We start from the raw sequence: 144,179 nt of genomic DNA, 5'->3' as shown, positions 1-144,179 counted from the left end.
AACCTTGGCAGGACCAAGGGCTTCCCCTCTCACTGGTGCCCAACAAGACTATTCTCTACTACATATGCAGTTGGAGCCCTGGGTCAGTTCATGTATAGTCTTTCAGTAGTGGTTTAGTCCCTGGAAATTCTGGTTAGTTGCCATTGTTGTGCTTTTGGGGTTGCAAGCTCCTTCAACTCTTCCAATATTTCTTCTTATTCCCCCCAATGGGGTCCTCTTCTCAGGTAGGTGGTTTGCTGCTAGCATTGACCTCTGTATTTGACATGATCTGGATGTGTCTCTCAGGAGAGATCTATATCCGGTCCCTTTCAGCATGCATTTTTTAGCTTCATCAATTTTATCTAATTATGGTGGCTGTATATATATGGGCCACATTAGGGGCAGGCCCTTAATGTCTGTTCCTGCAGTATCTGCTCCAAACTTTGCTTCCATATCCCCTGCTATGGATATTTTTCCCCTATTAAGAAGGAGTGGGAACATCTGCCTTTTGGTCATCCTTCTTCTTGAGGTTTCTGTGGTCAGTGGGATATTTGATAATGTATTTTGGTATGATAATATATCAAGTGTATTTTACTGTGATTGAGTAACCACACTCAGGATGATATTTTCTAGTTCCATCCTTTTGCCTATGAATTTAATAAAGGCATTGTTTTTGATAGCTGAGTAGTATTCCATTGGATAGATGTACCATGTTTTTTGAATCAATTCCTCTGTTGAAGAGCATCTGGGTTCTTTCCAGCTTCTGGCTATTATAAATAAGGCTGGTATGAACATAGTGGAGCACGTGTCACTGTTTTATGTTGGAGCATCTTTTGGTATATGCCCAGGAGAGGTATATCTGGGTCCTCAGGCAGTTCAATGTCCAATTTTCTGAGGAACCTCCAGACTGATTTCCAGAGCTGTTGGACCAGTTTGCAATCTCATCAAAAATAGATGAGTGTTCCTCTTTCTCCACATCCTCACCAGCATCTGCTGTCACCTGAGTTTTTTTTTTTTTTATCTTAACCATTCTGACTGGTGTGAGATGGAATGTCAGGGTTGTTTTGATTTACATTTCCCTGATTACTAAGGATGTTGAACATTTCTTAAGGTGCTTTGTGGCCATTAGATAATCCTCAGCTGAGAATGTTTTGTTTAGCTCTGTACCCCATTTTTAATAGGGTTATTTGGCTCTCTGGAGTAACTTTTTGAGTTCTTTGTATATTTTGGATATTAGCCCTCTTTAAAATATAGGATTGGTAAGGATCTTTTCCCAATCTGTTGGTTGCTGTTTTGTCTAAATGATAGTGTCCTTTGCCTTACAGAAGCTTTGCAGTTTTATGAGGTCCCATTTGTTGATTCTTGATCTTAGAGCAAAAGCCATTGGTGTTTTGTTTAGGAAATTTTCCCCAGTGCTCATACATTTCAGACTCTTCCCCACTTTTTTCTTCTATTAGTTTGAGTGTATCTGATTTGGTGTGAAGGTCCTTCATCCACTTGGACTTAAGCTTTGTTCACGGAATCACTCTCTTTTAAATCCCTTTCATCCCTACCAAGTCTCTTCCTCCAATACTCATTGCTATTAATCTTTCTCCTGGATTCACTAAACCCAGTTTGGTTTTCTAACTCATTTAGTATGAGCAGGGCATCATCACATTTTACTCATGATCTCTATCATCTGCTACTATCTGTCTTCAAATTGTGATTCATAGGATTATGTTTGAAGGCAACAAAGAGAATAATATAAGTGCTTTTCATAACCTATAACAAATAATTCACATAAAAGTTTCCACAAACTCTAAAACAGTGTTACAAGCAATCCTCTGTCTTCAGTTGTTTTCTTACATCTCTACCATACCATAGACACATAAGCATAAAGACGAAGCAACACAGGAAGAAACAGGAAAGTGAAAACCAACTGGAGAAATCAGAGCCTCAAAAACACTCCTAAGTAAAGGAGATCAATGACATTTCTGAAAGTCATATGTTCTCCAAGTCCTGGGCACCCAGATGCTGATGTTCTTTAGGTGACTTAGGTACTGCCTAGTATGACCAAGTCTCTCTCTCCCTCACTGCAGACCTTCATAAAGGAGAGAGTCCTTGCATGTCTAAACTATTTATTCATGCTGGAAAAAGATCCTTAAACCTTACTTAGGATGTCTGAAATTAAAAACTTTTACAGTAAGGGTAACCTTCGGGGACAATCTAAATATGCCATAGCATTCAGAAATCTAGACTCTCTGCTACTCGTTATCATGGTCCTTATGAGTTGTCAGGGTCATATGCTTCCAGACAGGAACCTGGCTAGGAGTTGATTCAAATGTGTACTGTTCTCAATTATGAGATTTCCATGGTTCCTTAACCTCCTTGAACTTCTTTTTTTTCTGGTGATAGAGTTCCACTTGCCCCACAATACTTGCCTAATCACTTCAAAGAACTAGCATAAGACAGAAGCCAGGAGCCAACTTTTCTTGTGCAGTATATTTTTGGACTTATCTCTCAATGATAATGCCATGTTTTTATTCTATCATGTGCATACCAATCACTTTGGGATGATGTTTAAGGCAATTTCTATTTCAGTACTAGTGAGAGACTTGAGAGTTGGCTTTGCATGGGATGCTACTGATGCTGCTTGTCTTGCAAATTACATGAAGACATTACCCACTGCTAAATTTTGTGGGAAATTATTTTGTATTAGTCCTTATGCAAAAATATTTTAGCTGGTGTTCTCAGAATTTTAAGTAATAGTATAAACCTGTCAACACTTTTGACATTTGATATAGAAGCCTGTTAAAGCCCTGTGTTTAACCTTTCATTGAAAGGACGCTTCTATTTTTAAATAAAGTGAGTGTTTTCATAGTAAAATCTATGAAAGCAATCTAAGGAGCAGGGAAGGTCTATAAACAATGGTAAAAGAAACTTTCTTTACTGAGAGCAAATTCTCCTTTCTAGTATCAAGTAAAACTTGAGATACTGAATTTTAGCACACTGTAAAATAAATTCTGAAATTTAAGTTGTACATTTGGCTTAGAGATTTGAGTCTTTTTATGCGTTTTGTTTTGGCTTAAACAAATCTGCTGTCATTTTGCAAAGAGAAACAGAGACAAATGGCTCCAACAGACCTTCTCTGCATTTCAGTACACTGCCATAAAACAGACTTGATGAAATTAAGCATGCAGCAAGATGGAAAATTTTGCTGGCGTTATCGCAGTACTTATTATAGACATATTGCACTACATTCAGATAAACTGCAGGGAAACTAACACTATCACACTGTGGATGGATTTCATCTGCACTATTTATACTGGCTGCTTTTGTTTCATTGTTTTCCTCTGTTTTGTATGATTACCATACACAGTAGAAATTCACAGCAGAACACACCATTGATTTTTCTCTATCATTTGCAAAGCATTAACAAGGACTTATGTAAACATTTTTAATGAAGATAGTTTTCCTTTTAATGAATGTATAGGTTAGGAGATAAAAGGTTTCATATGATGAAAAATAAATATGTGCAAAATATATTTGCCTTGGCATTAAACTATGATCTTCATAGGGAAATTTAATTTATTCATCCCCGGATTCTTAGATCCATGTGTAAGCATCTATGAAAAAAATTACTTAGGAATGCATTGCTGGATCACATGATAATATGAAAAACTCACATTTTATATATTTATTCTGTATTCAGGTACATTAGTTTGAGTAGAATGTAAGCCTGATTACAGGAGGTCACAGTAGTGATGAGGGAAATATAATCAGGTGCATGATTTTGTTATTATAAAATAAGTGATGAAAATATTGAAAAGGTCAAACTCTAAATTATTTGTTAATTTCACAAAAATATGAAATCAGCATTGGAAATTGAGAAAATATGATGTCATTTTCACAATATCTAATGTAAATATATATATGTATATATGCACACATGCACAGGTCTAGAAAAATTTAAACTGTTCTTTTAGCCATTTCCTCAAACATTGTGTTTACTCCTAGTCAATTTAACCATTTTTCTCATTTCTCAATGATTGATAACCATAAAAGGATAACATTTCATTTGTTTCACAGTGGGATCTTAATATGTGTAATGTCTATCTACCTATACTCTGCAACCATACAACTTCAAAATTGACCATGCATTTTATCATAATATAGCTGGCATAGACTGGGGTAATATCAGAAGAGAAAACTGGTAGTAGTATATATTTTAACATTTATAATTAAAAGTAAGGGACTGGATTTTTACCTTTGTGAGAGAGCACATACAGCATGTCTAGCATGTCAGAAAATGAGATTGATGTAAAACACTAAAACCATTAAAACTAAATTTAAAACATGCCATTTATTCAGGAGAGATTAATACCATGACTGTTCTTCTAGAGAACCTGGGTTCAGTTCTCAGTACACATATGGTGACACACATCTATCTGTAGTTCTAGGTCCAAAAGTCTGGTGCCCTCTAATATATAGATAAACATGCAGGGATAACTCTCATAATCATGATGTAATACATATTTTTATAAAAATCCATTTATACATATAGCTCATGTAACTGAAATGTTGATTTAAAAAGTAGTCAACAAATGACCACAGAATACAGTCTAAATATTTGCACTATGAATGTATTTATCAGTGCTGAAAAACTTAATTTACCCCAAACCTCCATTATGTGATCCATTGATTCTTTCTCAAACTCCACTACAGGGTTAAAATTAAATTTTGTGCAAAAAAAATTGTCTATCATTGAAAATTGATTGCTCCGGCAGAACACCAATAGCACAGGCACTAAAATTCAAAATTAATAAGTGGAACCACATGACACTGAAAAGCTTCTGTAAGGCAAGGAACACTGTCACAAAGCACAAGTCTAAAGAATGGGCAAAGACTTTTTATCAATTCCATTACCACTAGAAAGTTAATATTTAAACTAGATTCAAATATATTTTAAAATATATCTCAGTTAAAATATAACTGCATATCAAAAGAACCAATAATCCAAGGTACTCAGAGGCATAAGATAGAAAAACATACTAGGAGGAAATCCAGGAGACGATTGCTAATGATACTCTGCTATGCTCATAGACCAAAGCCTAGCATTATTACCATCACAGACACTTCACCTAGCAACTGATGGGAGCAGATGCAGAGACACACAGCCAAATATAAGGAGGTGTTGAAGGAATTCTGTCGAAATCATAGGGACATACAATATGAAAGAATAATATATATATATATAATATATATATATATATATTCATTCAAGGAAAGAAAGAGAAGACAAAGAAAGAAACAGAGACATAAAGAAGGCACCTCAAAAGATTGATTGTTTTAGTATCACTAGTTGCAGTGAAATGATTAGGTAGACATCTGTTATTTTGGAGAATTTGTCAAATATACATATGATTACACAGGATTATAAATATGCTATCTCTCTTTATATCTCTACCTCATCAGAAAACTAAGGTTTTCTGTTAATTAGGCAATACCACAGAGAGAAAGGTAACTGAGAAATGTTGACAATTATTTGTTATATATACACTAGAATCTATTCTTAGATCATGGGTTATTTGTTTGTTTGTTTGTTTGTTTGTTTGTTTAGATATAGAGTCTTGTTATACAGCTATGGAAAGCCTGGGATTTGGGTATGTAGGACCCACTATCCTGAAACTGATCATGATCCTTCCATTTCTGCCTCAGAAAAACTGGACATAGAGACATGTTTCATTATGCCCAAGGTACCAGGTCCTATCTTAAGTCAGGTTTTACCCTGTATTACTAGACTACTTTAAGTATTGACTCAGAAACTCTTTCTTAGTTGAAGCAAGTTACTTATACTTTTAGTGTAAGGTAAACTAAATTTTATTTTTAAAACAAATTTCACCATTATTCATAGTTTACTCCAGAATGACGATATTTTTAAAGATACATGCTTAAAACGGAAAATTTTAGCCAATTTAAAACAAGGAAAAGAAGATGTTATAGAAAAAACATAGCAGTAAAGAAATAGTTTTTAAGATCTTGAGTTTTTTGTAGTCTCACATGCTCATCAATTAAAATGAAAATTAATTGTGTCTCTGGAAAATGCAAAACTTACTCATTTAGTTATGAAAACAAGAAATATATACATGGGAACAAGATAAGCAATTTCAGGAGAAGAAATAAACTGAGAAAGAAATGAGAACTACTAGAGCTTCACTTTGCAATTCCATCAGGTATTTGAAAGATTAACCATTTGTAATATTCCCAGCACTTCTTCAAAGCATTAAAAACAGGGATTTTGAAGTTAGTGAAAAGGATGTATCTGAAATCAATATGATAACCACACTGAAGAGGGCAATACTAAAAAAAGTACTTGGATAATTTCAAAACACTTTTGAGACCACCAATTTAAGGATAAAGAAAATTGTAAATAAGTGGACTTTCCATTTTACATTTGATTTTATCCTATCAGAGGACACCCATGCTAGGCTCCTATCCGCAAGTATACACAGTCAGTATGAGGGCCCCAGACCTCTTGAGCTAGATCACAATTTGAGCCTATCACTGGATCTATTTTCACTCATGCTGTTCTCCATTTTTGTCCCGGCAAAGGGACAATTCTGTGTCAGAGCTTTTGATTGTGGGATGGTAACCACATCCCTCCATTTAATGTCCTGTCTCTGCAGTGGAGGTAGACTCTGAAAGTTTCTCCTCACCATTGCAGAGGACTTTATCCCTTTGAGTCTTGAGAGGCTCCACATCCCAGGTCTCTGGTACATTCTAGAGGGTCCCTCCACCTCCTACCTCCCAATGTTGCTTGTTTCCATTCTTTCTCCTGGCCCTCAGGGCTTCAGTCCTGTTTTCCCCCTCCCAATACATGATCATACACTCCCTTCCCCAGCCTGTCACCTCTCCTACCCAGGTCCCATCTCCCTGTACCAGCATGACTGTTTTCTTCTCCCTCCCTAGTGGGATTGAAGCATCCTCACTTGGATCTTTCCGGTTGTTAGACTTCTGAAGTCCTGTGGGTTGTGTCCTGGATATAATGTATTCTTAACTAATAACCACTTATTAGTGAGTACATAACATTCACGCCCTTTCGCATCTGAGTTATCTCACACAGGATGATAATTTCTAGTTCCAGCTATTTGTCTGCAAAACTCATGATGTCCTTTTTTTTGTTTTGTTTTTAAATTTTTTACTTACCTTTACACTTCAGATTGTTTTCCCCTTCTGGGCTATCCTCCAAGGGGTCTGCATCCCGCGTACTTCCTCCCCTCCTCCATCCCTCTTCTCTCTCTCAGTCTCCACAATGATGTCCCCATCCCCCACCCCACCAATTCTCCAAATTCCCGGGGCCTCCAAACTTTTTAGGGTTAGGTGCATCTTTTCTTACTGAATCCAGAACCTGAAGTCCTCTGCTGTATAAGTATAGGGGATCTCATATCAGCTGGCATATGCTGTCTGGTTGGTGACCCAGTGTCTGAGAGATCTCCTGGGTCCAGGTTAATTGAAACTGTTGCTCATCTCACAGGGTTGCCCTCCTCCTCAGCTTCCTCCATCTTTTATTAATTCAACAGAGGAGTCAGCAGCTTCTGCTCACTGGTTGGGTGCACACATCAGCATCAGACTCTTTCAGCTGCTGGTTCGGGCTTTTGGAGGGCAGACATGATAGGTCCCTTTTTGTGAACTCCCCATAGCCTCAGTAATGGTGTTAGGTCCTGGGGCCTCCCTTTGTCCTGGATCCCACCTTCTTTTCCTTAGGCTCCTCTCCATTTCCATCCCTGCATTTCTTCTAGACAGAATTATGGGTTAGAGTTTTGACTGTCGGATAGCAACCTTATTCCTTACTTGATGTCCTGTCCTTCTACTAGAGCCAGGCTCAAAAATGTCCTGCTCCCCACTGTAGGCCATTTCATTTACAGTCCCCCACTTAGAGCCCTGAGAGTCTCTTACCTCCCAGGTCTCCAGTACATACTTTTTTTTCATGTTTATTAAGTTGGGTATTTCTTATTTACATTTCAAATGTTATTCCCTTTCCTGATTTCCTATTCATCAGCCCGCAAATGCCTAACCTCCCCTTCTATATGGGTGTTTCCTTCCCCATTCATACCACCTTACTGTCCCCCAACAATCCCCTACACTGGGGGTTCAACATTGGCAGGACCAAGTGCTTCCCCTTCCACTGGTGCCCCAACAAGGCTATTCTCTGCTACATATGCAGTTGGAGCCATGGGTCAGTCCATGTATAGTCTTTAGATAGTGGTTTAGTCCCTGGAAGCTCTGTTTGGTTGGTATTGTTGTTCTTATGGGGTTGCAAGACCCTTCAGCTCTTTCAATCCTTTCTCTAACCCTCCGACGGGGGTCCTGATCTCAGTTCAGTGGTTTGCTACTAGCATTCGACTCTGTATTTAATATGTTCTGGCTATGTCTCTCAGGAGAGATTTATATAGGTTCTGGTCAGCATGCATTTCTTAGTTTCATCCATCTTATCTAGTTTTGGTTCCTCTATGTATATGGGCCCCATGTGAGGCAGGCTCTCAATGGCCGTTCCTTCAGTCTCTGCTCTAAACTTTGCTTCCCTATCCCCTCTTATAAATATTTTTGTTCCTCTTTTAAAGAAGGAATGAAACATCCACATTTTGGTCTATGCATTGCATCTTGGGTAATTCAAACATTTGGGCTAATATCCACTTATCAATGAGTACATACAATGTGTGTTTTTCTGTGATCAGGTTACCTCCCGCAGGATGATATTTTCTAGTTTCATCCATTTGTCTATGAATTTCATGAAGTCATTGTTTTTGATAGCTGAGTAGTATTCCATTGTGTAGATGTACCACATTTTCTGTATCCATTCTTCTGTTGAAGGGCATCTGGGTTTTATTTTTACAGCTTTTGGCTATTACAAATAAGCCTGCTATGAACATAGTGGAGCATGTGTCTTTGTGGTATGTTGGAACATCTTTTGGGTATATGCCTAGGAGAGGTACAGCTGCAATGTCCAATTTTCTGAAGAACTTCCAGACTGATTTCCAGAGAGGTTGTATCAAGTTGCAATCCCACCAACAATGGAGGAGTGTTCCTCTTTCTCCTCATCCTCGCCAGCATCTGCTGTCCCCTGAGTTTTGATCTTAGCCATTCTTACTTGTGTGAGGTGGAATCTCAGGGTTGTTTTGATTTGCATTTCCCTGATTAAAAAGAATATTGAACATTTCTTCAATATTCGTCAGCTGTAAATTCTTTGTTTATCTTTGTCCCCCATTTTTATTTGGCTCTCCGGAGTTTAACTTTGTGAGTTCTTCATATATTTTGGATATTATACCTCTTTCGGATATTGGGTTGGTAAAGATCACTTCCCAATCTGTTGGTTGCCCTTTTGTCCTAACCACAGTGTCCTTTGCCTTACAGAAGCTTTGCAGTTTTATGAGGTTCCATTAATTGATTCTTGATCTTAGAGCATAAGCCATTGGTGTTCTGTTCAGGAAATTGTCCCCAGTGCCATGAGTTTGAGACTCTTCCCCATCTTTTCTTCTATTAGTTAGAGTGTATCTAGTTTGATATGGCGGTCCATGATCCACTTGGAAGTAAGTATAAGGCTATAAAAATGGATCGATTTGCATTCTTCTACATGCGACCTCCAGTTGAATGAGCAAAATTTGTTGAAAATGCTATCTTTTCCTCATTGGATGGTTTTGGCACCTTCGTCAAAATTCAAATGATCATAGGTGTATGGGTTCATTTCTGGGTCTTCAATTCTATTCCACTGATCTATCTGCCTGTTTCTGTCCAAATACCATACAGTTTTTATGACTATTGCTCTGTAATACTGCTTGAGGTCAGGGGTGGTGATTCCCCCAGAAGTCCCTTTATTGTTGAGGATAATTTTAGCTATCCTGCGTTTTTTGTTATTTCAAATGAATTTGCAAATTGATCTTACTAACTCTATGAAGAATTGGATTGGAATTTTGATGGGGATTGCATTGAATCTGTATATTGCTTTTGGTAAAATGGCCATTTTTACTATATTAATCCTGCCAATCCATGAGCATGGAAGATCTTTCTATCTTCTGAGATCTTTAATTTCATTCTTCAGAGGCCTTATTATACAGATCTTTCACTTGCTTGGTGAAAGTCACACTGACGTATTTTATATTATTTGGTACTATAATGACTGGTGTTCTTTCCAAACTTACTTTCTCAGTCTCTTTATCTTTTGTGTAGAGGAAGGCTACTGATTTGCTTGAGTTAATTTTATACCCAGCCACTTTGCTGAAGTTGTTTATCAGGATTAGAAGTTCTCTGTTGGAATTTTTGGGGTCACTTAAGTATAATATCATATCACCTGCAAATAGTGATACTTTGATTCTTCCTTTCCAATTTGAATCCTTTTGATCTCCTTTTGTTGTCTGATTGCTCTGACTAGGATTTAGAGAACTATAATGAATAATTAGGGAGAGAGTGAGCAGCCTTATTTAGTCCCTCATTTTAGTGGGATTGCTTCAAGTTTCTCTCCATTTAGTTTGATGTTAGCTACTGGTTTGTTGTATATGTCTTTTACTATGTTTATACATGGGCCTTGAATTCCTGTTCTTTTTAGGAATTTTATCATGAAGGGGTGTTGAATTTTGTCAAATGCTTTCTCAACATCTAATGAAATAATCATGTGGTCTTATCTTTGAGTTTGTTTATGTAGTGGGTTACATTGATGGTTTTCCGTATATTGAACCATTCCTGCATACCTGGGATGGAGCCTACTAGATCATGATGGATGATCGTTTTGATGTGTTCTTGGATTCAGTTTGCAAGAATTTTACTGAGTTTTTTGTGTCAATATTCGTAAGGGAAATTGGTCTGAAGTTCTCTTTTATTGTTGGGCCTTTATGTGGTTTAGGTTTAAGAGTAATTGTGGCTTGATAGAAGGAATTCGGTAGTGCTCCCTCTGTTTTAATTTTGTGGAAGAGTTTGGACGGTATTGGTATGAGGTCTTCTATGAAGTTCTGATAGAATTCTGCATTAAACCCATCTGGACATGGGCTCTTTTTGGTTGGGAGACTTTTAATCACTGCTTCTATTTCTTTAGGAGTTATGGGGTTGTTTAAAAGGTTTATTTGTTCCTGATTTGGCTGGTTTTTGTCTAGAAAATTGTCCATTTCCTCCAGATTTTCAAGTTTTGTTGAATATAAGCATTTGTAGTAGGATGTGACGATTTTTTTTAATTTCCTCAGATTCTGTTGCTATGTCTCCCTTTTCATTTCTGATTTTGTTAATTTGGACACACACTCTGTGACCTCTGGTTAGTCTGGCTAAGGGTTTATCTATCTTGTTGATTTTCTCAAAGAACCAACTTTTGGTTGTCTTGATTTTTTGTATAGTTCTTTTTGTTTCAACTTGGTTGATTTCAGCCCTAAGTTTCATTATTGCCTGCCTTCTACTCCTCTAGTGTGTATTTCCTTCTTTTTTCTTCCAGAGTTTTTAGGTGTACTGTCAAGATGCTGATGTATGCTTTCTCCTCTTTGTTTCTGCAGGCACTCAGAATTATAAGTTTTCCTCATAGCATAGCTTTCATTGTATTCCACAAGTTTGGGCATGTTTTACTTTCATTTTCATTACATTCTAAGAAATCTTTAATTTCTTTCTTCATTTCTTCCTTGACTAAGGTATCACTTAATAGATCATTGTTCAACTTCCATGTATATGTGGCCATCCTTTCTTTATAGTTGTTATTGCAGAACAACCTTAGTCAATGGCGGTGTGATGGGATCCATTGTATTATTTCTATCTTTCTGTATCTGTTAAGGCCTGTTTTGTGACTAATTATATGGTCAATTTTGGAGAAGGTACCATGAGATTGTGAGAAGAAGGTTTATCCTTTTCTTTTAGGATAGAATGTTCTATAAATATCCGTTAAGTACATTTGGTTCATAACTTCTGTTAGTCTGTCTATGTCTTTGCTTGATTTCTGTTTCCATTAACTGTCCATTGATGAGAGTGGGGTGTTGAAAACTCCTACTATTATTATGTGAGGTACAATGTGTTCTTTGAGCTTTAGTAAGGTTTCTTTTATGAATGTAGGTGCCCTAGTATTTGGAGCATAGATATTTAGGATTGAGAATTCATGTCAGTGGATTTTTCTTTTGATGAATATGAAGTGTCCTTCCGTATCTTTTTGGATGACTTTTAGAATATTAGATATTAGAATGGCTACTCCAGCTTGCTTCATCGGACCCTATATTTGGAAAATGGTTTTCCAGCCCTGTACTCTGAGGTAGTGTCTGTCTTTGTCTCTGAGGTGTGTTTCCTGTAGGCAGCAAAATGCTGGGTCCTCCTTATGTATCCAGTCTGTTATCTGTGTCTTTTTATTGTGGAATTGAATCTATTGATGTGGAGAGATATTAAGAAATAGTGATTGTTACTTCCTGTTATTTTCCTATTTTGAGGTAGGATTACATTTGTGTGCTTCTCTACTTTTGGTTTTGTTGCAAGGAGATTACTTTCTTGCTTTTTGCAGGGTGTAGTTTCCCTCATAATGTTAAGTTTTTCCATTTATTATCCTTCCTAGGTCGGGATTTGTAGAAAGATATTCTGTAAATTTTGTTTTGTCATGGAACATTTTGGTTTCTCCCTCAATGTTAATTGATAGTTTTTCTGTATGTAGTAGCCTGGCATTTGTGTTCTCTTAGGGTCTGTATGACATCGGTCCAGGATCTTTTGGCTTTCATAGTCTCTGGTGAGAAGTCAGTGTAATTCTGATAGGTCTCCCTTTATATGTTACTTGACCTTTTTCTCTTACTGCTTTTAATATTCTTTCTTTTTTGTGTGCATTTGGTGTTTTGACTATTATGTGACAGGGAGAATTTCTCTTCTGGTGCAATCTATTTGGAGTAGGCTTCTTATATGTTTAAGGGCATCTCTCTCTCTCTCTCTCTTTTTTTTTTTTTTAGTTAGTTAGTTAGGGATGTTTTCTTCTATGATTTTGTTGAAGATATTTACTGGGCCTTTAAGTTGGGAATCTTCACTCTCTTCTATACCTATGATCCTTAGGTTTGATCTTCTCATTGTGTCCTGGATTTCCTGTATGTTTTGGGCTAAGAGCTTTTTGAAGTTTACATTATCTTTGACAGTTGTGTAGATGTTTTCTATTGTATCTTCTGCTCCTGAGATTCTCTCTTCTATCTTTTGTATTCTGTTTGTCATGCTCACGTCTATGATTCTTGATCTCTTCTCTAGGTTTTCTATCTCTAAGATTGTCTCCTTTTGTGTTTTTCTTTATTGTTTCTTTCTCCATTTTTAACTCCTGGTTGGTTGTGTTCATTTTCTTCTCTTGTTGTGTTTTCCTGTAGTTCTTAAGGGATTTTTGTGTTTCCTCTTTAAGGGCTTCTACTTATTTTTGTTGTCTTGTATTTCTTTAAGGGTGTTATTTATATCTTTCTTAAAGTTCTCCATCATTATCAGAAAATGTGATTTTTAAATCTAAATCTTGCTTTTCTGCTATGGTTGGATATCCACTGTTTGCTTTGGTGGAAGAACTGGGCTCTGATGATGCCAAGTAGCCTTGGCTTCTGTTGCTTGGGTTTCTGTGCTTGCCTCTTACCATCAGGTTGTCTCTGGTGTTTGCTTGTCTTGCTGTTTCTGATGGTGGCATGTCCCTCCTGTGGGCGTGTGTGTCAGCACTCCTGTAGACCTGTTTTCCTGTTTTATTTCAGCCAGTTGTAGAAGCATAGTGTTCTGCCGTTAGGCATGTAGTCACTCTTGTTGGCTGGTTTTCAGTTCTAGGTGAGGGCAGCAACAGGAAGGCTCCTGCCCCTACTGCTCCTAAGTCTCTGTGCACAGGGGCCACAGATGGCACAGGGCTTTTTCCTCTTGAGTCTGGAATGTGGGTAGAGAGTAATCTGCTCTGATTTCTCAGGACTGTCTGCACTTCTGAGGGTCTAGGTCCCTGCCCTTCCCCAAAGGATTTGGGTGCAGGGAGCTGTTTGTCTGATTCAGTGCAGATCTGCGCACATATTTGGACCTTGGGTCTCCTGCAGCTGACTGCTCCTATATTCCTGTGTTCAGAGGAACTATGCAGTTTCCTCTTGTGCCAGGGATATGGGCAAAGTTTGGCAGAACTGGCATTCTGTCTTGCCTGCAGTCTCAGAATTGCCCTCACTTATGGGTGTTCAGTTCTCTCTCTCACAGGACTTGGGAGCTGGGAGCTGTGGGTCAGGATCGGAGAAGTTCTTGCCACAGTCAGAAGCTGAAAATGCCCAGTCCCAGAGGAATTCTGCCTTTGTTTATCCTGAGTCCACCAGTCAGGTCACGTGGAGCAGAAAAGCTGACCTTACCTCTGCTCTCAGGCATGTAGTCACTTTTGGCAGCTGGCATTCAGCCTCTCTAGTACTTTCTAGAGGGTTCTCCCAACCTCCTTTCTCTGGAGGTAGCCTGTTTTTATTCTTTCTGCTGCTCCTCAGGGCTTCCATCCTTTTCTCCCACCCAATATCAGATCATGTTTCCCTCTTTCTCCATACCTATCCCCTTCCCTTCCCTGTGCCACCCTCCCCCGCTTTGTGGTTGCTTTCTTCTTCTTCCCAAGTGGAACTGAGGTGTCCTCATTTGGGCCCTTCAGTTTATTGAACTTTTTGAGTCCTTTGGACTGTATCTTGGGTTTTCTGTACATTTTCTGAGGGGGGGATAATTCCTGAGAACATACCATGCATTTCTTTTGGGACTGAGTTGCCTCCCTCAGGATGATATTTTATAGTTCCATCCATTTGCCTGCAAAACTCAGGATGTCCTCATTCTTAATAGCTGAGTAGTATTCCATTGTGTAAGTGAACCACATTTTCTTTATCCATTCTTCTGTCCTGGGACATCTGGGTTGTTTCCAGCTTCTGATTATTACAAAAAGTCTGCTATGAACATAGTGCAACATGTGTTCCTGTGGCATGATGGGGCATCTTTTGGGTATATTCTTCGATTTCTTTCTTGAGAGATTTGAAGTTATTATCATGCTGATCTTTCACTTGTTTGGTATCTGTGGCTCTTGTGAAGGAAGTTGTTTCCCTAAATTCTTTCTCAACCTGTTTATCATTTTTATAAAGGAAGGTTACTGATTTATTCGAGTTAATTTTATATCTGGCCATTTGCTGAAGCTATTTATCAGATAGAGAAGTTCTCTGGTAGAAATTTTGGGGTCGCTTATGTATATGACCTTATCATCGACAAATAGTGCTACCTTTAAATCTTCTTAGCTAATTTTTATGCAATTGATCTCTTTTTGTTGTTCTAGCTAGCACTTCGGGTGCTATACTGAATAATAGGAAGAATGGGCATCTTTGTCTTTTCCCTGATTTTAGTGGAATTTCTTCAAGTATATCTCCATTTAACTTGATATTGACTGTTGGTTTGCAGTAAATTATTTTTATTATATTTAGGTAAGGGACTTGAATTCCTGATCTCTCTAATACTTTTAACATTAAGGGGTGCTATATTTTGTCAAATGTTTCTTCTGCATTTAAGGAGATGATAATGTGATTTTTATCCTTTGAGTGTGTTTACATGGTAGATTACATTAATGGCATTTGACCCAACCTTGTATCCATGGGATGAAGCCTGCTTGATCATGGGGGATGATGGTTTCGATGTGTTCTTTAATGCAGTTTGCAAGAATTTTCTTGAGTATTTTTCATCAAATTTGATTAGCAAGATTCTTCTGAAGTTGTCTTTTTGGTAGGGTCCTTGAGTGGTTTAGGAATCAGAGTAATTTTGGCATCATAGAATGAATTATGTAGTGTTCCTTCTGTTCTATTTTATGTAATAGTCTGGACATTATTGGGATTTTGTCTTCCATGAAGATCTGATAGAATTGTGAACTAAAGCCATAGGGTCCTGTGCTTTATTGGTTGGGAGACTTTTAATGACTGCTTCTTTTACTTTTAATGTTAAAGCCACCATATTATTTTCTGTTCTTTTTTTTTCCCCCATCTTTATTAACTTGAGTATTTCTTATTTACATTTCAATTGTTATTCCACTTCCTGGCTTCCGGGCCAACACTCCCTCCCCTTCTGTATGGGTGTTCCCCTCCCCACCCTCCCCCCATTACCGCCCTCCCCCGAACAATCACATTCACTGGGGGTTCAGTCTTGGCAGGACCAAGGGCTTCCATTCCACTGGTGCTCTTACTAGGGTATTCATTGCTATGTATGTAGTTGGAGCCCAGGGTCAATCCATATATAGTCTTTGGGTAGTGGCTTACTCCCTGGAAGTTCTGGTTGGTTGGGATTGTTGTTCATATGGGGTCTCAAGCCCCTTCAAGCTCCTTCAGTCCTTTCTAAGATTCCTTCAACGGGGGTCCCATTCTCAGTTCAGTGGTTTAATGATGGCATTCGCCTATGTATTTGCTGTATTCTGGCTGTGTCTCTCAGGAGAGAACTACATCCGGTTCCTGTAGGCCTACACTTCTTTTCTTCATCTAATCTAGTTTGGTGGCTGTTTATGTATAGGCCACAGGTGGGGCAGGCTCTGAATGGGTGTTCCTTCTGCCTCTGTTCTAAACTTTGCCTCCCTATTCCCTGCCAAGTGTATTCTTGTTCCCCTGTTAAAGAAGGAGTGAAACATTCACATTTTGGTCATTGTTCTTGAGTTTCATGTATTCTGTGCATCTAGGATAATTCAGCCATTTGGGCTAATATCCACTCATCAAAGAGTGCATAACATGTGTATTTTTCTCTGGTTGGGACGATATCTTCCAGTTCCATCCAATTGCCTATGAATTTCATAAAGTCATTTTTTTGATACCTGAGTAGTATTCCATTGTGTAGGTGTACCACATATTCTGTATCTATTCCTCTGTTAAAGGGCAGCTGGGTTCTTTCCAGCTTCTAGCTAATATAAATAAGGCTGCTATGAACATAGTGGACCATGTGTCTTTGTTATATGTTGGGGCATCTTTTGGGTATACGCCCAAGAGAGGTATAGCTGGGTCCTCAGGTAGTTCAATGTCCAATTTTCTGAGGAACCTCCAGACTGATTTCCAGAATAGTTGTACCAGTCTGCAATCCCACCAAAAATGGAGGAGTGTTCCTCTTTCTCCACATCCTCACCAGCATTTGCTGTCACCTGAGTTTTTGATCTTAGCCATTCTCACTGGTGTGAGGTAAAATCTCAGGGTTGTTTTGATTTGCATTTCCCTTGTGACTAAAGGTGTTGAACATTTCTTTAGGTGTTTCTCAGCCATTCAGCATTCCTCAGCTGTGAATTCTTTGTTTAGCTGTGAACCCTCTTTTTAATAGGGTTATTTGTCTCCCTGCAGTCTAACTTCTTGAGTTTGTTTGGTTTTTTTTTTTTTGTTTGTTTGTTTTTGTTTTTTTTTATATATATATTTTGGATATAAGCCCTCTATCAGTTGGAGGATTGGTAAAGATCTTTTCCAAATCTGTTGGTTGTCGTTTTGTCCTAACAACACCGTCCTTTGCCTTACAGAAGCTTTGCAGTTTTATGAGATCCCATTTGTCGATTTTTTATCTTAGAGCATAAGCCACTGGTGTTTTGTTCAGGAAACTTCCTCCAGTGCTCATGTGTTCGAGATGCTTTCCCACTTTTTCTTCTACTAGTTTGAGTGTATCTGGTTTGATATGGAGGTCCTTGATCCACTTGGACTTAAGCTTTCTTCTACATTCTGACCTCTTCTCATCTGCATTCTTCTACATGCTGACCTCCAGTTGAACCAGCACCATTTGCTGACAATGCTATGTTTTTCCCATTGGATGGTTTTGGCTCCTTTGTCAAAAATCAAGTGCCCATAGGTGTGTGGGTTCATTTCTGGGTCTTCAATTCTATTCCTTTGGTCTATCTCTCTGTCTCTGTACCAATATCATGCAGTTTTTATCACTATTGCTCAGTAATACTGCTTGAGTTCAGGGATAGTGATTCCCCTGGAAGTCATTTTATTGTTGAGGATAGTTTTAGCTATCCTGGGTTTTTTGTTATTCCAGATGAACTTGGAAATTGTTCTGTCTAGCTCTCTGAAGAATTTGGTTAGTATTTTGATGGGGATTGCTTTGAATCTGTAGATTGCTTCTGGTAAAATGGCCATTTGTATTTTTGCTTCGATGTTTGTAAGCTAGATTGGTCTGAAGTTCTCTTTCTTTGTTTTTTTTTTTGTTGTTGTTGTTGTTTTATGTTTTTGTTTTTGGACTAGTTATAAATATAATTGTGACTTCATAGAAGGGATTGGGTAATGTTCCTTCTGTTTTTATTTGATGGAATAGTTTGAAGAGTATTGGTATTAAGTCTTCTTTCAAGGCAAATTAGATTCCTGCACTAAATTTATGTGGCCCTTTTTTGGTGGGGAGACTTTTAATGACTGCTTCTGTTTCTTTAGGTGTTTTGTGTAGAGGGCCGCAATAACATTCGCCACCACAAGACGGCGCTGGCTCCCACTGCGCCCCACCTGGAAAGCCAGGATAGCTTTCGCCATTACAAGATGGCACTGGCCTCCACCGCACCAGCCGACTTCCTTTCAGGAAGTTAACTGTGTGCGCATGTGCAAGAGTGCCTTCGTGCCAGGTCTTTGCCCACTCCGGGGCGTGCCTAATGAGATCATGGGTAAGCGACCAATCAGGTGTGGATGTGCCACGCTAAGGGTGTATATAAGCCATGCCATGCCAGTGCGCGGGGCCTCTCCTTAAGATTCAATAAAAGTTTTAGCTGTAGCAAGGATTCATATGTCCCCGCGTGTTTTCTTGCTGGCGAGACAGCGCGGGACATTTGGTGCCGAGAACCCGGGAAGCCACGCCATCGCCAGGTGCCGAGAGGTCCCTCCTTATGCAGAGAGAATCCAGAAGCTACAGGACACGGGTAGGCCCTGAGAGACAATGTTTATCCTTGATCTGTTCCACCTCACTCCCTTGCTAGATGTGGCGGAAGCCTCTATTATTGTTTTGGCAGCCCTCGGGTTTTTTCTATTGGCCTTTGAGTTTCTAGCTACTGTCAGGCAGCGTCAGAGGTCGCATGGGAGCCGCCCAGCTGTAACAGCAAAGCAAAGAGCACAGGAGGAGGGGCAAGGCGGCGTGTCAGAAACAGAGTTGGATACAAAATTAAAGAGCTCAAGGAAAGACAAGCAGACAGTCCCCTCCAATGCAGAGGCGAGAGATTGGGAAAAAACGCCTCAGGAGAGAAAAAGGGAGGAGATAAAAGGAACACAGTATTTTGGGAGAAAAATTTTGTCTTTGTGCTTGTAAAAGGTGTGATTAGGCCTTGGAAGTTTCACAGAGTCATACCGATCAGACTTGATAGAGGTAGACCGCCTGAAAATTTATTCAGGAGAATCAAACAAAAGGACATCTCAATGCCCATGCACAGCTTGATGGAGTTAATGTAATTGGGTTGTGAGTAAAAATATTTAGGACTGTGTTTCACTTCCATACCATTTATGAATGTCAGTCGTGCTGCTCAGATATCCCGTAATATATCTCAGTATCTTACAGGAATTGGGTTTCAACATGTTGATGGACTAGTCCAGGAATTGAGACAATCCATCGTCCATATCAACTCCACTCGAGAGGATAGTCACCGTGAAAGTGGTGGGAAAGAGAAAATCCTACCTCTCTGCTGACACCATCAGGTTTTTTCCCTCTTTGTCTATTGTCTGTCCTTGGTGCACCAAGCTATCCCCATGTCTGTCAGTTTATGTCTGTGGTTCTTGCTTCTCGTTGTTTAAATGTTTTATGTTTCATGTTCAAAAGAAATAAATGGTAAAAACTTTATCTGCTGGTCGTTCACACCTTGACTTGGTTTTAACTCACTTCAAGAAGGGAACAATAAATAAAAAGCAGTTTCAATTGGGTTTTAGAGCCTACATCTGTAGCTAGAAGCCTAAGTCCTCTGAGCAAGCTCCCCAGGGGGTGGCTAAATGTTTATACTAGCCGATCCTAAGGCACCAGGAGCTTCACAGCTTCTATGGTAATAAAAGTGATGGCTGTCAATCTTAGAAAATCTTTGACTGTGATCATTAGACTCAACAGGTGACAAGGTGCTTCTCTTCAAATCATAGCTAAAAAGGTAAAAATGTTGTTTGGTCTAAATATTAAAGATATGTGTAGCCACTTCAACTTTGTTTCTCATTGGTTTTAAATGTATAAATATGCTCTACTTGCCTTGGTTATGGACTATTGGCTTTCAAGTTATTGGATATGGTTAAAAAGTTATAATATTGGTAACAGAAAGTTGACATAAAGCTGGTAATTTGGATTGAGTCATTCTAGACAACATGTGGCATGAGCCAACCTAGGGAAACAGGTCTAAATTGAGATAATATTTTTATGGAACTCTTATTCTAGAAACCAGGCTTCTAAAAGAATTAAGACAATGTCTCTTTGTTGAGGTACTGGAGACTACACCATCGTGTGTTCATATGTAGGAATTGGCAGTCAAATTTTGTACTAGATTGTTGGAGGTTGAGTTTTGCTTTCCAAAGTTGTGGTTTGCCCTGAAGTTATCTGTATTTTGATGCTAATTCCACTGCCCCAAGAACAGCTGCCTAGTCAGTACTCAGAACTCAGGTGACTTTCCAAAATTGTGGCTGTGCTCTGGTGTTACAAGGAGAACTTAAAGATTGTGATTAAGGATTGCCAGTGTTACATTGACTAACTTATTTATAATTGAGAAAAAAATCAAACAGGTAGAGATTGTTACAAGATTAATGAAGGATTGATGAGGTTTTAGAACTTGTGAGAGCATTACAGCCAGTTTCCTTCCTCCAACTGCCATTTCAAGACAGATTTAGAGGATTGTTTTTATGCAATTTGTTACGTCCTGGCAATTGTGAGTCTTCATTTCGTGAGCTTGCTTATAATTTTAGAGAGCCCATAAAGTGATATCATTAAGAATGGCTAACAGCCTTATATTATGTAATTTTGTTGCTTCTTCAATGTAAGGAGTTAGAACTTTGAATCTTTCAGTGTATACGGAAATTTTTACTACAAACCTTTGCTCTCAAAATGATCTTTAATATTTGGAGAGTAGCTGTTAGACTACTCCAGAAAAGAATATTTGAAACTAATTTTAAGCTTCTAAGGATATGTTAATTGGCTAAGTACCTCACCTTACCAGAGGACTTAAGCCTTTGCTATTCACACTAGAGGTAAAGCTTCAGTTGTGTTAATACAAAATTGTAGGTGAGAGTCAGGGAAGTATTTTAAAAAAGAAACCTGGTAAAACATATCTTATTCCAAACAACAGTTAATTGGTTATTACAAAATACTGATATTTGGCCTATTACATATACAAATTTTTCAGGCAACATTGATAATTTTACTCTTTACATGCTTTTGTACTTCCTGTATATTTGTGCATACAACCCATAGGAAACGCGCTTACTGTATTTATAGGTGGTTCATCTAATGAAAAGGCTACATGTATGATTAGATCACTTGTTTATTCTCGAGTTTCTGCTGCTTCAACACAGATTATTAAATTACGTGCTATAGCTACCGTTTTTAAAAATGTTAAAAAATCAAGCTTTCAATTCACATACTGATAGCCAATGTGTGGCTTGTGGTTTACAATTGATTTCAATTACTTAATGCTTTATTAGAGGCAGGTTTTCTGCTTGAAATCAGTGAGTGATTTCAGTGTGAATTGTCTGACAACTCACTGTTCTTACAGTGCTCTGGCTCAAACATCTAAACAAAACCATAGAACCAGCTCTTTAAAAATGGTAATGGAGTTAATATGAAAAGAAGAAGACTCCATTTGCTTACTTTAAAGTCTCAGCCTCACCCTGCCAGCTCAGGGATTTCTAGTAAGACTGAAATTGGACAATATTTACAGGATTTGACATTTCTAATTAATGCTTATGTTTAGGTAAATAAAGTTTGTGAGGTGCTAGAGAAATGGCTTAGTGGTTAAGAACACTAAGTACTGTTCCTTTATAGGACATTTAAGAACTCAAACTGGATCGCCTGGACCCTTTAGCAAGGGAGGACAATGATACCAGGCATTTATAGGCTTTACATAGGAACAATTAGTCAAAAAAAATCTCATTCTTTATATATCCAAAACAGTAATGCTGGAGACAATAATTTGGTATACAAGTCAATTTATAAATACAAGTGCTCAGTGTCCTCAATTTAACCCTCGAGGACTTACCTTAATAAATAATATCTTTACTGTATCTTAATAAATAAAAAGGGGGAGTTATCCCTGTATGCTAAATAATGCTCCTTTTATTTCAATTTTAAAATTTGGATGCCAAAGTTTATGGCACCCTACAACTAGGCATACTTCTGCCTAGGTGAAATAGAAAGATCCACATATTGACATGATCCTGTTCAGATATTTTATATGGGGAAGAGGGAATCTTTGTGTTTTTTCTACAGGATGCTACAAGAGTGTGCCAGCTGCCTGAGTGGCGGGTGAGACTTGCTGATCCTGGGAGCATGAAGATTCAGCTCTCCTGGTTCAGGTCCCTGGAGTCATTCCTCTGCCCTGAGAGGAAGATGGAAGATTCCCCCTCATCGTTTGTCATCACAGAGATTTTGCCATTGCTGTAGTCAGTGTTACCGCTGCGTGTGTCCTGTCCCATTGTGGCCTGCTCTCTGACCCTCTGTGCACTGCTGCTTGCAGGAGAAGACTGGACTCCAGCCATTGCTGCCCCCCTCATTTCCCTGGTGACTCTTGCTGCCTTAACTTGTCATTTTACAGACTGTATCTTCACAGGAATGCGTGAAGCTGCTGTGGACTGGGGAACTCTGTCCTGGTTATACAGGTCTCAGACATGGTTCCATTGCCTGCTGGTTGTTCCAGAGATCCTGAACTGTCCTGTAAAATACCTTGACACTTTCACTGCTATTGTAGCAGCCATTACTGCTGCAGACATTGTGTCTGCAGTGTCTGGAGTTATCCTCCCCCAGTCTATTGTTAGACAAGCACAGTGGGTGAACTTTCTGGAGTAGTTGCTAACAATTGGGAATTCTAAAATTTTATTATAGGAGCGGCTTGACTACGGCCCTTGGTGGTAACAGCTGAGGTGAACCAGATGAGGTGCCCACTACTTAACGGGAGTGGCTCTGTTTGGTGCATCCCTATGCTGTGGATTAGTGTTCATGCTATGGTTGGTTTGCAAACTCAGATCTGAACAGAAACGTGACAAGGCTGTTATCACTCAAGGACCTGTGACCATTGTACAAGGGGCCTCACCTGGAATTTGGTTATCTATCTTCTAAAATTAGTCGGTATCTGAATTCTCTGCTCTTGCACCCCATGGATCTGTGGATCCATTGCACTGGGATGAGAGAGACTCAATGATCCTTTGATCAGCCCTTCCACATCACTGAGGTTTCCTCATTGCACGCGATAGGGTGATCATGACTTTTGTAAATAAAATAATAAGGGGGAGATGTAGAGGGCTGCAATAACATTCGCCACCACAAGACGGCGCTGGCTCCCACTGCGCCCCACCTGGAAAGCCAGGATAGGTTTCGCCATTACAAGATGGCGTTGGCCTCCACCACGCCAGCCGACTTCCTTTCAGGAAGTTAACTGTGTGTGCATGTGCAAGAGTGCCTTCGTGCCAGGTCTTTGCCCACTCCGGGGCGTGCCTAATGAGATCATGGGTAAGCGACCAATCAGGTGTGGATGTGCCACGCTAGGGTGTATATAAGCCGCGCCATGCCGGCGCTCGGGGCCTCTCCTTAAGATTCAATAAAAGTTTTAGCTGTAGCAAGGATTCGTATGTCCCTGCGTGTTTTCTTGCTGGCGAGACAGCGCGGGACAGTTTTGAACTATTTAGATTGTTTATTTGTTCCTGTTTTATTGTAGCGGTTATTCTTTGGCTGGTTTCTTTCTTGGCCACATCTCAGTTGAGAATGGAAAGACTGCATAGAGTGGAACTTTCAGTTTTTCCTTTCCACTTGGTATCTCTTTGATCTCCTTTGGTTGTCTTATAACTCTATATAGAACATCAAGATGAATATTCCTTGGATAAATAAAGAGTGTACAACCTTGTCATGTTCCAGAATTTAATGGGATTTCTTTCCATTCATATTTTACTAGAGGCTTACTGTCAGTTTTCTTTAGTATGTTTAGTAAGGTTCCTGTATCCCTAATCTGTCCAGAACTTTCATCATGTTTGAATGTCAGATTTTCAGGAAGGCTGTTTGAGCATCTATTTGAGTGATCATGGATTTTAAAGAAATTCTTTCAATTTGTTTATATGGTGGATTACATTGACTAATTTTCATATGTTGAACCATCCCTATATTCCTTGAATAAACCCTACTTCGTAATGGCAGATATCCTTCTTAATATGCCTATAGATTCATTTTATGAACATTTTATTGAATATTCTTGCTTCAAGTTTCATAACAAAATTTGGTCTGTAATTCTCTTTTTATCTTGAATGTTTGTGTGGTTTTGATTTCAGGGTGACTGTGGCCTAATAAAATCAATGTGATAATAGTTACTTTGTTCATATGTTAAGGAACAATTTGATAAATACTGGTCTTTTTCTCTTCACTAAACCTAATGTAGAAAAAGTAATATATATTAAATACATTATTTTCTGAGAAAACTCATTTTTCTTCAAACATGAATAATATTTTTAATGTTTCAAATATAAATTTAAAATGTGCACTTTATAATTGCAAATACTTTTAATTGTTTAAATCCATTGGAGATCCCAATAATAGATACATGGATATAATATGTAATAATCAAATCAATGTAATCAGCATGTTATCTTATTAAACTTCTTTTAATCTGTTGTTGCTGTAGTAACACACACACACGAAAATAAGTATAAAAAACCCTTAAACATATTTTAAGAAATGTATTTTGTAATTAATCAGTATATAATAGATTTATTATAAACTGTAGATTTGGTTATAAATATTAGTTGAGTAATGTATAATCCAGGATATAATTGTGCCTATTATATTAATATAACACAAATCTTTTGAGATTTATGCATTAAGTTTAAGTTTTATATTATAATTTATATATGATGAAAATTATAACATCAAGGATATTTAGAAAGGAAGAATGGTGTAGCTAAATAATATCTTAGGAAAATTTCATGTTATAAATTCCATATAGGTTTGTGATATATTAGTATTTAATTTAAAGCATTATATTTATTATTTATTTGTTGTCATAATTATATAGTTTGTTTTTTCAACATTAACCTATAATATGTACAAATCTAGGAATATTTTATTTATTTAATGTAAAATTAATATTTTCTGTAATGTCTGCAATTCTATAATACATGCTAATACTTCAAGACTGTTTCCTTAAATTTTCCTGAACTTAGAGTTTGTCATTTTTATTCTTATAACATGTACATAATAATTCACATGTATTAAATAAAATCAATAAGATACATAAACCAGGAGTGGTTGCTCATGTCTTTAATCCCAGTACTCAATTGTCAAGGGCATGATGAATTCTGTGTATTTGTATTTGTTTTGTGTAGTTAGTTTCAGGTCAGCTAAGAAAAAAAATCTTATTGCAAGGAGAAAAACAACAAAAAATAATTAATTTAAGTTAATAATGTCCTTATACATAAAATAAAGAGAGCTCTATTTACAAGTTAAATTATATACAATATTCTTATGTAGAGAAAAGCTTTCATCTATATTGGCTTTTCTTAAATGTATACATTCAGTACTTTTGAATAAGTTATATGTTGGTTAATAAATTTTATTTACCTTAAGTTGAAACATCATGCTGAGGCAAAGTAAGAGGCTTTCAAAACCTCAAGAAACTTTTAAAAACTAAAAGGTTCACAGAGGGGACTTTGTATTTACAGGAGGATGAAATCTTCCATCCCCAAGATTCCCTTTTCTGCACTATAATGTTTCCAAAACCTCTATTCCACATGCCCTTCCAACTCTCCACTGCCAAGGAGAACGTGGCACTTCAATTCTTGTGACTGAAGGAAAACCTTCTCCTTTACAGGTGGACTTCTCTTATCATATCCAGATTGCCTCAGTCAACCCTCATCTAAAGTTTATTAGTCCAATGTAACAGACAATGCCATGACCATTGGGAAACTAAGATAGCTTGCTACTCTTAAAATAGATGCCAAGATAAAGAAGTCTGATGGCTCATGAAAAAAACTGGATTACACATTACTCAATAAAGTAGGGTCCCCCATCGATGAGACCATGCTGCTGTACCAATCATCGCTATTTTGATGAAACAACTGATACAGATGATAAACATTTTTTATGTTGTATTGTAGTTTGCAAACCTCTTTTTGAGTTTTTAATCTCCTTACTGTCGCATTCCAAACTGATACTTGCTTGTAAGAGACAATGGAGGATCAACATCTGTAAGCTTCACTAAGTTGTATTAATACCAGAATGACTTCAAACAGGAGAGTATTAAGTATTAACTAAAAACTGAAATAAGGAATTGTGTGTGTTTGTGTGTTTGTGTGTGAGTGTGTGTGTATGTGTGTGTGTGTGTGTGTGTGTGTGTGTGTGTGTGTGTGTGTGTTGTTCGGGAGAAAATTTCAGGATGTACAATATTGTTTTTGCTAATCTCAATAATACATTGGTTTATTTCATCATGACCGGGAGGCTGGTGTTACCCAAATCATAAAGCCTATTGCTACCGCTATTATTTCCATGCAGAAATACATAGTATAGTCCTAATGCTGAAGACACTGGACTTTAATAGGAGGAAATGGGGAAATTTTCTGAGAACTAAACATAAAGGTTCCTAGTTACTAGCTGGCTTTCATGGTGCCAAAATGTAAAGTACAAACTTCTGTTGGATAATTTTGAACTACAGCCCTCAGGAGTTATCAATGTTGCATGCTATAATTTTAACATGCAAGTCCTGTACTTGTTCGTGTGATAGTAGCTTTATTGTTGCATATAAAAGCAACTATTTTCCAACTGTAGTTAATACCTCCTCCCACAGGAGAGAAGTCATATTTGAACTATCAGCCAAAGCTAAACTCTGTACTTAGGGGGGTCATCTAGCCCAAATAAAGAAACCGATAATGCTGTTTTATTAAGAAATGTGTCTGCTTATCAAATTTTATTTCAAAAATTTGTTTTTAAATCAACTTACTGCTACTGGCCACTTTTATGAAGAGCAGCTTCTTGTAGTAGGCAATAGTTATTTGGAATCTCTTGACTAGATAAGCTACTAGGACAAATTTACTACTTAAGTGGAATAGTCACCAATGGCGAACCATAATTATGAGAAACTAACTAGACATATATACCACTCCCAATTGTGTGTGGGAATGTTACAGAAATGACTTCAGAGTTTTCTTTAATACTGTGGACCCTGGTAAGTTAAACACACTCCACTCATTGCCGTACAAATAAGAATATTTGAACAGTACAAATAGGTCTTTTGGGTGACCAAAAGAAAGGATAGAGTTGATTGAATGGGGAAAAAAGGGTCTGGAAAGTGATGGGGGGTAGAATGAATATGGCCAAAACACTTGAGAAAATTCCCAAAGATTTAGTTTTAAGGAGAGAGAGAGAGAGAGAGAGAGAGAGAGAGAGAGAGAGAGAGAGAGAGAGAGAAAGAGAGACAGAGACAGAGACAGAGACAGAGAGACAGACAGAGACAGAGAGACAGACAGAAAGAGAGCTACAGAGAGAGACAGACACAGAGACACAGAGACAGACAGAGACAAAGGGGGAGGGAGAGAGGGAGGGAGGTAGAGAGAGACAGAGACAGAGAAACAGAGAGACAGAGAGACAGAGAAACAGAGATTGAGAGTTGTAGGAAAAGTACACTCTTGAACTGTTATTTTCTCTAAATATGATAGAAAGAAGCCCATGTGATTCAAGAAACTCAGAATGTCTAAGATTGCTAAGATTATAAAAGCAGTAAACAAATACAAGGGTGAGAGGAAATGTTTTGGTGGCTCTACCTATAACTGTGGTGGCAACTCCACAATGAGTAGCTACCACCTGTTCTGGAATTGACTTTGTGGTGACTTATCTGCCAAGAGTAACCACTCTTGCTTTTATAAGTAACCACTCATTCACAGTCCCACAAGGACACCTAATACTCTTAATGCTAACCAAGCCAGTATTGGGTGAAATCATTTTGGTGGTCTGCCTTCATGCTTTAACTGGAAAAAAAAATAGATGTTTGATAACATCCTCTGTATGCTGTGAAAAGTCATATAAAAAAGAACTGTAATCTTAATATGTTGAAGCAAAAGGAGTTTACTTTCTTTCTATAGAGCATGTTCCTTTAAGGTTGCACGAGGTTCTGTTGGACCTTTCCTTAAGCACTTTCATTTCTAGCACACAACCTTAAGTAATAATCGTCAACAATTACTTATAACTAGGAAGGCAGATGTTTACAATACATTGTAAACATAATTCATAGTGGCCTTTTATGCATTGGCTATATCTGTTGTGGCTAGATTCCATTAGAAAGAAAAAATAGTAATATAATCAAAGCCTCTAGTAAATAAATAGTAACATACCTTCTTTTCACAATACAATTGTTACAAATAATAAGTATATTTTATGAACATATAGCTGGCTTACAAGGGAGAGAATAGTACTTGGTTAGGATAGTTTGAAATCATTAAATTCAACACATATTGCATTAAAACCTAGAAAAACTTGGGTCTTAAAACAGTCTTTTCTATATGGAGATACTTTGCTTGGATAGCATGAAGCATTTTAATATTTTAAATGTACTAACAGGATTTTCTGTATCAGAAGTCTATGCATATTCTGTAATATTCTGAATATTTATTTTATGGATATGTGTGGCTGTGTGTGTTTTATCTATGGTTATTTTATCTGTAAAACTTATAAAATCTCTTTTACTTTAGAGAAGTTTACAATATAAAACTTTACACCAGAAAATATCAGGTTAAGACAAAAGTTCATTTATCCTTATAATATAATAAATATGCATGATGCATCTTGGTTATTTCTTGTCAGAGAAATTACCTGTTAGCAATTTAAAGGAAAGTGAAAGATTTACAATAAGGGACACTCATGTCTTACTTCTTTATATCAGCTTTCCATAAGTTTTTCTACATTACTATATTACAAACATTTTCTTATTGTCAAGGGAAAAAAAAGATATACTAACTAGAAGAGAGTTGAGAAACTCAGAGATTTGCAGTAATTGAATTTTGTGCCACTACTGGCCTTTTAGAAAGTCATTTACCAGGTGAGAAAGTCATTTCTATTATATGTTATTACAATGCCTTTGAGATTCATTTACATAGAATTCTTGACACTATTATTACCTCTTCATCTTGATAGTAAAAATGGTTCATTGTTCAAGATAGGCATGCAGAAATGAGTATTTATAATTGTGGCCTTTGCAGAGTTCATCATCTTTCCCCATGTATATTATTACCCCACTCTTTAGAAGTATATGGCTCTATTTAAATGTGTTTGCTAATATAGTTTTATCTCCTTTTTTTTAGTTCAAAGTTCTAGAAATTACAAAATAATGGATATAGCTGAGTTTGTACTTCATGAAGTTTCTTGGCCACATTTCTACTGCTGTGAAAAAAATGACAAAGACAATTTATAAAAGAAGGAATTTAATTGATGACTTGCTTACAGTTTCCACATGTTAGTTCTTAATTATTATGGTAGGGAGTATCATGGTATAGGGGTAGTAGGTAAGAGCTCATATTTGATGATAAGCAAAAGGTAAGAGAGAAAGAGAGAGAGAGAGAGAGAGAGAGAGAGAGAGAGAGAGAGAGAGAGAGAAATTGGAATAGTAGTATTTTTGAAAACACAAAGCTCACCCACAGTGACATAAATCCCCCAACAAAGTCACACCTCCTAATCTTCCCAAAATATTCCACAAACACTCAAATATATGAATTTCTTTTGATTATTCTCATTAAAACTACCATAAACAGCAAACCAACTGATATAGCAAATATTTAATAATATAGAATGCTACCATTTTACATCCAAAGGCAGTTTATCTTTGGATATTACATTTAAAATATATATTTTATTTCAAACTATATTACATTAATTCTACAGTAAATATCTCCTCATTGTGAGAATGTTTCCAACCACAAATGTTAAAATGCTTCTATAGTTGTCTATTCATACAGAGAGGAATCAGGCTTCTCAAACCTTAGTTAACAAACATAAATGTTTAATGCAAAAATAGTGTTTAATGTCATGGATCACAATCTTCCAAATATTGTGGTTAACTCTATTTGCACTTTTAGGTTATATAACAGATACATTGTGGGAGGTCACTTAGCCTTCCAGTAGATATTCTCAAATAGATTGGGGATCTCTGGAATTATGTACAATTTCTGCTGGAACTGTGTTGTGCAATGTAGAAAAAATCCCTTCTGTCCATTTGTGGTCACTTGTAATATCTAATTAAGACCTTCAGTTCTCATACAGAAAGAAAAAAAATCCTCTTGTCAGCCTTCCGCAAGCCCTAGGAAGTAGATTATGGTGACTCCTCTCATGTTTAATTTCCCTATAGTTTAAAGAACTGACCAAACAGATTTTAAAATACATTATTTCTGAAATTTGTAATGCAAATTTAGCATTTTAGAAATTCAAGATAAATTCTGTATGGCTTCGAGGTTCTTTGCATGAGTCAGATGAATTAATTCTTTACTATTGACATAGTTTCCTTTATTTTGCTTTACTGACTATAAATGGGCATGTATAAAAATTTTGTAGAAATGTCCAGACAGCGTTAGTCCAAACCACTGATTCCTATAAACTTGCTGAGCTAAAAAAAAGTATTCATCACAAGTAACTTGACTCATGAACTTTCCAGTTTTTGTTTATCATTATTCCGTAACTGAAAATGGACTCAGAATTCAGTAAACCTGATACTTCCAATATTTACCATTATCTTCCAAATTATTCAAATGGATATATTATTTCCAACTAATATTGAACTATTCTGTATTTTAATGGAGAAAATAGTTTCCATACCACCAATTTCAACTACAGGAGTAAAGAGCACACTTATAAATTCTGCTTTGCTTAATTTTATAATGATAGTTGTGGGATCCTAAATCTTTAGACAGCTCACTTGCACAACTCAAGTCAGTATTTAAATCAACACAAAGGACATAGGGAAAATCATCGAATTTTTTAGGACATTATTGGCTAAGTTGGGGTTCTGATTAATGTTTTGTCACAGCAATGAATAGAGAGAAAATGATGATAAAATCTGTGTGAAATGAGTAATTATTTAATACTTATTTTATGCAACATTTGTTTGGATTATGACTATTTACCATCTAAAATTATGTAATAACAGGCCTAAAATGCGTCTGATTACTCAAATTCTTCCATTATTTAGGTTCAAAAGCAAAATTTCCTGTCAAAGAAATGATTATTCTAGAAATACGAAGGTCATAAAACTCCACTCAATCAAAGTCAAAGCAAAGGCAGACTTAGTGTGGCAGCTGATGGTCTTATGGAAAAATGTACAGAGCAAGACGGAAGGGAGAACTGTGACCACTGTGGGAGAAGGGCAGATAGTTCCCATAGTAACAAAGAACAATGTTCTTTCAGGCAAAAAAGATCCTATTTTGAATGTGATGTTGAAAATTTAAAATTTTTTAAAGTGCTTTAAAGTTGAACAAGGCTTCTTATACAACAAGTCATAGCTGCAGGAGTTAACTGACTTATCAATTCTTTTATGTGGTTATTATACTTTTTAATTCTGCTATTAGGTTGTATGTCTATAAAATGACACACAGTAGCATTTCCCACTGTAACATTGTTAATATGTCACATGTGCCTCATAATATCTTACATGTACATATCAAGTACATTTCTGAAAATCATGAGAGCAACATACTTAAAATTGGGGAAAGTGGTAGATATCTGTAAGTGTAGTTTGCTTAATCCCAAATACAATTAATTACAAAAAGGAATATCTGAATTATCACTCATTTAAAAAGGCACACATATGTACAACAATGCCAAGCAACCAGAGCTTCCAGGGACTAAGCCACTACCTAAAGACTATACATGGACTGACCCTGGACTCTGACCCCATAGGTAGCAATGAATATCCTAGTAAGAGCACCAGTGGAAGGGGAAGCCCTGGGTCCTGCTAAGACTGAACCCCCAGTGAACTAGACTGTTGGGGGGAGGGCGACAATGGGGGGAGGGTGGGGAGGGGAACACCCATAAGGAAAGGGAGGGGGGAGGGGGATGTTTGCCCGGAAACCGGGAAAGGGAATAACACTTGAAATGTATATAAGAAATACTCAAGTTAATAAAAAAAAATAATTACCACAACAAATGCCTTGTGCATAGGAATTGCTCAATAAATATTTGATGAATGAAAAAAAAGGCACACATTATACATTAGATGTATATTTACCTTCAAGACAAAAGTAATGTTTAAAATTACACAAGCAAATCAACATATTCTCAGATATTTTGAGTTAATAATCTTTCAAATATCACCAAATCTGAGAAAATTAACATAGATGTTTCACCATCTTAAACATTTTAATTAGAGTAAATGTAAAGAGAAAAAAGATGTGTCTTTCATTAAGTGCTCAGTTTATTTTACCAACATAAAATCAGTTATTTGATGATGCAATTACATCCTCATTATCCCTTCACAGACATACCTTGAATGAGAAAAAAGTGTGTAGATTAGGACTAAATATAACAATAGGTGTAGAAAGGAAATGCGTTTAATTTTAAAGATACAGAAAATATCCTATGTGACAATTTTATGCTTTAATTATATTTGAAGCTGAGTATATCATAGAAAAATGAGATAAAATAACAAACTTTCTCAGTACTATCAACTGGATGACTGGGAGAGAAAAAAATCATTATCTTTGTTATCATTCTCTGGTTAATTTATTGTTTTCATCCTTAAAGTAATATGTTCATTTCTTTTTTTTTTTTATTAACTTGAGTATTTCTTATATACATTTCGAGTGTTATTCCCTTTCCCGGTTTCCGGGAATATGTTCATTTCTATATGATATTCCAAGTTCTGATTGTTAGCATGATATATATATATATATGTATATATATATATATATAAAGAAATTGCATTGACACATTTATTTATATATTTACAAAAGCATCCTATGTGTGGTATTAGGTATATGGAATATGGAATGGAGTATCTTGGCTAATCAGAGTGGGAATGAGATTGAGTCAATGAACTTACTTTTGAAAAATAGTAATATGTGGAAAAACTGTCAATGAGGAATGGGATGTGGAGTTATCCTAAGCATTAAATCTGTATGGCATAGGTGAGGAAGCATAAAGTATTCTTTTATTTACATTTCAAATGTTATCCTCTTTCCCAGTTTCCCCTCCTCAACCCCCCTATCCCATCGCGCCTCCCCCTGCTTCTATGAGGGTGTTTCCCCATTACCCAACCAGGACTCACTCACTCCCTTCTGCCTCCCTGCCCTGACATTCTCCTATAGTTGGGGCATCAAGTCTTCACAGGACCAAGGGCCTTTCCTCCCATGCTATATAAGGCCATCCTCTGCTACTTATGCAGATGGATCCATGGGTCACTCTTTGGTTAGTGGATTACTCCGTGGGAGCTCTGGGTGTCTTGTTGGTTGATGTTGTTGTTCTTCCTGTGGGATTGCAAACCTCTTCAGCTCCTTCAGTCCTTTCCTTAACTCCTCCATTGTGGTTCCCATGCTCAATGCTCAGTCCAATGGTTGTCCATAAGCATTCACGTTTGTATTTGTCAGGCTCCAGCAGAGCATCTCAGGAGACAGCTATATCAGGCTCATGTCAGAAAGTATTTCTTGACATCAGCAATAGTATCTGGGTTTCGTGTCTGTATATGGGATGTATGCCAAGGTAGGGCAGTCTCTGAATGGTATTTCCTTCAGTTTCTGCTCCATATTTTGTACCTGTATATCCTTTAATGTGGAACAATTATGGGTTAAAATTTGGATATAAGTGGGTGGCCCAATCCCCCAACCTGGGGCCTTACCTAATCTCTGGATATGGTCTCTACGGGTTTTCTCTCCCATTTGATGGATATTTCAACTAATATCATCTCTATTGGGTCCTGGGAGCCTCTTGCTTTCCTGGCATCTGGGACTTTCTTGTGGCTACCCCAGTTCCCAATCCCCCATTGTTACACACCTCTGTTCAAATTCCTGACCCTCTGTATATCATCTCTGTCTCCTCCCATATCTGATCCTGCCTCCCTTTCCCCTCCCTCTCTTCTTTTGCCCTAAGTCCCTCCCACCCTCTACTACCTATGAATATTTTCTTCCCCCTTCTAAGAAGAACTGAAGCACCCACACTTTGGATTTCCTTATTCTTGAGTTTCATATGGTCTGTGAGTTGTATTGTGAGTATCCCAAGTTTTTTGCTTAATATCAACTCATCAGTGTGGACACAGTATGCATGTTGTTTTAAGTCTGGGTTACCTCACTCAGGATGATATTTTTTTTATCTTTATTAATTTGAGTATTTCTTATTTACATTTCGATTGTTATTCCCCTTCCCGGTTTCCGGGCCAACATCCTCCTAGCCCCTCCTCCTCCCCTTCTATATGGGTGTTCCCGTCCCCATCCTCCCCCCATTACCGCCCTCCCCCCAACAATCACATTCACTAGGTGTTCAGTCTTGGCAGGACCAAGGGCTTCCCCTTCCACTGGTGCTCTTATTAGGCTATTCATTGCTACCTATGTGGTTGGAGCCCAGGGTCAGTCCATGTATAGACTTTGGGTAGTGGCTTAGTCCCTGGAAGCTCTGGTTGGTTGGCATTGTTGTTCATATGGGGTCTCGAGCCCCTTCAAGCTCTTCCAGTCCTTTCTCTGATTCCTTCAACAGGGGTCCCGTTCTCAGTTCAGTGGTTTGCTGCTGGCATTCGCCTATGTATTTGCTGGGTTCTGGCTGTGTCTCTCAGGAGAGATCTACATCCGGTTCCTGTTGGCCTGCACTTCTTTGCTTCATCCATCTTATCTAATTGGGTGGCTGAATATGTATGGGCCACATGTGGGGCAGGTTCTGAATGGGTGTTCCTTCTGCCTCTGTTCTAAACTTTGCCTCCCTATTCCGTGCCAAGGGTATTCTTGTTCCCCTTTTAAGGAAGGAGTGAAGCATTCACATTTTGGTCATCCCTTTTGAGTTTCATGTGTTCTGTGCATCTAAGACAATTCAACCATTTGGGCTAATAGCCACGTATCAATGAGTGCATACCATGTGTGTTTTTCTGTGATTGGGTTACCTCACTCAGGATGATATTTTCCAGTTCGATTCATTTGCCTTTGAATTTCATAAAGTCATTTTTTGATAGGTGAGTAATATTCCATTGTGTAGATGTACCACATTTTCTGTATCCATTCCTCTGTTGAAGGGCGTCTGGGTTCTTTCCAGCTTCTGACTATTATAAATAAGGCTGGTATGAACATAGTGGAGTTTGTGTCCTTGTAATATTTTGGAACATCTTTTGGGTATATGCCCAGGAGTGGTGTAGTACGTTCTTAGGAAAGCCTTATTGTTTGATTCTGGGACCTCAGGTTAGATGGAGGTGACAGAGACCACATTATAAATAGACCTTTAAAAATATTTTATTGATTCATATTCCAGCCATTGTCCCCCTGTTTCCCCTCCCACAGTTCCTCATCCAATCCCTCCTCCCCTTTGCCCCTGAGAGGTGTCAAAGAGACCATTTTGCCCAGAAAGAGGAATGTTGAAAAGTACTACAAGAAGCAACAGTACTACCAGGTGATATGTTTAGAGTGCTCAAAGTCAAAGTCAGATACAACATTTCCCTACCAAAGAGTCTTACTTCACTTCCTACTTTCAGAGAGCACAGTAGACTACAAAATACAAACCTGAGAGTTTTGTCATAAATAAAAATTTCACACACACACACACACACACACACACACACACACAACACACACAACACCCAACACTGAAGTGACTTGATCCACTTAAAATGAAATAAAAGAGCAATTTAACTGAAGTAGTACAGGATGAGGGGAGTTTGTGACCTAAATCTTCTCTGAGTACTTTTTGTTCAAAATTATTTCAAAGTCTCTCCCCACTTTATCTCCTTCCTCCCATACCCAATTTGATGTCTTTTGCTCTCATCTCTACCCACTTAAAGAAACCTGTGGTTTATATACATTGTATGCAAAAAGAATCTATTTCGAGAAACAAAAATTAAAGAATTGCCAGATAGAGTATGAAAAAATAGTTCAATATCTCTGAGTACCTGTGATGGCTAGTATATGCTTGGGCCAGGGAGTGGCACTATTTGGAAGTGTGGCCCAGTTGGCAGTAGGTGTGTCACTGTAGGTTACACCCACATTAACACCTTCATTCTAGTTGCCTGAATTCCATCTTCTACAAGCAGCCTTCAGATGAAAAGGTGGACCTCTCCCCTCCTCCACATCCAAGCCTGTCTGCATGTTGCCATGCCCCTGCATTGATGATGATGGACTAAACTTCTGAACCTGAAAGCCAGGAAATCTCTAACTTAGAAAGTACCAATACAGGATCATGTGAAATTGTAAAGTTCTCTCTTGCTGAATACTGCCACACATGCATTTAGGTTAATTCTATACTCTCAAATAGATTAACTCATCTTTTAAAGTCACTGCATACATAAAGAATGGAAGCAAATTATTTGAAGAATGAATGAATATAAGAAAAAATAAAAGAATAAATGAGTCTCAATTTCCCTCAGAAGTATAATCAAGATAAACTTTAAACAGCAATAATGATCATATGTTTGAACTCCACAGTTTTTCACAGCAATTTTCACAGATATTTGACTTAGTATATTAAAACTTCCCTGTCAAGGACAATGAAAGGTTGTGCCACCAGTTATTTAAAGCATCACATACAAATTTGATGGAAAAAGATAAATAACTTGGTTGATGTTGACATAATGTTATTGATAACAGAAGATGTGGCATTGAGAAACACTTTCCTTCTAAGGAATTTAAGTGATCTCTTGGTCAGTAGATATTGGAATAATTTTTCAGAATCCCCCTCTGGCTGAGAATGCATTTGATGCCCACGTCTGGTTACCAGTAGTCTTTCAAACAACAATATCACACTATTATTAACTGTATCCTGTGGAAGATTAAGCAGAGAGGCCAGACATGGAACTAAAATGGCAAATGAAGAGTATTGCAAGCTAAATGGCTAATTAATCTCGATTTCTTTCTTTTGGTAGTAGGGAATAATTGAGTCCATATTTTTACAGTATGTTTTAAGTAGCAAAACAAAAAACAAAACAGAAACGTTTGGAAACGCTTGTATGACATTTTTAGAAAAAACATGCACACATGTCTATGTACTACAGGAAACAGTGGAAGATTTAAGTCAGAATACAAATGCCCCAGGAGATTCAGAGGTTTGTTGGGTTGGGTGTGGTGGTGACATATGTGGAGACACGGCAGTGGGAAAGAGGTATGGTATGTGGAACTTTGTTGGGGGGGATGTGGACTGGGAGGGGAATAAAATCTGGACTGTAAAAACAAATACACTTTAAAAAAATAAAAAAGTAAAAGCAAAATAAAACCAATGTCCAACTAGCTCAAACACTGACTTTTATTATTATAAGTTGAAGGACTGTGAGTAGAGAGCAGAAATGACCCAAAGGTGGCCATTTTACTGGCATGACTGTCAGCTCACCAGTATAGAAACCCATCTATAATGCACTAAACAACATACAGACAGCTCAGTAGGGAGGAAAGTGTCTTCTCCAGGTATGTCAGTTGTTCTGAGACTATTTAGGAAGCTCAGCAGAAATTTCATCTTCCAAGCAGGTCAACTTTCTAAGAGTGTCCCTCATCTCTCATTGTTAATCCACCTCTGGGAGGTGAAGAAAATGGAGTGTGTTTGGTCATTTTCAGGGAGCTCTGAAAGTTCTTGAATTGTAATTCTTTTATAATCCAGTTTTTCTGAGAATGGGATGTTTTTAATCTCCCTTCTGTGCTCTAATGAGCTTCCTGTCAATATGAAGATTTTTCTATAAGGAAACTCACTAAGTTAAACCATTGGCCTACATCAATGAGTCAAAAAAAAAAAGAGTTAAATTTTTCTGAGGTTGGAGCCAGAAAAATGCCCTAGCTACAAAGATTAGTTCTTGCATTTCCAGAAGATGCCAGTTCAGTTCCTGGCTCCCCTGTCTAATTGCTCAAAACAAAACTATCATCAACCGCAACTTCAGGGATCTGAAACCTTCATTTGATCTTTGAGTGACCTACACACATGTGCACACAAATACATAAATTAAAAAGAAATCTCTGAAGCCGAAGCACAAATTTCTCAATTTCAAAACCTTTTCAAACACACCATATTTTGAATATAGTTACCAATTACATAATAAATTTAACAGTTAAAAAATATGGCAAACCTGATTACATTTCTCTTATTCCCCTGTATTTGAAGTAAAATCATTAAGAGCTTTGATGTTACAAATAAGTTTGATGTGGGAAATTCCTAATTAATTAGAATCTCCTTTAAATCTCTGCATTTCCACATTTTTTATTCAAAAAGATGACCCAATTTTTTCAGATGGACTTAAAGTAGTATCCTAAGAAGAGAAACATAAAATTAGTTCAATGATATAAGTAATAGTTATGGTGCAATATACATGTAAATTTAATGTGATATTGTTAAGTAGATATTAAGTTATAATAAATATTAAAAAATATATCAATGAAATGCAATAAATCCTACCAGGTGAGTTATAGTTTTCATAGTTCATTCAGTGTAACCAGCATTTATAATTTCTATATAAATATAGAACATAAATGTTCACACATGAATTTTCCATATTATTCTCCTGGATAAAATTAGAAAATTGAAAACAAAATCCTTTGACTCCTAATTTATCCGATTATATTTGTACTGACACAATTTAAGTTAGTAAGAGCATTGGCCAAGATTTTAAATGCCAGTGGCTTTTATCATTTACTGTTTTACAAAGCACATGTCTTTTAATTTCATTTTTTACTTATATATTGCTAAATAAGATAATCCTTATACTTAAAGTGTTATCAAAGTTATGCAGAATATGCATTATTAATGCTACATGACATGAATTTGGGTATGTTATAATGTTAGTGTCATTTTTATATTTTGTCCCTATTTGAAAGGACTTCGGATAATTAACTGGAAGGATGTCCTGATTTGCCTAGTAGGTTTGAAATTCAGGTTCTTAGTCAACTTTCCTGCCTGTTTCTGGCCTAGTATAAGATAGTAAATCATTGTGGAGATAAATGACAGTGCAAACTTGTTCCTTCATAACGACAGAACAAAAAAGAGACAATGTTCTACCAACATTTTTTTCCAAGGCAATGACCTAAACTGACACATTCATGTTCTGTCTCTTAAAAATTCTACTATCTATTATCTACTCTCTACTATAAATTCTCCATGATACTATTCTGAAGATGCAGCTTTGAATACATTAGTATGTGGGAAATTTGAAGTATCCAAGGTATAGCAACATCTTTTTGTCGAGTGGTATGGTAGTTCAGAATGCCATATAACAGGTAAACAAAATTAGTTTAAAAATAGATTTTTTACTAATTCATAGATCAATATGATCAAGTAGGTCATAAAAAAAATCCTAAAACCCTAAATTGTGAGATTCAAAAAAATATATGAAATCTTATTCTCCCTCCTCAAATATTGTGTACTTTACTTTGGCTTTTAGATTCAGGGAAGTTGTCTTCTGTGATTAAATAATGATTCCTGACAATTCCCTGTTGATTGCTAATTACTTTAAAAGGTTGTAAACATGAAAATTATTATGTTTCAGTATGAAAAAATTTGAAGAAAATTGTCTTTCTTATTCTTTCAATTTTCTCCTTTTGTCTTACCCCTTTGAATGTTTCCTTCAGTCACCACATAGTCTCTTTTCCATTTCACGTTCTATGTAACCCATTTTATTCTCCACCTTGTCAGCATTCCATTTTTCATTTGATGATTTCCATGCTTGTCCCATAGTCTAGGTACTAACCTCCCACATTTAAATATATATATATATATATATATATATAATATATATATATATATATATATATAAAGAAGACAAGCTATGTTGTATATGAGACAGAACAAGCAAATTATGGGTTAACTCTTAATATTTTTCCCTTTAACCAATATATGTAAATTTTATGTTAATTTATAGATAAATAAATTCTGTTCCATGCATGCATTGCTTTTCATTAATCCTGTTTTGTGGATGTCTTTTTAGCATACTTTTACATTCACATTATTGAGAAAATTGAAATAATAATCATGGATCTCTGCAGTGGAATATAGAGTACTGTTATATTCCCAGTCCTATTAGTCAGATGGAAGTAATATTGTACATTTGGTTTTCTTCTTTTATTGTATACTTTTTATTTACATTTCAAATGTTATCCCCTTTCTGGGTATCCCCTCTGGAAATTCGTTATGACCCCCTGCTTCTATAGAGTGTTACTCTACCCATCCACTCACTCACTCCCACCTCCCCACAGTGATATTCATCTACTCTTGGACATTGAGCCTTGACATGACCAAGGGCCTCTTCTTCCATTAATGCCCTACAAGGCCATCTGCTGCTACATATAAGGCTGGAACCTTATTGGTCCATCCCTGTGTACTCATGGAATGGTGGTTTATTCCCTAGGAGCTCGGGGATCTGATTGGTTGATATTGTTGTTCTTCATACGCGGTTGCAAACCACTTGAGCTCCTTTCAGTCCTTTCTCAAACTCCTCCATTGGGCACCCCGTTCTCAGTTCAATGGTTGGCTGAAAGCATCTTCCTCTTTACTTTTCAAACACTGGCAGACTCTCTAGAGAGACAGCTATATCAGGCTCCTGGTAGCTTGCACTTCATGGCATTCTAAATGTTGTCAGGGATGATGGATCTATATGAGATGGAGTAGTAAATAGGTGGTGCAGTCCCTGGATGGAATTTCCTTTAGTATCTGCTCCACACTATGTCTCCATATTTCTTTCTGTGAGTATTTTAGTTCCTGCTTCCGACAGGAACAAAAGAATCCACACTTTGGTCATCCTTCTTCATGTGCTTCATGTGGTCTATGAATTGTATCTTGGGTATTTCGAGCTTTTGGACTAATATCCACTTATCAGTGAGTGTATACCATTTGTATTCTTTTTTTTTAATTGGGCTACCTCATTCAGGACTATATTTTCTACTTCCATCCATTTGCCTAAGAATTTCATGAAGTCTTTGTTTTTAATAGCAGAGCAGCACCCCATGTTTAAATGTACCACATTTTCTGTATCCATTCCTCTGTTGAGGGATATCTGGGTTCTTTATAGCTTCAGGCTATTATAAAGAAGGCTGCTATGAACATAATAGAGCATGTGTCTTTGTAATATGCTGGAGAATCTTTTGGGTATGTGCCCAGGAGTGGTATGGTTGGGTCCTCAGGTAGTAGTACTATGTCCCATTATCTGAGGAACCACCAGATAGATTTCGAGAGTAGTTGTACCAGCTTGTAAATCCCACCAAAACTGGAGGAGTGTTCCTCTTTCTCCACATCCTTGCCAGCATCTGTTGCCACCTGAGTTTTTGATCTTAGTCATTCTCATTGATGTGAGGTTGAATTTCAGGGTTGTTTTAATTTTACATTTCCCTGATAACTATGGATGTTGAACAGTTCTTTAGGTGATTCTTGGTCATTAGGTATTCTTCAGTTGAGAATTCTTTGTTTGGGTCTGTACTCCATTTTTAAAATGTTATTTGATTCTTTGGAGTTTAACTTTTGAGTTCTTTGTATATATTGGATATTAGCCCTCTATCACATATAGGATTAGTAAAGATCTTTTCCCAATCTCTTGGTTCCCCTTTGTTCTAATGTCAGTTTCCTTTGTTTTACAGACCTTTGCAATTTTATGAGGTCACATTTGTCTATTGTTGATCTTAGAGCATAAACTAATGGTGTTCTGTTTAGGAAATTTTCCATATGCTCATGGGAATTGAGACTCTTCCCCCCTTTCTCTTCTATTAGTTTTAATGTATCTGGTTTTATGTGCAGGTCCTTGATCCATTTGGACTTGAGCTTTGTACAAGGAGATAAGAATAGGTCAGTTTGCACTCTTCTACATGCTGACCTCCAGTTGAAATAGCGCCATTTGTTGAAAATGCTATCTTTTTTCCCCCATTGGATGGTCTTAGCTCCTTTGTCAAAGATCAAGTGACCACATGTGTGGAGATTTATTTCTGGTTCTTCAGTTCTATTCCATTGATCTACCTGCCTGTCTCTGTACCAATACCATAAAGATTTTTGTTTTGTTTTGTTTTGTGTTGTTTTTTTTTTAATCACTATTGCTCTGTAATACTGCTGGAGGCTAGGGATGGTAATTCCTTCAGAAGCTCTTTTATTGTTGAGAATAGTTTATGCTATCCTGGGCTTTTTGTTATTGCAAATGAATTTGCAAATTGCTCTTTCTAATTCTGTGAAGAATTAACTTGGAATTTCAGTGGGAATTATATTGAATTTTTAGATTGCTTTTGGCAAGATGGTCATTATATTAATATTATTAATATTAATATACTATATTAATCCTGCCTCTCCATGAGCATGGGAGATCTGGCCATCTTTTGAGACCTTCAAATTCTTTCTTCAAAGACTTTAAGTTCTTGTCATATAAATCTTTCACTGTCTTGGTTAGAGTCACACCGAGGTATTTTATGTTATTTCTGACTATTGTGAAGTGTGTCATTTGCCTAATTTCCTTCTCGGCCTGTTTATCTTTGAGTAGAGGAAGGCTACTGATTTGTTTGAGTTAATTTTATACCCATTCATTTATTTTGTTTGTCAAGTTTAGAATTCCTCTGGTGGAATTTTTGGGGTCATTTAATTATACTATTAAATCATCTGTAAATGGTTATATTTTAACTTCATCCTTTCCAAATTGTATCATCCCTTTGGCCTCTTTTGGTTGTCTAATTGTTCTGGCTAGGAATTTGAGTACTATATTGAATAGGTAGGCAGAGAGGGGGTAGCCTTGTCTAGTCCCTAATTTTAGTGGGATTGCTTCAATTTTCTCACCATTCAGTTTGATGTTGGCTAGTGGTTTGTTGCAGGCTGGTTTTACTATGTTTAGTTATGGTTCTGGTATTCTTGATGTTTCCAAAACTTTTACCATGAAGGGGTATTGAATTTTGTCAAATGCTTTCTCAGCATCTAATGACATGTTCATGTGGGATTTTTCTTTGAACTTGTTTATAGAAGGGGTTATATTGATGGATTTCCATATATTGAACCATCCCTATATCCCTGGGATGAAGCCTATTTGATCATGATGGATGATCGTTTTGATGTATTACTGGATTTGGTTTGCAAAAATTTTATTGAAAATTTTGACATTGATATTTATGAGGGAAATTGGTATAAGCTTCTCTTTCTTTGAAGGGTCTTTGTGTGGTTTGGGTATATGCTCAGTTGTGGCTTCATAGAATAAATAGGACAGTGTTTCTTCTGTTTTTGTTTTGTAGAATAATTCGGAGAAAATTGGTATTAGGTCTTCTAGGAAGGTTTGATAGAATTCTGCACTAAACCCATCTGATTCTGTGATTTTTTTGGTTGGGACTTTTAATGACTGCTTCTATTTCTTTAGTGGTTATGGGACTGTTTATATGGTTTACCTGATCCTGATTTAACTTTGGTACCTGGTATCTGTCCAGAAAATTGTCTATTTCATCCAGATTTTCAAGGTTTTTTTAAAGATTTATTCATTTATTATATATAAGTACACTGTAGCTGTCTTCAGATACACCAGAAGAGGGCATCAGATCTCTTTACAGATGGTTGTGAGCCACCATGTGGTTGCTGGGAATTGAAATCAGGACCTCTGGAAGAACAGTCGGTACTTTTAACTGCTGAGCCATCTCTCCAGCCCCTCAAGTTTTTTTTTTTTTTTAATATAGGTTTTTGTAGTAGGATCTGATAATTGTTTTAATTTCTGCAGATTCTGTTGTCCTTTTCACTTCTGATTTTGTTAATTTGGACACTGTCTCTGAGCCTTCTGATGAGTCTGGCTAAGGGTTTAGCTATTTTGTTGATTTTTCTCAAAGAACCAGCTCCTAGTTTTGTTGATTCTTTGTATAGTTCTTGTTGTTTTTACTTTGTTGATTTTAGCTTTATGTTTGATTATTTCCTGCTGTCTATTCCTCTTTGGTTTATTGACTTTATTTTTTTAAGGGAACTACTTATGTTCTCCTTCACATCCTAAAACATTATCATAAGATGTGATTTTAAATCAGAATCTTGCTTTTCTGGTGTGTTGGGGTATCCAGGTATTGCTCTGGTGGAGAGAGCTGGGTTCTGATGATGCCAAGTGGCCTTTGTTTCTGTTGCTTAGGTTCTTGCACTTGTCCTTTGCCATCTGTTAGCTTTCTATCTCTGATAGTGGTTTGTGACTCTTGTAATCCTGTGAGTCAGCACTCCTACTCTGCCATACTCTGCCAGTGGAGTATGAGTACAGAGATCTGTGACACAGAGTTAGCTCCTGGTACAGATGGAAACTGGAAGTTATTTTTTTTCAATTTTTGAGAAATCAGTATAATGGTTCCATAGGGGTAGCATCATTTTTTATTCCCTCTAGCAATGAATAAGATTTTCTTCTCTCCATATTCTTTGCACTGTTTGTTCTTAGCTTACTTGTTAGAAATAACTGTTATGAACATGGCAAGGTACAATCTGAAAAGAGATTGAATTTGCATCCCTCTGATAGCTAGGCATGTTGAACATTTGAAAAATGTTTATTGATTATTTTTGTTTGTTTTGAGAAATGTCTTTATTTTGTTAGTGTATTTGCTGATTTGTAATATTATTTTTCTTTATGTTGTTTTGGTACTGAATTTTTATAATTCTTTATATATTCTAGATAGTAATTGTCTCTAGGAAATGTATTATTAGCATATTTTAGACCCATTAAAACCCAGATTAATGAATGAGAAAACAGAACAATCTTCCTGTAAGTTTCCAAAGCAACAGACTAAATTCAAACCATACAAGGTATAAAAAGTATAGCTCTGTTAACTAATTAGTAGGTAACAGTCTTAAGCACTGTGGTAAGCCAAAACTTAACCATATATTACATCAAATCCTAGGGTCGCTGACTGTTGAAAATGAATCAAAGAGAAATTTATTACATAAGAATGGAGAATGAATAGTATTCACAAGAAGAGTAAGGTTTGGAAATTACTACATGATTTTATATATTTCATATATGCTTAATATATATTTGATACATATATGAAAATATTTATTGTGTTTTTATGTTCATACCATATGAATATATGTCTCTCTATCTCTATCTCTATCTCTATCTATATCTATAACTATATCTATCTTATCTATATCTAAAACATCTAACCTTTATCTATATCTATATAATCTATATCCAAATCATCTAATCTATATCCATATCCATATCCATATCTATAACTATATCTATATCTAAATCTAATCTCTCTAGATATATCTATGTATACATATACTATATCATTATCTATACCTATATCTCTATGTAATGTTTTCCAATACTGTAGGCATAATGTAGGGACTTACACACTTTAAAACTGAGCTGTATCCTATAACTTTAATCCTAATTTCTATAACTTTATATATGAGTCAAATACTTATCCTAAATTTTACACATACATAGACATGCACATTTATATGCATGTACTATTCAAGCAGTCCTATGGTAATGATATCTTCATACTTTTAGTATGGAAATAGCAGCACAGGGAATATGTCAAATATGAAATGGGTTTTCTGTTTGTATCTTCTTTCTGTGTGATAAATTACTAACATTTTCCAGAATAGTGGCATCCATAAGCACCAACCATAACTTATCAGATTTGAAGACTAATTTAAGAGCTCAGCAGAATAAAACTGAGTCCACACATCATGAAACCATATCTAATGGAAACAGTGAATGTCATAAAGCCAGCACAGGTATTTGACCGAGAGCCAACAAAGCTGAACCACGTGATGCAATCAGCATTTTGCTGACTTTTATTTTGGCCTTTGTCTCCATGCTTTGTTGCACTCTTTCAGGGCTTGTAATATTGTACGACTTGGATCGATGGGGGATTTCTTATGAATCATTTATGTCTTCTCTCAGGAATATTGCTTCTAAGTTTTCTCAGGAAAGCCTGAGCATATTTCCCTTTCTGCATTTAGTGAGATACCCTTATCTGACCCTACTTGAAAATTTCCCTAAGGCTCTGGAGGTTGTGACCCATAAAAAGGATGCCAGAAATCTGCTTATAACGCCCCAATGCTAGTTGATCACATGCTCCTGTACTTACTCAGTAACTAGATATTCAAACTAAACTTATAAAGGCAATAAAGTTTCAGTAGACTAGAGGAGTCAGTAGCACATAAGATTAACAGCCTCTTCCTTCCCTGTTCCCATTATATTTGAATGTGTGTATGTTTGTATATATGTAGTCATATGCATATGCACACACACATGCATATGAATATACATTATACATATACATACACATACAGACACATAAACAATCTTCCTGTAACTATAAAAAGTGACAGAAAAATATATTTCAGAAATCATTATGTAGCATATAAGATTATAGTATGAAATAATAAGGATGTAAGCATACAGTATACCCCTTGTGGAAAAGATACAGCAGCAACGTTAGATTGACTGGAGTTCACTCTGACCTACCTACAGGCTTATACTTATGGATCAAGAATGGTGTAGAAAATGATAATACAAAGTAGGCTAAGACTTCCCTTTCATAGAAAATTTGGTTGTGAATGGTCATTGTCATGCCATATGACCAAGGAACAAAAGGATACTAAGATAAGACATGTAAATAAATTCTACAAAATAATAAATTTTTAAGTTTATGAATAATATGATAAATTTATAAATAATTTATTTACAAATCTACAAAATTTATAAAATTTTAATTTTATAAATAAAATAATAAATGTATTATTCCAGAAACCAAATAATAACTGCAGCAGCTTTGGCCTAAGAAATTTTGGTGGTGGGGTTGCTGATCACAGTTGGCTCTCTGAACATTAAAAGTTAATAATATAGTTCTCAGGACATGGCAATTTTCCCAGGCTGGCTTGGAGATTTACTTTCTGTCTAGTGCCCTTGAAAAATGTAAGAATTTTAGAAGATAGGTTATAGAGTTGATGAGGAAAAATGGTTGTAAAAGAGAACTCTGTTTAGTAATGGTTTATCGATGTTGGTTAAAGTTAAAACCAATAGGAAGTTAAAACATGTGTCCAGGGACATAAATAATAGGACTTAGATTTTAGAACAATAGGAATCTATACCTGACTGCTAAGTATTGTTCAAATAAAGGAGCATTCTGATTGCTAGTCAGTCATGCCTCAAGATTCCTCTAAACTTTGTGCCTCCTCCTTAACCAGCTCCTTACCTCCTCTGTCATGCTCATCTTGAAAATTGTAAAGAAATCCTGCAAGGCTTTGTTTTGTTGTGATCAACATACTCCAGGTCTCCCAGGCTGCGATGTGTCCTCCTCCACAATCAGTGTCACAATGACACTTTGAATATTGGCTCTACTTTATATCTCTGACTTTGTCTGTGTCCCAGTTGAGAAAACTTTCTGCTTGTAATAAAATGTGGGCAATTATTTATTAATCTTCCAGCTTACTAGCTTGAAATCAACAAAGACTTGGAAACTCAATTACATCTTCAAAATCCTCTCATATGTTGTAGCTAAAGTTTCATTTAGGAATGATACATATTCTGCATATTTATTAAGTTTACTTTTCTCTTTAATTTCTATTTGTTTGTGCTTTGTGCATCTATACTAACACCCTCTTTGTTCACATCATCAGAAAATGAGCACAACACAGGTTTTGATTTTATCTGAATGATCTCAGGTATGAGAAGCTCATTTGTTTTTTTTTTTTTGTGTTTGGTTTTTGCTTTTTTTTTCCCATTTTCTTTTCATTGATTGAAATAGCATATACTCAGTATCAACAATATACAAGCTCCATGACTGACTGTGATATAAAAAATTCACTCATAAAAATACAGCAGCCCAAGGAAAACACACATTGGTTAAATGATCACATAGGATACAAAACAAAACATAAGGCTAAATTTGACTTTCCTGAGCTATATGTATAGTCATGTTTAGGACAAAATAAATAGAAACTCTTAAATAGGTCAATGATGACCAAGCCTGAAACAAAAATAAAATGTATTTTAAATAAGATAAGTTCAGACCTGGATATATTCCCAGCCAACTTCTCCCCTGATATTTCTTTTTTTTTCTTTTCTTTTATTGGATTTTTTTATTTACATTTCAAATGTTATCCCCTTTCTCAGTTTCCCCTCCATAAACCACCTATCTCCTTCTCCCTCCCTCTGCTTATATGAGAGTGTTCCTCCACCTGCCAACCCACTCAGGATGTATTCTTTGTGCTAACATCAGTGTTAATCAAAGCATTAAATGACAAATGGGAAGAACTCTTCCAAATTTGTTCAAGAAAGCCAGTATTATCCTGATGTCAAAACCAAATTAAAGACAATAAAACATAGTCAGTTCATTCAGTTTTCTCAGTGAACATATGTAAACAAACACAACCCTCAACTAACTCTCAAGAAAATACAATCAAAATTCTACCCTAAATCAGAAATATCATGCATCACCAGAATTCAATAGAAAAACAATGATAATCTAAGGTAATATATAAACAAAATCAAGGGAAAATATCAAATAAGTTTTTCCATTCATGAGAAGACAAATAACTTCTCATCATGGGGAATATTCTAAAGGACAAGAATAAAAGAAAGATACCTTAAGCTATATGTGACAAGTAGTCAACAGTATACCTAAATAAGAAAATTTGAAAGAATATATTAAAAACTCAAAAACAAAGCATATTTGTACATTATAGAATTACTCCTTTATATTAATGGTGCTTGACATTTTCAGATGGAGCAAGGAAACTGGTGAAAGTCAGGTGATCACTAAAGCAAAGAAGTCACATATCATCATTTGGACTCCACCCTAAAAGTAATAGACTGAAAGATTCTACCAGAAAGCATTTGGCTCCAATAAACACTTGGAGTAATGTAATCCAATATCAAAAAATAACCTCTACCTTGTCCACATTGCAAAAACTATGTCACTAAATAAATAACTTGGGGAAGTAATCTCACTTTCATTATCCTCAAAATAATAAAACCTGTAAGCATAAACCTAAATAATGATATTAAAAAACTTCTACAATGAAAATTGTAAAGCATTAAAGAAATTGGAGAAAAATATATTACCAGAAGAAACTAGACATACTACATAATCGCCAAGAAACTTCCAGTAATGTTCTTCATAGATACAGAGAAATTAAATCATGCTAAATAAAAAGAAACAAAAACGTTTTTAGCAATTGTTGTTGAAAAATTTATCACCATTTGTAGAAGATGAAACCTAGACCCATATGATACCCTCTGCAAAAATCAACTTGAAATACATTATATACTTTAATATATGCTTTAATAGATAAAATAATGGACTTTTGAAACTAATATTGGATAGTCTGGAAAAAAAAATATACAAAGATATAGGTATAGAGAATGGCCATCTGGAGCTTCAGCACCTCAGGTAGCAATGCTAAACTTGCCCAGCAGGGTTATATAGAATTAGGAAGCTTCTGTAACACAGTGGATACAATCTTTAGAATGAAGGGAGCCTACAGAATGATAAAAGTTCTTCCAATTATTCCTTCAACAAAGAATTAATATGCAGCATTTATATGAGCTAAAAATTAAACAACTAAAGAATAAATGATGCATTCTCTAATTAGGCAAACAAAGTTGGTGACTTTTTTTTTCAAATGAAAACATACTAATGACAAAAACAAAAACAACAACAAAAAATTGACCATATAAGATGTTTAAAAAGTTTAACCATCATGGTTAACTGCCAAAAAAACTACATTTGTAATTTCATTTCAGTCTGTCAGAATGTCTACCATTGACAAAATAAAAACAACAAATCCTTAGGATTTCATGAAAGGGAAACAAAGAATAATGTTAATGTTCATGCAAATTAGACCACTGACTATGGACATTTCTCAAAACATTAAAAGCATAACTTTGTATGCTGAAACCTGTTAGCTTTGGGTATATAACCAACCAAATGCTAACTATAGAGATGTCTGCATACTACATTGATATGTCATCTGCGGCACTGTTAAGGGATAAAAAAGAATTAAGTTTGCTACTTGTGGGAATGTGGTTGTAATTGGGGATGTTATGTGAAATAAGTCAAACTCGCCACTGCAGGTATCATGTTTTGTCTCTTATGTAGAATCCAGAGGGGATGCTGAAGTAGATGGGGTAACTACTGTCTAGGCAGAATGGAATAGAGAATAAGAAAGAATAATAAGGCTGTAAATATGACCAATTGTATGATATAATTATATATCAATGTCCAGAATAATGAGTTAATAATATTAAAATATTTAAGGAGTTATCAAGGGTAATACATTACTAGTCTTTATTTAACAGAATAGTCATTTTACACTTTTAGTTTTAAAACTCAAAAACATTTTTGTAAAAAAAAAATGTGTCTTGGATGCTCATGTTCACTGTTCAAAACCAATAATTCAAACCTGGTGCAGTAATTCTTTATCTTGTAGAAGTAAGAATGAGAACTTTATGGGCTTGACCTGACGTTGGGGGTGCACCTGACATTGGGGATGAAATGCGTTAAAATTTTTATTATTCTGTGGAAAACTATAGCTTAATTATTCTAGGGAAAATGAAACTCTAGGAAAAAATATTTCCCAGTCTGCTGATGCATAACTCATCTATGCTAGAAAACAATAGTAACATAAAAATTTCATACATCTAGGAAACATTTTGCTTTTATCACTTGTGAATACTGTGTAAATGACTATATAAATCCTTTTAAGTGTGAAACATTCTTAATGAACTATATTGTCATATTAGACTGATAGTATTTTCTCAAAGTGGCTTATCATAATTTTAAATGTTCTTCTTGTCTTCTTTATTTAATAACATGAATGTGGCAAAATGTTTAGTGCTATTTGGACATAATGTCATGATTTATAATAAAATATTCTCAACAACCTAGTGAATGCTGTACAAATAATAATTAAAGATGATACCAACTTATATTGAAATTCATAGTAAGAAACCATGCCCATGAATTAACATTATTAATGTAATAAAAGTCAAGGGTGTGGATTTGGAAGCAATTCTGATCATTATGAATAGAATAAATTCATGTATGTCTAATTGTCAAGTAAGTCCAAAAAGAATTCAGCAACAGAAAATGTGTGAGAAAGAATTGGCAACAGTATTTTAAGGTGTAATAAAGGACTGTTATTCGCATTTTCTTTACATCTAGACATGTGTCAACTTTATTTTCATATAAAAGATACGAAGCTCATAAAATATAAATGATTAATAATTTTATAGTTGCATATCTGACATCCTGACAGCTACATGTGGTAGCTGAGAACTCTATTTCTTTGCCAGCTAAAATATTAATATTACATTGACTGACTGTCTTTTCCATGGTCTATAAGGCCCAAGAGTTATTATGAAAGTCAGGATTTCCTCAGGGAATTTTTTTAGTTACTATAACCAGCAGGTAGTTTTTTGTGTGTTTGCTTTCTGAAGAATGGATAATTCTTGAAGAAAAGGTAGAAAAGTCCTAATAAATCACAGCTTTATGAAATATTCATTGCATATCTGTATTCTTCATAAGGCTTCTGTCAGGGAAATTAAAATAAAGATTTAAAAAATATCATTTAGTACCAGGATGACAAGACACATTATAAACCCAGAAAAGTTCAAGGTTATATCTAGAAAAGTTTTCAAAGAAATTTCTATTTGTCTTTCCAGAACATGAATGGAATACAGAAACTGAAGGAGTCTTTAATGTGGCCCAGTTTCTCTTTAGTTAAAAGAATTATCACTTTCAGCACTATGTTTATCAATGTATTCAGTGCTTAGCACTGTGGCTTTTCTGATCACAGATTATTAGCAAAGATATTCTTATGGGCAATGAAAGCTTCAGTGTAAGTCAACAGAAACATTCTGAACTGACTGCCCATCGTGGTCCACAGGTGCTGTTAAGAGAAGTTTTCGGAGTCTCACTTAATGGGTACTGAGTAGAATTAATATATTTAGTTTTTCTGTAATTGTCTTATCAACTACATATGAATATTATTAAGTGTATAGTTTATTTGGTTGTTTTGAATATTAAATAAATGACACAATGTACTAAGTTATAAAGGACAAATAGTCCCTGATAAAAGACAAAGTATGTAATCTTAGGTTAAACAATTATTATAAAGGACAAAAGATTTTAAAAATATTCACTGCACATGAATTTGAATAAATGCAGATTAAATGTGCCTCTACTACTTTTATGTACTTCAAACCCACTTTTAACTCTCATTTTTATAGGTGACATGACTCATGGTTTTGGGGCTTACAGAGATTACATGCCACAAACATATACCACTTGCCCTGTTTTGCTCTGAGATAATTTTGAATGCCTAATTTATGGCCCCAAGTTTCTGACTATGTGACATAGAACTCAGTAGTATGCTGTATGCTGCCCATTCAACTTTGTCCAGCTCACAGCTTAGGCCTTCCAGAAGATGTATAATGTTAAGAATGCAAAGCTTACATCTCAGAATCCATATCTGAGTAATTAATGACTGTATTACTTGCACTCCAGTTTAAATATCTCATGGGTAACCTACTGAGAAACACTTTATTTGGGTGGGGAAATTAATGGTGCAGACCATTTTATGCCTCTCCAATGTAAGGGTCTTTGAGAAATAAAAGGATAATGCTGACAGGCAAAGTAAGTTATGGTATCACACTGCTGGGACTATTTCAAAAAGTTCAGTATGCCAGCATCTTTTTATAATTGTTACCGAAGACTTAGAGGGAGCAGATAATTTTTCAAAGTATGAAACTTAAGATTGTAGATTTTATTAAACATCAAATTTGGCCAATATGTAAGTGGAATTCTCATCTTAGGAAAGGAGAAAATTTACATAAAGACAAGAGCCTGTAGCCATCTAGGACTTGGGGCATGGGGGTGATCTCTAGGTAGTCCCAGAGTCCTGGGGCTTCCAGGAATCAATGCAGTGACCTTATCCAAGATGCCTAGAATAGGGACACGGAACCTGAAGAGACCACCTCCTGCACCAGGCAGGACCCTCAGTGAAGGAATAAGGACACCAATCCACCCACAAAACCATTTATGTGATATAGATACACATGTACATGTATGTTTGAGAGGATAGATGTTGACAATGGTTGTTTTTGCAATTATCAACCTCCCTATGTTTTTGAGACATACCTCAAAGTAAACCTGATTCACACTAATTTAGCTTGACAATATAACCAGGAAGCTTGTTGAACTGTACTGTCTCCCGAAATGGAGTTGAAGACACATATTACTGCTACTAAGTTGTACATGGGTGCTCCATAATAAAACTCAGATCCTCCTGTCTGGTTGCCAAGCAATTCATGAGTTGAAGAACCTCCAAGCCTCTGGTCTTTTCTTTTCCCCTGGCAATACTTAGTGTAAGAAGGTGTAGTAATGTACAAGAAAGAATGTTAACCATAACAGGTTAACAAATCCTGCAAGGCTTTGTCTTGTTGTGATCAACATACTCCAGGTCTCCCAGACTGCCATATGTTCTCCACCATAATCCGTGTCACAATGACACTTTGAATATTGGCTCTACTTTATATCTCTGACTTTGTCTGTGTCCCAGTTGAGAAAACTTTCTGCTTGTAATCTTGTCCTGTTTAAAAGAAATGCAGGGAGAAAGATGAGCAGAGACTGAGGAAAGGCCAACCAATAGCCATCCCAACTTGAAACCCATCTCATGGGCACACACCAACTCCTGACACTATTAATGTCTCCCAGGAGGCTCTACCCAGCAGTTGACAGAAACACATAGAGATACTCACAGCTAAATATTGGAATGAGATCAGGAGTTGTGGGAAGAACTGAAGGTCTTAAAGGGGATAGGAACTCCACAGGAGTTCCAACAGACACAACTAACCTGGACTTAAGTGAGCCCTGAGAGACTGAGCCATCTGATATATTAGATCACAGCTCGTCCATACAGAACACAACAGGCAAGCACAATTCCATGGGGGAGAGGTTTATTGGAGGGTAAGGACAAAAGGGGGCGAGGAAGAAGAAGGAGAAGTAGAGGAGGAAGAGGAGAAAAGAAGAAAGGAGGAGGAGGACCAGGACAAGGAGGAGGACGAGGATGAGGACAAGGACAAGGAGGAGAGGAGGAGGGGAAAGAGGAGGGGGAGAGAAAGAAGGGGAAAGTCAGTGGGCTCTGCCTTCTATGTGGACTGTTATGTAACCGCACCCACTCTGTGCAGGTAATGGTAAACAGGTGGTCCAGGTTGGACACTGGGAATGTATGGTAACAGATACACAGGTCTTTTTGTAGTTGCCTAGGGGTGATGTCACCATCATCTCTGGACTCAGAGATGACCTGGGACCTTAAATCTAATTCCTGACTGTAAAGCCACTTCCTAATGCCAACACCACCAACCAAAGAACACATATAGGCTTCTAAGAGACACCTGGCACATATGTAGCAGACATGTAGTTCTGTCTCCATGTGTGTCCTCCAACAACAGGAGCAGAGGCTCTCCTTAAAGCTGTAGCCTGAGCATAGCATCCCTTACCCAAAACGTCTGCCTTGTCTGGAGTCAGTAGAAGCTGATGCACCTAATCTGGCAGATTCTTGATGTGGCAGGATGAAAGGATACCCAGAAGGGAGCATCCTTTCAGAGTAGAAGGTAAAAGGGATGGATGGAGAGATTCTGTGAGGGGAGGACTAGAAAGGTGACAGCACTGGACATGTAATTAATTAATTAAAGATGGGAGCCTGCATTTTGTGTGAGTTCTCCAAAGTAGCAGAGTATAGATGAAAGTTAGAAACATGGGTGATGCCAACAAAGCCCCTCCTTTATGTCCATCATAGCTTACAACAATGTTTAAAAATACCTACTACCACAAACTAATTCCAATTTTATCTACAAAGAATAGTGTTTGTGTCTGAAGAAAAATGTATTTGGTTTATGCTATTTCACCCTTTGTATTTGTCCATCAGTAGGTCTGAAGAAAGAAATGAATGATGCGGTATATCAGTTGGAGACAATAATCTAAAAATCAGGGGAAGTATAACTGAGTAAAATAAACATGAATGCCACAATTCCAAACTACCTTCACTATGCTAAGTAAACAAAAGTATTAAATTAGATGAAAAGCGAGGGCTCTAAGGCATACAATACAAAGACTATATTATTTATTTTAAGTACTATACAGCCCTCCCCATTCTTCATAGGACTCTATAACTTTTGAAAATTGATATGATAATTTTAAATTACCATGTAGAGATTGGGAATATAGAAATTGTATGTTTCTCTACTCAGCAGCACAAAAATAAAACAATAGGAAGATTACATATTTGTTACCTAGCACGTGAGTTCCACCATTTCCCATTACATAATTCTGAATGCATTTGCTTTGGCTCCATATTTAAATGGATGCCATAGAAATTATCATAAAAATTAGAAGAATGTAGTTTTAGAACTTTATTTCAACACTCATACCTGTTTCTCAAAGCTTCCAAGTGTTATAATTACAAGGAACTTTATGTTCTTTTTATGTATTCAAGACTTGCCATGCTACCTAAACAACATTATTGTTTCGTAGTGACTTTTCCCCACTGTGAGTAACTTAGTTTCAAAAATAAAGTTTTATTTAGAATATAATTTTATATCAATAAATTATGATTCGAAGTCTTGTTTCATATACTTTTACAGTGTTAGAGATTGAACTTAGAGTCATCTATACCCTAGACAAGCAGGCTACTGGTGAGCTACATACTCAGGCTATCTGGTTTGTTCTTAAAGCAGCATTTAGCAATTTAAATGGTAATAAAAATGAGATATTTTACAAAGATAAAATACAATTACTGTTCAATTTATTGTTCAATGTCTTTATTTTTCTTTAAATGAACATTCATTGTCAATAATAATAATAAAGTTATTTGGGTCATTTACCTATGCCATTTTGATTGAGTTGTTTTTATAACTCTAACCTATATGTAAATGTTGCTTGTAGTTTTACACTGTTGCTTTTCCTCCAGGAAGAGCCATGCTACAACCTCTCTCCCACCTTCCCTTAATTCTGCTGATAAAGGACACATAAACAGTTTCTTCCTTTTCAACTTGCCTTAGGACACAATTGATGGGTGTTACTCTCTTATGCCTGGAAAAGCATGCCCTTAATATTTTTATCTCTGCCCTGAACTGCAGTGGCAAGTCTCACCTAGCTCCTGCCAAACATCCCTTGCCACCAGACTGTAGCAGTGACCAGAGGCCCCAGCTCTTCTCAAGACCTTACATGGCTGCTGGCTTCTTATCCCTCCAAAGAACTGCAGAAAACCTTCCTCTCCTTCCTTGTGTCTGCTTTTCCCTCCTGGAAAGTCCCACATGTACCTTCTTCCCAGCAATTAACACCTAGTAGCTTTCTTTACTGGCAAACCAAGAACCATTTCGGTAACATGATCTTAGCATCAGAACTGCCATATATATATATATATATATATATATATATATATGTATGTATGTATGTATATATATATATATCACAAAAGGACATGTTTATTGTTTTCTCTTTGTGTGTATCTATTTTTGTCATATTGGACATATGCGTGTATATATTCATGTCCATATATATATATATATATATATATGATGTAGATACACATGTACGTGTATGTTTGAGAGGATAGATATTGACATCGGTTGCTTTTGCAATTATTAACCTCCTTATGTATTTGAGACATACCTCAAAATAAACCTGTTTCACACTAATTTAGCTTGACAATATAACCAGGAAGCTTGTTGAACTGTACTGTCTCCCGAAATGGAGTTGAAGACACATATTACTGCTACTAAGTTGTACATGGGTGCTCCATAATAAAACTCAGATCCTCCTGTCTGGTTGGCAAGCAATTCATGAGTTGAAGAATCTCCACGCCTCTGGTCTTTTTTTTTTCCCCCTGGCAATACTTAGTGTAAGAAGGTGTAGTAATGTACAAGAGAGAATGTTAACCATACTGGTTGTTTTCAAACACCTACAGACAAATTGATATTAGTTTAAGATGAAAGAAAAATATCTGAAATCTAGCATTTATAGAGATATGGTGAAGAAAAAATATAATTCCTCTTTGATACTCTAAAGCACAGAGCTGAAACCCTCTGTACATGAATAAATGGTTCGTTTGGAAAGAGTTTTAAGGCAGCTCAAAGGCTTTAGAGGAAAACAATCAAATGCCCTCACCTTAAAAGCTAAAGAGGGGACTTCATGGCAGCCTGCTTCTGCATGCTGAGAATATGCTGGGCTCAAATTCAGCTGACTGAGGTTTGGCGCATTCTATGATATGAGCTATGCTTTCATAGGTGTATTGCCCAGTTGTATCTGGACACATTCTTTCACTGTATTCATTCATTGCTCCTGCTCATATACAATAAATCTGTTCCCTGTTCCACCATGATCCCTCATCCTTGAAAGTAGGTGGGATAGAGATTTTCCACTTAGAGCTGTGTAGTCTTCATTCTCTGATTCTCTGTACCTTGATCAGTCACGGGCCCCCTGTAAATTGTCATCTGCTGCAAAAACAAGCTTCTGTGGTGAGTTTCCAGAGATGTGTTGATTGATCTATGCATTTAACAGTAAGTTATTAATGGTCAGTTATGTTTAAAAAAAAAGCAATGATAGCTAAAACATGTGCCAGTCAAATGTGTCTCTTTCTTTACATTCAATGTGACAAGGACATTAGCTGTTAAAATATCTAAAAATGCACTATAATGGATGGTGCATTCATAGAACCAAACATTCAACACATTGATTTTTGTTTTTTTTTCCCTCAGAATACTGACTTTATTAACATTCCTTACTGAAGACTTGTAGGTTTCACCTCTAATTTTATGAAAATGTGATAGGTCTGAGAGTCTTACAGTACAGACAATACACAAGTGCATGTACAAAAAATTCCTAGACATTACTGAAATTAAATTTTAGAGAATACACTTTTTTATAATATACTCTAGAGTTCTGCTTTGTGTATTTAAAGTAAATGGTTCGGAAAGAACAAGCAGCCAAATTTTTTCTTCTTAATTAATTAAAACTTAATTTTTAATTTGATTTATTAATTCATTTCTTGAAAGCATGCCTAGAGGTGAGTTTATTAATTGCTCAAAGTGAACAGATTTTTAATTTAAAACAAACTCCGACTTTGAAATGTCATTTATCAGTTATGATACCAAAATGGAGACATAATGGGGATCTTTTTATTTATTTATTTCTATGACTGTCAACCTTCTTTTTTTTAAAAAAAAGTATGTATGCTTTAAACATAAGAACAGATGGTACCCAATGAATGAGGTTCTAAACCCACTCTACAACACCTTCATCTCTCAAGTAGCCAAAGGCTACTTGCTGGTTTCTGCCTCTGTATGTCTGTTCTCCTCAGCTCCCAACTGAGAAAGTCAGCCTGAAACCATTTTTCTGCTTGAGATTTTATTATGAACCCATACCTGAGCTAGCAGCGTGGGTTCCAGTTGATTATTGCTCTAGATATGTGACTTCTCATTTATCTTCCCACAGATAAAAATGATTGCTTTTCAGCGGGATACATACAGATTATTCTGAAGGAAAGACTTAGTAACAAAAATAAACATACTACCCACTTAGGATTGAATGCATTCACCCATGCTAGAAACTTTTAAATTATGTTTAGCAGACCACATGACAGAAAGTGGAAGAGCAACTGAAGGGCACAGATGTGAGCTGCACACCCTGTCTGTTTAAATATCACTGGGATCAGCATCACTGAAATGTCTGTAGTTTGCCAGAGTGCATACCAGTTCCTGTGCATTTCTTCTGCAATTTTCTGCAAATGCAAAGTATTTATTTAATTAAACATAAAAGGGAACATAAAGAAACCTTTCTAAGATGAAAAATTAGTAAAATTGTTTAAGGACACTCAGTTGAAATGCTAGTGAAGGGTTTTTTAATAGATAATTCAAATGAAACACATATTGTAAAAACAAAGCTTTAAAAAATTTCAAAAGACAGGTTATAGAAAACCTTTGAAATTAATTTAAGCCATGTCTGCAGTTAAAGTGTGGTCTCAGTCTGCACTTTCTATAGCAGAATGTAACACTCACTTAGAAATTGCAATATGGTAATTCTATCACTTACAAAGAGTTCATATTTTTGTGTAACCAAAATCCAAAAGGTTTTTTCAAAAAATTTGAGTAGTCACTGTTAACATCCAAATTCTCTGTCAAATACATTCCTTCAACTGCTGTGAGACTTGCACCACGTCACTGAACCTGTGTTTTCAAAGTCAACTATTTCTAGTACTGCCAGTGCATTTACAATAAGACTAAGTCCTTTAGAATATACTTTGTCAGTGTTCTGATTTTTCTAATGGTATATGATTCATTATTGTGTTGATAGATAATCATTCTCGTCTAATAATTGTTTTGCAACTTTATTTAATGTCATTAGTCTGAGATGTACTCTGAGACAGCATTTGAGAGTGTTCAAAGAGATGTCATTTGATGTTATGGAGGGTATGCAAAATTGAATAATTTTATGGAACTCTATCTGTGGACACTATACTAAGTTTTACACATGACTTTTGTAGTTTCATGATGTGCCATTTAACAATTTTTGATATTGGAACCTGTGTAATTGGTGTTTTGCTCAGGAAATTGTATCCTGTATCAATGGATTTCGGTTATTTCCTACTTTCTCTTCTATAATATTTAGTGTATCCAGTTTTATGTAATATTTAGTATATCCAGTTTTATGTTAAAGTCATTGATTCACTTGGACTTGAGTTTTGTCCATGGTGATAAATATGGATCTATTTGCATTTTTCCACTTGCGGACATCCACTTAGACCAGCACCGTTTGTTGAAAATTCTTTCTGTTTTATTTGTCTTTATTTAAAAAGTCACATTATTTGTGACTATTGTGATTGTTGTTGTTTCCTTAATTTCTTTCTCAGCCCACTTATCAAGGAAGACTACTGATATATTTTAATTAATTTTGTATCTAGGCAGTTAGTCTAGGAAAGTCCTCTCTAGTAGAATTTTTGTGGTCTCTAATATAAACGATTGTATCATCTGCAAACAGCAATAGTTTGACTTTTTTCCTCTCCAGATTTTATCCCTTTTGTATCCCTTAGTTATCTTATTGCTCTGGCTGGAATTTCAAATATGATATTGAATAAATAGGGAATGTACATCCTTGTCCTTGATTTTAGAGAAGTTGCTTTATGTTTCAGTTTAGTTTGATGTGTTATTTGTTTACTGTGTATTGCTTTAATTATAGTTAGGCTAAGTACCTTATATCAGTTATCTATTTAAACTTTTAACATGAGGGGTTTTGGGTATTGTCAAAGTTTTTTTTTCACTATCTAACGAGACACTCATATGATTCTTTTTATTTCAGTTTGTTTATATAATTGATTACGTTGACAGATTTTCATATATTGAAGCATCCCTGCATCTCTGAGATGAAGCCTACTTGATCATGATGGATGATGTTTTCCATGTGTTCCTGGATTCGGTTTGAGAAAATTTTATTGAATATTTTTGATTCAATGTTCATAAGTGAAATTGGTCTGAAGTTTTCTTGCTTCCTTGAGTCTTTGGGTGATTTAGGTATAAGGGTGACTGTGGCTTCATTGAATAAGCTTGGCAGTGTTCCTTCTGTTTCTATTTTGTGGAATAATTAAAAGAGTATTGGTATTAGTTCTTCTTAGAAAGTCTAGTAGAATTCAGATTAAAAACCTTTAAACCTTTTTGGTTGGGTGTCTTTTGATGACTACTTCAATACTTCTATTTCTTTAGAGGTTATAGAGCTGTTAAATAGTTCACTTGATCACGATTAAGCTTTGGTAAGTGATATCTTGAGGGACCATGGAAGGCACCCTGGTTCCTGGTTGAGGAGGCTTGAGACCTCAGTGACCCTGAAGGGTCGATAGGTGTTTTGCCTGACTCCCAGGAAACCAAACCTATCACTACTAGCCCATAGCCCACCAGAAATATGTTGCCATCAGTAAGGGCAACGCCCCAATCCCCTCCACAGGTAGAGGATAGGTCACAGTATGCTCAAGTCAGATCTCCATTATAATGAGGTACCTAAAGGCCCAGAGGCTTATCCAATCACCTTCCCTTCCCAGACAATCTTCCCTGCAAAAGATATTTAATCTCAGGCCCACTCCTAGAAGTTGGGTACAGTTTTACTCATCCACTTTCTGCCATGACAAAGATGCCTTAAAACCACTGACTGTGTCTTTTCATTGGGATCGCCATAGGGAGCCACAGAGAAGGCCTTCACCTACAGAGCTGCCATCTAATTCTCTTGAAAAAAAGTCTCCCTGTGCTCCCAGACACACCTCCAGCACTAAGCCTGCACCCTTCTGCAGTCAAGTGAAGGACTATCTCCTATCTCTGCAGGACCAGTCAGAGCTTCCCCACTTTTCCCACTTGCGTGGCTCTTCAGGATGCAGGCCCCAGGACCACCAAGCCAGGTATGGCTGTGTTTCCTGCTCAGACCGCACTTTCCCACCCCTGGAGCCAGTGTCCTGCTGCTTCCTACAGCCTAATACCTGCCCAGTGGTGGTATTAGGTAAGCATGTTGAAACTTCTCTGTGTCCAGCCTCCCTGAGAGCCCCAGCCCTGTGTCGGAGTGGATGCTGGACCCCAACATAAACCCATAATATCTGTCTAGAAAATCATCAATTTCACTAAGATTTTCCAACTTTGTGGAGTACAAACTTTTTGACTAAAGACCTAATGATTCCTTGAATGTCCTCAATATCTACTATGTCTACCTTTTCATTTCTGGTTTTGTTTATTTGAATTTGTCTCTCTGTCTTTTGGTTAGTGTAGCTAAGAGTGTTTTGTTATTCTCATAGAACCAGCTCCTGGTTTTGCTGATTATTTGTTTTGTTTTCTTTGTTTCTAACTGATTTCATCCCTGATTTTGATTACTTCTTGCCATGTACTCCTCTTTGCTGCTGCTTCTTCCTCCTCCTCCTCCCCCTCTTCCTCCTCCTCCTCCTCCTATTCTTCCCCCTCTTCCTCCTCCTCCTCCTCCTCCTCTTCCTCTTCCTCTTCCTCTTCCTCTTCCTCTTCCTCTTCTTCTTCTTCTTCTTCTTCTTCTTCTTCTTCTTCTTCTTCTTCTTCTTCTTCTAGATTTCAGATGTATTTATAAATTTCTGGTATAAGAACTTTCTAATTTCCTTATGGAGGTACTTAGTGCTAAATACTTTCTTCTTAGCACTATTTTATTCTGTCCAATAAATTTGTATATGTTGTGCTTTTTCTGTGCTCAGTCAGGAAGCATTCCCAAGTCCCAAAGACCACCAAGGAGCTGATTCTGATGCAGTTAGCATTAGTGTATTTTTATTCAAGCTGGAGCTTGGGCTCACTGCTGACACTGACATAGCAGGGTTGGAGGATGAAGCTGAGCCCTCAGCAGAACAAGGTTTTAGAGGAAATGGTGAACAAGCCAGGGTTTCCAACCTGGTAAACATTTAATTGAATGGCTACTGTAAGCCATCATGTGGGTGCTCAGATGCAAAACCACGAACAATCACAAATAGTCTGAAAATATATCTGGAACTATCAGATGAGTTTTGATTGGTTCTTGCTAGAGAATAACTGGAGATGTATGGGCCAGAGATAAACTGTGGTGTTCTTCTTGGAAGTCCAGTGCAACATGGGTTGAACTACAGGTCAGGTTCTCAGGCTGGTCCTAAAAGGGAGTAAATCTGGCCTCTCACCTTCATGTTCACTGAATTCTAGAAATCAAAATCTCTTTCTTTATTTCTTCCCTGACCCAGGGACCTTAAAGTAGACAATGTTCAATTTTCATGAGAGTGTAGGCTTTTTGGTGTTTATGTTGTTGTTGTAGTTCAGCTTTTTAATTCATGGTGGTCCGATAAGATGCAAGACCAATTTTGATTTTCTTATATCTGGTGAAGCTTGCTTTGTGACCAACTATATGGTAAATTTGAGAGAAGAAAGTGCTGAGAAGATGGTATATTCTTCTGTGATGGTGTATTCTTTTTTCTTTAGTTGAAATACTCTATAAATGTCTTTTATATCCATTTGATTCAAAATGTCTATTAATTATATTATTTCTGCGTTCAGTTTGCAGTTTAATGAAGATGTTTCCAGCAAACTGCACAGCCCACTCCTGTTGGAACAGAGTCAGCTGAAGAAGAAAGAGAGCATACTGAGGTGGAAGAATAAGAAAAAGAGGCAAGGCTCTGGAGCAGCAACACTTGGGGGCCATCAAACTGATATATAAGGAAAAAAACAAAATAAACCAGCAACAACCAGACCCAGAGAACAGGAGGTAGGACAAGCAGCTTGGTCTATCACCATTTGTGCTCTGTGTCGCCTGTCTGCTCATCCACCCACATTTGCTTGTTACTATCAGCTTTCTAGTTTACACTAACAACCATCCACATACCTCATGTAAGGTGATTGTTCATTTCTCTGTCTATTCACAAGTATTCTGAGAAAATAGGTTTTGTGAGAAATCATATTACTGACAATTATACCCTGTTCCTTGCTTGAAACTGTAGGCCAATGAGGAAGACTTGCAAATAACATGTCATACATATACCTACATCTCTTGTTGGGTAGAATGATTGACTCAGAGCTTTGAGTGAGTCCTCATCTTGTGACTAATGTGTATGGCAGGGGTCATTACACATACATTACACGTGGGAAGCTGTTTGAAAGGAAAAGAGCCCAGTTTAGAGGTTTTGATTACTCCCTGGGCACATGTCACCTCATATTTATGAGCTAACTATGACACAGTAAAGAACATCTGTATTTGCACTGCAGACTTGATGAAACATGGCTTAGGCCACACACCCAAGGAAATATTAGATTGTGTCTCCTTCTCCATCATACTACCTAGAAGGAGTGTGGCTCTGGATATGCCTCAATTGCAATTCCTCAACATAGTATTTGATGATTTAGCACATGCTACCAGATGGGTAGACTAATCTGGCTGTTTCTACTGGCACATGTGCAGGATGAGGAGAGTATCATACCATGCCAGGCTAAACTTTCCATAAAACAGTGTATGACCTGAGTGTTTCTCTATTGGTCTTCCAAAGAGCTAAATATTTCCATTACTGAAAGAACACTGCCCTCCATTCTCAAAATCATTCGTTGGGTGGTAAAATCGCCAACTGAGTATCCTCATCCCTCCTTCTCTGTGATTTGGAAGGTAAATAGTGTTCCTAACCTGGAATGTGACTTAGTGGTAGAGTCATTGCCTGCCATGCACAATGCAGTGGTGTCAAATCAATCCTAGGGTATAAAGTGGAAAGGTATATTCTACAACAAAATATATGTCTCCATATAGACCTTTAACTCCTACAACCTCCAGCCTCAACACAGACCTCTCCATGAACTCCATTTATCATGTATTTGCACTAAGCCAGACATTGGATATTGGGGGAAAAGAATATGGACATTAAGAATAATGCACACACACACAAACACACACACGTGCACACACACACACACACAAAGAGAGAGAGAGAAACATAGATGATAGATAGATAACAAAAATACATATAAACAGCTTGTGAAATTGTATAGTTGAGGTGATGGTCTGGGAAGATATCCTCATGGATAAAGTTACTTGCTACAAAGGTTACACTGCAGAATTTCTTTGCTATGAACCACATGGTATAGAGAATCAATACTCCATATACTCTATTGATGATAATAATGTGCATGCACACGTGTGCCAAAGAACCCACCATAACATTTTAAAAGTGACACAGAAAGCCATTGTGAAAAACCATAAAGGAGACCTATAATCTTCTCTGTTACTAATGTCTTATGGCAACTTGATAGTAAACACTGAAATGACAGCTACTTTCTCAACATCCAGAAACCTGGCCGTGTCTATTCTCAGCAAGGATGTGGTATGCAACACCACCATGGAGAACACCAAGGACTCCACGTATTAACAAACACTCTGCAGTTCTTAAGCTGAGGCAAAGCTTCCTCTCATGAAGAAACAGCCTAAAACAGGGCCTAGTTTAGAGAGCACTTCTTAACTTTATCACTAAATAATTAGCAAGGTTTTTGCTTCAGCTCTCACACTACCAACTCAGTCCATTGGGATTCTTACTGTTCCCTCTTCACCTTGACTGTGAATCATCCAAGTTACCTGAGATGCCTCTCCATGATCCAGACATCCCACAAGCAATCTTAGGTTAAGAATATTCCTAGTGATAACTGCTGGCAAGAGATTCAAGGGCATAGGGTCCCTAGGTCTTATAGATCAAGAAACCCACCAGGAGCCTCCTGATACATCCTCCTTATAACAGAGTTCAGGGTATCATCCTTGACATTGCCTATTTGCCCTGTCTACAGAAAAACACTTCTGCCTATGTGACCAAAACCTGGAAACAGGCCCCTGAATTCACAGAAACAGATACTGTAAATAGATATGCAGAAAGAACTATGACTTGCTTTTGTTTTGATTCTATGTAAAATATGCTAGGCTTGAAATTGCAGACATCTACATTCTTCTGCCTAGAGAATGATAGAATTAAAGACAGCACTTCCTTCTGAGGTTCCCATTGGTATAAACATCAGAATGGAAACTGTCTCTGCTACATTTTTGAATCAAGTATTACTTTGCCAATATTTATAACACTGACATGTCACCCCTTTCCCCTTAGCTGCCATCAACAGAGAAGCCAAAAGAAGAACCATTGTAGATGACCTCCAACAATTCTTCTGTTCATTATACATTTTGGATATTAACCCATTGTCAAATATAGGGTTGGTGAAGATCTTTTTATTTTAATTTTTCTTGGATATTTTATATATTTTCATTTTAAATGTTATCCCTTTTTCATCCTCTCCTGTATCCTTCCCCTGTCCCCCCCCCCCCCGCTTCTATGAGGATGCTCCCACTCCCCCCTACCCACTCCAACCTCAATGCCCTGGCATTACCCTGCATTAGAGAAATGAGCCTTCACAGGACTAATGGCTGTAGATTTCTTTTGGAAAAATGGCATTTTTACTATATTAACCCTGCCAATCCATGAGCATGGGAGAGCTTTCCATCTTCAGACATCATCTTTGTTTCAAATTTGCAGGTAGATGAAGGTGTTTGTATCTGGATGGCCTGTGAGTTGTGAGAATGGAGTGTTAAAGCTGAAGTTTCCCACTATTAATCTATAGGTTGCTATCCTCTGGGTTGGACTTTTCCTTTAGTATTTTCTGTAGTGATGGATTTTTGGATTTGCCTTGAAATATTTTTGTATCTTCATCTATGGTGTTTGGGAGTTGTTTTTTGTTTTGTTTTGTTTGTTTGTTTGTTTGTTTTGAGGTTTCAAGAAATTTGTTCTTACCCTTCTAACTTTTAGAGTCTCTTTTAAGAAGTCTGGTGTAATTCTGATAGGTCTGCTCTTGTATGTTACATGGCCTTTTTTCCTTGCCACTTTTAATATTCTTCCTTGTTCCATAGATTTTGTGTTTTGATTATTATGTGGAAACAGGATTTTCTTTTCTGGTACAGTCTACTTGTTGTTCCATAAGTTTCTTGTATGTTTATAGGCATTTTTCTCTTTACGTTGAGAAAGTTCTATGATTTTTGATAATATTTTCTGGGCCTTAGAGCTAGGACTCTTCAACTTCTTCTATTCCTACTATTCTTAGGTATATTATGGTATCACAGATTTCTTGAATATTTTGGGTCAAGTCTTTTGATTCAACATTTTCTTTAACTGATGTATTAATTTCTTCTATTGTATCTTCTATGCCTGAGATTCTCTTGTCCATTTCTTGCATTCTCTTCCTGATGATTGGGTCTGTATTTTCTGTTCTCTTCCTTAGCTTTTGAAAGTCCAGGGTTTCCTCAGTTTCTGTTTTCTTTATTGTTTCTATTTCTACTTTCAGGTCTTGCGTAGTTTTATTTATGTCCTTCACCTCTTTAATTGTATTTTACTGTATATTTTTAAGGGATTTATTTGATTCCTCTTTAAAGACCTCTGCTTTATTTTATTTGCCTATATTTCTTTAAGGGATTGTTCATTTACTCTTTGAAGGCATCTATCATCTTTATAATATTGGATTTAAGATCTTTTTTTATGGTTCAGTAGTTGTGTTTTGTTATCTAGGACTTATTATACTTGTGTAACTATATTCTGATGTTGTCCTCTTGCCCTGAATCTTATTGATTTCATTCTTTTGAAGGCCTTTAGGTATTTGGACAGCTTTGGTCCCAGGATGTATGTATTGTAGTACTTATGGGGAAGGGGAGTGACTTAGATGGTTTTCATGTAGCAGGACTGAATTGGGTTCCCTATGTTGTATGTTTCCCAATCAGTGGGTCTCTATGTTTCAGGATCTGAAAGTCTGTATCATTCAAGATCCTCAGGTCTGAATAAGGTTGACAGATAGGCAGGGAACAATGGAGGTTCTCCTGAGCTAGCAGGATGCTCAGGGAAGCTTTGAGTGACCCAGAGGACTCATCAAGCAGGGAAGACCTTGTTCTGTGGAATTTAAAGGAATTTCTTCTCATTTCTTCTGTTACTAGATGCAATTTATTTATTTATTATTCCTGAAACAATATATTTTCAAATGTGTTTTGTCTATGCATAATACTAGTTTCTGCATTGTTATTCCCTTTATATCTAAATAGAATATTAGAATAGAATTTGTGCTAACAACATATCTTAATTAGAATTTAATGATAATCTTTTATGGATACAATATACAAGACTTCCCCTAAGATGTAGAAAAGTTGATATTCCAAGGAGGGTAGACCCTTTTACGGAAGGAATACTACATTCAGGATACAGCTTTAGGTAGAGCCTCTGCTCCAGTTGAGGCAAGGTCCACATGCAGAATGAGTTGCGGCTACGTATGTGCTGAGTGGCTTTATATGTTCTTTGGTTGATGGCACGGTATCTGATGACTTCCAGAAGTTTAAGTTAGTTGATTCTGTTTGTCCTCTTGTGTGGTTCCCATGCCATCCCAGTCTTCAAATCCTCCCCACAACTCTTCCAAGAGACCCCAACCACTCTAAGAATCAGAAACTTCATGCACTCAGTGATAAGTGGATATTAGTCCAAAAGGTCAGAATACCCAAGATAAAATTTGCAGACCACAAGAAGCTCAAGAAGAAGAAAGACCAAAATGTGGCTTCTTCAACACTTCTTGAAAGGAGGAAAAAAAATACTTACAAGAGGAAATATGGAGAAAAAGTGTGGAGAAGAGACTGAAGGAAAGGCCATCCAGAGACTGGCACACATGTGGATCCATCCCACATGCAGTGACCAAACCCTGTCACTACTGGGGATGCCAAAAGGTGCATGTTGACAGGAGCCTGATATAGCCATCATCTGAGAGACAGGTGCTCACAGCAAATCATTGAACTAAGAAATGTCTCCCCAATGGAGGAATTAGAGAAAGGACTGAATGAACTGAAGGGGTTTTCAACCTCATAGCAAAAACAGCAATATCAACCAACCAGATACCTCAGAGCTGCCAGGGAGTAAACCACCAACCAAAGTGAAAACATGGAGCTACCCATGGCTCCAGCTGCATATGTAGCAGAGGATAGTCTTGTCAGGCATCAATGGGAGGAGAGACTCTTGGTCTTGTGAAGGTGCAATGCCCCAGTGTAGGGGAATGCTAGTGTGGGAGGGAGTGGGTAGGTGGAATTGCCACATGAAAGAACACAAAATTCAATTTAGCTACAGCTAAGTAACATCAATTTTCTCAGTAGTTTCTTCTATTTTTTGACTCAAAAGCCAGATCACATGGCTGAAACTGCTGAGTTCTGCTGCTTGCTGGAGCTGGACCATGTATTCCTTGTTCTATTATATTATCACAAGCTTTGTGTTTTCCAACACCTTTACTGCCTAAATTTGGCTCATCAGGAACTTGTTCTTTAGGTTAACCTTGAACTCAGAGATCTTCATGGTTCTGTTTCCTGAATGCTGGGATCACAGGCATGTAACCCTACCCCTGGATTTTCTCTTAAAATCTTCTTCTCTAAACCCTCTCTCTCCTCTCTCTTCATGTTCCCTGGCTAGTACATTTTTGTTCACAGCATTCATCTTTCAACTTTCAATTTAGATGAAGCCTTTCTACTTTTATTATCTATACCTCTAAACACATGTAAAAAAGTTAGAAGCAAAGATCTTCATATGACAGAAACTATATGGTATTTATTCATTAGAGCTAGGTTACATTTGAAGGAAACTGGTATTGGTTCCAGACACCTCAAGACCAAGGTCTCAGCACAAAGGAGATTTATTTGCCTCAGAGGGACAAAGGAATGTGTGTAGGGGCAAACACAGGAGATAGAAGATGAATGTTTATGCTCGAGAAGGGGATGGGAACAAGGGAGATATGAATGGTATATTTGTCTCATGCAGACAAAGGTCTGCTTCTGGACAGAGTAGACACAGCAGTGGCACATAATAAAAAGGTAGTTTATAAAACTAAAAGGAAAATCCTGTGTTGAGATGAGGTGTTTAATTTCGATTGAGGATGTTAATTACATGAGCCAAATAGGGTTTTTTCTTGTTAGATTTCAATACTTTGGTAGCTACACCTTGGTAGCCAGCCTCAAGAAGAGGAGGAGGAGGAAGAAGGGGGCGGGATGATGATGATGAGGAGGAGGATGAGGAGAGGAGAGGAGGGGAGAAGAAGAAGAAGAAGAAGAAGAAGAAGAAGAAGAAGAAGAAGAAGAAGAAGAAGAAGAAGAAGAAGAAGAAGAAGAAGAAGAAGAAGTTGTTTAATAAATGACCAGAGCTTGATAGCTACCTTTAGGATATAATATAATGGTTTTTAGCAAAGAAGAGGGAATGGGGAATAAGAGCAAGACTTGCCATAGCCATATTTGCCATGTTCAGTGTGCGTAAAGTCCCTTCAATCTTCTAATACATTATTTTTAAGTGTCATCCATTTATCTGTATCACAATTTCTTCATAAATGAACATTTATAAACATTGTGTATATGTACTATATTTTCATTTTCTACTAACCAGTTTATGATGATTAAGTTGTTTTCTTTGAAGTGAGATATTTCTTTGTTTTGTAATATCATGAGAATTTCTGAGCACATTGGAAGTAAAATTATCCACAACCTGAAGTGTAAATGGAATCTTTAGATTAAATAACTGGGATTTCAGATTACTGTATAATTGTAGGAATCAAAGAACTGGTAAGATTTTAAGAGTTATTGTGATAAAAATCAAAAAATTGAATATAAGTGACGTATATAAGCAGAAATTTATAAACTCAAGAAATGTCTGAAGGAAATGCTATCAGTCAGAGAAAGACAATAAAAATAAGAAACTCTTTCATAACTTATTATCACATTGTGCATATTTTCTTTTGAAAAATTGAGTGATTAAAGACCAAGTAAAGGATATATCTTAAACTAAAATTTCAAGAATAAACAAGAAAAAATGAAACAAAACAAAGCAAAAGCAAAAATCCCGAAACAGAACATTGTAGAACTATTATTTTATAAGATCAATAAAATCTTCATAATTAGAACAGAAAGAAGCAGCAAGTAAGTATAATCAACCTAGTTGTCTGTCATCTGATGAATTAATTTTGAATACATGGTTCATATATTTATCAGTATGTTAGTCATTTATAAAGAAAAACAAAATTAAGAAATTTGTAGTTAAGTAAAAGGAACTTGGACAAATTATACATAGTGCATTTAACTGAATTGCCAAATCATATACTCCCATATATGTTTTCAATACACAAATGATTTTCTCACCCTCCTCCCTGGCACTTGCTTGCCACTAGTCTACCACACACTTGGGCCTTCCTATCATCAACATTTCTCCCCTCTACTTTTGTTTAACTTTATTGTACTATTCTCCCCTCCTTTAAAGAACTCACCTACTGATGATTTCTATTTCTGGTCCCACATGTACTTATCGAATATTTAAAGCTAAGACCAATATATGAGGGATATATTTGTTTGTTTCTTTGGCCAGGATAATGTTTGAGTGTATTTATGTGCTCATTAGTGCAGTTTCACATAGATGCCAAAGATATCAAATATTCTAAAGCTGGAGTACAGATCATTGTGGCACATACACTTGGACCCAAACATAGGACCTTGTGGTGATTTGAATAGGTATGAACTGGAAAGACTCATGTGTTTGAATGGTTGGCTCATATGGAATGTCTTTATTAGAAGATGTAGGCATGATGTAGTAAACGTAAGCTTATTGGGGAAGGTATGTCACTGCAGAGGCATGCTTTGATGTCTCCTATGCTCAGTCTACACCCAGTGTGGCACAAAGTCCACATCTACCCTTGTGTCAAGATATGGAACTCTCAGTTCCTTCTCCAGTTCCAGATATGTGTGAACACCACGATGCTTCCCACCATGATGATAATGGACCTAATCTCTGAAACTGTAAGACAGCCCCAATCAATTTTTTTAATTAAAAGTGTTTCTGTGGTCATGCAGTGTGTGACAACAAAGAAATCCTAAGACAGTTCTTTACATGAGCAGCAGGTGCTCTTAATTGTTCAGTCATCTTGTCAGCCCTTAGCGAAATTATCCTTAAGCTGACAAGGCAACTCTCTTTGGGTGAACTTTTATCCTTCCTTAAGATGCTTTTTAAGATATTGTAGGACAGACTTATTAGTAGTTACCCTGTATTCTGTATCAACATTCTACCATGCAAAATGGAATAGTCAACCACCTACTTCATTGGATCTCAGGCTTTTTCCACAGGAGGAAATGCATGCCAGGTCCTGTAAGTGTCATAAAAATCTAGGTGTGATGATTTGCATATGCTTTGCTTAGGGAGTGGCACTATTACAAGGTGTGGCCTTGTTGGAGAAAGTGTGTCACTGTGGGGCTGGTCTTGGAAACCCTCCTCCTAGCTGCCTGAGGATACTCAGTCTGTTCCTGGCTTCCTTCGAATGAAGATGTACAACTCAGCTCCTCCTGCACCATGCCTGCCTGGATGCTGCGATGCTGCGATGCTCCCATCATGACGATAATAGACTGAACCTCTGAACCTGTTGGCCAGCTGCAATTAAATATTGTCCTTTATAAAACTTACATTGGACACAGTGTCTGTTCACAGCAGTAAGACCCTAAGTAAGGCACCAGACATGTTTAGGTAAAACACAGGTACCATGGTATAAGCCTAGTGTTGTTTTACTCAATGATCATTTTATCAAACTATCTTCTTTTTTTTTTTTTTTTTTTTTGGTTCTTTTTTTCGGAGCTGGGGACCGAACCCAGGGCCTTGCGCTTCCTAGGCAAGCACTCTACCACTGAGCTAAATCCCCAACCCTCAAACTATCTTCTAAATAGTCATATGTATATCAATACATTTGTACTGTTTTCAGACCTTGTCAAAGAATTTTATTTCAGTGGATGATGGTTAATGCAGGATTCATAACTACTAAAGTACAGAGAATATGTGAGGAGCTTTTAATATTCATAAGAATTGGGATGTCTGTATCATCCTCTGCATTCCTCCAAGGCTCAGGTAACTCTGTAGAAAAGAAGGTAGAAGAAACTTAAGAGTCAGAGGATAGGGAGGAGTTTGGTGGAAAATATTTTCTGGATTGACAATGCTGGGGTATATATGAATTCACATTTGCTATAGTAAGCTGAACAGGACATCCACAAGATCAAGTCAATCAATAGTTCCAGTATGGATATAAAGGTGTCTCAGACTACACCCTTAAGTGAAGAGCTATTGGCATATGAAGTCAGCTGTGAGAAGGAAAGCCATTTTGGTTTGTGGGAATGCATCAGTGGATTGCTTATATCCAGGAGTATGATTGTACATCCATGATCATATACAATGTAGTAATTCTACTCATTGGGTCAACCAAATATATAAATAAGATACTTAAAAGAACAAATAAAACATAAGAGAAATCCTAAACATTAGTAGTCAATTATTTTAAAGCATAATACTTTGACTCTGCCATCATGGACTATCCCTCTTTCTGCTCCATACTTATGGAACAAACTGTGGATTCAGGAATCTCAGAGCAGATCAAATAAGTTGAATGTCAAAAATCACAAAGAGGTATGACACACATAAGCATCAGTAATTCCAAAGAAAAAATCTTGAGAAATTCCAGGAGGAAAAAAGCATCACCTATGGAGAAGTAATAGTTGTTGCTAAACAGGATAGCCAACCATCATGCAGAAGTGCTCAATAGATTTTTATTAAATAATTGCAAATTATAGTAATCTTATAATGCCTTTATATTCCATTTAGAATAATTCAATTCCATAAATTGGAGAGCCCAAATTCTAGCATGGGACAGATAACAATGGTTTTCACTGATGAAGGAAATTTCAAGGAAGACACCTTATCAGTCTTAAAATTTATGAGTTGTCTTTCCATGTGATTCAACTCTCATGTTCCTAGATATTTGTTCAATATTCAAAGATCAAAAGATTCAAAATATTTTCAGGTCCTGCCATGCACCTCTACACCTTAATTGTAGACCACTATGTAGGCAATCAGCTTTCCTGGCTGGTCCTTTCCCCCCAAATCATGGACACAAACATTAACATATCCATTGATATTGCTACAGTGTTGCTAGCACAGTCATTTCAGGAAAAAAAAGAAAAAGAAAATTCTCCAGGACATTATTGTTCTTATAATCTTTCCAAGACATCTGCAGTGTTTCCTTATCCATAGATGCAGTGAGAAATTATTGAGTAAAAGAAAACAAACATGGGCCATCCATACTTGTTCCTCCTCTTTTCTCTTCTTCTTCCTTCTTTTCTTTCTTCATGCTTTCTTCATTATCTACCCTTCTTTCATTCATCATTCCTTTTTTTTCATTCTCTTTTGATAGTGTCTAACTACCCAAGTTTCTGATATGGCTGCATCTCCCTTGACTAAAGAAGTTTCCAAATAATGAGAAATAGATCCCCAATTGTTCAGCTATTATTATCTAACGAAGCTTCAACTACCATGACTGGGTTACATCCAATTGATTTGTTGCACAAAGGAATCCCTTGTAAATCACCAAACACCCCAGGCTGTTGTTAAGACAAGAGTAGGTTGTTCTGCGAAAACTGACAGGAAGTCCCCATTGCTGAAAACTTTACCCACACAACTCATTGAACGTTGAGAGGCAGAGTTGGTGCATACATACAACTTTCACCACCATGTTCCAGTGTCGTCGGTTCAGGAAGGTATTCTGCAGGGTACTCAAAGAGAAATTTGAAGACCAACCCAACCACAAAAAACTTTACCTACATTCTCCCCCGCCTGTAAATTATGCTAGGGCAATGATGACACAACACTTGGAGAAATAGCAAACCAATGTCTGACTTGATCTAATGTCCACTTCACTAGCTGGAACCAATATATAACACTTCTTGGGTGACAGAGACCAAGAAACTCACAATCTCATGACAAACACTACTAGTCTAAAAATTTGTTACTAAAATTAACAATAAAATGACTCCTAAGATACTCATATATTGGTGCCTTATTGAGCAATCATCAGAGAGGTTTCCTCATATAACAGATGGGAACAGAGAACTCTATGGAAAACATTATGCAAGGAGACCTATCTTTCCTCATGCAGCAAAACTTATTATGGAATTGGAAGCCCATATGATCACAGTTATTTGGTGTGTATGAATCTATCTGTTACTGTTATAAGGCAATCATTTCAATATTTTTAAAATTTAGAACTCTAATTAGTTTAATTTAACACATTATATTCATCTATAAAATTATATTCTGTGGTGGACAAAAGACACCAGGAAAACAGAGCCCTGTAAATCCACTCACTAAAGATCATATGAACTCATAGAGATGAAGAAACAAGCATAGAAATTGTTTTGAAGATTTTTTTTAATTTTTAATTTTTTACACTCCAGATTTTATTTCCTTCCCCATCCACCCTCTGACAGTTTCACATCCCGTACCTCCTCTGAGCCAACCCCTGTCTCCAAGAGTATGTCCTAATCCCACCTACTGCATCAGACCTTTAAATTCCCTGTCTTGTTAGGGTTAGGTGCATCTTCTCTGATGAACCCAAACCCAGCAGTCCTCTGCTGTATGTGTGTTGGGTGTCTCATAGCAGCTGGTGTATGCTGCTTGGTTGGTGATTCAGTCTCTGACAGTTCTTGGGGGTCCAGATTAATTGAGACTGCTGGTCTTCTTACAGGGTTACCCTCCTCCTCATTTCCTCCAGCTTTTTCCTAATTCAATCACAGGGGTCAGCAGCTTCTGTCCATTGGTTAGGTGCAAATTTCTGCATCTGACTCTTTCAGCTGGTTGTTGAGTCTTTTGGAGAGCAGTCAGGTTAGGTCTCTTTTTGTGAGTGCTCCATAGCCTTAGTAATAGTGTCAGGCCTTGGGGCCTCATCTTGAGCTGGATCCCACTTTGGGCCTGTCGCTGGACCTGCCTTTCCTCAGGCTCCTCTCCATTTCCATCCCTGAAGTTCTTTCAAACAGAAACAATTATGGGTCAGAGTTTTGACTGTGGGATGGCAACGCAATCCCACTCTTGATTGATGTCCTGTCTTTCTTCTGGGGATGGACTCTACAAGTTCCCTCCCACTACTGTAGGGCATTCCATCTAGGGTCCCTTTATTTGTTTTTTTCTTTCTTTTTTTCATCTTTATTAACTTGAGTATTTCTTATTTACATTTCAATTGTTATTCCCCTTCCCGGTTTCCGGGCCTGAGAGTCTCTTACCTCCCAGGTCTTTGGTACATTCTGGAGGGTCATATCACCTCCTACCTCCAGATGTTCCCTGTTTCCATTCTTACTGTTGGCACTCAGGGCTTCAGTCCTTTTTCTCCCACCCAGATCATGTACCCCTCTCCCCCACTTCCTTTCTCCTTTCCCTTCAAACTTTCACTATTAAAAAAAAAGCTAGGTTTTACTAATTTCATACGTTTTTTCCATATTGTTCTTTTTTGTAAGACTGATGATACTTAAAATGTACAGTGAAAGATCTGAAGTTAGTGGATTCCAAATCTATATAATTCCTATTAACTTAGAAATATGAGTACATTGGTCACAACTTCCTTTCTTAATTCACATGCATCCAACTCGAATTTGACTTCTTTCCTAAAGGGTATGTATTCTTTTAGCTTAACTGTTATCCTTTTCCTGTTTCTACTACTCATATTGAAATACCAGGAAAAACATCTTTAGTATCTTCCCATGTTTTTCAACATTCCTGTAATAGGCAGTAATTTCTAGTTTTGAAAAATCCTATTATTTGATAAATATCTGTTTTCAGTTTTATTATTCCATTTCACTTTACTGAAAAGGTATTTATCTGAATTCTCATGAGCTCATGTACTTTTTTCAGTTATTTTGGATATATATATATATATATATATATATGTACATATATATATATATATATATGTCTTCTATATGCCTATTCTTATTCTATTTCTTAAAGATTTACATAGAATCCAAACTTTACAACTAGGCATAGATGGAACTATACTAACTCGACACAGATGAGATGAAGCTATCAGGATTTAGAGAACAGTTCCACATGTTCAAATGCTAAAAAATCTCCTTCTTGATAGAAAATATAGGTTTTGATATAAATGATTAGGCATGAAACTCCTTACAGGAAACATATGACACAAACCTGCTTCCATTTCCAGTTGAAGTTTAAGTATTGAAACAAGAAAGTCCTGGCTGGTGAAGTCCTGACTACACTGACAAATATCCCTGTCATGGCTATGCATGGCAATGTCCTTTAGTTTCCCTTGATGACACTAAATACCTAATCACATTGTGGATATCTGTCATGTAATTTATTTTGCTTTTCATGTTATTTTTGGAAAATATATAATTATTCAATTTATTTCTTAATTTTAAAATAATCAATCAACATTAAGGTTTATAAATGTTATGTTTGAATTTTGTCCATACGAAGATATGCTCAGATATTAAACATATTTCTTTGTACTCTTACTTGGAAATAGGGTTTTCGTTGTTGCTGTTTTGTTTGTTTGTTTTGGTATTTTTTACTGCTTTCGTCATAAACAAAAGCATGAACCACAGAATGGCACACACATATATTCTAAAAGGTTTGCAGCTGATGCCGCAGATAGGTAGTAAGTTTGTGAGTGTACATATCAAAACCAATGGCAATTATTGACCATTGCCAGTAACTAAATCTCAAACAAAATGCCTCCGAGGGATCCAGTCTGACCTTACTTTAATTTCATACCTCTAGCTTACAGAATTAAGAAAGAACAAATTTTTATTTGATTAAATCATGTGTTACAGCCTCTAGATTATTTCCTCTGATTCAGTAGTCAGAGAACACAATTTATCTACATATAAAGTAAAAGTAACATCTTTTATATTACTTTCAGTTTTAATTATTTTTTCTTATATTTCGTGGGTCTGATTTAGTATATAATAGATCTTACTAATCATATATATGATATGATTATATGTGATATATATCATATATATTTTCAGTTTTATTTCTAACATCCAATTAAAGGGTTTGATTTTGTTCATAAGCAGCGACTGCAGGCAATTGTCTTCATAAGCCACCAGTCATTCTTAAAATTTTAACTCCTCCCTGAGAACTTTGCTGGGGCTGGTTCCGTACACAACAGTGATTGCATGTGTGTATGTGAATGCACACGTGTCCTGCAAAAGCAACTAAGTTGTGAAAACACTCAGATTTTATTCATTCCAATACTTCAGGTGTTAGTAGTTCAGATTCTCTTTTCTGTGAGAAAATACTGAAATATATATAATATCAATATAATAATATCAATATAACCTAAAGGGACAAGGCAAATCAATCTGGTGGGAGAATCTAAATCCTTCCAGGGATCTGAATCCATAAAAAGAGTTACCAGTTGATAGGTAACAGCAGGGGATTAGAGACTGAAGCAGTTTACTGCAGGCTATGAGTGACTTGACCCCTTCATCCATCTGTCTTTTCAAATGAGAATGTTATGCTAATTAGCTGCGTAAATTGTTTCCTGATGACATTAATTTGGTGCCTTTTTGTCATTCTAGACTTTGACTTTCACTGTGATAAAAATATACTAAGGGACATTTCCAATTTAGATATTTCTGATCCTCCTGAATTCCAACACAGAAGCAGTGTGTTGAGGAAGGTGCATGAATAGCAAGACTAACTCATCCTGCATGTAGTTCTGCACAGCGACTTTGGCTTTCCATGTAATCATTCCCTTTAGCCTCTAAAGCAGCACATTAACACACTTGAAACGCTGCAACATAAGTCAAGGGGAACTTTTGGCAAATGCAATTTTCATTGCCCCATTTTCTTTGGAGAAAATCAAGACTCGAATACTAACATTGATAAGTAATGGAACAGATAGCCACAGTATGAAATCTTATTAGTAAACAAGAGCTGCATCTGAGAAAATATTGTCATTAAAAGCTATGTAGTAGTTAATTGAGTTTGATATGAAATTTAGTGCTGGAAAGTTAATGACTAATACAGCTATTTCACAGAGCTTGGTTACTGCAGGCTCCATAATGATCTCCTTTTGCTTCGGAGCAACAATGAAATTAACCTCTCTTTTGTCCTGCAGGTGTTATGTTCTGATAATGCATATCCTTTACAAGTTTGGGAAAATTATTTGCTTTGCATATAAATTAACACTGAAGCTGAGTCAATATTAGAATAATGAAAAATGTAGAAAACATTTTTATCCCAAAGGAATTGGAGATTTTTAATAAAATATATCAAATCCTGCATATTATTTCAAGAATATGGATTAAAATATTTATAATCCTCCAAAAAAAGAAACAAAGAGGAACAAAAAAAGGGGAAGGAACTGTATGTGGATTCACTAGTGTGTGTGTTTCTATGTATGTGTATGTATGAGAAAGAGAGAGACAGAGACAGAGTGAGAGACAGAGACAGAGAGACAGAGACAGAGAGGAACAGAGACAGATGCAGAGAGATGCACAGAGAGATTGTGAGTATTGTGTGACTGAGAGGAAGGAGAAATAATTTTAGAGGATACAATATCATTTTATTTTGTTTTCCTTAGGAAGAAAAAGCTAAGAACCAAGACATCTGTTTTCCATATAAAAAAAATTAAAATATATGTTCCAAATTAGCTTTTGTCCTTTGTTTTTCTTCTCTCCATTTCTCCAAGCTCCTCATTCCTCCAATACACATTTCCTCTCCCCCAGATACTGCCCCTCTTTGTTTCCTTTTCAGAAAAGAGTAGGTCACCAAGAGACAACAACAGGTCTCCAAGAGACAACAGCCGAACAAAAGAAAACAAACCAAACCAAACAAAACAAAACAAAGCAAAACAAGATACAGTAATTAAGGCAAAATCTCTAACATCCAGGCAGGACAAGGAGACCCAACAGAAGGGAAACAATTCAAATATCTAGAAAGAATCAGAGATAGACCTGCTTCCATTGTTAGGAATCCCACAAAAACACCAAGCAAATAGCCATGACATATACTCAGAGGATTTGACCAAACAACAACAATGACATAATTGTCAATGATATTCTACCTGTCCTGTCATCATTAGAAAGGTTTTCTCTGGGAAAAGGAGCAGAGACCCTCACCCAGACCTTATACAGAGAGTCTAAACTGGAGACTTCCCTCCAGTCCCTCCCCTCAGAGCTCTGGAGGTCAGGGAACCCAGTTGAAGTCAAGGAAGAAAGATGACAAGTCAGAGGGGTGAAGTAGAATGGAAGAACATGACCCACTTAAGCAACTAAGCAGGGTTCACGTGGGCTCATAGCAAATGAAGCAGCAAGCAAAGAACATGAGTTCTACTCTATCACTTGTGAGTAGGAAGGCTTGGCTGAATCCATGACAAGCTTCAAACTGGCAGTTGAGACTAGGCCTAAATCTCTGTTTCCTAGACCTGAGCAATTCCAGGCAACTTCAGGCCTCATAGCTGCCCCTCCATCTGGCCTGAGGCAAGGACAATGGGTCAGCAGAAGTTTCCAAACTTCCTCAGCAACCATTTCCAGACATCCCCAGTAATTTTCCAGCACTTACACCCCAGTAATGGAATGTCTGTAGAGATGGACCCAACAGAACATAAAGGTCACCTACCCGGGAATTCTCTAATAGGCTTTAAATCAGGCCTGCAAGCTCACTTGGTTGTCTCACAATTCTGGTAATGGGAGAACCCAGCATGCTGGACTTCTACAGAATAAAACACCTTTTGCCTTTATATACTATTTGATTTCAAGTTTTCATTCTTCAGTGAATCATGGACCCTTACATAATTTTTTTTCTTTATTGGATTGGTATATTTATTCAGTTCAATTCTACTTAGGAAGTGCTTCAAACTACTATGCATTAAGTTATTTAGTAAAGACCTGAAATTCGCTCAGGTGCAGTGCAGTTTTATGAGTACCAATTTTTTCTGTTGTGCTAGAAACATATTTCCTTCCTAAACATATCTGTTTTTCATGTGTTTCCATTCATTAAAATATTTATTTGTACTATAATATTAAATATGATTTTTGTAAAGGTGATAATTCTATTCATACTATTTTTTTCAAAATTTAGAGAAAAATTTGGTTATTACCTACTCAATGTTTGATCATGTATTCTGATACGTGAACATTTTTGACTAAATAAGAGAGCATTCTCTGATCACATATATTTAAACAATGTGTTTAATATTGGGTATTGTGTTCAAAGTAATCTGGTGATGATTAAGAAAAAATAAGTAGAAATTATATCAAGTCAAGGGTCAATCAAGTGATAAATTTAGTACTTCATGTTTTGTTCTGTTTATTTATGAAAATATTCTTATTTTATCTAACATAAAATATTTATTATTCTCTTTTCTGATTGGATGAAAATCAGAAAATTTTCATTGGAAAATCTTTGATATTACTATTGATATTGGCTCAGTGTTTATTTTTGTTTCTATGCTCTAAAAGCAAAGTAGTTTCTAAAGTATAATAATAATAATAATCATTAATAATTTATAGAACGCCCAGTTTTAAAACAAAGTCCATAACACTATAGACAATAATAAGTACACATTAAACTAACTGGGCATTATGCCTAGAAAATCAGCCAAGTGCACACAACAGGCAAAAAAAGGGAAAAATCTGGCATGTGTTTGAAAAGAAACAAGAAAGGCAAAACAGTGCGTGAAAGACTTCCAACCTAAATATCTAGGGAGTCAACAGACTTCTAAACTTTCCATAGAAACAAAAAAATATTTTGAACTCATTTCCCCTGGGTCTTCTAGCTGCCTTACAATGCATGATGGATGTGAATTTCAACCAAGAAGGTTGAAGCAAGTTGAATATCCTGTAAAGTTCCAAAACCACATAAAAATTTTTGATTTTGTGAGCTAACTTATGAGAAAATCAAAGATTACAATATATTATGGGTTCATAGGGTTTTTACCTCATTGGTATAACTTAAACTAACTGTTTTTTTCCTCTCAATTTATTAAAATTATAGTGTTTAACTGTAGATGTGCAGTTATGACAGAAAGGCAAGGGCTCTCAGCAGTATGTTTTCCTATACAGCAGTACCTGGCAGTTTATAGGTCAGACTCTCCTTGCAAATTAAAACAAAAAAGTAATAATAAATAAATAAATAAATAAATAAATAAATAAATAAATAAATAAATAAATAAATCCCTTGTAAAGAAACTTATTGAGAGAATTTACTGAAGTGTTCCCAGAAGCTTCATTTAGAGATGTCACAGATGGTGGAGCTGGCCAAAGAGCACTAAAAATAACCAAAGTACACGTGTTTTACATACACGTTTCTGAGTGTACTCTCCTCCATAAACGGACAAGTGTTCTTTAACATCCTGAGATTTGAATAGTAACAGCTGACCATTTGCTAATTTTTTTTCATATTATAATTACATTTCCCCCTACATTTTTTTCTCCCTCTAAGTCCTCCAACATAATCCCCTAATTATCATTAAAATTTGTGGTATTCTTTTTTAATTGCTGAGATTATATATATAATCTCTATCTCTGTCTCTATCTCTACTATCTATCTATCTATCTATCTATCTATCTATCTATCTATCTATCTACCTATCCATCTCTTTTTCGGGGAGAGATGGTTGCTCTTAAACTCAGCATTCTATAAATTGCTGTAATTCTTTGAATAGTGTTGAGATATTCTGAGCTTTTCCACATCTATATTACCATGACATCATCCTTCTTCAGGTCCGGTTTAAATAGACATGATTGTGAGACATCATGAGTATACCATCTCTGACATTTCTAGGCTATAATTTTTCAAAGCAAACTTCTTGCTCTGGCTCTTATAATATTTTATCTCTTTCTTGTACGTGATCCCTATGCTTTAGGTGCTGGAGCTATGTCATAGATATATCAGTATTGGAATTGCCAGCACTGTAAAGATTTTACACACCGGCATGCATGCATACACATATGTATAGAGAACATAAAGATGCACACACACACACACACAAATATATATATATATATATATATATATATATATATATATATATATGTACACAGAGAGAGAGAGAGAGGGAGAGAGAGACAGAGACAGAAACAGAGACAGAGACAGAGACAGAGGATCAGGTCCTGCCCCCTGGATACACTGCACAATGGCAGGATTACCTTGACTGAGTAAGAACAAGATATCCAGTGAGGTAGAATGGTTCATTTTCTAGACTGATCCTTCTTGAAAGACTTCTATGGTCAGGCCTGTCTCCGGAAAAATTGCTAATGTTCATGATTTGGGCTGCTGCCAGAAGCCATACTGAGGCCTACTTTTCATGCAGTGTCTGGAGGATGTGTTGTTGTCTGTGGTCCATGCTGTGACCAAAAATTATGTTGATGCCCTTGTTCCATGTTACTTTTAGTCACCATTTTGATATGTGTGGTCCTGGTTACTGCCAGAAACCTTGTTGATATTCATGGTACATTCAGTTGCTGAAGAACTTGTTCATGTTGGTCTGTGTTGCTACCAGGAACCATGTTGATGTTTGAGATCCTAGCAGCACATCCAGGGTACCTGGTTGATAGTGCTATTGTGATATAGAGCTGCACACTCAAAACTGGCAATTAGATACACTGAAATCTTCTGGGACAGTCTGTTACCCAACACAATGAAAGCACAAGCAAAAGTAAACAGACAAGCAAATAAACAAACAAAAAACAGTTCTGAAAGGAGTTATTGAAGAAAATCCTTAAAAATGTGATAAAGATGGTTAAATTTATCATTTTTTACAATTGATGTCTTCAGGTAGAATGGGGAAGAACTCAATTATTTTTAAGGGGCTTTCTACTGAAAGTTTGTCCATGCCCCAACTATTAAATGTACAAGAGAAATTAAGCTTGAAGATTTTTGTTATTGTTGTTTGTTTGTTTGTTTGTTTTGGGGTGGTGTAACAAAGTTGGAATGATTGGCATGGAAGGAATGTGCAATAGGGTGTAGTGCATAAAATTCTCAAACAATTAATAAAGATATTATATTGGTGGAAAAATAAATACTACCCTCACACACCTTCACTCACCCTCTCTTCATTTCTCTCTGTTTCACTCTGTCTCTCTTTTCTTTTCTTTTTTTTTTTTTTGGTTCTTTTTTTCGGAGCTGGGGACCGAACCCAGGGCCTTGCGCTTCCTAGGTAAGCGCTCTACCACTGAGCTAAATCCCCAGCCCCTGTCTCTCTTTTCTTATGTGTGTGTGTGTGTGTGTATGTGTGTGTGTGTGCGCGCGCACGCATGCACGCAAATGTGCATGCATATGTGCACAATTTGCTCATACATAGGACCTCATCATGGTCCTTACCTCTGTGATATGGATGTTTAAAGGATGTACTAGGGAAGGAACTAAGGCAGGCTGGTTCTAACAGATAGAAAAGGAGTTCTATTCCCAGTGATAAGTGTCCTCCTCATTATAAATCAACTCTAAAGAAAAGAGTCCACCTCAAGCCTGAGGAGGTTGTATGTATAAAATTGGATAAATAAACAAAGTGATAATTACATTACAAAATTTCTGACATACAGTCCAAATTGAATATTGAGCTTATTCTTCATTCTTTGTTGATATAAAGGGGTCAAATAATAATCAAATATATGACTTATTTTAATACTTATTTTAACTCTATCACAGCTCCATCATTAATTCAGAGTCTATCACCTCCCTACCTTCACTAGAAATTAGGCCAGACCAACGCTGTCTCTTTCACACACACACACACAAACACACACACACACACACACACACACACACACAGAGAGAGAGAGAGAGAGACAGAGAGAGAGAGAGAGAGAGAGAGAGAGAGAGGGAATGTTATATCTATGGTATAGAAAAGTCTGGAAGGAAAGAGTTAAAATACGTGAATATTTGTAGCAAATAAGGTAACATGAATATGAGACAGTTTAATAATTTGTCCTGGTCTTTTCTTTTTTTTTCTAGTATATTTAACTCTGAAGATTCATTAATAACTGGTCATATCCTTTTTATTATCTTTATTAACTGTATTTCTTATTTACATTTCGATTGTTATTCCCCTTCCCAGTTTCCAGACCAACATTCACTTAACCCTCCCCCTCCCCTTCTATATGGGTTTTCCTCTTCCCATCCTCCACCCATTACCCCCACCCCCCAAAAATCACATTCACTCCGTATTCAGTCTTGGCAGGACCAAGGGCTTCCCCTTCCACTGGTGCTCTTACTAGGCTATTCATCGCTACCTATAAGGTCAGAGTCCAGGGTCAGTCCATGTATAGTCTTTGGGTAGTGGCTTAGTCCCTGGAAGCTCTGGTTGGTTGGCATTGTTGTTCATATGGGGTCTTGAGCCCCTTCAAGCTCTTCCAGTCCTTTCTCTGATTCGTTCAATGGGGGTCCCAATCTCAGTTCAGTGGTTTGCTGCTGGCATTCGCCTATGTATTGGCTGTATTCTGACTGTGTCTCTCAGGAGAGATCTACATCTGGTTCCTGTCGGCCTGCACTTCTTTGCTTCATCCATCGTATCTAATTGGGTTGCAGAATATGTATGGGCCACATGTGGGCCATGCTCTGAATGGGTGTTCCTTCTGCCTCTGTTCTAAACATTGCCTCCCTATTCCCGGCCAAGGGTATTCTTGTTCCCCTTTTAAAGGAGGAGTGAAGCATTCCCATTTTGATCATCCATCTTGAGTTTCATGTGTTCTGTGCATCTAGGGTAAATCAAGATTTGGGCTAATAGCCACTTATCAATGAGTGCATACCATGTGTGTTTTTCTGTGATTGTGGTTACCTCACTCAGGATGATATTTTCCAGTTCCATTAAATTACCTATGAATTTCATAGAGTCATCATTTTTGATAGCTGAGTAATATTCCACTGTGTAGATGTACCACATTTTCTGTATCCATTCCTCTGTTGAAGGGCATCTGGGTTCTTTCCAGCCTCTGGCTATTATAAATAAGGCTGCTATGAACATAGTGGAGCATGTGTCTTTGTTATATGTTGGGGCATCTTTTGGGTATATGCCCAAGAGAGGTATAGCTGGGTCCTCAGGTAGTTCAATGCCCAATTTTCTGAGGAAACTCCAGACTGATTTCCAGAATGGTTGTACCAGTCTGCAATCCCACCAACAATGGAGGAGTGTTCCTCTTTCTCCACATCCTCGCCAACATTTGCTGTCACCTGAGTTTTTGATCTTAGCCATTCTCACTGGTGTGAGGTGAAATCTCAGGGTTGTTTTGATTTGCATTTCCCTTATGACTAAAGATGTTGAACATTTCTTTAGATGTTTCTCAGCCATTTGGCATTCTTCAGCTGTGAATTCTTTGTTTAGCTCTGAACCCCATTTTTAATAGGGTTATTTGTCTCCCTGCCCTCTAACTTCTTGAGTTCTTTGTATATTTTGGATATAAGCCCTCTATCTGTTGTTGGATTGGTAAAGATCTTTTCCCAACCTTTGCCTTACAGAAGCTTTCCAGTTTTATGAGATCACATTTGTTGATTCTTGATCTTAGAGCATATGCCATTGGTGTTTTGTTCAGGAAATTTTTTCCAGTGCCCATGTGTTCGAGATGCTTCCCCACTTTTTCTTCTATTAGTTTGAGTGTATCTGGTTTGATGTGGAGGTCCTTGATCCACTTGGACTTAAGCTTTGTACAGGGTGATAAGCATGGACCAATCTGCATTCTTCTACACGTTGACCTCCAGTTGAACCCTAACCATTTGCTGAAAATGCTATCTTTTTTCCATTGGATGGTTTTGGCTTCTTTGTTAAAAATAAAGTGACCATAGGTGTGTGGGTTCATTTCTGGGCCTTCAATTCTATTCCACTGGTCTCTCTGTCTTTCTCTGTACCAATATCATGCAGTTTTTATCACTATTGTTTTGTAATACTGCTTGAGTTCAGGGATAGTGATTCCCCCTGAAGTCCTTGTATTGTTGAGGACATTTTTAGCTATCCTGGGTTTTTTGTTATTGCCGATGAATTTGCAAATTGTTCTGTCTAACTCTTTGAAGAATTGGATTGGTATTTTGATGGGGATTGCATTGAATCCGTTGATCGCTTTTGGTAAAATGGCCATTTTGACTATATTAATCTTGCCAATCCGTGAGCATGGGAGATTTTTCCATCTTCTGAGGTCTTCTTCAATTTCTTTCTTCAGAGGCTTGAAGTCTTATTGTACAGATCTTTTACTTGCTTTGTTAAAGTCACACCGAGGTATTTTATATTATTTGGAACTATTATGAAGGGTGTTGTTTCCCTAATTTCTTTTTCGGCTTGTTTCTCTTTTGTGTAGAGGAAGGCTACTGATTTATTTGAGTTGATATGGTCATATCTTTTACATGGGCATATTAGATATATATATTCCATACAAAGGAGAAAGAAATAATTGATAGTTTACTTAATGTCCATACAGGTTTCAGAGATTGGTAGAAAATGTTTTGAACAAATTTATTAAATAACCGCCAGTAGAATATTGCTATTTTGTTTCTCAATTTTACTTTCCTGTGTGTTCAATTTTGTACCTCATCTTCATTTTCTCTCCTTTGTGTTTCCACCCTAAAAGCCAAGCACCAGAAACACCACAGAGACAGTAAAGAGTCCTAGATCTAACCTGTTGCTACATTTAATTTTTCTTTATCCTCTGTTCCTTTATTTTTAGTAGATATTAAAGTTCTGATTCTAATAATTATTCTTAATGGTAAAATCAAGTTAATGCTATTTTTTTACAGGAGAGAAAAAAAATGAAGCATTTTGTGACCAAAACTAACCCCATGCAAAGCAAAGAAACAAACAATCAAGAATTCAAGTCTGATAATGCTGCAACCCTTTTTCTTTTATCCCCTGCTGTCTTTTTCTCTGACAGTGTTTGCTATTCCTAAGTTCAGCATCCTGCAGCAAGCACTGCCAGCAATACAGAATACTTTCAATTAATAGTTCCCTACTTCCCTGGTCGCTAAGCAACTGACCTATGGTGAGGAATGCATAATGATGCATAGACACCTTAGAGTAGTAGGAAGTACAGTCTTCTCTGGTTTTATTTGTTGCTTTGTGTTGGTCCTACAACAAACTGTTAAGTATATAGCACTATTTGATATTAGTTTTTTTAGAGTAAACCAAAAGGTTAAAATAAAGTCTAGAAAAGGGAGAAAAAGATGTCATCAAATACCATGTTTACAACCCTTTTGTGTTATTTTGTTTTCAAAAGAGCAAGCTAGTTAATATTTTATTAAATGCATACATCAAAGCAGCAGTGAAATTAATAATATTCAGAATAAGCAGAATTGTAAAGGAACCAACAAAAATGCTCTAATATGGGGAAATTAAACATGAAAATATATACATAAAAATTACAAATGAAAATAATTTTACCAGAAGTAAATGTGGTTATTTAACGAAGCATCTTTGTCCATGTTAAAGTGGAAAAGGAAACATCAGTTCAATCAGCAGGAGAAGATTTATCACTTGACCCTGCTCCCTTTCCTCCGTTCACCTACTGCAGAGTGTTCCTTAATTCCTTTGCATTCTGTTTGTGTTCAGTAGAGTGCAAAGACTGCACCTCTTATAGAACGGCTTAGAGAGACATTCCTCTATGTATTTTCCATGTACTCTGTCTATTTTATACATTGAGCTTTCTAAGCTTCTTAAGGTCAATAAATATTGCTTTAGAATGTGACATATTTGAAAGTGAATAATATATGAATGATTGAAGTATATATTTGTACAGTGTAGATGCAAATGCAGTTCAAGTACTACTGGTAAGATTGTAACTTAAATACACATTGAAAAATCCCAAAAATTTACTGAAATTATATATATGTATACATACATATATATATAAAACAACCAGGCCTCCTCCTCCTCTTCCTCCTCCTCCTCCTCCTTTTTCTTCTTCTTTTTAATTGGATATTTTTCTATTTACATTTCAACTGTTATACACTTTCCAGGTTTCCTGTTCATAAACCCCATATCCACCCCCTTCTTTTATGAGGATGTTCCACCATCCAACAACCCACCCCTTCCCACCTGCCTGCCCTGACATTTCCCTATACAGGGGGGTCCAGCCTTGGCAGGAACAAGGGCTTCTCCTCCCATTGATGCCTAACAGGCCATTCTCTGCTACATAGACAGCTGGAGCCATGGGTCTTTGGATGGAGGTTTGGGAGCTCTGGTTGGTTGGTATTGTTGTCTTATGGGGTTGCAAACCCCTTCTGCTCCTTCGATTCTTTCTCTAACTCCTCTAATTGGGACCCATTCTCAGTTCAATGTTTCCCTGTGAGTATTCACCCCTGTAATTGTCATGCTCTGGAAGAGCCTCTCAGGAGACAGCTATATCAGGCTCCTATCAGCATGTACTTCTTGACATCAGCAATATTTTCTGGGCTTGGTGGCTGTATGTATATGGGCTGGATCCCCAGGTGGGTCAGACTCTAGATGGCCATTCTTTCAGTCTCTGTTTCAAACTCTCTCCATATCCCCTCACGTGAACATTTTTGTTCCTCCTTTTAAGAAGGACTGAAGAATCTGCACTTTGTTTGTCCTTATTCTTGAGCTTCGTGTGGTCTGTGGATTGTATCATGGGTAATTGGAGGCTTTGGGCTAATATCCATTTATCAGTGAGTGCATACCGTGTGTGTGTGTGTGTGTGTGTGTGTGTGTGTGTGTGTGTGTGTGTGTTTGTTTTTGTGATTGAGTTACCTCATTCAGGATGATACTTTCTACTTCCATACATTTGCCTATGAATTTCATGAAATCATTGTTTTTAAAAGGTAAGTAGGACTCCATTGCGGAAATGTACCACATTTTCCGTATCCATTCCTCTGTTGAAGGATATCTGGGTTCTTTCCAGCTTCTGGCTATTATGAATAAGGCTGTTATGAACATAGTGGAGCACGTGGTCTTGTTATATGTTGGAGCATCTTTTAAGTATATACCCAGGAGTGGTATAGCTGAGTCCTCAGCTAGTAATATATCCAATTTTCTGAGGCAGTTCCAGACTGATTTCCAGAGTGGTTGTACCAGCTTACAATCCTACCAACAATGGATTGGTATTCCTCTTTCTCCACATCCTCACCAGTATCTATTGTCATCTGAATTTTTGAACTTAGCCATTCTGACTGGTGTGAAGTGGAATCTCAGGGTGTTTGATTTGCATTTCTTTGATGACTAAGGATATTGAACATTTCTTTAGGTACTTCTCAGCCATTCGATATTCCTCAGTTGAGAATTCTTTGTTTAGCATTCTACCCCATTTTTAGGAGGGTTATTTGATTCTCTGAACTCTAACTTCTTGAGTTCTTTGTATATTTTGGATATTAGCCCTCTGCTTCTTTCTAATGCAATGAAAATACTTGAGAATTTGAATACATTTCCAAGTAATTTTTAGGCTTTGATATTTTTAGGCATTAAATACTTTTCATACTGTACATCGAATGCTTTCTTCTTAAAAAACCCTATAGACACCATATATATATGGTTTATTGTAATGTTTTAGCATGGATTTTTTTGTGTGAAAATATTTTAATCAATGATATATGGCTAGAATACATCTTCATGTACATGTGTTTGCATGTGCTTCTCTCCCAGCATACAAATACACATACACACACACACACACACACACACACACACACAGAGAGAGAGAGAGAGAGAGAGAGAGAGACATACACACACACACACACACACACACACAGATGATAGTCTCCACTAAGTCTTCCATGCTTTCAGAGATGACCAAATGGATATCTCGAATTTATCGTAACATCAATACTAACAAAATAGTCCTCTCCTTCTTTACCACTCTCAGACAACATGACACCACATAATAGACCACAACACAAAACAAAACAAAAATTTTGAAAGCACTGAGGAAAACAATTTTGCATACAGAGGAAAAACAATTTAAATGACAGAGATTTCTCATTGGAAAGCAGGAGGCCATGAGAAAGAGACACTTTTCCACCCAAGTATCAGAAGAGAAGAATTAACAAATCAGAGCTGTGTATCAAACAAAGCTATTTAATAGTAAAAAGAAATTAAAGATTTTAGACTGGGAAGTGTCATGGGGGATTTTTAGTCCTACCATATCCCACAATGTTATACCTTACATTCTTGCTATGATAAAATAGGCTCACAAAATTAAATTTTGAAAAGAGAAAACATTTATTTGAATCATACTTCCAAGTCACACTTCAACCTAGACAAAATTCAGGGCAGAAATTCAAGCAGAATCTGAATCAAATACAAGAAGAACTTTGCTTAGACTTTGTTTACAAGTTGCTTCTTCTAGAACACCTGCAGTAGGAGGTGACACCCTCAGGACTAGGCCTTCCTACATTGAATGGCGATGAAGACAGTTCCGCAAAGACCTGCTACAGGGCATTCTGAATCATGCAGCTCCTCCACAGTAGCTTTCCTCTCAGCTGACTCTAACATGTGTCAAATTTATAACTTAAGCCGTCTTCGCAAGAGCTTTTCTTGCCATAATTAGAAAATGGGGCAAGCATCTTAAATCATCAGAAAATAGAAAATAACAACAGAAAGGTAAAAGAAACAGTGATATGTATACTTAATTTCCTCAAATAAGCCAAAACCATACAATGGAAAAAAGAAATTATCTTCAACAAATGATGATGATCTAGCTGGATTTCTACATTGTTGAAGAAACACAATATGATATCCAATAAGTACATGCCAATGAAAATTTTTAGAAACCCTTATTTTAAAAAAGACAAACTTTATTGCAATTCTAAATTTTAATTTCTCATTTATATTGTTATATAACTTATAATTGTTATATAAGTTTTGCTATATAAGTTAACTGATTGCTTACCCAGGAAAGGATTGTAGATAGATTAGGATAATCTCTGTCAATTCTGTCAATTTTGGGCTTTTCTGTGCTAGCTCCCTAGGACCTAGGATCTTTCGGTTTAGAACTTGAAACCCAAGAAGAGGCACTGTATTGTTTGAACCTTGGGAAAGTTTGAGAAATGATTCTGGCCTCTTAAATTGGAGGTTTTTTGCTCTGGGTTCTAACCACTTGTAGATCTATGTCTTCCGAGTGATTGTGATCTGTCAGCTTTGAGTAGCTTTAAGTACAACAGCAAACAACATCAAGTGATAGTAGGTCATACTTGACAGGGCTTCTGCTTTCCAAAGGTCTCTATGCTAGGACCTCTGTCCTACCATGACAAGTGTAATGACACTTGGATGTTAGTGTTCATGCTTCTTGCCTTTAGGGCTTCAGAAATCCTAGAAATATGACCCATTGTTTCTTTTCACCATTTTACAATTCTTTTATTTTTTTTTCTTTCCCCTTTTTTATTTCCATATACACTAGTAAAGGAAAGCTTTTAATAAGAGTGAAGCGTTACATACAGCAAAACACAAAGAGAGAAAGACTTTGCAAATCAGATGAGAATCTCCAGAAACCAGCTATATCTTTGTGTTTTCTTAAAGCATGGAAATTTTGAGAGATTTTGAGGGGTCCTTACCCAATTTAGGTTTGGTTAGTTTGAACAAAGGTGGTGAGTGTTGAGGGTGATAGGTTGTCAACTTTGATGTAAACTCATCCTGGTGATCATGAACATGTAGGATCAATTCACAGGCAAATGAGGCCATTGTGTTGAGCTCCAGAGATTTTTGCTAAGGTCAGCAGGGTGAGGAAGAAGCCATCCATCTTGGAAATTAACTGTCTTTATTATCTAGTCATGGGCCTTCTCCCTATCTGTCTTCCTTTCAGTGAGTCTGTCTAACTCCAAGTCCTTCATTCCCTCCTCCCAGAAGGTATCTTTAGGGCTGTAAGGGTTTGGGAAATAAACAACTCTGTTTCTGAGGAGGCAGAATGAAAGCGGCTAGAGTGCCTCAGAGAATAGTCAGTATAAAGGGACACAATGAAAGGTAACAGATGACTAAGATCCGTAACATATGACAGGCTCTTGAAGACACAGAGCATTCCTAAATCATGCTTCCTGAGCAAGGAATTATGTGAAGCATAAAAACAGTGAGGCTGTTTGGATTATGATGATGCCTACTCAGAGTGTAGTTAGGAAATATTTGGTGTAGTTTTATCTTTATGAAAGGAAGAAGACAGGTAAATCCATTCAAAGTGTCCTAAACAGGCTTTGATGTAATTAACAATAAGACTGAGAATTTATTTTATCATTATAAGATATACACTATGAATAAAGGAGTCAGTTTGACTCAAGGCACTATTAACTGTCCAGTGTTAAGTTCTGAAGTAGGCCACCCAGTCTCCTGTATTACAAATTCATGGGGAGCATTAAGAGACAACTTTAATTAGGAAAATTGATAGATGTCATGACTGAAGTAAGTCTTGATTAGTAAGGTGAAGTAATTGTCCAGCTGTCTGGGCTTTATACCAGAGAACTTTAGAAAGCTAAAATCGGAAATGGTCCTCTCTCTGTCTCTCTGTCTCTGTCTCTCTATCTCTGTCTCTCTGTCTCTGTCTCTATCTTCCTGTCTCTCTATCTTTATCTGTAGACTGACTTAAGGATGTTTGATGGACTTTCAGCAATCAAATTATCATCATACAGTCAGCTGTTTGTTATATCACACTGCTACATAAGGATTAGATGCCTAGGAAACTTATAAGAATGAAGCTAAAGTAGTGATCACATTGGCACATCATTTGCAGCAATAGATAGCTCTGACCATGGGGCAAGCATAATTTCTAATGGGAATATGCACAATGAAGCAAATTTGTTAGTTCCTTCTAAATTGTTAATTTATTGATTGCAACCAGATCTCAGCACCTAATTGACAATCTACCAGAGAGATAAAAACCCACCAGTTCATTTTAAATAAGATTGCCAATGGCTTATGCTTTAAGATCAAGTATCAACAATGGGACTTCATAGAATTGCAAAGCTTCTGTAAGGCAAAGGACACTGTCATTAGGACAAAACAGTAACCAACAGATTGGGAAAAGATCTGTGCCAATCTGATAGTGAGCTAATATCTAGCATATATAAAGAACTCAAAATGTTAGGCTACAGATAATCAAATAACCCTATCAAAAAATGGGGTAGAGAGCTAAACAAAGAATCATCAACTGAAGAATATGGTATGGCTGAGAAGTACCAAAAGAAATGCTAAACATTGTTAGTCATCAGTGAAATGCAATTCAAAACAACCCTAAGATCCCACCTCACACCAGTCAGAATGTCTAAGATCAAAAACTCAGGTGACAACAAATACTGGTGAGTACGTGGAGAAAGAGGAACACTCCTCTAGTGTTGGTGGAATTGCAAACTGGTACAACCACTCTGGAAATTAGTCTGGTGGTTCCTCAAAAAATTGGACATAGTACCTCCTGAGGACCCAGCTATCCCTCTCTTGGGACATATACATATAACAAAGACACATGTTCCACTACATTCAGGGCAGGCTTATTTATAATAGCCAGATACTAGAAAGAACCTAGACATTCCTCAACAGAGGAATGGATACAGCAAATGTTGTATTACATAATGGAGAATTACTCAGCAATCAAAAATAATGACTTCATGAAATTCACAGGCAAATGGATGGAACTAGAAAATATCATTCTGAGGTAAACCAATCTCACACACACACACACACACACACACACACACACACACACACACACACAATACAAATGGCATGCACTCACTGATAAATGGGCATTAGCCCAACAGCTCAAATTACCCAAGAAACAATCCACAGACCACATGAAGCTCAAGAACAAGGAAGAACCAAGTGTGGATTCTTCAGTCCTTCTTAGAAGGGGTAACAAAAATATTCATAGCAGGAGATACGCAGACAAAGTATGGAGCATAGACTGAAGGAAAGACCATCCAAAGACACCCCCCCAAACCTGGGTATCCACCCCATGTACATACAGCTACCAAACCCAGACAATATTGATGATGCCAAGAAGTGCATGACAATAGGAGCCTGATATAGTTGTCTCCTGAGAGGCTTCACCAAACCTGAAAAATACAGAAGCAGATGCTTGCAGCCAACCATTAAACTGAGAATGGAGTCCCCATTAGAGGAGTTTGAGAAATGATTGATGGAGCTAAAGGGGTTTGCAACCCCATAAGAATAAAAATACCAACCAAGCAGAGCTCCCAGGGATTAACACACCATCCAAAGAGTCCACATGGACAGACTCATTGCTGCAGTTGCATATGTAGCAAAGATTGTTCTTGTTGGGCACCAATGTGAGGAGAAAGACTTGGTCATGCCAAGGCTGGAATCGAAGTGTAGGGGAATGTCAGGGCATGGAGGCAGGAAGAGGTGGGTAGATGGGAGGAGGAACACCCTCATATAAGAAGGATGGATGGGATATGGGGTTTATAGACAGGAAACCGAGAAAGGGACAACATAGAAATGTAAATATAAAAAAATAAAAAAAGATTACCTATTAATATGCATTTGAGATGACTTGGATATTCTCAATGATTTCCCTAATACTTTGAATTTGAAAACATTATCTGGTACTATGTGGGCAGAAGGACATATTGTAGTTGAGTAAAGCATTTTTCAGAGAATATTTTATAAGTCATATATGTTAATTTTATTTTATTTTTAAAGATTTAGCCACAGCATTTAAGAGAATAGGCCTGATTTTCTCAGTTGTAGGTAACTACAATATTAAGTTCAGCCAAAGTTTTGTTATATATCTGGGTAGCACTTTTTTTACTATTTTTTAATCAAGAAGAGATTTCATTGAGACTATTTATCAAAAAAATCAAATATAGTTAAGAATATTGTCTGAGATGTATAGTTCCTCAAACTGTTAAAAAACATAGTGATCATTTTAATCCTAGCCATACTTTCCTATTGGAAATCTGAGATGATGTAGGTAGCCAAAATTAGTGATCTTCTTTAATTTCAAGGCCTTTTGAAGACCTGGTTCTGAATACTCACTTGGGTTTTGTCTGTCCCTCAATTAAAGGTCTATTTCAAATATGGCTGCTTCCTTTTACAGACTAACTTCACCTTTATTGTGTAGTATTAAAAGTGTGTACTAAGGGCATCTCTAATCACAGTCAGAGGGATTAAAGGTATATGATTCTAGCAAGATCACACAAACCTAGAAAGTCTTTGGATGTGATCCCTTGCCAGAGCTGCCAGGTTACTAGAAAAATTTCTCTACATACTACTGCAAAAGCAGAGGAATTAATTGCTCTCACTTGTCTCAAATAACACTGACTTCGTTACTGCTTTTAATTCTTATTTTCTTGCTAAGAGCTCAGCCTGATCAGCTAATAATAAAGATTTAATCTATGTAAATAAACCTCTATAGCTGTAGTGATTGATGTCTATAATCTAAGCATTTGGATGTTGAGGCAATGGTAATGGTACTAGCATAGGAGGCTTATTATGAATGAGAAGATTCACCAAAAAGTCTGATTATATTATTAAGAAAAAGGTGTAGTAAAGAATACCTAGATTAATTATGAAAAGATTTTCATGCAAATTGAATTTTTTTTTGGTCAATCATGGCACAATGATTCATATAAGTGAAGAACAACTGAACCCATGTATTCTCTTATAAAATGAATATTTACCCAACTCTTTTGGTCCCAGTATTCAAATGCTCACCCTTTGACCTGAGCAGAAATGACAAAAGGAAGGTTTAGTCATTTAGTGATGGCAGAAGTGTTGAGCACAGGCTATTGGAAACAGTCATATCTTGGACAATATAGCAAGTAGTATAGTTGTCATGCAGAATCTTCAAAATGAGGATAGTACAAAGCAGTTGGCACCAGCAGGATATCAGATTTAATGGTTCTGTGAATAACAGTCCTTTTCTCAAAACAGCTAGGGACATGGAGAATCTAACTACAGATGACAAAAAGGTTCAGTATCCCTTGACGCCCCCATCTAGTGACACATTTGAAGGAAAATTAAACATTGAAAGAAATTCTTACTGTAACATGTTATTACTGGTAGCATTTAGCTATATTCAGTAATCCTCGCACAAACCTTAATTGCAGTTTCAGTGTCCCAGAGAATGTTGGTTTCCTCAATCTATCTCACATGTGTTTTAAGAGCACAACTATAAATGTTTTTCCAAAGCAGGTTCCAAAATAGCAGTATTGGTTACTATGTTCTAAGCAGAGGGTCTTACCAGGTAAACAGAAGAATTGTTATTGGTAAACAGAATTTGGTAAACAGCATTCCTCAGGAATCTTCTAAGTCAGTATTCCATTTAACTGGAAAACTACTACCTCCCTTATCTGTCCCAGTAGTCAACTACTTCAGGCAAGGACACCTGGTTCCTAATTAATTCTCACATCCTCCATCCTCAAAGCCCTCCAACTTGCTGATGATCATATGAAACCTGTTTGCTTTCCCAGAAAGTTTCTGCTCTTTATTCTCTAGGGCATACTGGCAATTTACTCCTCTGATAATCCTTTCAGTAGTTGTACTGTGCTTTTCATACATTTGATGCCAAATCCAGGAGAGACACTTGGGCTCCTAGTAAATTGTATCCCTCATAACTGATCTGAAATGATGATTTAACCTTCTTAGATACATATCATTTGTTTGTGCTGGCTTCTGTCATCCACCATATTTGATTCCAAAAACCAGGGTTCATCTGTTAACCTTCTTCTTTCCTCTAGATGTTCTACCCACTAGTATTTCCTTGTCTAGTGTACCCTTGGATCTGCCTACTTTATCTGTCTCACTCACTACACTTGCTTGACTCACTATCCCAACAGAAGTTATACCAACACACCAGATAGCCACCCCATGCCTTTTTGGGCACCCCAATTGGTGCAATAAATAGGCCTATCTGTGACCTTGAAAATCATTTTGGAGAACTCTCATCCCTTCCATTGGATGTTGTTCCATTGTCACTCTGCCTTTTCACACTTACCATGCTGCTTTCCCTGTGTCAATTCTTATGCTATTGGAATCCCTCTATTTACTGCAGAGAATACCGGGACATAGAAGGAGAAATCTTTTGTAAGTGTCTTTTACCTTGTTTTCGGTGTGCTACTGGGGATGCTTTACAGCCACCTTTTCTCTAATAATGTGTTTCTTTTTCCCTGACCTAAATAAACATCAACTCTTCCCAATCAAACCTGAACTCTCTAATTTTCCTTGCCTATCTCCTTAAATCTCTATCTGTGGACTTAAATACCACATAAGCCTTGCTACATTCTTATTTTCATGTCTGTTTTTACTGCAACACAGATTTGACTCAATACAATGTTGATAATCAGTAAAAATGGTTAGAAACTGACACATTCTACTTTTAAATTTCATGGATATGACAAATTTTGCTACCACACAAACATACAATATAAAGATGTTAGTTCTAAGGCTTCTTTGTCCTCCATTCTCATCCCTTCTTCTGATCACTTGATTTAGTATTAAAGAGCTTCAACTTTTTTGGTATGTATAACATAAATATAATTTCTATTTGCCCTATGTAATTGTCATCTTGCAGGATTACCACTTTAAACAATCTCGCCTTTTCTATTTATTTCTGGACTCTGCTTGGCAGGTTAAATTCAGCTGCTCTGGTTCAAACGTCCCTCTAAACCGACTGATTCAACCTGGCTTCACTAAGCTTATGAGTGAATTGCTCTGCTTGGCCTCAAACTAACAATGACAATTTGTTCTAATCTGTCTCCTTCTAATCCGCTGGCTTCAACTGCCTCTGCTGAACTGAACTGACCTCATGAACGGATGAACGAACTCAGCTTCACTGCACTGCACTTACTGCACTGACTCCCAACCAACTGACTCTTTCTCCCTGCATTGCATTTAAATAGCTTCTTTTTCCTGTGCTGTTCCCATGAGACTTAGGCATACCCAATTTATGACTCATTCTGTCAAATCTATACCTGATTCATCACTTTGTCTGCCCCTCAATTAGATATCACTTTCAAACAGGCTGTTTCCTTTTACAAAATAATTTTACCTTAAAAGTATGTACTAATGGCATACTTGTATTCAAGCTAGAGGGATTAAAGGTGTGTGGTATGCCTGAATTTCTATTGGACCACACAAAACTAGGTTTTGCATATGATCCTTTGCCAGAGCAGCCATGTTGCTGGATTAAAATTCCAGTACAGTATACTATTTAAAAACCTGGCTCTGGAGATGGAATTTGGTCTGCCCACTATAGACCCAAGCATGTTTTTCTAAAAGTATCCTCAAAAGCCTCTTTTTTAGGTCAGACTAACTCCCTGTCTCTGTTGCAAGAAGGAGAAAAAGAAAGGGAAGTCCAAAAAGATACTTGGCACTTAAGAACATCTAAAAGGTAAGCTACTTCAAATACAAGTTTCTGTTACTTATCTCACTCTATTTAAACTTTTTAATCAAGAAAAACCTAGGTATAAATTTAAATTGACTAAATGTAGTCAAATGATTAGCCTTTTGACTAACACTCTCTGTTTCTTGATTTTGTTCCCTAAATTAAACTAAAATGTTCCTTGAGTAAAGGTCATGGATTTCTTTAAAGATTTACTTAACACTCATGCTTCCAACAAAAGACATCTTAGTGTGGAAGATGCTTTCTCAGAAGGGTAGAAGCTTCCTCTAATATGAATGAGAATTCACAAGTATTCTTTTTCCTAAATCATAAATGACATCTGCCCATATTTGAACTTGGTAGATCAATAAAATAATGGTTCAATATTCATCGCCAAATTCACTCAGTCTTAAGGGCCTGAAGAATACAATGGAAATTTCACTTTCATACTGCCTCCAGCTTTTAGGAAATGTAGAAAGAGAAAATGGGCTAATTAAAACTGTCTTGTGAAATTCACCTCCCTTGAACTTAACTCCTCCTATCTGTAGTCCTAACTTGCACTTGGACAAGCTTGATACCACTCGACTTCCAGCCCTTCCTATTATTTCAAATTTGAGGCTATTTCCTGTTTTTTTTCTCAAGTAATTGAAGAAATTAAGTTTCATACATATGAGAAACAAAGTTGTAAAAACAAGGTTTTGAGAAATACATCTGATATCAGGATGCATAGTGATATGATAAAGTTTTGGTGATCAAAATGTTGAGTCAAGAATGACCAGACTATTCTGACCCAGTTCAATTAGGACAAAACAAAAACAACTGTTCTGGAAAAAAAAAAAAAAACCCTACCCTTCCCTTTGGTAAATTCCAAGAACAACCACAAGATGTCATGCTGACCTTGCCCGACCACCTAGTTCCTCCCCCACTTCTGAGGAACTTTGTAACTTAGCCCTTTCCCCAGTAATTTTCCAAGGCCAAGTGTAGGGCTGGATGAGGAAAGTATCTGAGTCAAGAACAGCCCCTTGAGCAGGCCAGCCAATACCTGACCAGATCCTTTGTCCTGTTTACCACCAATGAGAATAAGCCAGCTAACCCTGTTGCTGAAGTCTGCCCTCTGTAAAGAATAAAAGTTATGTGCTTTTTGGGTTCGGGGTTGCCTCTCCCTGCATGGATGAACAACCCCACGTATGTGCATTATTAAACCTCTTACTATTGCATTGCTCCCTTTGTCAATTTGTGATCTGTAGGTTGCACTCCTGAGGTAAGGCCACTTTGGGGTCTTACAACATGATCTTATGCATGTAAGAGAAGTTATCCACTCTCCTCCAAATTACATATTGACACTGATGAACTGTGGTTCTTCCAGTCATGATTAGGATCATATGGCAGCCTCAGTAGATTCAAACAGTTTGATCACAGACAGGGTGGGTCATAATCTGCCTTTATCTCAGGAGATTTCCACCCAGTTAATAGAATAGACACTATTAAGAAATAGTCAGATTTTCACCTACTTCAGAACCAGCTTGCTGTGATTGGACAATGATTTCTTGGATTACTGACCACTGTAAGGAAGGTACTTGCCTCTTTTTCAATGATGTCTGGCTTACATGAACTATATATTACAAGATATGACTTCTAGGAGTCATCTTCAATGTGGGATTCTAGCAAAGGTTCTTTAGGGTCCCTGGCTTATAGCATTTCTTAGCTCCTTCTTCTCTGTCATACTGATTGTTCCCTGTTTCCTCAAGCTTCTTTTTGGAGAGAGTTAGTGAAATAACCTGGCATCCAGCAAAATAGATGCTTCTGATAAAATTTTCCCAGGTCTCTTACTATTGCCTGCCACTACTTAGCCCCTTACACCAGCATCCCAGATACCCCCTTTATTAAGCACTCACTAAAACAGAAGTAATGCAAGGACTATCATCACCCCTTAATATCAATAAAAGGCTGGGATGTTAGGTCTAAAACAGACCCCCAAAATGGCAGTGCTAGTAACAATGTCCTAAGCAGAAGGACTTTGACCAATAAACAGAAAGATGTTATTGGTTAAACGGTAGCCTAAATTCAACATTACTGAGAAAATCTTGTAAGGCTGGTGTTTGTTTACATGAAAAACCACTACCTCTGTTATCAGCCCCAAAGAATATTTACCTGAGACAAGGATATCTAATTTCTCATCAATCTTAACAGCCTGAACCTGGTCAAAGACCCACATTATTCTATTATATAAACTATTTCCTTTCTTATAGAGCTAATGTCCTATATGCTAGGAGGCAGAACAGAAGTGAGTTCTCCAATAAATTTTCTTTCTACCCATGAAGTAGTACAGTTTAGTAGTTTCAATTTGCTGCAACTTACATAAACATTTACCCAGTGCTACTATAATATGTTAAAAAATAAAAAAATAGACCCATTTCAGTTGTCTCTGAACTTCTTTTGTTGTTCTGTATCATCAAATCAAAATTTAAAAACATAATGTTTAATAGAGACTATTGAGTTTGGCCACTGTTCAATAAATAATATTCTTTAACGATTTCAGTACTGCTTTTAACCCCTCAAAAAATAGAAAATGTTTTCTATAATTTCTGTACTTTATTCTTAACAGTGAAAAAGTAAAAGAAAAATGGTTTCAGCAATATTTTAGTTTGTAGAGTGACATTGTTAATAAAATATTTATATATCTACATGTTCATGTAAAGATTTAGAATGTTATCTTTAATATTTCTTAAAAATGAAGTATACAGACTTTTTTTGTGTTCTTAGATTCTCAATTCAGATCACACACATATATGATAGATGACCCTCCTACGAATCTTTTGGTGGTCATATCTCTGTATCCGAATATTTTTGTATATCCTAATATATGAACAGGTCTCCAGAAAGAAAAGTCAGTCACTGCATGACTCTCTTTTTATTGGATATTTTTTATTTATTTATGTTTCAAATGTTATCCTCTTTCCTGGTTAACCATAAATAAACCCCCATCCTATCTCCACTTCCTCTTCTTCTATATGGTGTTCCCACAGACACCTACCCACCCATTCCTGCCTCCTCACCCTGACATTCTCCTACTCTGGCAGATCTAGCCTTGGCAGGACCAAGGGCTTTTCCTCCCATTGGTGCCCAACAAAGCCATCTTCTGCTACATAGGCAGCTGGAGCCATGGGTCTGATCATGTGTACTCTTTGGGTGGTGGTTTAGTTCTTGGGTGCTCTGGTCAACTGGTATTGGTGTACTTATGGGACTGCAAAATCCTTCAGCTCTTTCAGTGCTTTCTCTAACTCCTCTAATGGGTAACCCATTCTCAGTTTAATGGTTGACTAACAGCATCTGCCTCTGTATTTGTTATACTCTGGCAAAGCCTCTCAGGAGACAGCTATATCAGGCTCCTGTCAGCATGCACTTCATAGCATCAGCAATATTGTCTGGTATTAGTGGCTATATATACATGGGGTGGATCCCCAGATGGGGCACGCTCAGGATGGGCTTTCCTTCAGTCTCTTGTCCAAACTTTGTCTCCATATTTTCTCTTATGAATATTGTTGTGCCACTTTCTTTTATTTTCATTCAATTTTTATTAAATTGGGTATTTCTTATTTACATTTCAAATGTTATTCCCTTTCCTGGTTTCCTGTCCATCCGCCCCCTAAACCCTCCCCCTCCCCTTCTATATGGGTGTTCCCCTCTACATCCACCGTCCATTAACACCATCCCTCAAAAATCCCCTACACTGGGAGTCCAAACTTGGCAGGACCAAGGGCTTCTCCTTCCACTGGTGCCCCAACAAGGCTATTTACTGCTACATATGAAGTTGGAGCCCAGTGTCCATCCATGTATAGTCTTTGGATAGTGGTTTAGTCCCTGGAAGTTCTGGTTGGTAGGCATTGTATTTTTTATGGGGTTGCAAGCTCCTTCAACTCTTTCAATACTTCCTCTAATTCCCCCCAAGGGGGTCCTATTCTCAGTTCAGTGGTTTGCTGCTAGCATTGACCTCTATATTGGACATGCTCAAGATGTGTCTCTCAGGAGAGATCTATATCCGGTTCCTTTCAGCATACATTTTTTTTAAGCTTCATCAATTTTATATAGTTTTGGTGGCTGTATATACATGCGCCATATGTGGGGCTCTGAATGGCCATTCCTTGGGTCGCTGCTCTAAAATTTGCTTCCATATCCCCTCCTATGGATTTTTTCCTCCTTTTAAGAAGGAGTGGGAGTATCCACATTTTGGTCATTTTTATTTCTGATATTTTTTCATCTTTATTAACTTGGGTACGTCTTATTTACATTTCAATTGTTATTCCTTTCCTGGTTTCCATGCCAACACCCCACAACCCCTTCCCCTCCCCTTCTCTATGGGTGTTCCCTTATCTTTCTTCTTGAGCTTCCTGGAGTCTGTGGATTGCATCTTGGGTAATTCGAGATTTTTGGCTAATATCCACTTATCAATGAGTGCATACAAAGTGTTTATTTCTGCGATTGGGTTTCCACACTCAAGATGGTTGGTATTTTCTAGTTCATTCCATTTGCCTATGAATTTCATGAAGTCATTGTTTTTGATAGCTGAGTAGTATTCCATTTTGTAGATTTACCACATTTTCTGTATCCATTCCTCTGTTGAAGGGCATCGGGGTTCTTTCTAGCTTTTGGCTATAATAAATTAAGTTGTTATGAACATAGTGGAGCATGTGTCTTTGTTTCATGTTGGATCATCATTTGGGTATATGTCCAGGAGAGGTATAGCTGGGTCCACAGGTAGCTCAATGTCTAATTTTCTGAGAAACCTCCGGACTGATTTCTAGAAATGTTGAACTAGTTTGTAATACCACCCACAACAGAGGAGTGTTCCTCTTTTTCTACACACTCTCCAGCATCTGCTGTTGTCTGAGTATTTGTTCTTCGCCATTCTAATTGTATGTGTGGAATATTAGGGTTGTTTTGATTTGCATTTCCCTGATAACTAAGGATGTTGAAAATTTCTTTAGGTGCTTCTCAACCATTCAATATTCCTCAGCTGTGAATACTTTGTTTAGCACGGTACCACATTTTTAATAGGGTTATTTGGTTCTCTGGAGTCTAACTTCATGAGTTCTTTGTATATTTTGGATATTAGCCCTCTATCAGATGTAGGATTGATAAAAATCATTTCACAATCTGTTGGTTGCTGTTTTGTCCTAACCACAGTGTCCTTTGCTTTACAGAAGCTTTGTAGCTTTATGAGATCCCATTTTTCGATTCTTGATCTTAAAGCATGAGCTATTGGTGTTCTGTTCAGGAAATTTTCTCCAGTGTTCATGTGTTCGAGAATCTTCCCCACTTTTTCTTCTATTAGTTTGAGTGTGTATGGTTTGATGTGGGGGTCCTTGATCCACTTGGACTTAAGCTTTGTACAGGGTGATAAGAATGGATCTGTCTGCATTCTTCTACAGGCTGGTACACAGAGTATGTCCAAATTAACAAAATCAGAAATGAAAAGAGACATAATAAGAGAATCAGAAGAAATTCAAAAAAATAATCAGATCCTACTACAAAAGCCTATATTCAACGAAACTTAAAAATCTGCAAGAAATGGATAATTTTCTAGAGAAATACCAAGTATCCAAGTTAAATCAGGAGCAGATAAACCATATAAACAACTCCATAACTCCTAAAGAAATAGAAGCAGTCATTAAAATTCTCCCATCCAAAAGAGCCCAGGACCAGATGGGTTTAGTGCAAAATTCTATCAGACTTTCATAGATGACCTCATACCAATACTGTCCAAACTGTTCCACAAGAGTGAAACAGATGGAGCACTACCGAATTCCTTCAGTGAAGCCACAATTACTCTTATACTGAAACCACACAAAGACCCAACAGAGATGAAGAACTTCAGACCAATTTCCATTATGAATTTTGATGCAAAATACTCAATAAACGTCTTGCAAACAGAATCCAAGAACACATCAAAACAATCATCAATCATGATCAAGTAGGCTTCATCTGAGGTGCGCAGGGATGGTTCATTATACAGAAAAAAAGCACCAATCCATTGTATATATACACCACAAAATCCATTATATATACAAACTCAAAGATAAAAAACACAAGATCATTTCATTAGATGCTGAGAAAGCATTTGACAAAATTCCATACCCATTCATGATAAAATTCCTGGAAAGAACAGGAATTCAAAGCCCATACCTAAACATAGTAAAAGCAATATACAGCAAACTAATAGATAACATTAAACTAAATGGAGAGAAACTTGAATAATCCCACTAAAATCAGGGACTAGACAAGGCTGCCACTCTCTCCCTAGTTATTCAGTATAGTTCTCAAATCCTAGCCAGAGAAATCAGATAACAAAAGGAGGTCAAAGGGATACAAAGGGAAGGGAAGAAGTCAACATACCACTATTTGCAGATGATATGATAGTATACTTAAGTGACCCCAAAAGTTTCACCAGAGAACTACTAAGCCTGATAAACCAATTTCAGCAAAGTGGCTGGTTAGAAAATTAACTCAAACAAATCAGTAGCTTTCCTCTTCATAAAAAATAGAGGCTGAGAAAGAAATCAGGGAATTGACACCCTTCATAATAGTTCCAAATAATTTAAAATACCTCGGTGTGACTTTAACCAAGCAAGTGAAAGATCTGCATGATAAGAACTTCAAGTCTTTGAAGAAAGAAATTGAAGAAGATCTCAGAAGATGGTAAGATCTCCCATGTTCATGAATTGGCAGGATAATATAGTAAAAAGGTTATTTGTGCCACTTTCTCAAAAGGACTGAAACATCTGAACTTTGTGCTTCTTCTTGAGCTTCATTTGGTCTGTTGATTGTATCTCTGGTATTCCCGGCTTTTGGGCTAATATCCACTTATCAGTGAGTGCATGTGTGTGTGTGTGTGTGTGTGTGTGTGTGCATAAGAGAGAGAGAGAGAGAGAGAGAGAGAGAGAGAGAGAGAGAGAGAGAGAGAGAGAGAGAGAGAGATTGGGTTGCTTCACTCAGGATGATATTTTTTAGTTCCATCGATTTGCTTATGAATTTCATGAAGTCATTGTTTTTAATAGCTGAGTAGTACTCAGATAGTACTATGTCCAGTTTTCTGAGGAACCACAAGACTGATTTCCATAGCGGTTGTAACAGCTTGCATTCCCACCAACAATGGAGTAGTGTTCCTCTTTCTCCACATCCTCACCAGTATCTCTAGTCACCTGTAAATTTTATCTTAGCCATTCTGTTTAGTGTGAGGTGGAATCTCAGGGTTGTTTTGATTTACATTTCCCTGATGATGTTGAACATTTCTGTAGGTTCTTCTCAGCTATTCAATATTCATTAGTTGAAAATTCTTTGGTTAGCTCTGTACCCCATTTTTTAAAAGGATTATTTGATTCTCTGGAGTCTAACTTCTTGAGTCTCTGTATTTATTGGATATTATCCCTCTATCGGAAGGATGATTTGTAAAAACTTTTCTCAGTCTGTGGTTTCCCCTTTGTTCTAATGACAGTGTCCTTTGCTTGACAGAAGTTTTGCAATTTTATGAAGTCCCATTTGACAATTCTTGATCTTAGAGCCTAAGCCATTGGTGTTCTGTTCAGGAAAATTGTTCCAGTGCTCATGTGTTCGATTATCTTCCCCATTTCTTCTTCTATTCACTTTGACTGTATCTGATTTTATGTAGAAGTCCTTGATCTACTTGGACTCGAGTTTTGTACAGGGTGATAAGAATGGATAGATTTGCATTTTTCTACATAATGACCACTTATTGAACCAGCATCATTATATGAAAAGGCTATATTTTCCCACTGGTCAGTTGTAGCTCCTTTGTCAAAGATCAAGTGACTATAGGTGTGTGACTTTACTTCTGGGTTTTCAATTCTATTGCCTCGATTAACTGCCTGTCTCTGTACCAATACCAAACAATTTTTATCTCTGTTACTCTGTAATACAGCTTGAGGTGATTCTCCCACAAGCTCTGTTATTGTCGAGGATAGTTTTGCTATCCTGGGATTTTTGTTATTCCAAATGAATTTGCAAATTGCTCTTTCTAGATCTGAAGAATTATTTAAGAATTTTGATGGGGTTGCATTGAATCTGTAGATTATTTTTGCCAAGATAGTCATTTTTCCTGTATTAATCGTGACAATTCAGGAGCATGGGAGATCTTTCCATCTTCTGAGATCTTCAATTTCTTTCTTCATAGACTTAAGTTCTTGTCATACAGGTCTTTCACTTACTGGATTTGAGTCATATGGAGATATTGTATATTATTTGTGATTATTGTGAAGGGTGTTATTTCTGTAATTTCTTTCTCAGCCTGTTTATCCTTTGAGTGGAGGAAGGCTACTGGTTTCTTTGATTTAATTTTATATCCAGTCACTTTGCTGAAGATGCTTATCAGGTTTAGGAGTTCTCTGGTTGAATTTATGGGGTCACTTAAGTATACTTGGAGGATATACAGGAAGAATTGAAAGAGCTGAATGGGCTTACAACCCCATAAAAACAACAATGCCAACTAAAAAAGAGCTTCCAGGGACTAAAGCACTACACAAATACTATACATGGACTGACCCATTGCTCCAACTGCATATGTAGTAGAGGGTGGCCTTGTTGGGCACAAGTGAAAGGAGAAGCCCTTGGTGGTACCAAGGTTGGACATCCAGTGTTAGGGAATGTCGAGGTGGGGGCAGGAAGGGGGTGTGGTTGGGGAGGGGAACACCCTTACAGAAAAAGGAGAGGGAAGAGTAGAGGGGGCTTATGGACAGGAAACTAGGAAATGAAATAACGTTTGAAATAGAAATAGAGAAATATACAATAAAAATAAATAAATGAAAAATAAAAAATAGAAAAGACAACTTCATAGCAGCATATGAGTTTTATGTGTTTGTTGCCTATGTAAAATTTTTGCACATTTATACAATGGAGTACTACTCAGTTGTTCAAAACAATGACTTCCAGAAATTCTTCTGCAAATGGATGGAACTAGAAAATATCCTGAGTGAGGTAACACAGTCACAAAAGAACACATATTGAATACACTCACTCATAAGTGGATATTAGCCCAAAAGCTCAGAATACCCAAGATACAATTCATAGAACACATAAAGCTCAAGAAGAAGGAAGACCGAAGTGTGGATGCTTTAGTCCTTCTTAAAAGGGGGAAGAAAATGCTCAAAAGAGGAAATATAGAGGCAAAGTGTGGAGTAGAGACTGAAGGAAATGCCGTCCAGAGACTGCCACATATGGGAACCCATCCCATTTACAGCCAGCAAACACAGACTAATATTGTAGATGCTGACAAGAGCCTGATATAGCTGTCTGAATTAGCTCTACCAGACCTGAATAAATACAGATCCAGATGCTTGCAGTCAACCATTGAAGTGAGAACAGGGTCCCCAATGGAGGATTGAGAAAACGGCTGAAGGAGCTGTAGGGCTTTGCAACCCCATAAGAAGAACAAAAATATCAACCAACTAGACCTTCCAGAGTTCCCAGGTACTAAACCAACATCCCAAGAGTGCACAGGAATAGACCTATGGCTCTAGCCACATGTGGAGCATAGGAGGGCCTTGTTGACCATCAATGGGAGGAGAGGCCCTTGATCCTATCAAAGATCGATGCCCCAATGTGGGGGAACGTAGGAGTAAGTGAGTGGGTTGGGGGAGCACCTTCATAGAAGCAGAGGGAGATAGCAGGTTTCTGGAGGGGAAACTGAGAAAGGGAATAACAATTGAAAAGTAAATAAAATATTCAATTAAAAATGTCAAAAATGTATGATGGAAGAAATAAAAAAAGATTAATTGTTTTAAATCTTCTTTCTAGCCATATTTTCCTCCAAAACATTTAAAAACATAATTTTACATTATTTTATTATTTTATGTGTATGGATGTTTTATCTGCATGGTTGTGTACACTCTTTTTGTACCTACTGCCTGCAGAGGTCAGAAGAGGCATATTTCCTGTGGAACTGAAGTTTAGACAATTATGAGCTTCCTTGTAGGTATAGATCCATCAATCAAACTGTTAATACTTTTAAGCTATTGGTAATATTGTGGTTTTGAAAGCAGGATCTCACTTTGTAGCCCTAACAGTCCATGAACTTGCTGTGTAGACCATGATATACTTGAGAATTTAGAGATCTCTTCCTATTTCTGCTTCTCAAGTGCTATGATTAAACACATACACCATCAGTCCTGGACTACTTTCTCAAAATTTATGAATACTGATTTATGTAACTTCTTCTATTACTAAATAATATTACTTTACATACATATAAAATAATCAAAGAACAGCCAGTATAAAAAAATTTAAGAATCGCCAGTATAAAAAAATAAATTGCATGAGAAATTTCTTTCTGTCACTGGTTTAATTAAATTAATGTGACTTGATTATACTTCTTTATAACAATTTACCTAAAAAACAATATAAACAATATGTCATTTCAAATGTTATGAATCTCAACTTGTAAGACTCTTTATTTATAAAAAGTAATCTAGGACTATTAATTATAAATTATCTGTGCAACTTTTCCATGATTTCTACTTTTGAATTTAATTCTTGAATAAGTTAAGCTAAACTCTCAAGGTTTACAATAGATAGATGATAGATAGATGGCTAGCTGAGTTATTGGTTGATAACTTTATTTTTTGGAAGACACTGTATATTTTGCTTTTCTGAAAATTCATGTTTGCTAGAGAACTTATTCTGTTCTGGAGGATATACTAAGTTGAATGATGTTTGACAGCTGAGGAAAATTATAGAGTTAAATTGAATTAAATTTAAAGCTATGTCAGAGTATTAAAATTTGGGAAGAAAATTAGAGGGGATATAGAGGGAGTAAATATGGCCATAGATCTACCTGAAGGCCCAACTATACCACTATTGGGCATATACCCAAATGATTCCCCACCATGACACAGGGACATGTGATTCACTATGTTCATAGCAGCCTTATTTATGATAGCTAGAAGCTGAAATAAACCCAGATGTCCTACAATGAAAGAATGGATATACAATGTGGTTCATTTCCTCAGTTATTAAGAATGAGGACTTTATGAGTTTTTCAGGTAAGTTGATAGAACTAGAAAATATCATCCTGACTGAGGTAATTCATACCTAAAAGAACATGCATGGTTTGTACTCACTAATAAGTGGATATTGGACAAAAAATACAGAATACCTAGGATACAATCCACAGAACTTAGCACAGTTAACAAGCAGAAGGGCCCAAGTGAGCATGATTCAATCCCACTTGGGAGGGAAAAGAAGCATTCATGGAGAGGCCTCAGGAAGAGAGGGATCGGGATGGGAGAGAGGAGGGAGGGATAAAGGGAACATGATCATGTATTGGGGGTGGGGCAGAAGTCAAGCCCTGAGGACCATCAGAATAAATGGAAATAAGAAACATATATATGCAGATATGCAGAAATCCGTTCATTTGCACTTTCAGGAATCCCATAAAACACAAAACTGGGAGTCATAATAGAACCTGTAGGGGAAAAGTGTGTGTGTGTGTGTGTGTGTGTGTGTGTGTGTGTGTGTGTGTGTGCATATATGTATTTGTGTGAGACAGGTGGACTATGCCACTAGACAGAAGAACTAGTAAGGTTGAAGTAGATTTTAAAAAAAAATTACAGGAATTTTCATAATTGAGAATGGCAGGAGTTGGAACCAGCTACTAGCCAGAGTCTTCCTGTCCTGGAACATGTAACTGTGATTCCACAATGAGAGGACAACAAGTTACATAGCATAAAAATGAAGAATTCTACATGCTAATGAGTTATCTATATTGTCCCTGAGTGTTTAGCCAATGAGCTTCTCTTCCTGGCATCCTTTTTTGCAAAAGGTACTTAACCTCTGATTTACCTTGAATAAAACATTTGCAGGCATATTCACCATAGTTAAAATAGTTTGGAAAAGCAAGGACTATCTTCTTCATCAAGGATCATTGTGGGTGTGGGGGAAGCTTTCATAGGAAAGAGCTATGTCTAAATGCCCAAATCTCCAGAAGGCCTTCTCTCTTTCAGCACCTCAGCATTTTCAGCACTTACTGGGAAACAAATAGGATTCCACCCAGTCCCTGACTCAGCCATCCCCTCCCTGCCTGTCAAGGAGGGAAATAGCAGAGCCCACTGTTCTCAACTCCCCCAGGTGTCCAGCAGCATCTGGGTATACAGGAAACTGAGAAACACAGAATGTGCTCCCAACCCCCACAGTATGGGACCCCTCCTATCTTGGACTGCATTCTACCTTCCCTGAGCAATATGTCTGAAGAGCTCCATCATCCCAGAGATGAGACACACACGCAGCCCAACATTTATATGTGTGTGTGTGTGTATGTGTGTGTGTTTGATATATATATTTTACTATATATACTATATACATATTAATATATTAAAATAAAAATAAAAGGTAAGGACAAACAAGAAAAATTTGTCATGACATTATGATACACAAAGCCTCCAAAGCTGCCATTGAGTTTATTTTATGTCAGCCATTTACTGTTGGGCATGATTCCTACCATTAAGAGTAGATTGTTTCCCCAGTGAGACTCCCTAGGAAAAAACAAAGTCTCATTTGCAAGTGGTTTTCAATTAGAGATAACTTGTACTTTTTTTCAATATAATTGTGAACATCTGCTGAAGGCAGAATGAACTGTACACTCAGATGAGGTATAAACTGTAGATGTGCTAGCTTCTGTTTGTGTAGAAAAAGGTTTTGGGAAATTCATTCCTTGATTGGCCTGATAAACCTAACTTCTGTTAGCATATGCACAGATGAGTTAGCATCTTCTGTTATGATGAAATTTTTCTTGATTCAATAAAGTTTCAGTAAAATTGGTTTTAGGAAACACCTATAGCATGCATAAAAGCACATGTGTTAGAGTTTGAGATTAAAAAAAAAATCTCCAAGTTAGAAGGAAGGTTAAGAAAGAAATGGTCACAATACTAAGAAAGCTCGTCACAATGGTGACCTGGCAGTAATTAAGGAATATATCACATAATAGGGGCAGCTTAAAGGTTCTGGACTAAGAAAATCTAATGCAACAAAGGAAAGGAGGAAAATAGGGTTCTGACATAATGCCCAGGCTGTTTAATTCACCTTAGACTTTCCAAAGTAGGAAGCAGAAAATGTTAGGAAAAGATGAAGGGAAAAGCTGTAGGTACGTGAAGGAGCTCTCTGGTGTGGTCCCTGAAGGACATAATAAAATATAAGTACATTCCTGCCAGGAATAAAGAAACTGGGAAGATATGTAATCAACTTCTTTAGCAGCTCCTAATACATGGCATTTGGTGTAAGGTTTATTGTTTTAGCTTGATCAAGGAAATAGAATCCCAAAAATTCTATAGCCCTGAGCTCATAATGAGAAACATGGGGGTAATATCAGGATTGTTTCACTTTTCATGTGCCTTTTTCCCTATAATCTTTACACCATAAAAAAAGAGCACAATATATGCTATGTATCCATCCTGAGCTTTGCTGTGTACCAAACATATCCCCCAGTTTGAAACTGTAGCCAATTTTTTTTTGTGAGCAATTATAGTTTTTAATCTGGCTTCAGCTGTATACTTCCTATGAGATTCCAAAATGTCTTTAAAGAATTTTTAAGTAGTCTGTTTCAACTCAACTCCAAACACGGAGTTACATTTTATGGCGATTTTAACCTGTGGCTTCCTCCTGTAATTCCAACAGTCAGTAAATTCTTTTTACATTTGTATGCCTCAAATAATGACTGGAATAAAAAATACACAGAAGTAAAAGAGGTACACATCAATGTACACACCTCTCATAGCCTATTTTGGTATAATCAGAAACTTATTTCATTCTTCTTATAACTCTTTATATTTCATTTACATCTAATGTTTGTCCTTGATTTGTAATTTGTTTAGAATAAAAATGTATGAAAGATCATAAAAGCAAAAATCTTAAGTTTGACTGTGACATCATTTCCAAACACAATTACATCATGGCATCTTTGATCTAGTGAGTGACTCCAGCTACTCAATCAAAATTTAAATAACATATTTGGAGGTAAAAGACTTATGCCAAGCAGGTCAGGTTCAGATGTAGCAGATGAGAAGGAGTTCCGTATTCCCCGGGCATCTTCTGTGAGTTTTCTCTCCTACTTTGTGGCTCCCATGAGTGTGCTGCTCCGATATTCCATCCAAGTATGAATAAATCACTAGCAAAATAAATGTTTCTTCTCTTCGGGTGTTTTAGGAAGGCATTAGGTGACAGCAACATGAAAATAATAAGCACAAGGTGACAAGCTCTCCTTTCTTTGTAACATTTCTTTCTTCGTTCAAAAAGGCATCATATCTGCTGATTGCCCATTTTACTCAACAAAACTTAGCATTGCTATTCTAAAATTTTCATGATATTCCAAACTCTGAGGTTTTTTACTTTAACTACCCAATGTATTAAAGATTTACCTTGAATTCTTTAAAATTTAATCAGATAAGTCTTTCTCACCCTTCTCTTTGTACACATTAAGCAAAGGGTCAGATCTAGATTAGATGTAATTTGGCCATCATGACTTCCAACCCTCATCAGGAAACACTGCTTACCATCAATCTTTATGAGTCATGAATGCCAAGTCCTAAAATTGTCACTCAGCCAGATCATATATATTCTTTTTTAGACTCTTATACTTTCTTATATATATACTCTCCAACCACCTGCCACAAACTCCATGTATTGACCTGGATGCACCTCTTGGACATTGGCAAGATCCATTTGTCTACCTGACATCAATATGAATGAGATACTCACTTATTTTGCATTCTTTCCCACAATAACTGTTTATATTAGACAGAGAAATACCAAAAAAAGGAAAAAAATCAAGGCAATATACATTATATACATATTTAATAATATATTGCATATATCAGATGTATGATATACATATTATATGGTATATACATATCGTACATTTGATATATATATCCTCATCTATAGAAATATTTGCAAAAGAAAATTATGTAAATTTCATGATTTAGAATCTAAAAGATTAATCATAAATTTCATCATAGTGTCTGATGAGTTTATAGAAGCATCTGAATAAACTGAAATAGTTTAAATGATCTAGCAATACTCCCAAAAGAATACTAGCATAAAGCCCATGGAAAAGCAGAGGAGAGTCAAGGATATGAAAACTGATCTCAGTGACAGCATAAAAACATAGAAGGAAATTCAGGCTAAAGGGACAAATTCCTAAGATTGTATTAAAACCAAAGAAAGAATATTAAGACTCAAAGTTAAAGTATATGGTCTGAATGAAATAAACAAGTAATATTTGAAATTTTAAAAAGAATTGAAGAATTTGTAAATGGCCTTTGGTGGAATAGCCATTTTTACTATGTTAATTCTGCCAATCCATGAGCATGGGAGATTTCTCCATTTACTGAGATCTTCGATTTCTTTCTTGAGAGACTTGAAGTTATTTTCATACAGATCATTTGTTTGGTTAGAGTTAATTCAAGATATTTTATATTACTTGTGACTATTGTGAAGGGAGTTGTTTCCCTAATTTCTTTCTCAGACTGTATATATATATATATATGAATGTTGGTTATATATACTGTTGGTTTGCAGTAAATTGCTTTCATTATGTTTAGATAAGAGCCTTGAATTCCTGGTCTCTCCAATATTTTTAACATGAACGTGTGTTGTATTTTGTCAAATGATTTTTTTCTGTGACTAAGGAGATGATCATATGATTTTTTGAGTTTCTTTATATAGTGGATTACAATAATGGATTTTTGTATATTGAACCAACTTTGCATCCCTGGGGTGAAGTCTATTTGATCATGGTGAACGATGGCTTTGATATGTTCTTGGATTCATTTTGCAAGAATTTTATTGAGTATTTTTGCATTGATATTCATTAGCAAGATTGGTTTGAAGTTCTGTCTTTGGTTAAGTCCTTGTGTAGTTTAGGAATCAGAGTATTTGTGGTTTCTTAGAATTAATTAGGCAGTGCTTATTCTGTTTTGAATTTATGGAATAGTTTGGGGAATATTGGTATTAGGTCTTCCTTGAAGGTCTCATAGAATTTTGCACTAAACACTCTGGCTCTGTGCTTTTATTGGTTGGAAGACTTTTAATGACTTCTTCTATTTCCTAAGAGGGATATGGGCCTGTTAGGTAGATTACCTTTTTCTTGATTTAATTTTGGTTTATGGTATCTGTCTAGAAAGCCATCCATTTCATCTAGATTTTCAAGTTTTGTTGAATATAGGATTTATAGAAGGATCTTATGATTCTTAGAATTTCCTTCATTTTGATTGTTATGTCTCCCTTTTCATTTCTGATTTCGTTAATTTGGATACTGTCTCTGGGACTGTTAGTTAGTTTGGCTAGGGTTTTATGCAATCCCCATCATAATCCCCACACAAATTCTTCAAAGACATGGAAATAGCAATCCTCAAATTCATCTGGAAAGGCAAAAAACCCCAGAAGACTGAAAAGTTGTTAACAATAAGAGAACTTCTGGGGGAATCATCATTCCTGGCATCAAGCTATACTACAGAGCAATAGTGATAAAAACTGGATGGTATTGGTACAGAGAGACACACATTGATCAGTGGAAGAGAATTGAAGACCAGGAATAAAACCAAACACTTATGCATATTTGATCTTTGACAAAGAAGCGAGAGAGAGAGAGACAGAGAGAGAGAGAGAGAGAGAGAGAGAGAGAGAGAGAGAGAGAGAGAGAGAGAAATCATCTTCAATAAATAGTGCCTGTCTAACTGGCTGTCTGTATGTAGAAAAATAAAAATAGACCCATATCTGCCACCTTGAAAAAAGTTCAAGTCCAATTGGGTAAAGAACCTTAGCATAACAGCAGATACACTGAAATTAATAAAGTGGAAAGAGCCTTAAACACATTGGCACAGGATGACATTTCCTAAACAGAACTTCAGTGGCTCACACTCTAACATCAAGAATTGATAAATGGAACCTCATGAAACTCAAAAGATTCTGTAAGGCAAAGGACATAGTCAATAATACAAATTGACAACCTACTGATTGGGAAAAAAAACTTCACTAATCACACATCTGACAAAGAGCTAATATCCAAAATACACCAAGAAATCAACATAATAACAATGAAAAACCCAAACAACCCGATCAAAAAATGGGGTATAGAACTAAACTGAAAATTCAAAACAGAGAAATCTCAAATGACTGAGAAGCACTGAAAGAAGTCTTTAATGATCAGAGAAATGCAAATCAAAACAACCCAGAGTTTCCACATTCCAATCAGAATGGTTACGATCAAAGCCTCAGGTGACAGCACATGTTGGTGAGGATGTAGAGAAAGAGGAACACTTCTCCATTGCTGGTGGGATTGCACAGTGCTGCAACGCCCCTGGAAATCAATCTCTAGCTTCCTCTGAAAATTGGAACTAGATTTACCTGAAGACCCACCAATACCAATCTTGGTAATATACCCAAAAGAGGCCCCTACATGCCAAAGGGCACATGTTCCACTATGTTCATCATAGCGGCTTGTGTGTGTGTGTGTGTGATAGCCAGAAGCTGGAAACAACCAAGATATACCATGATAGAAAAATGAATACAGGAAATTTGTTCAGTTACACAATGGAGTACTACTCAGCTATCAAAAATGAGGACATTCCGACATCCTAACTTAATTGGTTAGAACATATAAATATCTTATATAGTTCAATGTTTGTCAACTCTAAGTGATCTCATGTGGTTCAACCTACCATTCATTAAAGGCCATTTGGAGCAGTTGAGTTGTGCTAATTAAAATTAAAACATTACGAGCAAAAAAAAAATGAGGACATTCTGAGTTTTGCAGACAAATGGATAGAAATAGAAAATATCATCCTGAGTGAGTTATCTCACACACAAAAGGATAGGCATGGTATGTACCCACTAATAGGTGAATATTAGCCAAATAAAAGTACAAAATACCCAAGATATAGTTCACGGAACACAAAAATTTCAGCAAGCTGAAGGGCCCAAGTGAGTACTCCAGTCCCAGTTTGGAGGGAGAAGAAAGCAATCACAATGGAGGGAGGAAGGGAGAAACTTTGGAGGAAAAAAGGACAGTGGATGATGGAAGAGGGGAATTTGATCTGGTATTGGGTGGGGAAAAAGGACTGAAGCACTGAGGGCCAGCAAAAAGAATGGAAACAGGCACCTCAGGAAGTAGGAGACTGGGGGGGGGCACTAGAATGTACCAGAGACCTTGGAGGTGAAAGATTCTCAGGACTCAAAGGGAGGGACCTTAGATGAAATGCCCTATAATAGAGAGAGGGAACTTTTAGAGCCTACCTCTAGCAGAAAGACATGGCATCAAGTGAGGGATTAGGTTGCCATCACACAGTAAAATCTTGACCCATATTTGTTCCTGTCTGAAAGAAGTGCAACGGTGAAAATAGAGATGAGCTTATGGAAAAGAAAGTCCAGCAACAGGCCCAATGTGGAATTTAGCTCAAGGGGAGGCTCCAAGGCCTGACACTATTACTGAGGCTATGGAGTGCTCACAAAAATAGACCTAATATGACTGCCCTCTGAAAGATCCTACAAGTAGCTGTGTCAGATGCAGATATTTGCACCCAAACGTTGGAAAGAAGCTGCCTACCCCTGTCGCTGAATTATAGCAAAGTTGGAAGAAACTGAAGAGGACAGACACCCTAAAGCAAGACCAGCATTCTCAATTTACCTGGACCCCCAAGATCTCTCAGACACGGCCCACCAACCAGGTAGCATACACCAGCTCATATGAGGCCCCCAACATATATACAGCAGAGCACTTCTGGGTCTAGGTCAATCTGAGAAGAGGCACCTAATCCTCAAGAGACTGGAGGCCCCATAGTCTTCAGAGATCTGGTGGGGTTCGAGGTGGAGGGGTTGGGGACATCCTTGTGGAGACAGGTAGTAGGGGAAGAGGTATGGGATGTTGGAAGGTAGACTGGGAGGGGAGTAAAATCTGGAGTGTTAAACAAAGAAAAAAAGATTAAATAAAGCATTAAAAATAACAAAAAATAGAAGAAAAGAAAATGTAGGAAATGTGGAGTACGATGAGAAGATCAAAATTTTGAGTTATAGGCAGAGAAAAAAAGGACAAGTATGTCATGTCAATGGCATAAATGAGATTTTATAGAGATCATTGAAGAAAACTTCCACAAACTAAGATATAGCCATATGGATACAAATGAGCACACTCGCCCGTGCGCGCGCGCGCGCGCACACACACACACACACACACACACACACACACACACACACACACACACGTATCTAGAAGACAAGACCGGAAAATAAACTTTTGGTGAAATATTATAGTTAAAGCATTTAGGCCACTGAACTAAGAGAAAGTATTGAAAGCTATAAAAATAAAAATACAAGTCACAAATAAAGGGAAACACATCAGAACATAACTGATTTTTCAACAAAAACACTGAAAGCTAGAAGAGTTCTAATTCCTAAAATACTATGGTTGCCAACCTAGACTAACCTAAACAGAAAATTGTCCTCTATAGTGTAAGGCAAATGAAAAACTGAGTTTATTTCTAATATATCAATACTAAAGAAAATAAGGGGAATGATACTTCAATCTTAAGATGTTAATGAATGTAGTCAAAAGACTAGAAATAAACATATAAATCTAGAATCTATAATTACTGAAACACAAAATATCACTGAGAACGTAAATAACAACACCTCAAATCAACAACACAATGACTACATTCAACACACAGCTTTCAGTAATTTTAAAATTAAAATAATTTTAAATTATCCATTCAAAACCTACAAGCTGACTGAATGGGCCTGAAACAAGTCCATCCATTTGTTGTTTACTAAACTCACATCTTAGGTTTAAATATAAGCATTGCTTTAGAGTAAAAATGGTAGAGAAAATACTTTAATCAAATGGGATTCTGAAGGAAGCAGTTGCTACTATCATAATGTTTGACATTAATTTCAGACCAAAGATAAATGGAAGAACTAAAGAACATTTCATTCCATAAAAAATATAAAAGTTAAAAAACTGGGTTAAGCATGTGTGACTCAAACTCTGATACAAAGATTTCATAAATTCCATAACTATATTTAAAGTCACTTATCAATCCAACAATTGTAGGTGATTTTAGTATTCCACTTTCTCTAATAGACAAAAGCAAAACAAACATATAAAAAAACTAAATAAATGAAAAATGAGCAACCCCCACAAAACAAAACAAAACAAAACAAAACAAAACAGAAACCTCAGAAAAATGATACCATACATCAAAGGGGCTTTGCAAATAGTTGCAGAATATTTCACTGCTCTAATGAACATACTATATACTAAGCAATACATGGAAGCCTCTCTAAATTATGCAACATTTATTGACACAAAATAAATGTAAACAAATTTGGAAAATTTGAAGTAATTATGTGTAACATATCTATACCATTATGCAATAAAACTTAAATTCAACAGCAAGCAAATCTCTAGTAAGTATGAAACTCATGTAATTAAGTAACTCCTTACTGAAAGTTGAATAAGTTATGTAGGAAAACAATAAATAAATAAATAAATAAATAAATAAATAAATAAATAAATAAATAAACATAAATAAATAAATAAATAAATAAATACTGTAACTAAAGGAATATAAAATACATCATAGCACATACTCTATAACCTAACAAAGGCAGTTGTATGACAGAGATTTATAGCTCTAAGGAGCTATTTTAAAAATCAGTAGTGGCGGGGTTGGGGATTTGGCTGTGGTAGAGCGCTTGCCTAGCAAGCACAAGGCCCTGAGTTCGGTCCCCAGCTCTGGAAAAAAAAAATCAGTAGTGGCACAGATAAATAGCTTGTTTATGAAATTATAAAGACTGCAAGAACAAGAACAAATGAAATCCAAACCAAATAGATACAACAAACAATAAAAATCAGAGCTGTAATCAAGGAAATAGAAAAAAGCAAAACAAAACAAGAAAAGATCACAAAAGATAGTTTAAGTGCAAGGAATGCAGAATACTATAAAAATGTAGTCCATTAAATTGTGCAATCCACACAGAATTGATGAATTTCTTACAAAGTCACACCAAGAAAAGATCAACAATGTCCATAGACTGGACCAGTAATAAAAATTCTAAAAATGTCCCAACAAGATTTACTAAAAAATAAGTGAAGAGAAAGAGTATTCCCTTAGTCTATCTAAAAATCCAGGTTTACACTAATAATAAAACTAGGTAGATACACAAGCGGTGTGGAAAAGTCATAGTCCAATATGTCTGAAGAACAGCTTTAAAAGTTCAATAAAATACAACTGATTACAAACATACATCAAAAAGACTCCTCATCACCCTGTTTCCTTTGTCTAGGATATAACGATCCATAACAAGCAAGTAAATAAATACAATAAACTATATTAGCGGATGTAAAGAGAAAATAGATGCAGAAAAAACCTATAACAGAATTCAGCATGCCTTTATGCAAAAATAATACTGGCAAGAGTAGAAGTAGAAAAAACATACATTAACTAATAAAAGCCATACACAAACCCACAGCCGATATCATCTTGAATTGATTAAAAACCCTAAACAATATCAGATAAATCCTGAACCACATTGGATTGTCTAATGCACAAAATACTTATAACATTGTGCTTTAACCAAAAGATAGGGAAGTAGGGCAAGAGAAGAAAAATGAAGAGCTATAAATAGAGGGGAGGAGGAGTGCAGGGATGGCAAGGAGGAGGAAATAAAGGAGGGGAGAGGAATTAGAAAAGGGAGATGAGGAGGAGAACTTGTCAAAATACAACTACTTGTGTATAACATGATACTATACATAAGAGAGCCAAACCTTTCTTTTACCAGGAAATTTTTAAATCATTAATCAATTCAGCTGGATACAGAATCACTATATAACCGTCAATAGCTTTTTTCCTATACCAGTAAATGTACAGAGGAGATTCACATTCAAGAGAGCAGAGAGACAGAGACAGAGACAGAGACAGAGACAGACAGAGAGAAAGAGAGTCAGAGAGACAGAGAGACAAAGAGAGGGACAGAGAGAGAGAGAAAGACAGAGAGAGAGAGAGAGAGAGAGAGAGAGAGAGAGGAGAGAAAGATCTAAGAATAAATCAAAGCAACAAAGCAAATAATCTCTATAGTGAAAACTTTAAATCTATGATGAAAGAGAAAAAGAAAAACCCTTGAAAATGGAGGTGCACACCATAGTTATGGATTGATAGAATTAATACCAGTAAATGACCAGCCTACCAAAACCATGTACAGATTCAGTACAATCTCAATTAAAATGCTCAACTTATTCTTCAAATAAATAGAAAAACTATTTGAAATTCATATTGAAGCAAAAACATTCCCTGGAGAGCCAAAAGCAATCTTGAGCAAAAAGAACAATTCTGGATGGATTATCATTTTAGACCTCATGTGTATAGAATGTCATATTAATAAAACGACAAAGTATTTACTGACATAAAATGTATACGTAGTGGAAGAAAATCAAAATCTCCACATGAGTACATATAACTGCAGTCATCTAATATTTGAAAATGGTGCCCCAAACATATTCTATCGAATATGCCACTATCTTCAATACAGGATGGAAAATTTCATATCCACATATAAAAGATTGAAACCACACCTGTGTCTTAGCTTAGCCTAACAAACAAAACAACAAATATTAACTCTAAATGAATCAAAACCAAAATGTGAAATTGTGAAATTTGAATTTATAGAAAAAGACATAGGCAACCCTGTATGATATAGATACTGGAAATAGCATTTTCTATAGGATCCTGTTTACCTGGGAATTAAAGTCAATAATTGACAACTGGGACCTCATGAAATTCAAAAGCATTTGCATGGCTAAAGATATAATCAATAAACGGAAAACTGTACAAAGAAGGGGAGAGAGCCTTTGGCAGCTTCTATCCAATGCAGATTGATATCCAGTAGGATTGATAAAGAATTCAAAAACAAAGAATCAAACAAACAGCCTAGTTAAAAATGGACTTCAGATCTGATCACAAGTTCTCAGCAAACAAACAAACAAACAAACAAACAAAAAACCAGTAAACAAAAAAGAGAAAAAAACCCCAAAAGCTATACAAATGGCTAATAAATATCTACACACACACACACACACACACACACACACACACACACACACAGTGTTTAAAATCCTTAGTAATTAGGGAAATGCTATTCAAGGTTTGCTCTTGTCCAGTCAGAATGACAAAGATCAATAAGATAACCAAAAATTAATGCCAAAATTGATGTCCGGAAAACAGAATCTTTATTCACTTACTGTTGGTACAGTTTCAAACATGCACAGACCCTCTGCTAAACTATGGAGAATTACCTAAAATCTAAAAATAAATCAACCAAAGGGGTTCAATCACTTCTTGGGATATAATCTAAGGTATCAATATCCTACCCCATAGATACTTATGCAGCCATGTTCTTGTGTTCACTATTCAAAACAGCTAGAAAGTGGAAATGAACTAAATGTCATTCAAATGATGAGTGGATTATGAAATACGGCACAAACACACTATGCAATACTATTCATCTGTAAAGAAAACAGAAATATGTAGAGAAATAGATAGAACTAGAAATGATCCTATGGACTAAGGTTACCGAGACCCAGAGACAAACATCACACGCTTTCTCTCATCCTCAGTTCCTGGCTTTAGAACTTCAGATGTGAGTATACCACACAGACTAACTGATGAAACAAGGAACAGAAGTACATAGGGGTTATCAGGGTCCATGTTACGTGTGGAAGGAAATGGGAGTAACACAGAGAGATGGCCTTAACTAAGGAGGAAAGAAGGTGGATACATATGAGGAGGAGGTGTGTAAAATACCAGGGGTAATGATTGAAAACATTGTGATATACTATATTACCTAAACTGCAAAGTCACATAAAGTGCATAAATCTGGGCAATTATACCCATACATGACTTTAATAAAATTTCCTACCTTTGCTGATATTGCTTGCTCCAAGAGTCAAAGTTTATTTAAAAAATTATAGTATAGAAAACTACTTTGAGTTGTTGGTCAGAGCTGTCCAAGAGACTCCCCAAACATAAGCTACTGCTGTTCCCATTGGTTGCTTAACAGTACATGAAGGTAAGATTCTATTGCTGAGGACACCGTATACTTCAGACATTGCTCCTAGATGATCAGGGCTATTTGGGACCTAGAAGCCTCCTTTCTGAAGACTAGTTTTCATGATATCATAAGGAATCTTTCAAGTTTCAAAGGAGGGAAGCAACTAGTAGTACTACACAGCTATGATACCTATAAACATATGACTAGCTTGGAATGATACCTAATATCTTGGTGATAAGCAACAGTTCTCTAATTCGACTTAAGGCCCACTCAGCAAAATGGAAACTGCGCCTGGCATTAGATACCTGAGAGAAGAGAAATCATAGACTTACACCTGCCGTTTAAGCCAGAAAAATTCTCAACTACATTTTCAATATTTATTTTTATATATGCAGATGAGTACAGGACTCACCTTTATCAAAGAAATATCTCCTTTCTTTACAACAGACTGAGATATTTACAGAAAATTGAAACTGGCAAAAATGCAGAAAATGAGTGTTTTTGTGTTGCTCTACTTCACCTAATACATTTATGTCACAGCACTGAACTTTAAGGTCCCGCGGCCATGGTGGCAGACTAGTGTGGAGGAATTGTAAAAACCAAAGGAACAAGAAGATCTCAATGAGATGACATCTCCTAGAAATGTCAGAGAAGATATTTCTATGATATTTCATCATCATGACTTTTTTTAGGCTTATTTATTTTGTGTGTAATACACTGTAGTTCTAGGGTAGACAAACTAGAAAAGGGCTTCAGATCCCATTTCAGATGGTTGTGAACTAACACGTGATGCTGGGAATTAAATTCAGGGCCACTGAAAGAGCAGTCAATGCTCTTAACCATTGAGCCATCTCTCCACTCTCCCATTATGGCTTTTTAAGAAAGATAAAAAACAACAACATCAATACACACCCTAAAATGGAAAAATCTCATTGGCCTTAGTCTTACTCACAGGACTACAAACAGGGAACAAAATAGTTTTCCACACGGAAGATCACAGCAAATAAGACATGATCATTTATTAAAAATATATTGTTGTTCCCAAATTAGAAGTAAATAGTAATTCAGGTGAAAAAGAAATTTTATCTAGAAAAGTTATACTCCACATTTGTTTAATTGTGTCATTATGCACTTTATATTTTGGAAAATTTATTCTAAATTTCCTAGACAGTGAGAGATTGATTTTAGTCAAAAAGTATTCTCTAAATTATTCTCTAATTCTCAGGGAAACAAATCAGTAAAGAAAAATAAAGGTAAAAAGGAAAATAGTATTCAAGTCACATAGACATCTAAGTCTCAGATTTATGTGAAATCTTCTGTTTGGTAGAGGATATAGATTAAAAAAAAAGGAATATGGAATTTCCAACAACATATATCCTTAGTGTTTTGACTACCATTGTGGTGAACAGATAATTATTTTTCTCTCTGATGTCTGTGAATTGGAACAAATACATTCTAAGCTTATCATACAACTGGTTAAACATACTCACCATTTATTTCCCATTTTTTTTTTCTGTCCTGAGATTACTGCTCTCTATGGATGCATTTTAAGCTTCTGCTGTCTTTCGTGGTAAGAAAACCTTAATAGGTTTCCAACTCTAATTCTGATACAGGATCAGAATATAAATTAAGTTTAAAATTCTAAAGCGTATAAATGATAACATGCAAAATCCAACTTAAGGCACATGTCTTTCACTTGGTTTTATCAGCACATTTCTGCACAACTTTGAGCCCAAAATTTTATTGCATTCACTCTGCTGTAGCAACAACTGCAACAACCAAAGGGAGAGACAAAGCCCGCTATTTCAGAAACTGGCAAAGAGCGAAGCTGACACTCCTCTTTTGCATCTTGGCTTGCTGTGGTTTTCTATCTCTGTATAAGGGGAGGCCATGCTTCCTTGTGTCATCTCTAGCCCGAAACACAGAAAATTAAGGGAAAGCCTACCACAGCACTGATCTAATCATTTCATCTGGGCAATGAGCTGCTCGATTGTATCACCCTTATGGGAAGGTAGCTTCTGTGTATTCTTGTGAATCCCATGTAGGGCTGTTTGTGTTCTGGTAATAATTGGTCTCAGTAAGGATCTGTAGCAAAAGGATTTTTTGTTGATCAGAACCAAGACAAACCTTTTTTGCCTGGTTTCTTACTTAGCCTTCTGCCTGCTCTGATTCCCTCAAGTACTTTGTGAGAAGAATCAACAGGAAAAACATGCCTGGAATACTTATTCCTCTCCTTCATGACCCTTCAGTCAGGCAAAGGCAAATCAAGTATTTTACACAGTGCAAATGTGCAAGTGATGAATGGAAGATTGTTTCAAGTACAGATCTGAAAGTATGCTTATGTTTCTGCATGTGGGCTTTTTTTTTTCCTTATGCCCTGTTGACTTGAACTGGAGTCAAAATGAGCTAACAAAGTCAAGAAAGGTTTGTATTTTTCTCCTTTCTTTCAGGACAAGAATTTGCTTACCTCAGTTTGTGATGTAAAGGTCATGACATGTGAACCCATGCTGAAAAGGCACAGAAGAAGGGGAATTCATCAGCAAGAAGGGCATTCAGAACTTTGCGGCCTGTCTGACCTCTACAGAAAATAATACTCACAGCATTGGCAGGATCAGAAATGCTGACAGAAAGATTGTAAAGGGTCAACAGAATTTGCACCTGCTTGAACATCTGAGGACCAAACCTTTAAGAAATTTGATAAACTACTTGCTGTAGATTGACTACAACTAAAATGTAGTTGTTCTTTAGTTCCAATCATTACTTCTGACAAGGATTACAATCAATTCTGAGAATTCCCCTGTATGTTATAAATTAAATATACATACATACTTAAATACATTTGAAATCTCACCTTGTGTGTGTGTGTGTGTGTGTGTAAATATGCAGATAAAAGGATGGATATATATATATATATATATGTATATATATATGCATGCATACATACATACATGAGTAGTTAAATGATGGATGGATGGTTAGATAGATAAATGGTGCATAAATGATACTTGAAAAATCAGTGTAAGTATCTCCCAGTTTTGTTTAGTTTTGATTCCTACTTGGTGTGTATTTCTATGAAGCCTAGGGACTTAGGCTACCACACATTGTAATTGTTACTTTTACTTTCCTTTTCAGGGATTGTGAGACTTTACTTATGACATTTTACCCAGGCACTATATGAGTTAGTTTTAAATATTCCCTAGTTACAATCTAGAATCACCTGAGAAAAGAGGATCATATGAGAGTCTACCTGTATGATCTCTGTACACCTAAGAAGAGTTTTCTTGAGGTTTATTTATACAGTAGGATCAACTCTACATCTAGATATCACTATTTAATGGACTTGATCTAAAACTGTAAAGGAGTAAAGAAAGCAAGCTGAGAATAACAATCTATCAAGCAAAGATACATCTACTCTCTTTTTGCTCTTGATCACGGATGTGATGTGACTAGCTCCTTAAATTCCTGCCTTGACATCTAATAATAGCCTGCCCCCTACAACTGTAAATCAGGTTTCATTTAAAACCTTTCATCACTTAAGTAGATTTGATCAGGGTCTTTTGATCCCAACAGTAGAAATAAAACTAAAAGTGTTCCTTATTCTCTTCAGTTCAATGAATGAAGGTAAATAAGTCTTCAATTACCATGTTTATTTGTTACATTTTGTATTATACAGTGTCATTATAGTTCCAATATCCTTTTCTAGCAAACAAGTCCCACCTGACAGTGAGAAATTTCACCCAAATAAGTAACTGTTAAATCTTCAAAGAAAACTCATTTACCATGGTCTACTTTGACTTCCTTTACAAGCAGAAACATTTTAATAAAATTAGAAATTTTGTCGTGGTTATTTTAGTTTTCAAAAAATTAATATAATTATATCATATCTCTGTGTGCTTCGTATTCATTGTACCACTTAATTTCCAAATGAAAAACATTTTTTCCTAAAAATACAACCATTGTATATTGTATAAGAAAAAGCAAACTGGTATACATAATTAAAATAAAATTATGTGTTTGACATGTTGAATAATACATATGACATAAAGGTAAAGATTTTGAAAGAGTAAGTTAAAACTGCTGAGAGTTTTTCTATAAAAACAAATTTAAATTTTCATCATGAAATATATATAAAATCTAATAAACATACACAAATAAATTCATTTACATGTTTTAATGTTTAATGTATATACATAATTCTTGAAGTTCTAAATATTGAAAAGATCCCAATCTCAATAACAAAAATTCATAATATCATCCACAAAACTATAAATTTCAGACAAATTTTGTTTGGAAACAAATAGAATGAGCACAAGAACGTAAGCATTTGTTTGTTTGTTTGTTTTTAGACTCCAGATTTTATAGCTTTACTGGTCTACCCCTCCCCCATTGTTCTACAAAACATACCTCCTCTCTGCCCCACCTCCCTGTCACTTCACCATTACCACAAAGATGTCTCCACCCAGCCAGACCTCTAAACTCCCTGGGTCCTCCAGTCTCCTGAGGGTTAGGTTTATCTTATCTGACTGAACTCAGACCCGGTAGTCCTCTGCTGTATATGTTTTAGAGGTCTCTGCTCAGCTGGTGTCTGCTGCTTGGTTGGTGATCCAGTGTCTGAGAGATCTTGGGGCTCCAGGTTATTTGAGACTGCTGATGCTCTTATAGGGTTCCTCTACTCCTCATCTTCCTCCAGCTTTTCCCTAATTCAACCACAGGGGTCAGTACCTTCTGTTGACTGGTTGGTGCAAATTTCTGCATCAGACTCTTTCAGCTGCTTGTTGGGTCTTTCAGAGGGCAGTCATGATAGGTCCCATTTGTGAGCGTTCAATACCCTCAGTAATAGTGTCAGGCCTTGGGGCCACCCCTTGAGCTGTATCCCAATTTGGGCCTTTTGCTAGACCTTCTTTTCCTCAAGCTATTCCCCATTTCCATCCCTGCAATTATTTCAGGAAGAAACAATTATGGGTTAGAGTTTTGACTGTGGGATGGCAATCTCATCCCTCTTTTGATGCCCTGCGTTTCTGCTGGAGGTGGGCTCTACAAGGCCCTCTACCAATAATAGGTCATTTCATCTAGGGTGCCCCGACTCCCCTCTGAGTCCCGAGAGTCTCTAAACTCCCAGGTCTCTAGTAAATTATGCAAGGTCCTCCAACCCCTTACTTCCTGAAGTCAAAAGTTTCAATTCTTTCTGATGGCCCTCAGGGCTTCAGTCATCCCCTCACCCACCCACCCAATACCAGATCGTGTTCTCCTCTCCCCAATTCCTATCTCCTTTTCGCTCCCAGGTCGCTCCCTCCCTTCCCCCCTTGTGGTTGCTTTCTTCTTTCTCACAAGTGAGACTGAGGCATCCTCATTTAGACACCTCAGCTTGTTGAACTTTTTGAGTTCTGTGAGCTGTATCTTGAGTATTCTGTATTTGGGGTGTGGGCAGATGAGTGTTGGGGTAATATTCACTTATTAGTGAGGACATACTGTGCATTTTTGGGGGTCCGAGTTACCTCACTCAGGATGCTATTTTTTTAGTTTCATCCATTTGCATGCACAACTCAGGATGTCCTTGTTCTTAATAGCTGACTAATATTCCATTATGTAAATGAACCACATCTTCTATATCCTTTCTTGTGTCCTGGGATATCTGGGTTGTTTCCATCTTCTGGCTATCACAAATAAGTCCACTATGGACCTAGTGGAACATGTGCCTCTTTGGCATTGTGGAACATCTTTTGGATATATTCCCAAGAATCACAAGAGTGGCAATGCTGGGATTCAAGTAGATCTATTTCCAATTTTCTGAGGAACCTCCAGATTGATTTCCAGAGTGGTTGAGTCAGTTTGCAATCCTACCAGCAATGGAGGAACGTAGCTATTTCTCCACATCCTTGCCAACATGTGTTGTCACCTGAAGTTTTGATCTTAACTAATCTGATTGTGTAAGGTGAAATTTCAGGGTCATTTTGATTTGCATTTCTCTGATCGCTTAGAACTTTGAACATTTCTTTAGGTGCTTCAAATCCATTCTTGATTTCTATGTTGTGAACTCTTGGGTTTTTTTGGTGTTTTTTTTCCAGTGGTGGTTTGCTTCTTGTATTCTTGGTATATTTTCGATATTAGCCCTCTACTGGATGTGGGGTTAGTCATAATTTTTCTTCAGTCTGTACATTGTCAATTAGTTTTATTGACTATATCCTTTGCCTTACAGAAGCTTTACAGTTTCAATGGGTTCCATTTACCAATTCTTGATCTCAGAGCACGAGCCATTGGAGTTCTCTTTAGGAAATTTCTCTGAATGCCAATGAGTTCAAGGCTCTTTCCCACCTTTTCTTTTATTAGATTGAGTGTATCTGGTATTATGTTGAGGCCCTTTATCTACTTGGATTTGAGCTTTGTGCAAGGTGACAAATATGGATCTATTTTCATCTTCTACATACAGACAGCCAGACAAGCACCATTTATTGAAGGTTCTTTCATTTTTTTTTCACTGCACATTTTTGTCTTCTTTGTCAATGATCAAATGTGCATCAGTGTGTTGTCTTATTTCTGGGTCCTAATTTTATTCTATTGATCAACCTGTCTGTCTCTGTACCAACACCATGCAGTTTTTATCACTATTGCTCTGTAGTAGAGCTTTAGGTCAGGGAGGGTGATTCTTCCAGTTGTTCTTTTATTGTTAAGAATTGTTTTTGTTATTCTGGGTTTTTTTGCTCTTTCCATGTCTTTGAAGAATTGTGTTGGGATTTGATGGGCATTACATTGAATATGTAGATTACCTTTAGTAGCATGGTCATTTTTTAGTAGGTTAATTCTACCAATCCATGAGTATGGGAGCTCTCTCTATTTTCTGACATGTTCTTCAGTTCCTTTCTTGAGGGAATTGATGTTGTTTTCATACGGATCTTTCACTTTTTTAGAGTTACCCCAAAATATTTTATATTATTTGTCTCTATTGTGAAGGGAATTCCTAATTTCTTTCTCAGACTGTTTATCATTTGTATAAAGAAAAGCTATTGATTTATTTGAGTTAGATTTATATCAGGCCACTTTGCTGAAGTTGTTTATCAGATGGAGAAGTTCTCTGGTAGATTTTTTAGGGATCGTTTATATATACTATCATATCATCTGCAAATAGTGATACCTTTATTTCTTCTTTGCCAATTTATATCCCCTTGATCTCTTTTAGTTTTTATTGTTCTAGATAGCATTTTGGGTACTATATTGAATAAATATGGGGACAGTGGTCTTAGAAAATTTAAGCCTAATGGTCTGAAAGCATGGCTCAATGGATCAGAGTATATGTGCTGTAAGTATGAAGACTTTAAGTAGAATTTCCTGCACCTATATTAAAATGCCAGAAATGCAACTGCCTGTCCCTGAAACCTCAAAGTGCAGGTAATGATGATTCAGACAGATCTGCTAGTTCACTAAATAGCCACCTGAGTAGAAATAGTAAATGAGACTATCACAGAGGAAGATGCCAGGTCCTGGTCTGACCTCTGTATGAGCATATTATATTCGTGGATACAAAAGAAATACACAAATTAATCAATTAGTTATTTAATTAAAATTAAAATAAGTTAAAATTAACAATTAATATGTGGACATAACTAAACTATATGCATAAACACTCTGTTACATTTTTCATAGACACAGAAACTTTCTGATGTAACAATAAGTATCAAAATCATTAAAATTTTTATAGGTTACATAGCATTACAGTGGGTTTTCTGTCAAAATGAATTAAGTATTAATTACCTGTTTATGAATGAAACATGAAATTGACATTGAATAACCACAAGATTCTATATAGGAGTATTTGACATATTCTGTCAAATGAAGAGATGGTCAAACTCATGATTGGAAACATATTTATCATATTGAATCATTACTGGGGGCTTTAAATTATTAAATTTTGTCATCGGTTCTTCTTTCATTTTATTTTGAGTTTTGGTCTGCTGTTATGTATTGCAATGCTAAATACTAGTGTCTAAGGTCTGGTTGTCACCAGGAATGAAAAACTCCCCACATACACCAAGTGATGCTATGAAACTTTGCCCCTTAACTTAAAATTATTGGTTGAATAATGATGCCTACATCCTATAACTGGGCAGAAGAAAGGTAAGCAAGGTTTCTTTTCCCAGGCTTAGGGCCAGAGGTAGGACCATGAGGAAGAGGAAGCAGAAGGTGTAAAAAGGAGAAGATGTCAAACGTTTAGAGATCTTGAAAACTGGCCTTGGGTGGCTAGTCAGAGTAAGAGGGGTCCAGGAGGACCGTGGTAAGTCATATCTTGGAGTTATTATCAAAGAATTAGATTTACTGACATAGAGGGCAGATATCAGCCAAGCTCTATTGCTTTAAAGGCTTACTATACATATAAAAAAATTGTGTCTTTTACCTGGGAACTGAATAATCAAAGGTGGGTAGAAACCTCCAACTGAGATTAAATATTTATTATAACAATTAACCTTAATAGATTTATTCTAGGGTTTGCTAAAAATTTATATTGAAAGTCCCTTTGCTTCTTCATCTATAGATCAGTTAATTAGTTCACTAATTTAGTTCTTTTACTATTGATAGCTTTATTAGAATATAAAGATTCAAATTCCCCTTGAGCTGTTTTTATTCATTCATCTTTTTTTTTTTGGAACAAAGAAAAAACGTTTATTGTATTTTTGATATTATAGTATAAATTAACAACATTCCTACCTACAATTTTTTTTCATTTTTTTTATTAACTTGAGTATTTCTTTTTTTTTTTTTTTATTAACTTGAGTATTTCTTATATACATTTCAAGTGTTATTCCCTTTCCCGGTTTCCGGGCAAAATCCCCCTCCCCCCTCCCCTTCCTTATGGGTGTTCCCCTCCCAACCCTCCCCCCATTGCCGCCCTCCCCCCATAGTCTAGTTCACTGGGGGTTCAGTCTTAGCAGGACCCAGGGCTTCCCCTTCCACTGGTGCTCTTACTAGGATATTCATTGCTACCTATGGGGTCAGAGTCCAGGGTCAGTCCATATATAGTCTTTTGGTAGTGGCTTAGTCCCTGGAAGCTCTGGTTGCTTGACATTGTTGTACTTTTGGGGTCTCGAGCCCCTTCAAGCTCTTCCAGTTCTTTCTCTGATTCCTTCAACGGGGGACCTATTCTCAGCTCATTGGTTTGCTGCTGGCATTCGCCTCTGTATTTGCTGTATTCTGGCTGTGTCTCTCAGGAGCGATCTACATCCGGCTCCTGTCGGTCTGCACTTCTTTGCTTCATCCATCTTGTCCAATTGGGTGGCTGTATATGTATGGGCCACCTGTGGGGCAGGCTCTGAATGGGTGTTCCTTCAGTCTCTGTTTTAATCTTTGCCTCTCCCTTCCCAGCCAAGGGTATTCTTTTTCCTCATTTAAAGAAGGAGTGAAGCATTCACATTTTGATCATCCGTCTTGAGTTTCGTTTGTTCTAGGGATCTAGGGTAATTCAAGCATTTGGGCTAATAGCCACTTATCAATGAGTGCATACCATGTATGTCTTTCTGTGATTGGGTTAGCTCACTCAGGATGATATTTTCCAGTTCCAACCATTTGCCTACGAATTTCATAGACTCGTTGTTTTTGATAGCTGAGTAATATTCCATTGTGTAGATGTACCACATTTTCTGTATCCATTCCTCTGTTGAAGGGCATCTCGGTTCTTTCCATTTTCTGGCTATTATAAATAAGGCTGCGATGAACATAGTGGAGCACGTGTCTCTTTTATATGTTGAGGCATCTTTTGGGTATATGCCCAAGAGAGGTATAGCTGGATCCTCAGGCAGTTCAATGTCCAATTTTCTGAGGAACCTCCAGACTGATTTCCAGAATGGTTTTACCAGTCTGCAATCCCACCAACAATGGAGGAGTGTTCCTCTTTCTCCACATCCTCGCCAGCATCTGCTGTCACCTGAGTTTTTGATCTTAGCCATTCTCACTGGTGTGAGGTGAAATCTCAGGCTTGTTTTGATTTGCATTTCCCATATGACTAAAGATGTTGAACATTTCTTTAGGTGTTTCTCAGCCATTCGGCATTCCTCAGCTGTGAATTCTTTGTTTAGCTCTGAACCCATTTTTTAATAGGGTTATTTGTTTCCCTGCGGTCTAACTTCTTGAGTTCTTTGTATATTTTGGATATAAGGCCTCTATCTGTTGTAGGATTGGTAAAGATCTTTTCCCAATCTGTTGGTTGCCGTTTTGTCCTAACCACCGTGTCCTTTGCCTTACAGAAGCTTTGCAGTTTTATGAGATCCCATTTGTCGATTCTTGATCTTAGAGCATAAGCCATTGGTGTTTTGTTCAGGAAATTTTTTCCAGTGCCCATGTGTTCCAGATGCTTCCCTAGTTTTTCTTCTATTAGTTTGAGTGTGTCTGGTTTGATGTGGAGGTCCTTGATCCACTTGGACTTAAGCTTTGTACAGGGTGATAAGCATGGATCGATCTGCATTCTTCTACATGTTGCCCTCCAGTTGAACCAGCACCATTTGCTGAAAATGCTATCTTTTTTCCATTGGATGGTTTTGCCTCCTTTGTCAAAAATCAAGTGACCATAGGTGTGTGGGTTCATTTCTGGGTCTTCAATTCTTTCCATTGGTCTATCTGTCTGTCTCTGTACCAATACCATGCAGTTTTTATCACTATTGCTCTGTAATACTGCTTGAGTTCAGGGATAGTGATTCCCCCTGAAGTCCTTTTATTGTTGAGGATAGCTTTAGCTATCCTGGGTTTTTTGTTATTCCAGATGAATTTGCAAATTGTTCTGTCTAACTCTTTGAAGAATTGGATTGGTATTTGGATGGGGATTGCATTGAATCTGTAGATTGCTTTTGGTAAAATGGCCATTTTTACTATATTAATCCTGCCAATCCATGAGCATGGGAGATCTTTCCATCTTCTGAGGTCTTCTTCAATTTCTTTCCTCAGTGTCTTGAAGTTCTTATTGTACAGATCTTTTACTTGCTTGGTTAAAGTCACACCGAGGTACTTTATATTATTTGGGTCTATTATGAAGGGTGTCGTTTCCCTAATTTCTTTCTCGGCTTGTTTCTCTTTTGTATAGAGGAAGGCAACTGATTTATTTGAGTTAATTTTATACCCAGCCACTTTGCTGAAGTTGTTTATCAGCTTTAGTAGTTCTCTGGTGGAACTTTTGGGATCACTTAAATATACTATCATGTCATCTGCAAATAGTGATATTTTGACTTCTTCTTTTCCGATCTGTATCCCCTTGATCTCCTTTTGTTGTCTGATTGTTCTGGCTAGAACTTCAAGAACTATATTGAATAAGTAGGGAGAGAGTGGGCAGCCTTTTCTAGTCCCTGATTTTAGTGGGATTGCTTCGAGTTTCTCTCCATTTAGTTTAATGTTAGCAACTGGTTTGCTGTATATGGCTTTTACTATGTTTAGGTATGGGCCTTGAATTCCTATTCTTTCCAGGACTTTTATCATGAAGGGGTGTTGAATTTTGTCAAATGCTTTCTCAGCATCTAATGAAATGATCATGTGGTTCTGTTCTTTCAGTTTGTTTATATGATGGATCACGTTGATGGTTTTCCGTATATTAAACCATCCCTGCATGCCTGGGATGAAGCCTACTTGATCATGGTGGATGATTGTTTTGATGTGCTCTTGAATTCGGTTTGCCAGAATTTTATTGAGTATTTTTGCGTCGATATTCATAAGGGAAATTGGTCTGAAGTTCTCTTTCTTTGTTGTGTCTTTGTGTGGTTTAGGTATAAGAGTAATTGTGGCTTCGTAGAAGGAATTCGGTAGTGCTCCATCTGTTTCAATTTTGTGGAATAGTTTGGATAATATTGGTATGAGGTCTTCTATGAAGGTTTGATAGAATTCTGCACTAAACCCGTCTGGACCTGGGCTCTTTTTGGTTGGAAGACCTTTAATGACTGCTTCTATTTCCTTAGGAGTTATGGGGTTGTTTAACTGGTTTATCTGTTCCTGATTTAACTTCGATACCTGGTATCTGTCTAGGAAATTGTCCATTTCCTGAAGATTTTCAAATTTTGTTGAATATAGGTTTTTATAGTAAGATCTGATGATTTTTTGAATTTCCTCTGAATCTGTAGTTATGTCTCCCTTTTCATTTCTAATTTTGTTAATTTGGACGCACTCTCTGTGTCCTCTCGTTAGTCTGGCTAAGGGTTTATCTATCTTGTTGATTTTCTCAAAGAACCAACTTTTGGTTCTGTTGATTCTTTCTATGGTCCTTTTTGTTTCTACTTGGTTGATTTCAGCTCTGAGTTTGATTATTTCCTGCCTTCTACTCCTCCTGGGTGTATTTGCTTCTTTTTGTTCTAGAGCTTTTAGGTGTGCTGTCAAGCTGCTGACATATGCTCTTTCCTGTTTCTTTCTGCAGGCACTCAGCGCTATGAGTTTTCCTCTTAGCACAGCTTTCATTGTGTCCCATAAGTTTGGGTATGTTGTATCTTCATTTTCATTAAATTCTAAAAAGTTTTTAATTTCTTTCTTTATTTCTTCCTTGACCAGGTTATCATTGAGTAGAGCATTGTTCAATTTCCACGTGTATGTGGGCATTCTTCCCTTATTTTTATTGAAGACCAGTTTTAGGCCGTGGTGGTCCGATAGCATGCATGGGATTATCTCTATCTTTCTGTACCTGTTGAGGCCCGTTTTTTGACCAATTATATGGTCAATTTTGGAGAAAGTACCATGAGGAGCTGAGAAGAAGGTATATCCTTTTGCTTTAGGATAGAATGTTCTATAAATATCCGTTAAGTCCATTTGGCTCATGACTTCTCTTAGTCTGTCGACATCACTGTTTAATTTCTGTTTCCATGATCTGTCCATTGATGAGAGTGGGGTGTTGAAGTCTCCCACTATTATTGTGTGAGGTGCAATGTGTGTTTTGAGCTTTAGTAAGGTTTCTTTTACGTATGTAGGTGCCCTTGTATTTGGGGCATAGATATTTAGGATTGAGAGTTCATCTTGGTGGATTTTTCCTTTGATGAATATGAAGTGTCCTTCCTTATCTTTTTTGATGACTTTTAGTTGGAAATTGATTTTATTTGATATTAGAATGGCTACTCCAGCTTGCTTCTTCTGACCATTTGCTTGGAAAGTTGTTTTCCAGCCTTTCACTCTGAGGTAGTGTCTGTCTTTGTCTCTGAGGTGTGTTTCCTGTAGGCAGCAGAATGCAGGGTCCTCATTGCGTATCCAGTTTGTTAATCTATGTCTTTTTATTGGGGAGTTGAGGCCATTGATATTGAGAGATATTAAGGAATAGTGATTATTGCTTCCCTTTATATTCATATTTGGATGTGAGGTTATGTTTGTGTGCTTTCATTCTCTTTGTTTTGTTGCCAAGACGATTAGTTTCTTGCTTCTTCTAGGGTATAGCTTGCCTCCTTATGTTGGGCTTTACCATTTATTATCCTTTGTAGTGCTGGATTTGTAGAAAGATATTGTGTAAATTTGGTTTTGTCATGGAATATCTTGGTTTCTCCATCAATGTTAATTGAGAGTTTTGCTGGATACAGTAACCTGGGCTGGCATTTGTGTTCTCTTAGGGTCTGTATGACATCAGTCCAGGATCTTCTGGCCTTCATAGTTTCTGGCGAGAAGTCTGGTGTGATTCTGATAGGTCTCCCTTTATATGTTACTTGACCTTTTTCCCTTACTGCTTTTAATATTCTTTCTTTATTTTGTGCGTTTGGTGTTTTGACAATTATGTGACGGGAGGTGTTTCTTTTCTGGTCCAATCTATTTGGAGTTCTGTAGGCTTCTTGTATGTCTATGGGTATCTCTTTTTTTAGGTTAGGGAAGTTTTCTTCTATGATTTTGTTGAAGATATTTACTGGTCCTTTGAGCTGGGAGTCTTCACTCTCTTCTATACCTATTATCCTTAGGTTTGATCTTCTCATTGAGTCCTGGATTTCCTGTATGTTTTGGACCAGTAGCTTTTTCCGCTTTACATTATCTTTGACAGTTGAGTCAATGATTTCTATGGAATCTTCTGCTCCTGAGATTCTCTCTTCCATCTCTTGAATTCTGTTGGTGAGGCTTGTATCTACAGCTCCTTGTCTCTTCTTTTGGTTTTCTATATCCAGGGTTGTTTCCATGTGTTCTTTCTTGATTGCTTCTATTTCCATTTTTAATTCCTTCAACTGTTTGATTGTGTTTTCCTGGAATTCTTTCAGGGATTTTTGCGATTCCTCTCTGTAGGCTTTTACTTGTTTATTAATGTTTTCCTGTGCTTCCCTAAGTGTGTTCATGTCTTTCTTGAAGTCCTCCAGCATCATGATCAAATATGATTTTGTAACTAGATCTTGCTTTTCTGGTGTGTTTGGATATTCCATGTTTGTTTTGGTGGGAGAATTGGGCTCCGATGATGGCATGTAGTTTTGGTTTCTGTTGCTTGGGTTCCTGCGCTTGCCTCTCGCCATCAGATTATCTCTAGTGTTACTTTGTTCTGCTATTTCTGACAGTGGCTAGACTGTCCTATAAGCCTGTGTGACAGGAGTGCTGTAGACCTGTTTTCCTCTCTTTCAGTCAGTTATGGGGACAGAGTGTTCTGCTTTCTGGCGTGTAGTTTTTCCTCTCTACAGGTCTTCAGCTGTTCCTGTGGGCCTGTGTCTTGAGTTCACCAGGCAGCTTTCTTGCAGCAGAAAATTTGATCTTACCTGTGGTCCCGAGGCTCAGGTTCGCTCGTGGGGTGCTGCCCACGGGCTCTCTGCAGTGGCAGCAACCAGGAAGACCTGTGCTGCCCCTTCCGGGAACTTCAGTGCACCAGGGTTCCAGATGGTCTTTGGCTTTTTCCTCTGGCGTCTGAGATGTGTGTGCAGGGAGCAGTCACTTCTGGTTTCCCAGGCTTGTCTGCCTCTCTGAAGGTTTAGCTCTCCCTCCCACGGGATTTGGGTGCAGAGAACTGTTTATCCGGTCTGTTTCTTTCAGGTTCCGGCGGTGTCTCAGGCACAGGGGTCCTGCCGCTCCTGGGCCCTTCCCCACGGGAGCCCAGAGGCCTTATACAGTTTCCTCTTGGGCCAGGGATGTGGGCAGGGGTGAGCAGTGTTGGTGGTCTCTTCCGCTCTGCAGCCTCAGGAGTGCCCACCTCTTATTCATTCATCTTAACTTTACAAGTATATGTGAACTCTGTGATTGAATACTGTCTATAATACTTTAAAAACTAAAGATATATAAAAAGTATCCTTGCATTTAAAGATCTTCAAAGAGAGAAATTATTTTAACCATAATCAAAAATATGTTAACATTTATTCTTATATAGAATTAGTGAACACAAGAGTAGTGGAGATTTCAATGAGAGAAAAAGTACTTTCTATTCTGATTATTACAGATGCTCTTTCAAAGGCCTGGTATTTGGGTAGTCTTGTGAAAGAGCTGTGGCATGTCATGGGTGATGACAGATGAGAAGAACACATAAGAGGAACATTTGGGTATACTACTGTGATAGTTTGAATAAAAATCATCCCTGTAGGCCTGTATATAGTAGTAGTATTTGAGAGATGTGGTCACTTGGAGGTAGTCTTTGATGTTTCTGAAGCTCAAGCCTGGCCTTGTGATTCACTGTCTCTTCCTATTGCCTGCCTAACTATGTGTAGAACTCTCAGCTATCTCTCCAGCACAATGTCTACTTGTATGCTATTATGCTTGCTGGCATAATAATAATGGACTAAACCTCCTAACTGTATGTAAGACAATCACAATTAAATATTTTTCTTTATAAAAGATGTCACAGTCACGGTGCCTTTTCACAGCAATAAACCTTAACTGAGACAGCTTACCAGTACTGATGTGATAGGTCTGACTACTCTTTTGTTGGGAGGAATGTGAACTTTGGGACTTTGAATTAGAACATCCGTTGAGTGCTTTAACTGTGGATTGCCAGTCCATATTAGTATAGGCCTAGGTGACAGTGGTCCTGAGGACCCACTGAAGGATTTGAACTGTTAGGACCTGGCTCAAGAGGTTTTGGAGAAGACTATTAATGTGTGGACAAGAGATCATATGTTTGATATTTTGGTGAAGAATGTGACTACTGTCTGTCCTCATCTAAAAAAAAACTGCCTGAGGTTCAACTGAAGAGTTGATCAACAGCTTTGTCAAAGAATGTTTCCAGATAAAGCAGCATTGACTGGATTGCATGCCTATTAGTGGCAAGTCTTATGAAGATCTATAATGCAATAAACAAACTGAACAACAAAAATACAAAATGTGCTTTTAGATGAGAAAGAAGAAAAGCCTGAGATTAAAAGAATAAAGGGAGTGGTGACTTCAGAGCAGGACCCCACCCAGCTAAGGTTCTGGTTTGTGAAAAGGAATTTACAAAAGTTACAAAGAATTAAAATGAAATTTAAGGCCAGGAATGATGCAGTACACTTTTTATCCTAGCACTTGGAAAGAAGAGGGTGGAGGATATCTGAGTTTTTGCCAGCCTGGTCTACAGAGCAAGTTTCAGGACAGACAAGCTTAGACAGTGAAGGAAACCATTGGAAAGCTGTTGAAAATATATTTGAATAAGGGGATCTTGTTATATTTCCAGCAAATGGCAGAACTTGACGTAGTTCTGGTTTTTGAGTCAAGGATACAAGAAAGGATGCAATTTCCTGCAATAACCAAGGAAAAGAGCTGGGGCCAGGTACAGGTCATAGGTGTTTCTGAATGAATGGCTTTGGAGTTTTCTGAACTTGTTTCTAGTCTGGCTTTAGTCCAGTATTTCCTCACTATACTCCCTTTTCTTCCTTTTGGAATGGTAATGTGTATCACATGATATTGGATATTGGAAGTATGTTGTCTTGTTGGAGTATGTGTCACATCGTTGGAGGAAGTGTTTGGCTGTTGATTGGGCTTTCAGATTTCTGAAGCTCAAGCCAGGTCAAGAGTCTTAATGTCTCTTTCAGATGCTTGCAGATTTAATATACGGGCGCTTGTGAGCAACTAGAAGCATACCCTAGTTAGGTCTTCTGCGAGAGGAACAAGTGCTCTTAGCTACTGAAAAAAGCTTACCCACATTGATCATTAGTCCATAAATCCCCAACAGGCCAATGATATATTAGCATTAGTATTATTTTCTCAATTGAGTTTCCCTCTTCCAAATGTGACTCTAGCCTATATCAAGTTGACATACAACCTACCCATTACAGTTAAGCCTTGTAAACTAGACACATAGTTCATTATTGTTAATTTGGGATAATGTTTATTATCCCAAAGGTCTCATATTAATATTGATACAAGTAATACACCATAAATATTTATACTAAGTATAAAAATCCATAGTCCTTTAGTTATACATACTTCAAAAGTTTTGGTTTTTGCTTGGCTAAGTGGTGCATAGTTTTGGTTCTAGCACTCGGGAGGCAGAGACCGGTCAGTCTCTGTGATTTTGAGGCCAGCCTGGCTTATATAACAATTTCTTTGCCAAAATGAGATACAAAGTCAGATCCTGTTACAAAACCCATAGGAGGCCAAACGAGAATAGTATATGCAAAGTCTCTTTAAAAGTTCAAAGCTTCTACAATTCTAAAGTTAAATAATCCAGGGTCTTATAACTATGGGATCCTGGGAGGAAAGGGTAACTATCTTCTTACTTCAGGGGAGACAAACTTGATCAAATTCAGATTGAAACTAAATTCCAATAGTGTAACTGGTCAGTGCTTGACACCTGGGATACACTAAAGTTCCACTGGGTTACAAAGATCTTGGTGCTATACTTCTGTTGCTCTGATATCCACAGAAGCTACAGCCTGTCTCCAAGGCTCAGTTTGGCTCCTGCCCACACTGCAGTCATTCTTGCTATTAATCACACAGTCCTGGCATCTCAGAAATGACTCCACTGCAACTTGGTGTACCTTCACCAATATCCTCTCTGGGCCTCCTTGGGGATTTTAATCTTAACATTTGTGCGAAATAGTGGCTCTTTCCATTGTCAGTAAAGGCCTTGACAACTGATACCACCTGTGAAACTGCTACATAAAATCAAATGCCAAATATTCAGTTATAAGCAAGAGGCTCAAACCTGGAACAGAATTTCAGTGTGCCGACACTGAGGAAACATCTCCAAAATGCTTTCACCTCAGTGCTGCTGGTGTCTCTTAATCACAGTTGGTTGAGTGTCCAGTCCAAGATGACCACTTTCAACAACCCCAGAAAAGTAAGTATAGCTTTCACATTAGAGGTTCTGTTTCATTCTATGGTTGGCTCATTTTCCTTAAGAGGAAATCAGTCTTCAGGACCTGATTTGTTATTGGTGGACTAGAGGCTTACTACTTGGTAACCTCATTCAACATGATACTTTTTTATACCTAGTAGTAACATTTAATCTTTCTACAAAAAATATCTTGGGCATCTAATTGGTTTTTCGTAGCCTAAAAAGAGATGTTTGCCATGTTAATCATCTATTTTGTGATGGTACTGATGCAAAGATATATTTCTTTAGATGATTGCTTAATATAAGGTTATACTGAATGTGTGATACAAAAAAGTTGTTCTTAGGAATATACTTGCTTTCAGAGGAAGAAACACAGTACTAGCTTTCAAGTAAGTGTTGTTCTTTTACTACAGATTACTTCATTTTTACAAATATTTTATATACTGCCTCATAATTAGTTAGGACTATTTTATTTTTTGTATTTCTTGTGAATATTACATTATCTCTTCTTATTCAACTCATAATCTCTGTACTTTTCATAATTTTATCTTTTTGAAGTGCTAGTCCTCAAGGAATTTTTGGCATTTTAAATTGATTGTCTTTGCTCAGAAGACATAAATTCAAAACACAGTTTCCAAAAATATTCTAAATCCTAAATTTGATACTGTTAGGAGATGTAAAGCATGGGTCATCTAATGCAGGGAATTTCTTCATTTTGGAGACACTTAGGAAATAAGCGACATAATTTTGCAGTTTTAATTATTGAATTGAAATCCTCTAAATCCATATATTGAAGTTCTAGTGTCTATTGTATTTGGAGATGCAGCCACTAAGGTTGTAATTAATGAATCATGAGTGTAGGAACCAAAGCTTTTGTATGTAGTGTCCTTGTAAAAGGAAAACAAATCCTACATTCTGAAAAAGACACGTGACAAGAGAACGATAGAGTTGCTGCCGTAAGTCAAGGATGGAGACTTTGAGAGATAATCCAGACAAAATATCTTCTTTTAAAAATAATTTTTAACACCTATATTTTGAGAATTTTATATTGTATGAAATGAAATACAATCTAATATTTCTCCCTTTCCCCACTCCATCTCCCCCGTACCCTCAGTCATTACCCTTCCAAATTTGACTCTTTGTATTTTGATGGCATATTAGTATATCTAGTTTCGCACATATATATTTGTATAACTGTGGCACCATCCACTGAAATATAGATAAGTACTCAACAATGCATGAATTAGTTTGAATATGAATTGCCTCAATAGGCTCATAAATGCTGAATTCTTCATAGATGAATGCTTTGTCAACAGGATATGGCACTATTAAGAGGTGTGGCCTTGGTAAAGCAGATGTTGACATTTTGGAAGATGTATGTCACTGCAGGTGGGCATTGAGATTTCAAAAACAGAAGCTCAGCCCCAGTGGCTTTCTCTTACGTCCTGTTGACTGCAGATCAGGATGCAGAGCTCTCAACTGTTCCAGCATCATTGCTTGCCTAAATGGTACCATGCTTTCTGCCATGGGGGTAGTTGAATAAAGCTTTGAAACTTAAATCACATCTCAGCTAAATTCTTCCCTGTATAAGAGTTGCCATGGTCATGGTGTCTAATCACAGCAGTAAAATATTGACAATTAAAAACTCATACATAGGGAGATTCTCCATCTACCCAACCAAGAACGTTTCTGTAAAACATGGGTCTAGAAATTTTCAATCTCACCAATGTTGGGAGTTTGGCTAGCTTAACCTTGTGCAAACAACCATAGCTTCTATGTGTTTATGTGGAGCATTACCAAGCATGGACAGAAGACCATACTTCATCGCTCTCCTCTTTATCCTGCAGCTCTTCCTCTCATTCCACTTTTATTTCTGTGAAGCATTGGTTTTATTAGTGATAGGATTAACGTATGGGTTCCCTTCAGACTGTGTACACAGTCTTTAATTATAAGCACTTTGACTATGTATGCTTCTTTCCATTGACTACTGTCATCTTTAAAAAGAAGCTCATTTCAACAAGGTTTATATCACAAATACTAAAAATTAAACACATAGGTATAAAAGACAATTGGATACCATGAACATTTATCAAACTAACAATTAGAACAGATAAACTAATTCATAAGTTTTTGACTGGGATCACAGCATTTTAGTATTAGATTTCTATCTTCTCAGTCTATGAGCAATACATTTATGTATTTAAGTCACACAATTGCTATTTATTGTTATAGAAACATCACCTGATAGGGAAGAACATCTTGTTATATGCTGATATGGATTCCTGGAAATAGAACTCATAACATGACTAAGGGAAGTATTTGCCTGTACATGTTTCAGAAGGCTTCACCTAGTAGTTATGAATTCTTCATGCTAAAAAAATCAAGCATCATGTGTGTACAAGGAAACATGTCTAGAAAATATTATTCATGTATAAAATATGAAAGGTTTTGGGCTGATTTTTATCTTTAAAGAAAATATGTCAGAGTGCAATCTGCAGTAAAAAAAAATGAACAAGATAATTTTACAACATCTGCTCCTCTCCAAGATTCTTGAAGACAGTTCTTTATACTTTCTAAGAGAGTGCTACATGTTCTTTTCAGAGGAATATGATATTTTGTACTGTGTATTACTTCTCTGGTCAAATACAGGGGTTATAAAACAAAGAACTTACACATTCCTATATAGTAAGTTGCATTTTTTCTATATTAAATTTAGAGAAGAAAACATACCTATTGGTGTGAATAAAACGGATCAATTGCTTTTTTTATTTTCAAATCTGCAAGTGTGTGTGTGTGTGTGTGTGTGTGTGTGTGTGTGTGTGTGTGTATCAGATAGCAGTGATGGTCACTTTGATTTTTATATTATATGCAACTAAAAATGATATTTCATTATTTCCCAGTTATAAAACATTACCTAAAGTTGATTGTGTTGTGTTGAAAGTTATTGTCAAATTTTATACCTGTATAATCATTCTCTTCAACAGTTGGTGATTGTACATAATAGGAAAGGAAAATTGCTTAATCATGAAACAAATTCTCAAGAGGCTCCAAGAAGCTCACAGTAACATATCAGTAGGCTGAACAACCCTAACAGCCAAAATGACCTATGTCATTTTTCAGGACAAACCTTTCCTAAT

Source organism: Rattus norvegicus, chromosome 6 (genome assembly GCF_021556685.1).
Source record: "Rattus norvegicus strain SHRSP/BbbUtx chromosome 6, alternate assembly SHRSP_T2T, whole genome shotgun sequence".
NCBI classification, from domain to species: domain Eukaryota; kingdom Metazoa; phylum Chordata; class Mammalia; order Rodentia; family Muridae; genus Rattus; species Rattus norvegicus.
The sequence above is the reverse complement of the archived record's forward strand: the minus strand, read 5'-3'. Positions refer to the sequence as shown.